Genomic DNA, 113,097 nt, shown 5'->3' on the forward strand with positions numbered 1-113,097 from the left:
CGCTTTACGGACTGAAACAGAGTGGAAGAAATTGGCATGCTACGCTGACAGACCTCCTAAAATCTTAAGACTACACACCGAGCAAAACCGACTTGTGCGTATACATCAAACATACCAGTGACGACAGCTCTCTAATCTTATTTTGGGTAGTCGACATAATAATCACTGCAAAAAACATAGAAACCATAAACTCTATCAGACCAACTTTACGCAGCAAATTCCAAATGGATGACCAAGGAGAACTAAAGTGGTTTCTTGGTATCGACTTCAAATGTACTGAAGATGGCAACTACAACATGAGTCAAGAAAGATATGCCGAAGCTATTCTGAAACGCTTCAACATGACAGATGCTAAAGCAGCAAGTACACCCGCCGAAAAGAGCATACAACTACAAAAAGCAACTGATCAATAATATCAAGCCTTCCTATCGAGTAAGTTTCCACACCGTCAAGCCGTTGGTAGTCTAATTTACTTGAGTGCCACACGACCAGATATATCTTGGACTATATCCAAACTATCACAATAAACTACCACAATACCTAGATAAGCCGAGTATGAAACACGTTACAACAGTCAAGCGCCCGTTCCGGTACATTAAGGGAACGAAATTGTATACATTAGTCTACAAGCCTACTGACAACAATCTGAAAGCATATACAGATTCAGACTGGGCTGGAAGCATAGAGGATAGAAGATCAACGACTGGCTACGTCAGTACACTAGGTAGTGCGCCAGTAAGTTAGAAAACACGCAAACAGCCAACAGTAGCTCTATCCAGCTGCGAAGCTGAATATATGGCTCTAGCTGAGTGTATGAAGGAGATACTTTACCTAGGAAGCCTCTGTGCATTGCTAAGCATAACAGTCCCTACGCCGACAATCACATATTGCAACAATCAGGGCACGATTGCTATAGCTGACAATAATGCAGAACACCATAACCGAACTAAACACATATATATCCGCTACCACTTCGTAAAGGAGCAAAATGACATTACCTACAAATACGTAGAAACTCATAACAACTCTGCAGATGTGCTCACTAAACCTCTTGGCAAGCTGCGACACAATTCTGCCATTAGTCTGCTCTAGATTGAGGGCGCGTATTGAGAAACAACCTACAGCTGACTGACTAATTAGGAATTACCCTCTCCGTATAGACAAATCCGTATATTATCAATATCATTACACTCAGTGTTCGAAATAGGGGGATACGCAGGGATACGGCGTATCCCTAAAAAGAAATTATGGGGGTACTCTCTGGAAAGGTTTATAGTCCGAACTTCGACTGGTTTGAAACTCGACGAGTTTGTATATCGACAACGGTTGGTCCAATCTCGACAGCAGTTTTACTATTTTACCATCTACTATTTTTATAGTAAATGAGCGATTTATATGTAAAAGATTTATTTGCGCAAAAATATATTGTTATCCATTTGATGCAGCACTCCCCAGCTTATGTAGGCCTAACAATATTTTGCCCAACCTAAATATAGAACGAATGCTAAAACAAGTAACAATCATAAATATGGTTGACTGTTATGCTAGCAAAATGTTTTATTTGAAGACTAAACTTCAGTGAGTAGCTTTGGTTTTTATTTTTTGAAGTGAGGATAGAACTGCAAAAAGACATTTATTATTTGTTGAAGATTAAATTATTGTAAAACTGCATCAGCCTTTGTCGATGTTCGGACCAACCTTTGTCTAGATTCGGACCAACCTCTGTCGAGATTGGGACTTGTCTAGGTTCGGACTTGTCGATGTTGGGACTGTTTCCCCTCTGGAAAGCGTATCCCCTAACATTAGTTTGCTCATATACTATTAAAATGCGATAAAATGCTACCTCAAATGCTAATCAACTATGCTACCTTGTGACAAGCGTAAATTCCTTCAACTTTTCTTCAAGCAACACAATCAACAGGCGTCCTTGTCACCTGTCCAAAGACATCACCAAGTAGCTTGAGATTATTCCGTGTGTAGGCATTTTTTTGGTCTTTTGCTAATCGAAATAAACTTTCTTAGAAAACTTATCTAATTTAAGTTCTGAAGCAAATTGTTTCTTCATTATAATTCTTATTTGATTAATGATGAAATGTCATGGACCAATTGATAGTTACTTCAATGGTGAGTGAGAGTGTGTGATGATTGATTTACCTTACTAACATTAGAAATGATTGGATCATACCTTTTGCACTAGAAACTTATAAATCCCTTACTTATCATGACCTGAACTAGAAATGATAGCTGATCACAGCCCTGTCACTAAAAATGATGGAATTATGGCAAAGAAATGGTAGGATCATTTACCTTCATTGTGATGACAACTTGAATCTCTCAGTTTATTTAAAGGTGTACCCTAAATAGCTTTCAAGTGGAAGGGGTCGCATTTTCACATCAGGTGCACAGGCTATTATGACACCTCAATTAATCACAAAGCTTTTTCCAGAATATCTGATGAGGAATGTATGTGTATCACACATCTCCAAATATTTAATATCGTGCAAGGCAATGCTTGTAAATTAATGTATTATGTATAACTGACCGACTCATTACCTAAACTATGCTAATACTACATCAAACCTAAGCTTTATCTTAAATGATTAGGAATGATGAAAGTCTGAGGCCAGTAAATTTAAATTTTAGACCCGCTTGTTTCTTAGCTATTTGGGGCACACCTTTAATGGTTGTTATTATTGCGATTTAAGGTGACCTCGGTTTGCTAGGTTTCCTTTTGTGTCTATGTTAAAAGATGAGGCTGTATGTGCTTGCTTAAAAATTAAACCATTCTCATTTTCCTGAGTAGTTGATTTTCTAGAGAAAACTTGAAATTTCCCTTCTTATTTTTTTGTTGCACTGATTGTTTCCTCCAAACTCATTTCATTTCCATTTTAACGAATATATCTGTGAAGTTAAGCACTCAAGATGAATTTACTGTGTAATAAAATAATACCAGTTATACCATGGCAAAATATTTGTTCTCTCACTGAAAAGCTGTGGAAATTAGGTATAAGACAGACTATCTTACAAAGATTTTCCGTGGGGGAGTTCCCCGCACCCCCCCCCCCTCTGCCGAGAGGGCGCTTCGGCGCCTCTATCGGACTGTCGCCGCGCCGCTATGCGGCTTAGGTGGGCCGCTGGCCCAAAAGAGTCATCTCGCCCAACTGTCACCATAGAGTACCCCCATAACAACCCTTACACTTTAAACACTGATTACACGTATATGTTTATCTACATTCAGACCTGCCAACCCAAGAGTGGGGCAATGCGTGAGATTTGGTTTTAGGGCAATTGATGTATCAATGATAGTATATTGGAGATGATATTGTGATGATAGTTGGAGATTTTAATTTTCCAGATGTAGATTGGGAGCATATGGCCGTTAGGCCCGGTTCAAATCAGAGAGAAGTACACAAATGTTTTTTAAACTTAGTTTTGTTTTATGGGCTCCACCAATTGGTGACACAGCCGACTCACGTTAGAGGGAATATCTTGGACCTTGTTCTTACTAATAATGAGAAGCTGGTTGACAATCTGAATATTGTTGAGCCTGGCCTGAGTGACCATTTCATGGTGGAGTTACAGCTCCAGCCAGTCCAAAGCCATCTTACTACCTCAAAAAAGTTTTTAAATTTGTACAAAAAGGCTAATACCCCAGCTGTCATAAAACATCTGGATAATACACTGGTGAAAGTAAAAGATCTGATTAGGGATAATGCAAATATAAATGTGATTTGGAACTGTTTTCAGAGTGATTTACAGATGGCAATTGAAAGGTTTGTTCCCAAATACCAGATCAAAAATTCGAAACCAAATGAGCCTATGTGGTTTAATAAAGAGGCCAAAACAGCTGTTACGCAACAAAAAAAGATGTATAACAAAGCTAAAAGATCGGGCTTGCCAGAGGACCTTGAAGAGTACAAGATACTCAGACGAACAAACAAAAAGGTTTTCAGAAAAATGGAACATGAGCATTACATTAGAACTCTTTTTGAACCGCTAAGCAAGGGGGACAGTAAGCCTTTTTATTCTTTTTACCGAAGAAAGTGTGGCCGGAGTGGTGGTAGCGGTACGTCAGCTTTTAAGGACAAGTCTTGCTCAGAGACAGCTGAGATTTTTAACACATTTTTCCAAAGCGTATTTTCAAAAACAGACCACAGGCCTACTTTTTATAGTGATGGGGTAGCAAAAAGTCGGATAGTTGTTACTAAAGATGGTGTCATAGTAATGTTGAAAGGTCTTAAAGATGGCAAAGCTCCGGGCCCAGATGGCTTGACAAAAAACGATCTTAGTATTGATATAAATAATACCGCTGAAATTTTAACACTAATTTTTCAATACTCTTTGGATACTGGAGTTTTGCCAGACATCTGGAAGACTGCAAATATTGTACCAATTTTTAAAAAAGGGAACAAAGAGCTCCCTGAAAATTTTAGACCGGTGTCTTTAACATGTATATCATGCAAACTTTTAGAGCATATTATTCTTAGCAATATAAGCCCAATACTTGAGGAGTTTTTAAGCCCTGACCAACATGGGTTCAGGAGAGGACTCTCCTGTGCTACTCAGCTTGTTTCTACATCAAATGAAATAATGGCGGCTGTTGGTAATGAAACATCAGTACATGCAGCAGTCTTGGATTTTTCCAAGGCTTTTGATAAAGTCTCCCATGGTCTGTTAATTGACAAATTGCTTCGTACTACAATTGACAAGTCAATAATCAAATGGATAGAAAATTTTTTGTTTGATCGATTTCAGAGAGTGGTTATCCAAGGAAGTAACTCAAGCTTTTTGGCAGTTACATCCGGAGTCCCCCAGGGTTCTGTTTTGGGCCCTTCACTGTTTTTAGTTTATGTTAATGATATTGGAAGTTCTCTTCAACATTCTTCTATAAGCCTTTTTGCTGATGATGCTCTCTTATACTGTCCAATTACAACGCCTAGTGATACGCTTTTATTTCAGCAAGATCTTTTATCTCTTGAGCGATGGGCTAACACATGGAAAATGGAGTTTAATGTTAAAAAATGCCAGGTAGTTTTGTTTGGCTGGAAGCCACCAATCAACCAAGTTAATTTATCGTATACCCTTTATGGCGTACACTTGGAGATTGTGGAATCTTTTAAATACTTGGGAGTGAATGTCTCTAATGACTTTAAATAGGACATACACATAGATGACATTACCTCTAGAGCATATTAAAGGTTAGGGATGTTGAGGAGAGTATTACACGGAGCACCCAGAAACGTCAAAAAAATTGCATATCTTAGTCTGTGCAGGCCCGTTTTGGAATTCGCTTGTGAGGTATGGGATCCATACCTCATAAAACATGAAACACAACTGGAAAATGTCCAGAGGCGCGCTGTGCGTTTTATTGCGGATCTTAAAGGGGTGGAAAGCGTAACTATGGCCAGAGACAAATTAGGGTTGGAATTGCTTAAGAACAGACGGAAGTCGGCTCGAATGGTTTTACTTATAAAAATTCTCTCCAGCAGTGTGCATGAGTCTTTAATCAATAATTTTAGCATTATAAACAATGACACACACTCACATCATACCAGATCGGTATCCAATGACGTACCTAGGGCTGTTCCAGCCAGCAAAACATTTTACCATAACAGTTTTTTACCGAGAACTTCTCGCGACCTACGAGGAAATTTTTAACGCACTTTTTATAGTCATGATTTTACTTACTTCGAATATTACTTGACTTTTATTGAAAACATTTGAACTAGATCTAGATACGTACATGATGGCCCTTTTTTTCCTCGGGGATCGAGGTCTTAGGGTTCGATTGACCAAGACTAAGATATACAAAATTGTGGAAATTGAGGCAAAAATCTCACGCATTTTCATTTTTTCTTTGAGGTGATTGCGTGAGTCTCACACCCAATGCGTGAGAGTTGGCAGGTATGTCTACATTAGACAATCAGATTATTAGATTAATTAGCTGCCCACTTAACTCTCTTCCTGTTATGCTGCAAAAGCCGATAGTTGTACAAATAAAAACACGATATTTAAAATCTAAATATTACATCACTGATTCCTATCATCTCTATTCAGAATGAGTACCCAAAGCAGAAAACTCGCTCACTCAACATTATCAATCATGTGGATGAAAAAAAACTCGTTAGCCTTATGCGACGCCATGTTTTATTATTTCCGGTTTACATAGCAATGGTTTCACGTGGAAAATTTAGTCTGTTCTAAGCTTCTATTGGTTAAACAAAGTTCATATTGTGAAAAGCATACTTGATTGGCTTAAATGAGCGTAACTTTTCCAAACACAGCAAATGCACGTGGCATCAAATTTACTCGTTTTCGCTATTTAAGGTAATTTAATACGCGCTACTTAACCCCACCCATAGATATAATAAACCCTATTATTATATCTATTACTCCACCTTACTGAAATCGTGACCCATATACGAACGGGCGGTTTGAAAGAGCCATACTGCCATGAGTACCCGATACTTCGCAGGCAAACTGGTTGCTCAAAATTGGGGGTCCTATCACACAAAGCTGTCGTCAGAATAGTCACTTTTAACATCACTGTCGTCACTTTTAAAATCACTGTCGTCACTTTTAAAATCACTGTCACCTTTTTCAAATTGGTAACCAAAACAACCTCTTTCTTCACATTCGTTATTTTAATACAAATATCTATACTGGTGGCACTGGGTTGCGTTAAAAATCTGAAACTCGCTAGGTTTGAACTTCTGCTAACCAAAAGCATGGCTCAACCAGCGACCTTCACAAACATATTAGTGATGTTTGGGAGCGTTGCTGATTACTCCGCGAAGAGTGACAGCCGTCTTAGGTTTTTAGAGCTATATTTCTTGTACGGAAAATAGACCGAGATTGCCTTTAATAATCACTGTCAGTCACAGACTTAGAAACGGATTTGCTGTCAATGTCGTGGCATTTCATTGATTTAATTATTTGGCAGTCTGTAAATGCTGGGCCAGATGCTTCAAACCAAAACTAGTGAAGTTTCGGGTGACCGTGGTGATTTATGAACAAATAATAAGTTAGTAACGGTACGGCAACACGTGAAATGGAATTGGTTATATATCTCAAATAAATATCATTCCAAATCAAAAACACGGGTCCTTTGTCTAGTGAGTATTTACTTTATTACAAATGAATACTATCTGGGTTGTACAACAAGTTGTAGAATCAACCCAGATTCAAAACATACAATACAACGATACAATACAATACAATTTACAATTACAATTACAAATACGACAAGGAAAATTAACAATTCCGATGGAATTCTATTTACCTCTAACACACTCTTCTTAAAACACGTCCGAATTGACTGAATGATCATCAAAAAGAGAGTGAGTTAAACGCAAAACAAAAAGCTATCTCATTTAAAAGTAAAGCTAGCCATCTGATCACAAAAGAAAAATCACACAATACAAAAAAAATAATTCTAGGAACATAAGCTATAAAAATTAGTATCATTGGACTCGCCAAAATGTAATTTCATAACATTCTCCGCCCCTAGATGCGACACAGTATCAACATGATCTTAGCATCGATTGCCAACAAAAAGAAATTACATATAAGTTTGTTCTTCGACAATTCGTCGAAACTTATTAATAGGAGAAGTTGTTAAGTTTTACCCCAATTCAACATTGGAAACTCGTACAACTTTAATTCCCTATAAATTTGTGAATCAAATCTCTAACCATTCCCAGGTGTCTCCCAATTTGCTGGATTTGGGAAAGGTGCTCTTGTACAGTTCCAATCGTCTGTCGAGCGCCTTGGTTTTCCACTCGCAGAGCAATGTTCTCTTCGCGGAGGCGATCACGTTCTGCAGTAACCCTCTTTAACTCCTCTCGAAGTACCAAAACTTCAGCATTGCAGTGTACATTGGTAGTAGCCGTATTTAGCGTAGTTGGTCGGGGAACCGCTGTGAAAGGAGTCGAGGGTCTAACAACACTACCGCTCATTGTTCGTTTCAGGGCAGGTCGGAGGGCAGCAACACATGCCGAGGATGGTTTATGGGATTGTTGTTGCTTTTGTTCCCGACCAGCACGAATGCTTGCTGCGGCAGCAGTCGACTCCTCTTCATTCATAAGTAGCCGAACATCCCGATTCCGTTTGTTGAAAGTCACACTGAGGGATGACGCATCATTAGAAGTGGTGGCTGGGGCAGTTACTGTTTCCACTTTGATGCTGCGAGCACCATCCTTCCTGTGCACCAGTTCTCCAAACGCTGTAGAATCTGGTAACCCCACAAACTGTAGGAAATTCTGGAAAAGCGTTCGGTCCACTTCATAACAACTCGTTATGTCCTGGTGATCGGCGGCCAAGTTCCTCTTCTGCTGTTGAATATGCATGCCGATCAACGATTTGATATTTTCCGACACACCACAGGAGCAGAAAAACCTTGTGAAGTGGGTGCGGATATGCTCCGTAAGTTTGTCAGGGATAGATATGGTAAACGAACACAGTTTGCATCCATTAGGGTGAAGGCGGGCATTCTTGACTTCCACGGATGTTTGTTCATCGACAAACTTTACAGTGCGCAGTCGCTTTCTGACGGGGCCCGTGGTCGTAAGCTGAGTTTCGGGCTCCTCTACATTGACCACCGGTTCTTCAGGTTCCGGTGATACCGTTAAATTTTCGTCTTCATTATTATCCAGCACAATCTGTTCCTCCTCTACGTCTACTTCAATTTGGAGTGGGACCGATTCCGCCATCTGTAGTAAGAGACGTAACCAACTTCAGAATTGGAAGCAAGGAAGAGTTGCTGGTGCCATAAGTAGTTGTAGGTGCAGCATGCTGGTGTGTGCAATGATAGACAGAAAGTCCTTCACCTCGTGCATAGGGAAATAAACCAAACAGTCTATGTTAACAATTACATATGAAAAGAGAATTAGATCTACATGCTCATAATTATCACAACTGACACTACCAAAGAAGTCAATCTACTTAGTTTAGTTTTGCACCGCTACTCAAAACTAATACAATGTGTAATCAAATAAATGCCTCGGTCGGCGTCGAGTCCTTCCTAACCTTCCCGTAGGCAACACAGGTTCTGGAACAACAGGATCACCAGCCAAGTCTGAGTGAACAGACCTGTTGTCAGGTTCATCTGTGTACTCTAGAATAGACTGATGGGTGGTTTGTCCTAAATGAGGAGTTTGTCGACCGTCCGCGTCAGCACAAGGAACAAATAATTTCAATCGACATTCGTTGACTACTCCTCGGCCGTCTATTTTATAGGTGCCATTATTAAATGACTTGCGAATAAAAAAAGGACCCTCGAACTTTGGCAGAAGCTTAGGGTTAACTCCTTTTTTCTTTCGCTTGCGTTGTACCAAAACCAACTCGCCGGGTTTAAATAAGGGTTCCTCGTCAGAGTCAGGCCATCTCATGAGTAAACTCTGTTGGGACCTCAACAGATCATGAGCTGACTCTAGACGCTCCTTTAGTCTTTGGGCATACTCTAGCCTTGTGTTCAGCTCACATGAATACGTACCACCAATCAACTGATCTGGCAGGCGACATTCCCGTCCAAACATGAGAAAGTTGCTAGTTTCCTCAGTTTTTGAATGCGGAGTAGCTCGCAGAGCTCGCATAATTTGAGGTAGCAAACAATCCCAGTTATTCTGTTCTTGTCCGGAACTGAGGAGCATGGATCGAAGTGAGTCACCAAGAGTTCGATTACCCCGTTCCACCACTCCATTAGACTGAGGGTGGTACGGTGTAGTACGTGTTTTAGTTATTCGCCAAAAACGACATAGTTCGGTCATAAGTTCACCTTCAAACTGCGAACCACGATCGCTATGAAGTTCTTCAGGGAGACCAAAATAACAAAAAACTCGACTATCTAAAGCTTCGGCAACAACGGGTGCGGTTGCATCCGAAAGAGGCAACGCATCTTGCCACCGAGTAAAGTGATCGGTAAGAACTAAGACCCACTTATTTCCTCTCAAGGTTTCTGGCAACGGTCCCACTAAATCAATAGCAACTTTTTGCCATGGTCGACCAACCCAGAGTGGCCCAGCCCTGGAAGAGGGAAGAAGGCCCCCGGACTTAGCACGTTGACAAATTTCACAAGTACGTAACAGCCTACGTACATCAGCGGTCATGCCCGGCCAATACCAGGTTAGCCTCAACCTTTTTAAGGTCTTTGTCCGACCGGAATGAGAGAGGGTATGGGTGGACCATATTAAATCCTTTCGCAATGTCTTAGGACAGACAATGACCTCTTTAGTTCTTTGGCCATTGAGAATTCGAACAACCAGGACACCATCGTCTCGAATTCTCATTAATGACATCATTGAATTGAGTTTTCGTAGTTCCCAACTTCCCAAATTGACGATAGATGCATCAATAGCTACCTGGTCATCAACAGCCTTATATACCGTTGAAACTTCTCCTTGTTCCTTCTGAGCGCCACTCAGTACAAGGTTGGTTTCGGTAGAATCAGGCGTTGGTAGCGGTAGAGATACTTGTTCTTCCCCGCTGTCTTGCAGATTGTCTCCATTAACTGGACACACAAGAGAACCATCTCTGGCTTTTTCCTGCAAGACACTATGGCACTCATTAGAGGGATTATCATAGTGACTAACAAAGTCAGAAGCACCATACAGTTGCTCGCCAATAATATCGGTGACAACCGTATCTTCCTGGGTTCTCATGTCTGAGAGTTCTTTACGAATATCAGGTAAACTAGGGCCCCCACCAGTGCGATCCATTCTGTCACACTGTGAACAGTCGCGGCATGGGCGGCGTGACAGGCCATCTGCATTACTGTGGACTCCGCCGGGCCTATGCTCTATACCAAAATTGAATTCACTTAGAATTTCTAGCCATCTAGCCACTTGTGCTGAAGGAGTTGTCTTCCGGCACAGCCAGAGCAGAGAAGCATGATCGGTGCGAATTCTAAATCTTCGACCGTATAGATAAGGTCTGAAATGGATTACCGCCTTCACAATAGCTAGGAGCTCACGACGTGTGACACAGTAATTGCGTTCTGCCGATGAAAGAGCTTTGCTGTAATACGATATCACTTTTTCCTCACCCTTTTGAATTTGGGATAACACTGCGCCCACACCATTTAGAGAGGCATCCGTGTCTAAGATATACTCCAACTGAGGATTAGGATAAGACAGGACAGGTGCGGTCATCAAAGATTGTCGAAGAAAATCAAACGCTTTTTGGCATTCCTCTGACCACTGGAAACGTGTATTTTTCCCAGTTAATTTAGTTAAAGGGCGGGCTTTACATGCAAAGTTGTCGACAAAACGACGATAGTACCCCACGAACCCGAGGAACGATTGCAGCTCTGTCAAGTTCTCTGGAACTGGCCACTCCTGCACAGCGGCTATCTTATCCGGGTCGGTAGACACTCCTGCATCACTAACCACATGACCCAAATATTTCACTTTTTGTTGAAAAATGTGACATTTCGATGGTTTGAGCTTTAACCCGGCAGCGCGAAGACGTGATAGGACCTCTTCTAGATGCAAACATTGTTGCTCAAAGGTTTTACCAATGACAATGATATCGTCTAGATAGAGTAACACTGACTTCCAATGAAGACTGTGGAGAACCCGCTCTATCGTACGTTGGAAAGTGGCCGGGGCGGCGGTCAAACCAAATGGTAAGACTTTCCATCGCCATAACCCTCCTCGAGTACAAAAAGTAGATTTGTTCTTCGCGTCTTCATCTAAAGGAACCTGCCAATATCCACTCATTAAATCAAGAGTAGAAAAATATTGACTATCAGCTAAAGCTTCTAAACTTTCGTCGATTCTGGGAAGTGGGTAAGCATCATGTACCGTGACGGCATTAAGTCGTCGATAATCGATACAAAATCTCCAGCTTCCGTCTTTCTTTTTAACCAGCACCACTGGAGAACTCCACGCCCCCTGTGCTGGTTCAATAAGATCTTGCTCGATCAACTTCTTAACCTGCTTATCGACCTCCACCTCTTTCTCCGCCCCTAGACGACGAGGTGCCTGTTTAATGGGTCTAGTTCCCGGTTCGATAGGAATCGAATGTTGAACCAGAGTTGTGCACCCCATATCGTGATCTCCGGCAGAGAAAACATCTCCAAACCGGTCTAGTAGGCCGGCAATCACTTTCTGTTGTGATGTCAGTGTACAAATGCTACTGGCTTCTCTGTATAAATTTTCCAAGTGTTCTGGTACAGGTTTATCAGATAGCAATTCCCCTTGCTTTGAATTCTGACCTGTGTCACACTCGACTGGCGTTTCGACAAGCTGGTCACTTTCCACACTAAAACATTGACCAATAATTGACCCAGACGGAATGAATACCGTCTTATTTTGTGGATTCAAACATCTGACCACAAACCTATCTCCCTTGGTGCATGCTACAACACAAGAAGCCAAAGCTAAACCTCTGGAAACTGTCGCTCTACTCATTTCTACCATTCCAACAGAAGAATTGATAACTCTTGATAATTGGCAATCCAACAGTTTTTCAGATTGCGGAGGAACATCTACGTCAGACACTACCTGCACAGAGCTAGTGTAGTCCACTCCATGGCGGTCAGAACATCGTAGAGTTTTACCATTCATTACTAATGTGAAATTACTACAGAAAAGTTGACAATTATTACCTAGCAGAAAAGGCATACCTAAAATGGTGTCAGGTTCAATGTTGGCTACTACCCAAGACACATTGATCATTTCTGATCTAAGTCTACTATCCAACTCTACCTGACCCTCAATTGGCAACCCTGACCCATCTGCCAAGGTTCCAGTATTGCAATGAAAAGGCTTCATACTCTTCTTAGTAACCTGAGGAAGTTTATTAAATATTCTTTTGGAGAGAATGTTGAGGGTACATCCGCTATCCAATAGATAGCGAACTGCTATACGCCCAACTCTTCCAGGCAAATATAACGCAGGTGTGCATGATGCCATGTTCACGGAAAAGTTTTCCGATATTGTGCAAGCAGTGGTTTGGTTCGAAGTAGTCGTAACTGAAGAACCGTACGTTGACGCAGGTAACCTGTTGGTGAGTAGGTGATCAGGCACCTCAACTGGCTCTTTTACCACGTCTCGGCTATCAATGTTAACTACTGTTTCCTCCCCACCACTGTTTATGCGGAAATATGATTCCGGTCTACCACCAGCCTCCGCAGTGTTCTGTGCAGACCTACTTAGTTTTCCGAATTGCTAGAATTTTTAGATTTAGCACTGGTTAATTGTGGACACTCTCGCTTAAAATGCGATGTACTGCCACACTGGTAACAGGCCCGACTATTCTTTTCTGCATTAACACGATTTGAAGAAGAATTAGGCCTCAACAAATTGTCAGTCTGACGTCGGTTACCTTGCTCGTAGAGAGCAAGACGACGTGACTGTTCCTCAATTTGCTTAGTCTGTGCATCCAACTTCTGGGAGAATGAAGCTAACAGTGTTTCAAATTTGTCGGGTTTCGGGCAACCGGCTTTGAATCTTGAAGTTTCGTCAGGTGTGGAGTCCACTACAGCCACTCTAGCACTTCGCTCCAGTCGTGGAGCAGGTTTAGGAGGTACTTGTGCAAGCATTACATAGCGCTCTGCAGCTTTAACAGCTCCATCCAATGTATTGACTTTGGCTAGGGATATATATTGCCTTAATGCTGGGTCGTCTAGCGCTCGATCAAACGCTTCCACAGCAAGAGTACTTTCCACCTCTGAACCAAGACCCCCATAACTAAGACGAGCCAGTCTTCCTACCCGGTTTCCCAAGTTCATATAGCTTTCACCAGGCTCACGTCGGGTTTGATGAAGTTTCTCACGTGCTTCCTCTGGTAAAAGACCAAACATGTATAACAACCGTCGAAACACCTCTTTAACACTATCAGCTCTGCCGGCTTCTTTTGCTCCTTTATCGAGAGCACCTCTCAGCTGTGCTAAAGCCACCCTTTCCTCCCAACCACTCAATGCGCATACATCATTATACTGTTGTATAAACAGATGTACATCTCCTGTACCATCAAAGCGAGGGGTTTTCAATGTTGATTTGACTACATTTGAAGTTGACCTTTCCTCTATAGCGTGGGTGAACTCGTTGACCAAAGTCCGCAACATATCTTCGGTATTACTATTAATTTGAGCTGAGGTTGAAGAATGCAACGGCTTTGGAGCCGACTCAGCAGCACTGGGTTTATGTAACACAGGCAGCCCTGTACTTGCGTAGGCGTCGGAAACACAAGGAGTCGTTTCAAACTTATTTACAGTTTGGTTAGGCCTACTCAATCTCTTCCCTAAAGAATCAGGATATTGATTTATCCTCACTAATTTTGACCTAGCAGTGGGCACCGGAGAAATGTTTAGGCCTATCTGTGGCTCTGAGCTGGGAAAGCACCTATTATAGGCATCATCTATCACAGTCTCAGCAGATAACGTTTCTCTGGGGGTGACAGAAGGATAAGATGACCCAACTACTACGGTAGATCTAGGCCTAGGTGTAGGAGGAATAGTTCTCTGTGGAATAAATGAAGGTATAGTAGGTAAACCTACAGTGGTAGATTGGAAAGTGTCTTCCCTACTGTCATAAAATATGTCATCTCCATCAATATACCCAGCCTCAACAGAGTCATCATGGTTTGACATAATTGCAATTAGCTACTGCTAACACAGACTGACAAATTCACTAGACAAATAAACTCAAAGTTAAGAATCTTAAATCCCAACTCTAAATTTAAATATCCCGGACAAGCCCCCAATGAAATGGAATTGGTTATATATCTCAAATAAATATCATTCCAAATCAAAAACACGGGTCCTTTGTCTAGTGAGTATTTACTTTATTACAAATGAATACTATCTGGGTTGTACAACAAGTTGTAGAATCAACCCAGATTCAAAACATACAATACAACGATACAATACAATACAATTTACAATTACAATTACAAATACGACAAGGAAAATTAACAATTCCGATGGAATTCTATTTACCTCTAACACACTCTTCTTAAAACACGTCCGAATTGACTGAATGATCATCAAAAAGAGAGTGAGTTAAACGCAAAACAAAAAGCTATCTCATTTAAAAGTAAAGCTAGCCATCTGATCACAAAAGAAAAATCACACAATACAAAAAAAATAATTCTAGGAACATAAGCTATAAAAATTAGTATCATTGGACTCGCCAAAATGTAATTTCATAACACACGTAACAAAATTTCCGTTGGTTCTAACCAAAATCACAAAATGATTGAAACACACAGAATTATTCTGCGCTGCTAGAATCGTGCTAACGAGCACGATCTCAGCAGCTTTTGCAATTATTATAGTCAAAGAGACGTATAATGACACACAATAGTAAAAGTATAAGTGCAAATCAACATAGTACACACGATGCAATTGCTTAAATTGCGTTATTGAATGTATTTATTGTTTGGACGCTATAGCTACAATTTGTTTATTTTTTAATTATATTTCCTTTTTAGCAGCAAAAGTTTTGTGGTAGAGAATGTCGACATCTCTAGCGCAAACAAGTCAGTTGCATCGTATTTACTATGATAACTTTCTGTAATAATTTTCTTGTGTGTCGCATTATGTTTTCAGACTACGTTTATCTTAAAATTTGCTAAAGTCGTGTTTGCTAACTGATAATAGCGCGACTTAGACAGTTACATCGTGTGTTCTATGTTGAAATGCTTCCGTATTTTTATTGTGTGTCACGGTACATGTCTTGGACTATACTAATTGCTAAAGCTGTTAGAATCGTGCTCGCTAATAATTTGTTTAATCCGTTAAAAGCGTTTCGTCGACGAACTCGGTGGGCATGCACAGCTCAAATAATTCTGTGAATTTTGACCGATTAATTCTGCGTTTTTCGTGATTTCGGCCAGAACTCCGAACCAACGAAAAATTCGTTACGTGCAGCCGTACCTTTAGTAATCCTATTTACGCAATCCTCGTCACCTACATTGGTAAATGGTCGTCTCGTCTGTCACTTTTTAAATATCCCTGTCGTCGGGTCGTCAGAATCGTCACAAAACATGGGAGGACCCCCAAAATTACGCCATATACCGACCTTCGTATCCTGATTCTGTTTTTACATTATGCATCAATTTTTTAAAGAATGGTGTAAGTTTAATTGTAAATATCTTTATTAATCTTTACCCAATGGCACTACGTAGTGAACAACATTAGCAATAGATTTATCTACTTCCGACCTTTAAACAAACAACGTGTTTGCTGAACAGACCTGCCAACCCAAGAGTGGGGCAATGCGTGAGATTTGGTTTTGGGGCAATTGATGTATCAATGATAGTATATATAAAATTGTGGAAATTGGGGCAAAAATCTCACGCATTTCCGTTTTTTCTTTGGGGTGATTGCGTGAGTCTCACGCCCAATGCGTGAGAGTTGGCAGGTATGTTGCTGAGGTCCCACTGAGGTACTGTGCTATTATTATTTTTTCATAACTTCTTTCCATCTTTGTATATCAGACACGTGTCAAACATTCAAGCAGGTTTTTCTGAACGAATAGTCGGCGACATAATAAACAGTGACTGTTTTCTCCCAAACACAAGTTAACTATTTGACTACATGTTATTTGCATCTCTATTTAATATTAATCATGCTATAATATTGCGATAATATAATACTGTATTTAGCTGCCTAGAATATCTGAATATTTTGTATCTGCAATTGATATAGCGTTTGCATAACGATACAAGGCAATTTTATTTCACTATTTGTTCTATTTCAGCTATTATAAGAACATTATCTTTAGTCCAACTATGATAAAAATCCTATTGTTTTAACTCCATTGTTATAAACAACCGTTACAAATTATAACATTGTTATAACAAGTTGTTTGTAACAACTTGTGACAAACAACAAGTTGTTCCATAACCAAAACCAATTTAGTAACTCTACACTGTACTCGAACTTCATATTGCTGATTCATGTCTCAGCTCAGCATGTTAAACTTTAATGAAAAGACAACTCTAACAGCTGTTATGTATAAAATACTTATGAAGTTACTGATAATAAATAAATAATCAATGCGTCTAAACAACTACTCATTATGTTATAAGTTTATCTTGTTCAACTTTCCTACTTTAATTTGCTGAAGGTTTCAAATGAAGTCAACAAGTTTCCTTTTGCTGTTGATGTTGGCTGCGGTACTGGGCACCAGTCTACAGCTCCACTAGCAAAATACTTTGACTCAGTGTTGGGGATAGATATCAGTAAAGAGCAGATAGCAGAGGCAAAGAAAAGCGAACACCCGGAGAATGTTAACTTTAAGTAAGTGGTTAACATATGTATTAGGTTGAAAGTGGCTTGACAACTGGTATAATTCAACATGTTATATATATTTTTGCTAGATATGTCTGTAATGCCGGATTGAGATTCAAAGATGCACTATTTAGGATCAGAACTCTTTACTTTGATGTAATAGTTTTCCTAAGTGGTACCAATGATATACAGCCCCCAAGGATAGCCGACGGTGCTCATATGGGCGGGGTTTAATGATGAAGCTCTGTTGGGATTAACCCGAACACGGCACCCGAACAAACAAATATGCTGAATTAAGCACCTTGTAAATTTACGAATATTATGAACTATCGTGGTTATTTTACTTATCTGTTGCATTCATTTTGTTGTCAAATAAATATAGTATCCCAATATTGTCACCGTTATGATCAGTCAGTTACCATTCACAAGCATTCGTGATATTAATAGTCACAATCGTAAAATAGCTCAAATTCGGTTTTGCATTTAGATTTTGAGTATGAAAACTACACTGCACAGCTTTGCCTGCTGTCCCATCTTATTGGCAAGGTAAAACAATGTGAAACCGATGAAAGACTTTGCCATTTTATATTAGGGGTGGCAAAATATTAATCAAAAACTAAAAAAAAATGCCGTTGTTCGGGTAATTATATTCAACTTTAGGCATATACTACGACCTTTACTAATTTTAAAATTACTAAAAGTAGGTAATTTGAAATGTTTTATTTTGAATAGATACATTATTTTGGTTAGGTATTACCCCTACATTGCAGAAAAGCAAAGTTTGCTATTGTGACCTGTGGGGTCTACTGGCTGAATAAGCTAATGAAACGATAACAGCGATTCGTGTTTTCTAAAACCTAACAAGGCAACGCGACCGCCCCGCTAGAGTTATGTTTGCCCCGAAACCCAGGCTAGCACAATCCTAATAGAGCTCCATCATTAAACCCCGCCCATATGATAGCCGTCGGCTATCCTTGGGGGGCTGTATATCATTGGTGGTACCGAAAGGATGACAATGATACTTACCTTTTATACTTACCCATACTTACCTTTACTTGCATGTTGCTTGTTTGACTTGGATTTTAACCCATGATTTACTACATTATGACTTGGATGATAAGAAAACTGTTTTTCTCATGTTATAATCATTTATCAAAGATGCAAAACATGCTCTATAATAACATGAAACTTCCAAGGTGTACACATGGAATGCTACATTGTGTCAAAATACAGTCAAACATGGATAACTCGAACTTCACGGGACCGAGCAAAAGTGCTCGAATTATCAGAGCGTTCAAGTTATCAGAGCACTGTAACAAGTCCATGTATTTACTTATTTATTAGTAGATACATGTACATATACAAACTATAATATAAATCAAAAGCACAAATGGCTTGTTTCAAATTAAATGCTTCTAATGTAAAGTTTAAAACGTTTTTATCAAAAAGTATAGAGATTTTTCTATCACTTGAGGTTGGTTTGTTGTTTGAGGTGATGTTGTTGCCAGGATGTTTTTTAGATTGACATTGGCAAAACTTGATCGTTGTTGAAATGCTCAAAAGAAAAGACATCTTTTTCTTTTGAGCGTTTTACCCACGATCAATTTTGCCGATTTTTCTTGAAGTTTATGCAAAGATTACCTTACTTTACCTGGGATTCGTTAAGAGCAACACTCCGAGGCAGTTCAATTAAAAGTTTTACGGTACATTGTATATCACTCACGCTTTTTGAATGGATACTTATTGAATGTACACACGTATTCTGTGTTTAGGTCAAACGATGAATAGTTTTTTTTACCTAAGACAACGTATACGTTTAATTACAACAATTTTTAAGATGTTTTAAACATTCAACATTCTGATGTTGACGTTGATTCAACACGGAATCAACGTCGGAAAACTATTCATCACGGGCTAGCCGGGTCACGCACTCAAGGATTTTCGCCACACACATACAAAACAAAAACAACATGCTGTTTTTGTTTTGTAAGTGCGTGGTGAAAATCCTTGCGCGCGTGACCCGGCTAGCCCGTGCTATTCATCGTATAGCAGTATAAATCAAATTTCACCAAACCTTTAGAAAAGTCGTTGACAAAAATATTTTGCCGATGGTGGTAATAACGACGCTTATGAATTACGAAAAGATGAGGTTTACCTCTATGACTTGGAATAAAGTGATTTTCTAAAGCGATAACAACTGTTTCGGTAGCCGTTGGGCAAAAAACAGTTTGAGTTAACAGTGTTGAGTTCGAGTTATCTATAGCAATTTATCATTACGTGGGAACGGACCAAAGAAACCGTTCGAATTAACCATGTGTTCGAGTTATCCATGGGCGAGTTATCCATGTTTGACTGTATTTCTTTTTTTACATTTTGTTAACATGTTTTCTATGCATGCACTTATTGTTCACTTACAATTTATTGATGATATACAATTTAGGCAAGAGATTATCACTCTATTGGTTTAAGGAAAAACAGCTTTTGACATTTAATTCCTGGAATTTTGCTAATAGGGTGTCAGCAGGGGAAGCACTTCCTGTCGGAAATGAGACTGTATCATTACTTCAAGTAGCAGCTGCAGCACACTGTATGGATATAGTGCAAGTTTATAAAGAAGCTGACAGAGTTTTAACTCCTGGAGGGGTTGTTGCTTTATTCAGTTATTCAACGGCACCTGAAACTTCAAACCATCCTAAATCTGCTGAAATCGATCCTATACTTAAGGAGGTATTGCTAGCAACAACAACGACGGTTAATTTTATTGGTGGGGACAGTACTTTATACCTTTTATCTTCACATCATAATCTGATATGGTGATGCTCTTTTTTATTGTAAGACTATTATTTAGTTTTGTGAGTGATAACAACATTTTCTGTTTTGAAAACAAAAATTTTTAAACTTGGAGATTTTATGAAAAAGAGAATAAGCTTAAACCTGAACCACATGAGCATAAAAAGTAGCTAATTCCATGAACTGGAAACAGCCTCGTTGAAGCAAATCCTGTTTCTAACACTATGTATATTTCCTAATTTGCTAGGCGTTGCATGGGTAATAAAATGATCACCTAATGAATTTGAGTAACTTAGGCTAGTAACATAAACTAGTTTAAATCATTACTGTAATAAAAGCCATGTTCATCCATCTAAAGCCAGCCTGTGCCTAAAAGTGTGTTTATAATCGTTACGTTATGCATCATGATTTATCATGTAATTACAGTGGAACCTCCCTTCTCGAACATAATCATTTCCAGAAGGTTGTTCGAGATCTGAAACAATTTTTCATGTTAGAATTGTTGTATGTAAATTTCAATCCGTCTAAAGTTGAGAAAACAACTTCGGTAAGTATTTTTTTAGTATGCAGTACAGTTTAGGGTATAAAATGTTAAAAAAATATACATCAAAAGGTACTATCAAATATAAATACTAACTTGCTGGCTTTTTTCAATACCTCGCCGATTTCCTACTTTTGAATGAAGTAAACTAATTATGGATCATGCTCGAGTTGATTGCAGCAGAGTTGGATGTGGCCGACGTCATTTATTAGGCGAAGTAGTGAGGGAAAACAGTACCAGTTACAGTTGCTACCTCATAATTAATCCTGTTTTGAGGTTTACTAAATAAACTCATAGGTCCTAACTTCACAGGTCCTTCTGTAGCATTTTACTCTACATGCATTCAATTATCTCCATCACACTTCCTAATTCATGACATACAATTATTTAAGTATTTGTTATTGTACATACCCATTAGGTTGAAAATAGAATGATATATACAATCATCTAAATCTTTTCCACTATACCATTATTTTAATTTTATAGAAACTTAACTAATAATCTTTTAAAATTGATAACTTTATAAGTTATAACTTATTTGATAGGTAAGGCATTTGTTAGAAGGCATTCATGAATGGGGTCTCTTTTCTAATTACCAAGAGCCAGCGAAGTCAACTTTTTCAAAATGGTTTTGAATAGATTAGACACCGAAGAAAATGAACGAGTGTTTCCTTCTTGTACCAATGGTTGAAGGTTTCATTTACATCATGAAGCCTTATATGAAACAATATTTACTACCAACTCTTTCGTGAAGCCTGACAGCTAATGGAAAAATTTAGCTACCAGATTACTGTTGGAGAACCCGAGTTTATTTGCAGGATTTTTGTATGAAAGTTTTTGATCATTTTCAGTATCACTGAAAAAATACATAAATTACACATTTTTCATGGGTTTGTAAAATGTTGCAAACATAAAAAAAATCAAAATACTTATTATAAGTGTTTTATACTAGAAGTCAAGGAAGTAATGAATGCTGCTTAAATTCTACTAGCTTCATATACTTCATATACTAATAGGCCTGTTAACTTATTACAGATAGCTGATAGACCCGAGGAGAGAGGCTTTTTTGTCCCTGGTAATTACATGGTGAAACGCCGTTACACGGATGAATGCTTCCAAATTCCTTATGCTGACAAAACAAGGTAATTAAACATTATTTTAACTAGTACTATAACGACAGTTCTGCCCATCGTAAAGCCTGGTTTCCATATGACAGCGCAAGGCGCGCAACAAGGCGCACGACGTCGTGCGTAGGCCAGTTGTGATATGGAAACGTCAACGCACGACGGTCGCGCGACGTGCGTACACTGATCGCAAGTATCCAACAGAATGGATTCTTGCGATAGGTGCGTGCGATTATGTATCCCACAATACACCGTTAGACCTTTTCAACCTATCCCACAATTCCAGCGAAGGGCTTTGTTCCGAAGAAATCGGTCTCCCGTACGAAAGAGTAAGCCTGATTTTTATATGACAGCGTAATTTCGCAACGGAGGTCTGTTTTTCCGAAGAATTATGTCTCTCCTACGAATAAGTAAGGAAAATATTCACCCTGTCCAAAGCAAGCATAGAGCTTACGCACGATATGGAAACACTGCCTCGCGGCCCAAGAAATGCATTGCGCACGATCACTGGGCCTCGCGCGATCATTGCGCTGTCATATGGAAACCAGGCTTAAGAGACCGTTCATGTGTAATAACTATATGTGTATTTGTACAATTATTCCATGATGTTGCAATGTTTTCCGGTGGGGCAGTTTTTAGAGCACTTCTCAGCAAAACTCGGTAACCCGAGTTCAATTACCATGCGGTGCATTTTTTCCCTAACGCTCGTAGCATGGCGACAGACAGACACAGCTCTTATTATAGTAAAGACTAGCTGAATGTCCGAATGGGTAATCAAAACGTCTTTGCACAGAAAGTTTATCTTTAATTGTTGGTAACTGTGTTCAATCAATAATCAATATTCATATTAAAGATGAACATGCATAAAACTAGTAGATTTCATCAGAATTTGTTGGTATTTTTTATCCTTTGCGATTGCTTTTGATGTTTGAGGTGATCCGGCTGTCAGGATGATTCAGGAATAAAATCGACAAAGTTTGATTGTAGCCAAAACTTGATCATAGGTAGCGCAGATCAAATGAAAGTGCGATCATTACATCTATAGTTTCTAAGAGACCGGTAGAATAAGGTCATGTAGCGCTGCAACTTGAACGCAATAGCCGATATCAACTATAGCAACGATAACAACTAGTGTCATCTTTCGCACATATTTTTCTTCTTTAGCTGTGATCTAGTTTTGTTAATTTTAATCTTGAAACATCCTGGCAGTCAGAACACCTCAAACATCAAAAACAATCATAACGATAGAAAAATACCGATACTTTCTGATAAAATCTACTAACATTTTGTAAGTTAATCTTTAAGTTAACTTACAAAATATAATATATTTTATAACTTTGAGGCGTATAAAAATATTTTCTAGTAGTTTCATATTATTAGTTTGTTTTATGTTATTATTTTGAAATAACAAAATGAGGTTGTATCGATTAGAACCATCACTCACTTTATAGGCCTTTTCATTTGAATATTCACTGTTTCCATGATGCGTATTTGGAGTTGTATACACATTGAATTATCATGTGATAACTGATTCAATGGATGTTTGCATAGTGTCGATTATCACGGTCGCTTTATTAAAAAGATAACGATTTCTAAGGTCACAGTAACAAAACTCTCTTGACTTGCGAATTGTCGCCGTTTCCAATTTGCAGAAGACACAAACTTGCAGGTTACTGTGTCATGGAAACTTTGTAACTTTGATAGTCTAAGATGCAAATTTGTATGACTCTTTTTCCTTGAAATCAGATGTAAAACTAAGTTGGGGCTTTTTTGTGTTTGTTGCACTCTCCAACCGATTGACAGTGAAATGGGACTTTTGCTGGAGAGTAATTATATATGATAACAAGGATAAAGTCAAGTCTCATGAAGTATGAGTGTGGCACAAATGTATTGATTCATTTCAGAATAGACAACATACTGCATCCTATAACAAACACCGTTGAGGATTTTGTGCAATTTCATAAAACCTTGTCAAGGTTTCGAAAGATGGAAGAGGCAGAGCCTGATTTGACTAAACAGTGGATGGAGGATGCTACAGCGAGGTTACTATAATTTTACATTTTAAGTCAGCATCCATTGAAAAATGTTCAATTAGTTTAATCATGGGTAATTATTTAGCCAGCTGTTTTACAGTTCAACGTAAAAAGAACAATGCGTGTGTTATGTTTCTTTTCTGTTCTTATTGTTTTGCTACAAGCCATGCCGAAGGTCAGATTGTCTTTGGTATCAATCATTGAAAAAGGGGAACATGTTTGACTGGTCATACTGCATTAACAACTGTCGATGTGCGCATAATTAGTAGAAATTATTTTACAAATCCATAAAAAATCATTATGTAAGTTATCTATTGGTTTTAATATTTTTATTCTTTTAGTGATTCTAAGAATGATTCAAAAACCTCGTACATGAATCCAGCAAATAACTCGGATTCTCTAACTGTAGACTAGTACCTAAACTTTCCATTAGCTGCAAGTCTTCATGATATAAGCAAAACCTCCAAACATTGGTACAAGAACAAAGCTCTCATTCATTTTGTTCTTCTTTGTTCACACCTTTTTTTATATAAGAAGTTGGGAAAATCCATTTTATATTAGTACTAGCTGTGCTACCCAGCGCTGTGCAGGTATTAAAAATCAGCTTATAAACAATGAGAGGTAATGAGAGTAGCTCGCCCCTTGCTATTAGCCTGGCACATTGCCAATGGTAATTTGAGTACGCTTACTAATAAGAGCGACCAGCTTCTCGTGACGTTAAGCAATCACCCTGCGTGGTGACCTAAAGCTGTAGAGTATTTGCTCCTATATATTGCTTAGTGAATTTATCTAGCTAGTGTAGCTAAATTAGTAGGGCATTGGACTAACAAACGGGAGGGCCCAGGTTCAAATTTTATGCAATACGGATTCTTTATTGAAAGATTTCAATAGCTATACCTGGAAAAACACACATACACAAACTTTGAGAAATATATTTATATAGATTTATTGAATGGTGTTTTGTATACATTTATACAAATACTCAGAATTGACTTGAAATGTAAGAGCTTTACCGTAATAAACTGATGATGTTCCTCCTGAAAGTTCAACAGTGATGTTTGAATATCGTTGCAGATTGTTGAATGCACTGGAAACCACTGACATGTCCAGCGAATTCACGTATAATCTTGAAGTGCACATGTTACTCGGCCGGAAGCCACACCAACCCAAGTGAATGGAACATTCTTACAAGAATTAAATTCATCTGCATGAACTATACTAATGTTGGCAATACATTTTTTGTTTTTGTCTGATCAGAGAATTGTGCCATCCGTACATAAATCCATGACAACCTGCGATACTCATGTTCAGTAAATACTCTTAACCTTGGAAGAAATTTGTAAACTAACCAGTAATAAAAAGAGTGGTAATGGAATCGTTGATTTTATGATAAATAGTGGCATTTGTGTGCCAAGTACAACTGGGTATATTTACACTCATTGTACCAATGTTGAAAATGATTCTTTACGTGAAGTTATATCTTTTTATTGTATTCTATATATTATTTGTTTTTGGAGAAGTTTACAAGCTGTTTATATATCAGCCTGTGACAACGCAACACAGATACCCATATTTAGTAGATAATATCAACTATCCAAGAAACAAGATCATAAATTATTCAATAATAAAAGCTGAGATATTGGTTCATAATGTTCAATGGTGTATAATATTAGTGGCTAGAATATAATCAGTAGGTCATTGGTTGGAATCACTGAACTGTTGATGGTGCTAGGAAGGCCAGCCACGAGTGCTTCAGTGTCAAATCTCATGCGCAAATGGGAGCAATGTATTCTTTTCCCGGGCACACCATTCATGGTGGCAACTCCGGGATGACCCTTAAATGAGGAAAACCGGGATGACCCTTAAATGAAGAAAACTGCATGAAGAAAAAACTGAGATACAGAAACCATTCATTCATGAACACATATAGAAGTTTTGTTGGTAAAGTCAAAGAGTTACCAATCATACGTCAAAAATTTATCTTGGCAATCCGATCTACTATTACGAGTTATGGCTTTAGTGCCACGTCTTGTGGTATGTAGAAGTCTTCAAGTTTAAGTTTGGCTTGCTCTGCTGACGCGCCTGTCTGCCATAATGAAGCTGGATAGAAAAAGTGAAAATAATGAGGGAATATTCGTCTTTTTGTATTGATTTAGTGAAACTGAATGTTTCAGGTCTTTGATTGTGAATCATGTGATTTGGAGATTTCTGACTACTTCTTGTTGTTTTCCATCAGCGGAGATTTTAACATATGTAATCTCTAATCATAATCCCAAGTCTAGTGTAGATTGGTATCAGATGCAAATCTTGATATCACACGACACAAGTTGTTATAGTCTAGACTAAAACTATAATCTTTTGGTGATTATCTGATATTTCTTTATGCCAAGTTTTCAATGTCCTAATAGTACAATGGGCAGGTTGAATATAGAAGTCTGCTTGTAATGGTGAACATTTCATCTTTGGAATTTGTAGATGCTGTAACTGTGGTAATACGTTATGAAATTTGCAATAATGCTATAACTTGTTATTCTCTTTATGTCGATCTGTACATGGCTGATATCAGATATAACAGCTGTCTCTACTCCTGCTCTTCTAAACTTGCAATTGTTTCTTTATAATCATCTTCGGCATCAATTGAACATGGAAAATCATCTAAATCTTAGCCTTTTCCTTCATTAGAATAATTCTGTATCTGTCGCATGGCAATGTATTCTTCGAATGTTTTATACATATCTTTATTATCAATCGTGTCAATGATAAAACGTCCACTCGAGTTGTGCGACACCATGTTTACTAGTTCCGGTTTACATAGCAATGGCTTCGCAAAAAAAGTTTAGTCTGTTTTAAGTTCCTATTGGTTAAACAGAGTTACTATCTCTATTTCAATTGATTACCACAGCTAGCTATCATAGATTACATAATTCAATATAATTAAGTTCTACAATGTAATAAGCCAACAAGCCTTACTAACAGAAAAAAGCCAATAGTCTAAAGTTTTTTCTAAGCACCATCTACAAACAATCAGATAGGTCCGTAGCAAACTTAAAGTCATCGTAGCAACTCACAGTGTTTGTTGTATGCATACTCCACACCAAATGCTTGATGAAGATTGCTAGTGAGTCGAAATAACAAAGAGCTTCTCAAGTTGCAAAGAGTTTCAAACCCCTCAAAAAACTAAGGTGAGATAATAGCAAACTATTTTACTTAATACTTCGATAAATAATTAAACGATTTATCAATTGAAGATTAAATGCATCGCTTCATTGAAAATCTTGCGTTTCCTTCACCTAATCATGCATTCTTCAAAACAAAGCAGCTTCTTGCTTGAGTATTGTTTGCTGGGGTTTACTGTAGTCAGCTGGATCAATGAGTGATAGGTGTTGATTATAATGAATCATTGTCAAAATTCTGTCCATATTTTATTTATTGGTTATAAACTATACAATAAACTACTCTCTGCTATAGGTATTGTTGCTGTGTCTGTAGACACTCAGTGTTTTATACACTCAATGGCTTAATTCAATTTGTTTAATTCTTTTAGGCTAAGACTGAAGACTGACAGCACTACATAACATTATTAGCTACTTATATCAATGGGCTTCATAAATATAATACCTATTGTATATTTTTTTTTTATAAAAAAATAATCTTGGACTATTTGTTATATAGCATGCCTCTGCTGATCATTATTAAGACTTAGCTCACCTATTTACAAAATTGGAGACTGCTTTGCTCTTTGAACATCTAACCAATTTCAACACAAAATGTAGTACCTTCATGCAACTGTATGATTATTATTTAACTGATGGTTTGGCTAGTTTTAAATTATTATATTGTGTCATGCAGAGCTTATACTGTATTATTGTGTTATTACATTATATTCTGTTGTATTGTATTATAATAACTGTATTATGTTGTATTGTATTGAACTGCCTTGCATTGAGTTCTTAAAAAATTTATGTGTCGCATTATGTTGTGCGATATTATATATTGATACATAATTCATTGCATTTTAATCTATTGAATTATATTGTATTGTTATAGTGCTCTCATATTAATTATTACCTTACAGAAGTATGCAATGTATGAGTTAACTAAATATTGTTGTGGCAAGAGCTAAAGGGTATACACCTATTCCTTTCATGTAGGGCTGGCTATGCACAATGCTTACACATCCAAATCAGTCCTGTACCTCTTCCTATCTTTAAGTTTTAAATTTATAGCTACATGCTTTGATAGATCATTACTTCTGATAGGTTATGATGGATCGTTTTTTTCTGATGGGTTATGATGAATCAAAATTGCACCATAAACGTAAGCTCTTATATGTCTATGTGATAAGTTTGTATTTTGAACTCATTGTCTGTAATGGATGTGATTCTTTACTTTGCAGTCAGCCGCCAGGGACTCAATATGACTTTCTGGATGATTAATTAATATCATAGGACTTTGTGTGTGTATCTTGGTACATTGTATGATTACTATATTATATACTTGTAGCATGTTTACCAAGGTACACAGTCTGTTTATCATGATACATTGTCAACTTCATTGTCGATTCAAAAAAGCATATTGCAAAGTATTTAATAAAACTATTACATATAATCTTAAAGTTCATCATTACGGTCTATAATCTTGTCGTTCATTTCATTGCTGCAGTCTACACAGCCACATAGACTTGTGCAAACTAAAGATGTAGTTTTGCAAGAGCATTGGCTTTCACATCTACTCTCTTTGCATGAGCAACTAGTCCATTGGACAAACTGCCTGGGAATAGCTCTGTGTCTATCAGGAAACCACTGCACAAAAATCCCATCATCGTCCTTACTCCAGCCATAATTTATGGGATCAGGTGGCATGATTAATGGTTGAATTGCCTGCTGTCATATCGCTTTCTGGTTTGTACACAACACACACTTTGGGAAGAACAGCCGTGCGTTGAGCGATCAGGCTGGAAGATCGAAGGAACTTGTTGGGTGTTGAGCCTGTGAGCGGAGGCATGCCAGATACAACAGGCATCTGTAGTTGCAAAAATATAGACCATATGGCAATGATCTTTAATGAAAAAAAACAGTCGCTTGTTGAGGCTACTTAGATGTAAGATGTGGAGTAAGGCGTTTGACAATTACTAATTGTAATCTAGTATCCACAGTTATCACTCATCGATACAGGTGACACCAACAAATGGTAGTCTAATAATGAGCTGCATTGTTTTGAAAATTAAATGATTAAGTGAGAATGCAGAATGCTTCAATTGATAAATACATCTACTCCTTGATTGATAATCATTTGATTATTTACTGAAGTCCAATGTAAAATTAGTTTGCTACTTTCTCACCTTAATTTCTTTGAGAGGTTTGAGATTCTCTGGAACTTCGATTTGCTAGCAAACCTCATCCAATATCCAGCGCAGTATTTCCACGAGTTAGCTGTGCGAGCTGTTGGCAGTGTTTGAAGTGTAAGGGTTGTTATGGGGTACTCTATGGTGACAGGTAGGCGAGACGACCCTCGAGCCAGCGGCCCGCCCAAGCTGCGTAGCGGCACGGGGAGAGTCTAGGAGGGGCGCCGAAACGCCCTCACGGTAGAGGGGTGCGGGGAACTCCCCCGCGAAAATATTTTTTAAGATAGTCTGTCTTATACCTAATTTCCACAGCTTTTCAGTGAGAGAACAAATATTTTGCAATGGTATAATTGGTATTATTTTATTACACAGTAAACTTACTTTGAGTGCTTAACTTTACAGATATATTCATTAAAATGGAAATAAAAGGAGCTTGGAAGAAACTATCAGTGCAACAAAAAAATAAGAAGGGAAATTTCAAGTTTTCCCAAGAAAATCAGCTACTCAGGAAAAATGAAAATGATTTAATTTTTAAGCAAGCACATACAGCCTCATCTTTTAACATAGACACAAAAGGAAACCTAACAAGCAGAGATCACCTTAAATCTCAATAATATCACCCATTAAAGGTGTGCCCCAAATAGCTAAGAAACCAGTGGGTCTTAAATTTAAATTTAATAGCCTCAGACTTGCATCCTTCCTAATCATCTAAGATAAAGCTTAAGTTTGATGTAGTATCAGAATAGTTTAGGTAATGAGTCGGTCAGTTATACATAATACATTAATTTACAAGCATTGCCTTGCATGATATTAAATATTTGGAGCCGTGTGATACACATATACTCCTCATCAGATATTCTGGAAAGCTTTGTGAATAATTGAGGTTTCATAATAGCCTGCGCACCTGATGTGAAAATGCTACCCCTTCCAATTGAGCGCTATTTAGGGTACACCTTTAAATAAACTGAAAGATTCAAGTTGGCATCACAATGAAGGTAAATGATCCTACCATTTATTTGCCATAATTCCATCATTTTTAGTGACAGGGCTGTAATAAGCTATCATTTCTAGTTCGGGTCATGATAAGTAAAGGATTTATAAGTGTCTAGTGCAAAAGGTAGATAGTTAGTATGTAGAATGTTAGTGGCCGTTAGTAAGGTGAATCAATCATCACATACTCTCACTCACCTTTGAAGTAACTATCAATTGGTCAATGACGATTCATCATTAATCAAATAAAAATGATAATGACCAAACAATTTGCTCTAGAACTTAAATTAGATAAGTTTTCTGAGAAAGTTTACTTCGGTTAGCTAAAGACCAAAAAATGCCTGCACATGGAATAATTGATGATGTTTTGGACAGGTGACAAGGACGCCCGTTGATTGTGTTGTCTGAAGAAAAGTTGAAGGAATTTATGCTTTTCACAAAGTAGCATAGTTGGTTCGTTGAAGCGCGGAACTTGCTCAATGATTAGTAGCGCGGACGTAGTGTTACCCCTTCCGATAGTGCTTACTGTTTTCGGTTTAAAAGACACTCGGGTTAAAAGAATATTATTTTGTTGACTTCATAGCGACTTTATCGCCATGTAGTCATTTTATCGCTATTTTATAACTATATTATCGTATATGAGCAAACAAATGTTAGGAGATACGCTTTCCAGAGAGTAACCCCCATAATTTCTTCTTAAGAATACGCCGTATCCCCGCGTATCCCCTTTTTTCGAACGCTGGCTGTTGGGATGACTTGAGTATTTTGCTATTGATCTGTCAGGCTCTTTGTGGATGGTGCTCCACAGCTCACAAAAACGCTCGATTATTGGTTTTTACTATTACTAAGACTTAGTAGCACACTAAATGTGATATTTGATTATAGTGAATTATGCAACCACTGATAGCTATCTTTGCAAATCGGTAAAATGGTGAATTAGAGTTTTCGACTGCTGCTACCAACGCTGACGAGTCGCTGGGCGAGACCGAAAACAGACTACAAACCTAATTGCTATAGGCGTAAATGGATAACAACTGTACTACAATATGACGTCAATGTAGGTCTACGGCTCTGATTAGCTGATTCGACTGAATGCACACCGCGAAAGAAAAGTTTTATTTATGTATTACTACTCGCCTTTTAAGGCCAATTACTCCTAGCTTATCAAATAACATAGCAGATCTGATTAATAATGACTAGGTTATAAATATGCTAAAATTAATAAGCTGCCATAAACTTATTTTTCTGCCACCTGTTGCCACAAAATGCCCATTCTATTATAACCCCGTCGTATTGAAATCGTGACCAAAATGCCAGCGTTCGGGTGTGAAGAGCCATGATACTGCCATGGGTACCCGGTACTTCGCTGGCAAACTGGTTGCTCAAAATTACGCTATATACCGACCTTCGTATCCTGATTCTGTTTTTGCATTATGCATCGATTTTTTAAAGAATGGTGTAAGTCTGGTTGTAAATATATTGATTAACCTTTGCCCAACAGCACTAAGTGAACAACAATAGCAATAGACCTATCTGTACTTGCGATCTTTAAACAAACCACGTGTTGCCGGGGTACTGTTGGATTATTATTTTTTCATAACCTCTTTCCATCTTTCTATATCGGACATGTTTCAAACATTCTAGCAGGTTTTTCTGAACGAACAGTTGGTGACATAATAAACAGTGACTGTTTTGTACCAAATACAAGTTTACTATTTGACTCCATGTTATTTGCATCTCTATTTAATATTAATCATGCTATAATATTGTGATATTATAATACAATACTGTATTTAGCTGCCTAGAATATCCAAAGGTTTTGTATCTACATTTGATATGGCATCTGCGTATCGATACAAGGCAGTTCTATTTCACTATTTGTTCTATTTTAGCTATTGTAAGGACATTATCTCTAGTCCAACTATGATCAAAAGCCTATTGTTTTAACTCCATTGTTGTAAACAACCATAACAAATTATAATATAACTCCACACTCTACTCTAACTTCATGTTGCTGATTCATGTCTCAGCTCAGCATTTTAAACTTTAATGAAAAGACAACTCTAGCAGTTGCTATGTATAAAAGACTTATGAGGCTACGATAATAAATAAATAATCAATGCGGCTAAACAACTACTCATTATGTTATAATTTTACGTTGTTCATCTTTCATACTTCAATTTGCTGAAGATTTCAAATGAAGCCAACAAGTTTCCTCTTGCTGTTGATGTTGGCTGCGGTACTGGGCATCAATCTACAGTTCCACTAGCGAAATACTTTGACTCAGTGTTGGGGGTAGATATCGGTGAAAAGCAGATAGCGGAGGCCAAGAAAAGCAAACATCCGGAGAATGTTGCCTTTCAGTAAGTGGTTAACATATATGAGGTTGAAAGTGGATAAACAGCTAGTATAATTCAATGTTATATGTACTAGTACGCTGACGCTTCCGTACGCCATGAGAGATTATCATGTGCAATAAATATGATCGCAATTATGTGATGCTGCAAGGTGAGGCAGTTGGTAGTGTGCTCAGCTGTAAAGTTGGATGTCCGAGTTCAATTCTTGTGAGATATGCATTCTTTCCTAACGCTCTTAGCATGGCTTCAGACGAACAAACACAGCTCTTATTATAGTAAAGATTAGGGGCAGAGTTATTGCTAGATTGACCTGTAATACCAGGATTGAGTAATCAAATTGCACTCTTTAATTGCAAAACTCTCGATTTTGATGTAATAGTTTCTCTAAATGATGAACGGTTTTTATATTTATTCGTGTTACCTATTTGACTTTTTTAACTTATGGTTGATTGCTGATGAAAATAGATTTACCGTACTTTTCGGACTATTAGCCGCTACTTTTTTCTGATGTTTTGAGCCATGCGGCTTATATAAGGGTGCGGCTATTCTATGGTTTTTTCTTTCACCGCTAGGGCACATCAACCGGAATGTCTGATTAGTGCGCCTCTAGCGGTGAAAGAAAAAACGAAACAATACCTAACGGTACTGTTCGTTTAGGCACTGGGTTAAAAAGCGTCGGTTAATACGGAACAGAGCCTAACGGCGCCGTTCTGTTTTAGCTAGCAAAGTTGCTGCTGTGTAAAAAATCACTGTCCTAAGTTCTGTGGCCTATACAAAGGTGCGACCTATATATTGTTTTATTATCGTTTTTTTGAAAATAAAGCAGATGCGGGTAATATATATATATATATATGTATATATATATATATATATATATGTATATATATATATATATAAGGGTGCGATTAATAGTCCGAAAAGTACAGTAGGCTGTCTTTTGTCTCATCCGTCATCATTTGTCAAGGATGCAAAACATTGTTTATATTACTAAGCAACTTCCAACGTGTATACACAGTATACTACGTGTTTGTCGAAATACTCTTTTTTTAGTTTGTTTACATGTTTTCGATTAATGTTTTCTTTGCATTAGGCAAGAGATTGTCACTTACATAGGTTAGCTTTGTACACTCGGTATATAATAAACAAAAGATTTTATATGTATGCATCTAGAAACAGCCTTTGACATCTTTGATCATGGATTTTTGCTAACAGGGTGTCAGCAGGGGAAGCACTTCCAGTCGAAAATGAGACTGTATCATTACTTCAAGTAGCAGCTGCAGCACACTGGATGGATATAGTGCAATTTTATAAAGAAGCTGACAGAGTTTTAACTCCTGGAGGGGTTGTTGCTTTATTCAGTTATGCATCGGCACCTGAAACCTCAAACCATCCTAAATCTGCTGAAATCGATCCTATACTTAAGGAGGTATTGCTAGCAACAACAATGACGGTTAATTTTATTTGTAGGGACAGTACTTTATACCTTTTATTTTCACATCATAATCTGATATGGTGATGCTCTTTTTTCTTGAAAGACTATTATTTAGTTTTGTGAGAGATAACAACATTTTCTGTTTTAAAAACAAAATGTTTTAAACTTAGTGGCAGCTATTTTATTAAAAAGAGAACTCGCTTAAACCTGAAACCACATGAGCATAAAAATCAATTTTATTAAAGTAATTTTTTAACATTTTTACACCGTAAACTGTACTGCATATTACATACAATCAATAAAAACAGGTAGATATGGATTGTGTTTAGTTTCAATAAAATATTATCTATCTATGATGATGAAAAAAGATAACAAAAAGTAAACATTTCGGATGTTTTGCTCTTAAAACATCGAAAACATTAAAGGTCAAAATACAATACCAAAAATTGCAAAAATTGATAATGAAACATTAAAAATGCAACAGATCAGTTACATCAAAAATCGTGTGAAAAAGAAAATATGAACAGCAATGGCACGTTTACTTCACATCTTTGAAGGAGAATCTTCCTCCAAAAAAATTTAGGGTAACTGGACTGGAGGAGTTGTCTCTCTAGCAATTTTCTTCGGTAGAGGAGACGTCGTCCCAGACGGTTCCTTCATTTTTGTAAAAAATTATGAAATGAAAATTATGAAGCGTAACTTGCTTCCCCATTCGTTAACGAATGTTTCCATGCTGTTTCCGGAACTGTTCTGAACATTTAATTCCAATGCGCATGCTTCGGTTTGATCGAGAACCGAATTATGTTTGAGATCCGAGACGAACAAATATAAAGGTTTTGGTCAAGAACCGAGTTGGTCGGAAACTGAAGCATTCGAAAACCGAGGTTGCACTGTATACTCTTCAAGTGTGCTAATAGTAACCAATAGTATTTTCACAAGCAGTTTAAAATCATACAAACTTTTATAGTTTTAGCCCGAATAATGATAAAGTACTTTTTTTTTTGATGACATTTGCTGTAGGTTGCCCGATTTTTTGCTAGTGTTTTACCAAATACCATTTTATTATGAGCACATCAAAGATATATATAATAAAAGGTTAAAACTTTGGATTGTTGGACACATTGTCCATGGTTACAGATGGTTGAAGGTTTCATTTACATCGTGAAGCCTTATATAAAATAATATTTACTACCAACTATTTCGTGAAGCCTGACAGCTAATGGGAAAATTTAGCTACCAGATTACGGTTGGAGAACCCGAGTTTATTTGCAGGATTTTTGTATGAAAGTTTTTGATCATTTTCAGTATCATTAATAAAAACAACTTAAATTACACATTTTTCATTGGTTTGTAAAATGTTGAAAACAGAAAAAATCAAGATACTTATTATAAGTGTTTTATACTAGAAGTCAAGGGAGTAATGAGTGCTTCTTATATTCTACTAACCGAATGCAGTTTTACAAAAACAGCTTATAAACAGTGGCAGGTAATGTAGCAGCCAGCCACTTGCCATTAGCCTGGCAAATTGCCAATAACTAATTTGAGTAAGGTACTATTCGTATTGCTAAACTTACTGATATGAAGCAAGCTTTAGCGACGTTGCGTAACGCGGAGTGCTATGCGTATTTTGACTGAGCTAACGACTCATATCGCCTAATTTGCCATCACATCTGGTGTAGCTGAATTGGTTAGATTATCGCCTGGTGAACAGGAGGTTCCGAGATCAAATCTAGCACAAAGTGGGTCTTTCATTCTTATATTTTAATAGCTATAGCTGGACACACCGAACGACGGACTTTAAGATTCATATATATAGATTGAATTATTAACTACAGTTTGTGTTTCATCCAAAATGTGCATTGAGAATGGCTGCATTTGAATTCGCATCCTACTTGCTAGACAAATATTTGAGTTTAATTGGTGCATTTATTCCAATATTTCCTGTCTTAGACTTACATAGAATTAACATCCGATATATGCTAGTATCCGTTTCCCTAGCTAACAGTGCAAATGCAGCCAGACTGCTTTAACCCTTTCACTGCCGTATGCGCATTTATGCGAAATCTATGGTCGCCTGTCATATGCGTATTTTTGCGAATTTCCCAGCAACTGCGCAGTAGCTTAATTTTATTATTCGTTGACAACATAACCAACGATCTTTAGGACTTTTATGGTATTGGCGGTGTTTTCCAAAGATTTCTCTATAAAAATTAGCCTAAATTAACGAAGCGTTTTTAAATTTTTGTTGGGAATTTCCCACATAAAAATGAACATTTTATCCTTTCTGAGGTTCGAGCTAATTAATATTATTATGGCTTTCGTAAGTACCTTCCGAGTTAGAAAATAGAGAATTACTTATGTTGATTACATGTATAGCCGATTCATATTTTAGTGATTACACAGATAATTAAAGTAGCAGCACTGACTCTGATGGTGATGAAAGTAATACACAGTTTTGTAAGAGTAAGGAACATTGTGGAGGATCGTTTTAGCTTCGTAGCGATCATTGCTTCACATAGCTTTATCTATGCACAAAATGTAGATACATTGAATTTTTTGCATAGCAGTTTTTGTTAAAACTGTTGGCAAAATAAAATATACAACAATAATGTTCTAGATAGAGTTTGAAGTTGAAAAATATTGTATGCATAGCATGAAGCATAATCAGCAATTTTTGGTAAAATGGCTGGCAGTAGGCCGATAGCTAAATGTATACATACATGGCAGTGAAAGGGTTAAGTCAACGTGATAGTAAAATTACTATAATTTATTTTAACCATTTTCTAGCTAAATCAGCCGATATTTTCATACATTTGTCATTCATACATTTGTGTTTGTATAAAGTTATAGTTTTTTTAACTTTAGTTTTTATAGGCTTTAGCTATAGTTAACTAAGCATTTACAAGATAAAGTATGCTGATCCGGTTTTCTTTTTATAAAAGTCACCCTATGAATCACCATCTTGAACATTCAAGTAGGTATCATATACTATTCAACCTGTTAATTTATTACAGATAGCGAATAGACCCGAAGAGAGAGGCTGTTTTGTCTCTGGTAATTACATGGTGAGGCGCCGTTACGCGGATGAATGCTTCCAAATTCCTTACGCTGACAAAACAAGGTAGTTAAACATTTTAACCAGTATGATGGTAGTGCTTTGCACCATAAGAGACCATCATGTGTAATAACTGTTACAAAATAATATGTTACATAAATATATCCATTTGTATATTAATGTAATATAAGAATAATATTTAATAATATATAATAATATATATTTCTCCAAATATGTATGTGTCATTCTGACTATAGCGCACGCTGATTATTTTACCAATGCGCCAGCGTGTTACGATGCCCCTGTTGAGAAATATTTTTCATAGGGTTCAATTACTATATCCGGGGTCAAGGCCAATTCTTTTCACGCAGACAATTATATTGTCCCAGGGCTGATACTCCTCCCTAAAAGGCCCATTAGGTTCGGCCCAAAATCACGTTTTAGGGGGGGTTTTCAGACCATGGGGCACTGTCAGTGAATTTGCTACTTTAGGGGGTGTTTCCACAAGCAAGCCAGTAAAAGGGCCCATGCTCATTAAGGTTTTATTCAGCCAAAGTAATACCAAGAAATTGCACCGAAATTCCAGTCTTCATTTTAAAGCAGATTGCTGCTGCTTGCTTGCTAACAGGAAGGGAAAAGAGACAGTCGACACTGCATCATCTTAGCAACCCTTTAGCAATATATTCAGAAAGAATGCTATGATATTTATTTCATTGATATTCATTATGTTTTTCTTTGTAAATGAAAATGATGATCTGATGGTTGTTTGGAATCAGTTTTAATAACCTTTTTGCAGGCATAGCGACATTTTGTCGTTTTGCGATACTAACGTTAGTGGGCAGAGCAACTATTATGTCGCCACACGAACGGTTTATATAAATTTATTTATGGTTAGCTAATTGCCTTTTTTTGTTTAATTTTTTACCAATAGTAAACTACAATATGTTTGTCTCTGTTAGCAACAAAAAAATAAGCCGTTTGCAGAAGAAAAAAACGATCGTTTTTGCAATACTAAACAAACGAAAAATCCGAAATAAAAACGTATTTAAATAAAATTGAAAATTTTGTTTGTAGCTTTTTTTTCTTTATTAATGCATGAATCATATTGGATGTTTAGCGGGGCGTGGAACCTGGGCGCCCTCTAGGGAACTCCCAGTGTTTAGGGGGTGTATTTCAAATTGATCAACCAGGTGATTGGGGGTACAATATCCAAATTCAAATTGACCAACCAGGTGATTGGGGGTACAATATCCAAGTCTGGGCCTATCCAGGTGGGTGTTTTTTTCAGAGTATCAGCCCTGGGTATATTGTCTCTGTGGGAAGAGCCAAGACATTATCTCTTCGTTCGGTCAGACAAAGTCAGTACCATATCTCATTTTTACATTTGTACCGGTATCGAGAGGTACCAGTATCGTCATATTCAAAGTTTTGACGGATAGCTTCCGATGGGACAGCAAGCATTTTTATACACACACACACACACTTCTATGCAAGAATTGTCATTATTAATTCTACATATTCCGGATTTTTATTTTGTTTTCTCAGTTCGTATTATTGTATCATTACCGAATCATCTTTTATCGTAGTCGTTGCAAAATTGACTCAATTTAGTTATTACTTGCTAATTATTTCACATTTACATCTAAACCTTTTTATAGTCGTTTTATTTTTTTAAATTTATTTGACCTGCAGGAATTATTTTTCTCATATAAAGTTTAAAAGTTGTTTGACAAAGTTTGAAAACCTTTATAGTTGGTTTTAATTTCTCTCCTAATTTTTTTCAATTACGCAAAACGGTTTTCGCATGACATGTAGTTGGAAAGTTAGTATGGCAAATGTTGTTGTATAAATGGGTAGACTTACATGTATTGATGCAAAAAAGAACAAGAAAGTCCGTCTTTCATTCCACTTCCTTATGTAATCCCATACTGCCTTATACTACCTAATCTACCAGCTTTACCCTCTAGCCTTATCCGCTAGATTTATCCACTCACCGTAATTGCCAAGACCACCTGTACTGCTTTAAGCTCAGATGCCAATATAGCCTGAGCCTGACAAATCCCACAATACAACAAATGTTGTTATATATGTTAAATACAAATAAATTTCCTGTCCAAAAACTTTTTTATTACCCGGGCGACGCCGGGTTGTACAGCTAGTAATATAATATTTATAACTTTCTAACATTATATAACATTTATATATTAGTACTAGCTGTGCTACCCGGCGTTGCCCGGGTAATAGAAAAGTCTTTGGACAGAAAATTGATTCGCATTTAACATATAAAAACATTTGCCATTCTAACATTCAAACTACTGTTACAGTACGTATCATGAAAACAGTGTTGTCTTAAGTGTGTTTTATAAAGTGTCTTGAAAAGTGTGTCTTATAAACAATGAGAAGTAGTGAGAGTTGCTCGCTATTAGCCAATTTAATAATGTGAGCGAACAGCTTCTCGTGACGTTATGCTATGACCCGCGTCATACGCAAAGCCGATAGGTATTTGCTCTCATATAATGACATATTGGCAAGCTGGCAATTCAATCTCTGTAGTCTAGTGGGTAGATCGTCCGACTGGTGAATGGCAGAGTCCAAGATCGAATCTGCTTCGGTATGGAATCTTTATTCCAAGATTTGAAGATCTATAGCCGGAATGCATACAAACATATCCACAGACATACTTTGACAAATATATATATAGATAATAATATAATAATTAATATATTAATATACATGTATATTAATATATACATATTATGTTACATCTATGTGTTACATAAATAAAATGTGTACGTGTACAATTATTCCATGATGCTCCAATATTTTCCGGTGGGGCAGTTGGTAGAGAGCTTGTCAGCAAAACTCGGTAACCCGAGTTCAATTACCAAGCGGTGCATTTTTTCCTTAACGCTCGTAGCATGGCTTCAGACAAACAGACAGACACAGCTCTTATTATAGTAAAGACTAGCTGAATGTCTAAATGGGTAATAAAAAAGTCTGCACAGAAAGTTTATCTTTAATTGTTGTTAACTGTGTTCAATCAATAATCAATATTCATATTAAAGATGAACTTGCATAAAACTTTAATAGATTTCATCAGAATTTGTCAGTATTTTGCTATCATTTGTGGTTGCTTTTAATGTTTGAGGTGAGCCGGCTGTCAGGATGTTTCAGGAATAAAAATGACAAAACTTTATCATAGTTAGCGCAAATCAAACGAAAGTGCGATTATGACATCTATAGTTGTAAAGAGACTGACAGAATAGAGACACATAACGCTGCAACTTGAACACGATAGCTGATATCAACTATAGCAACGATAACAACTAGTGATGTCATTTCGCACATATTTTTCTTCTGAACGTTTTAACCATGATGAAGTTTTGTTAATTTTAATCTTGAAATATCCTGGCAGTCAGATCACCTGAAACATCAAAAACAATCATAAGGATAGAAAAATACCGGTCCATTCTGATAAAATCTACTAACATTTTGTGCAAGTTAATCTTTAAGTTAACTTACAATATATAATATATTTTGTAACTTTCAGGCGTATAAAAATCTTTTCTAGTAGTTTCATATTATTAGTTTGTTTTATGTTATTATTTTGAAATAACAAAATGAGGTTGTATCGATTAGAACTATCACTCACTTTATAGGCCTTTTCATTGAATATTCACTGTTTCCATGATGCGTATTTGGAGTTGTATACACATTGAATTATCATGTGATAACTGATTCAATGGATGTTTGCATAGTGTGGATTAATAAAAAAGATAACGATTTCTAAGGTCATAGTAACAAAACTCTCTTGACTTGCGGATTTTCGCCGTTTCCAATTTGCAGAAGACGCAAACTTGCAGGTTACTGTGTCATGGAAACTTTGTAACTTTGATAGTCTAAGATGCAAATTTGTATGACTCGGTTTGCTTGAAATCAGATATAAAACTAAGTTGGGGATTTCATTCAGGCTTTTTGCGTTTCTTGCGCTCTCCAACCGATTGACAGTGAAATGATTGCTGGAGGGTAATCATATATGATAACATGGATACAGTCGTCTCATGAAATATGAGTGTAGCACAAACATGTTGACTTGTTTCAGGATAGACAACATTATACATCCCATTACAAACACTGTTGAAGATTATATAAAATTTTGTAAAACCTTGTCACCAATCCGAAAGATGGAAGAGGCAGAGCCTGATTTGACTAAACAGTGGATGGAGGATGCTACAGCCAGGTTACTATAATTTTACATTTTAAGTCAGCATCCATTGAAAAATGTTCAATTAGTTTAATCATGGGTAATTACGAGACACAAACTTGCATGTAGCCAGCTGTTTTACAGTTCAACGTAAAAAGAACAATGCGCTTGTTATATTTCTTTCCTGTTATTGTTTTGCTGCCATTCATGCCGAAGGTCAGATTGTCTTTGTTATCAATCATTGAAAAAGGGGAACATGTTTGGCCGGTCATACTGCATTAACAGCTGTCGATGTGCGCATAATTATTAGAAATTATTTTACAAATCCATAAAAAATCATTGTAAGTTATCTATTGGTTTTAATATTTTTATTCTTTCAGTGATTCTAAGAATGATTAAAAAACCTCGTATATGAATCCAGCAAATAACCCGGATTCTTTAACTGTAGCCTGGTACCTAAACTTTCCATTAGCTACGAGTCTTCACGATATAAGCGAAACCTCCAACTATTGGTACAAGAACGAAGCTCTCATTCATTTTGTTCTTCTTTGTACATACCTTTTGTTTTATATAAGAAGATGGGAAAATCCATTTTATATTAGTACTAGCTGTGCTACCCAGCGCTGTGCAGGTATTAAAAACCAGCTTATAAACAATGAGAGGTAATGAGAGTTGCCAACCACTTGCTATTAGCCTGGCACAGTGCCAATGCATAATTTGAGTAAGTGTACTAATAAGAGCGACCAGCTTCTCGTGACGTTAAGCAATCACCCTGCGTCGTGACCCAAAGCAGTAAAGTATTTGTTCCCATATAGCGACGTATATTGCCTAATGAATCTATACAGCTAGTGTAGTTAAATTAGTAGAGAATCGGAGCAGCAAACGGGAGGGCCCAAGTTCAAATCTTATGTGATACGGATTTTTATACAAAGATTTCAATAGCTATACATGGACAAACACACATACACAAACTTTGAGAAATATATTTATATAGATTTGCTGAATGGTGTTTTGTACAAATTTATACAAATACTCAGAATTGGCTTGAAATGTAATAGCTTTACCATAACAAACTGATGATGTTCTTCCTGAAAGCTCTACAGTGATGTTCTGATATCGTTGCAGATTGTTGAATGCACTGGAAACCACTGACATGTCCAGCAAATTCACATATAATCTTGAAGTGCACATGTTACTCGGCCGGAAGCCACACTAACCCAAGTGAATGGAACATTCTTACAAGAATTAAATTCATCTGCATGAATTATGCCAATGTTGACAATATGTTTTTTATTTTTGTCTAATCAGAGTGTAGAGTTTTGATGGAAACTCTTAACTTTATTTAATGCATAAAATCATTTATGAGGTGACTTCACTGGTTAGTATGCAGGTTATAACCTTTATTCAGTACCGTAAAACCTGGAATAACATTTTAGTACCATTTTTATACCAACTTGTTAAGCACAATAGATATGAATGCGATAAAATATGAAAAGTTGCAGTATAATAGCAAGTAAAACTACTGAACATCAACTGAAATGGAACAAGAAACAATACGACGTGGTATAATAAAATAAAACAGCATATGCAACTAGCCTGTAATCTCTAGTAAATAATCCCATGGCAATTAACAACTTAATAATTGAGAGTAGTAATTCAAATACGGCTACCTTCTACAGAAGCTAGAGAAACGTCATGCTATGAGTTGAGCAAAACCTTAGTTTATGACTCAACGCTGGCAACTATCACTGGTCAGCACGTATTAGGCCAATTTGATTCCGCATCAACTCCAGGAATGCTAAACTAATAAACTTTTTCTACACAGAGAATTGTGCAATCCGTATATAAATCCATGACAACCTGCAATACTCATGTTTAGTAAATAATCTTAACCTTGGAAGAAATTTGTAAACTAGCTAGTAATAGAAAGAGTGGTAATGGAATCATTGATTAATAAATAGTGGCATTTGTGTGCCATGTAGAACTGGGTATATTTACACTCGTGTTGATGTTGAAAATGATTCTTTATGTGAAGTTATATCTTTTTATTCTATTCTATATATTATTTGTATTTGGAGAAGTTACAAGCTGTTCATATATCAGCCTGTGACAACACAACAGTTACTCGTATCCAGTAGATAATATTAACTATCCAAGAAACTAGATCATAAATCATTCAATAATAGAAACAGATATTAGTTCGTGCGCTAGCATCTGATCAGTAGGTCAATGGATCAAATCACAGAAGAACCATTAGCGGTGTTAGGAAGGGCACAAGCCACAAGTGCTCCTCTGTCAAATCTCATGCACAGATGGGAGCAATATATTCCATTCCAGGATATACCCTTTGCAGTGGTGTACCCTAAATGGGAAAGCCGAAAGAAAAAGAAACTGAGATATGGGAGTCATTAATTCATGAACAGGTATAGAGGTTTTGTTTGCAAAGTCAAGTAGTTGCCATCAAACTGTAAATTAAAATTCATCAGAGCAATCTGCTTCACCGTTACAAGTTTTGTGTTTAGTGCCACTTCTTGTAGTATGGAGAAACCTTCAAGTTTAGCCAAATTCTGCAGCTCCATTACCACTTCAAATTTAGCCAGAGGGAACTCTTGATCATCCAACATGTGATAAGCATAGGTGATTACTGGCTGCATCACGTTTCAAACTTGGCAGTGTAAGTAATTGGGGTAGTAACTGCAATATGAACCCGTGTGTGCTGACTAATGCACCAGACAGCCACCTTGCTGTGCTAACAGGGCAATATTATAACTATGGTATATTAATATTTAATCTATATAAATCTCGGAGTTCGCCTGTTCAGTTATAGCGATAAAGTCTTAGCTACAAAAATCACCTTCGTACTGGATTTGAACTCACGACATTCAAATTGCAAGTTTACCAACACGAGTGTAACCACAAGGCTAAGCTGTTGTCATTTCCATCGTCATATATCCCCCATAATCTTTTAGCGAATTGCGATTTGAGAATGTGTGCCTTTTATTATTAACTGATATTACTTTGTGCATTGGTTATTTTTTTGAATTTTTTACCATTAGGGGGAGGCGGAGTAATTGTGTCACAAAGTAATTTTTGCCAATGCACTATGTGGAAAACTATTATACGTATGGTATTGTCTTCTCTCTCTCACATAACAAGCATTGGATGGTGGCCGTATTGTTTCCTGTTTCTTTTCTTCAAAGCGCATGGTGAGTAATTTATTCTAACTTTAGACCTTTTTTTAATGATGCATGGTATCTGGGAATATTTTTTTGAAGAATGAACTGTGAAAGCTACGCCATACCATTTATTATTTTTCAAGATGTATGTTGGGTATAATGACATCATTGTGTAAATTTATTCTATGTAATACTTTTTTCATAATTTCAGTTTTTGTTCACAATAGAGGCTCAGGGTAATTTGAGCCACTGACATTGAGGTAATTTGTGAAACAACTACCCCTTGCCTTTACTGTGACATATAACTTCATATAAAATTTTGTTTATACATGTATATAGATTTTTACTGGTGAACCTCTACTTTTATTAGCTCACGTCAACTGCTACAGTAAAAAAATGCCACAAAATTATGTAAGAATGACAATGCGTGCTGACAATAGCAGCAAAATGCAGCTAAAAAAGGCTGTTAAATTGGTTCATTAAGAGAAGTCCAGTATCAGAAATGCTGCCCAAGTGTATGGTCTGAACAGATTGACATTGGCTAGGTATATCGCTAATAATAAGCAAAGAGGCTACAAGAAAACTGCTGTTGCTCACACGGTTTTTATCGATAAAAAAAGAGATCTATAGCTGACCATATTAGAACTTTAGATGATTGCTTTCATGGGCTCAGCGAAGACAAATCTCAAAAACTCAGAAAAGAGCCGAGTTGGAAAAAAAGTTGAAAAAGCTTCTAAAAAGGAGCAAACGTGAAGCGCCAGCAAAGAAGTGTAAAGTTGAAAAAGCTCCGATACCCAAGTCATCATCAGAAGAACATATAGGAGTTGAATCGCTACAGACAAATTCAGACAGTCCAATTGATGAATTTGATGAAACTGACATCCTAGAGCAGCCTACATTAGCTAAGAAGGGGGATTTTGCGCTGGCTCAAGTATGTGATTGATAAAGCGCACTACAAGTTCAATGTCAGAAAAACTCTTGTAGAACACAATATCTAAGTTAAATTTACGCGCTAAGGAAAGGAGCCAGCTGCATCATTCACTTTCTCTGACAATAATGATCTAGATTTGATCACATCTAATGATGTGGTGTTATTGTTTAGAAAACCCATTTTTATCGCTATCCATATTTTATTCGGGGAAGTTCTGCCATTAACAAAGTTTGATAGAAAATGGTACCGTTGGTCACCTTGTAAGTTTTATTCAAAACGATTAATATATCTTGTTAGAGAACATATGAAACTAAATACATACAAATATTTGGGTGAAAAGACAATAGTATTTACATTCAAACCGAAAAATGGCGCAAATTACCCCCCTTCCCATACCTATTTTTTTATTTAAATTTTCAAATGAGCCGTTACACTTGTTTACACATTTTGGTGAATCTGCAAAAGCTAAATAGTTTTCACATGGACAATTGTATTATCTGAAGTAGGAATTGCCTCCACATTCTCTCTCTGTTTGGTCAGACACAGTATCAGACAAATAATGTCTGATATCTCATTTTTACATTTGCACCAGTATCGAGAGGTACTAGTATCGTCCACCAAAGTTTTGAATATAACAAGCTTCTGCTGCAACAATAACTTTTTTATACACACTTCCATGTACTGATTGTTCATTTGTTCTCATAATTTATTTGAACTGCACTAAAACACTTTTCTCAGGGTATGCAGTTTTAAAGTTAGAATGGTAAATGTTGTATAATGTTAGATAAAAACAAGTTTTCTGTAAAGACTTTTTTGTTACCCGGGCAACATCAGGCATTCACCTAGTCTTTATTATAGTAAAAACCATGTTCATCGGTCCAAAATCAGGGTTGGACTTCGGCAAGAAATTGCTTTGTACTCGGCTTTACTCTAATAAAAACTTGGTACAAAAGATTGCTTCATACGAGGTTCGAACTCATGACAGAGCTTGACAACACTAAAACAACTGCTCCAAGTAGCCACACTGTGCATTTAAAAATAATTGTATATACAGTTAATATACCTGACAATCTCTCACGCTGCACCAAACTGCTAGAGCACTACCGAGTTATTGATTAATAACCATTCATAACAGCAATAAAACTTGCTCAGCGTGTTGCTATATGTAGATGTATATTAGCATGGATTAGCGAAAAGACAGTCTCACTAGCTAGGACTGTCAGCCTCACTAGCTAGGAGTGTCAGTCTCACTAGCTAGGAGTGTCAGTCTCACTAGCTAGGAGTGCCAGTCTCACTAGCTAGGAGTGTCAGCCTCACTAGCTAGGATTGTCAGTCTCACTAGCTAGGAGTGTCAGCCTCACTAGCTAGGATTGTCAGTCTCACTAGCTAGGAGTGTCAGCCTTACTAGCTAGGAGTGTCAGTCTCACTAGCTAGGACTGTTAGCTTCACTAGCTAGGAATGTCTGTCTCACTAGCTAGGAGTGTCAGTCTCACTAGCTAGGACTGTCAGCCTCGCTAGCTAGGAGTGTCAGTTTTACTAGCCAGGACCGCCAGTTTCATTAGCTCGTAGTGTCAGTCTCACTAGCTAGGAGTGTCAGTCTCACAAGCTAGGAGGGACAGTCTCACTAGCTAGGATTGTCAGTCTTACTATCTACGCCATAATTTTAGCTCACAGTAAATTTATTCAGCCTCCTTGTGTGACCCCTAGTTCTCTGTTTGAAAGGGAAATATAGTTTTCAAACAATGAAGATGACAGCCTGATATGGTTATTTTAAAAGGATATCCTTTGGTTGCCATGTAAAACAGTGACCTATTATTTATAACTATTAATGGGATTAATCCCATTTTCTCACTGGCACCTTGATAAGCCTTTCAGTTTAGCAAAACGACAATTGGAGGTACAAATCGCTCTGGCTTATCCAGCATGCAAATGAAAACGTTGCTTTTAATAATGTTTATATGGTGTATTAGCATTTGAAAGTTTCCACTACATTGACATAGACACTGCACAATGCTGTAGAAAGAGAACTATTTATTGTCTCCAACACAGATTTCTGTTTCGAGAAACAGACGACAAGCCGCAAACAGAACTGAACTTTAGTACTAATCTATATTTGTGGCAAACAATTTCCAAAGTGAGGAGCGTCTGGCTGAAGAGGTTAGCAACAAGTTACTTTGCTGATAAGTTGAACACGATGCAGATAAACTTCAATAATGTTTATTATTTAATGTGCATTGTATATATGGCTACAGGGTTTCGTATCAACTATTCATCACATCCTGACAGTCATGGTAATTTTTGTGGCATGCTCTAAATACCTTACAAATGCAGCGGCTAAAATTTGACAGTTTATTTTTCATAAGTAATCTTTGTAACAATTAATCAATGTTTTTTATAATAAGGTTCGTCCATTTGTCTGAAACCATGGTTAGAGATTGGGGAAAAAGATTGCTTCATAAGGAATTTGAACTTACAACAATCAGCTTACTAGACAGACATGCTAACACCGGGGCCAATTCAATGACTACAAGTCTTGTTGAAAAATTTTGCAGAGAGTCATTACATTGGACAACCTCCTTCGGCACACTAGACTGCCAGGATATTAGTTACTGATAATACTGCATCTGATCTGATCAAGACTGAAGTTTCTATGTAGAACTTTCTAATGAAAAACTGACCACATCCAAAATTAGTTTCAATGCCACTTTATTTCGCACCAATCTTTACCCAAATTTGAAAACAATTTCAGATAAAAATTCAAATAGTTGCTCAGAAAAGACCAAGACATTAGCATCACTGGGTGATGGGAATCCTGACAGAAATATACACTAGACCAAGAAACAACCCCTTACAACACCGAGTTACTCACAAAATCAAATACAGAACAAACAAATCAAATAAATTAATTGCATTAAGAAGTAATCTATTGTGTAAAAAGTTACAAACGGTAATTATATATACAATTTCATGAGCAAGACAAAATGGATTGTGCTGAACGGGATCTCAATGTCCATTGGCATGTGTAACATCATTATAAAATACAGCAAAACAAGAAAACCATAATCAATTTGAATAGCATTTTCATAACCGCAGTCAACCATAATATATGAATATGGTTAGTGGTAGTAACCACATCTGTACGTGATGCAAACCTACTAGGAAAGGTCGGTAAATGATTTGAGCTGCAGATTGAACAGGCTTGTCCAGTCTCTACGATAAACATTTCAATGTAAAATAGGTGGCATCTGATGCCAGTCTAGTAATGATCATATCATTGTGGTCGAAGATGAGGTGGCATAGTTGAGCAGGTAACACCTAAGTGCAGGATATTTCATTGATATAATGTGACATATGATGTCACGAAAGTACTAAACAAAATAATAATGCCACGATCAAGTCATCATTGCTGATCAGAGCTTACCAATGTCACATCGAATGCTACGCTGACCTTAGTGGCTATCGCCAATCATACAGACGTTATCTCCAATTGATCCTACTCATGGGTGACGAAGCCACCATACGACAGCTACAAGGGTGACGCAAGCGGCAGCGTATCCAGCTATCGCTGGTAGAGAGTCGCGTAGAATGTTGCGATTGAATACCTCGATGGCTCCCTGCCAGCCGCCCTGACTGGCAATCCACTCGGCTATTGATTGGGTGGTGCGAGTGACAACATTTGTTATCCGCTCAACTGTTATGAATCTGACAAAGAAGAGGCCAGTGTTACCGTATATACATGTATATTACTTCAAATAGCGAATAGAATGCATGTGGTGTGATCATATTTACATGTATTTAGCCTACATTATCATTAAAAAAATTATTTTACAGCTGTTTGATTTACATATTTGAAATACTAAATGATGATTAACTTAATATATAATTTATGACTATTGACTCAAATCAATGAGTAACAATGTTGCAAATGAGAATCTTAGTTTTTCAACAAAGCCCAGTTCATTTTGCACATCACTCTACATGTAAAAAGGATAGAACACACAGTAGTGAAAAGACTAGTATACAGTAGTGATTGTGATGTACTAGTACACAGTAGTATATATGATAGACTAGTATACAGTAGTAAATATGATAGACTAGTATACAGTAGTAAATATGATAGACTAGTACACAATAGTAAATATGATAGACTAGTATACAGTAGTAAATATGATAGACTAGTACACAGTAGTAAATATGATAGACTAGTATACAGTAGTAAATATGATAGACTAGTATACAGTAGTCAATATGATAGACTAGTATACAGTAGTAAATATGATAGACTAGTATACAGTAGTAAATATGATAGACTAGTATACAGTAGTAAATATGTTAGACTAGTATACAGTAGTAAATATAATAAACTAGTATACAATAGTAAATATGATAAACTAGTATACAGTGGTAAATATGATAAACTAGTATACAGTGGTAAATATGATAGACTAGTATACAGTAGTAAATATAATAGACTAGTATATGGTAGTAAATATGATAGACTAGTATACAGTAGTAAATTTGATAGACTAGTATACAGTAGTAAATATGATAGACTAGTACACACTAATAAATATAATAGACTAGTCTACAGTAGTAGATATGATAGACTAGTATACAGTAGTAAATATGATAGACTAGTGCTAGTCACGAAGCATACACTTACCTAACTAACCACCTAACAATGTTAGACATGAAGTCTCCAACACCCAATCGTAGAACATCTAGAGCCAAATGGTAACCGAACTGGAGCAATGCTACTATTCTCCCCATAGAAAGGCCTCCAGAGTCGAACAGTCTGTAAACCATTCATCAAAAATAAAAATAATAACATACATTCACAAAATGTGGTGTCTTTAAATCTTGTCAGTATACATAATACAGAGGCACACTAAGACATGATAGCAGTTTCTCCAGAAGTTTCAGTTCTCTCTTTTTTGCAACTATGTAACGTTGTTATACTATTACTTCCTATGATTATGACAATCTATGAGCTAATAAACTGACAAGTAGAAAATATGTCTGATAAATTATCTTATCACAAATGTTCAGAACACAGCTGTGTCAGAATTTACACAAAATACAGTACATCAAAAATTGTTTCAATAATTTCCATTTATCAGCAAAGATCATCAAAAAACTGCCATTTATATTTTGCTTTAGCGGGCGAAAAAAGAAACTTATCTTAACACCACCATACATGGGTATGCTTAATCTAATCTCATTTAACCACTGTGAAAATCATATTTCTACTAACGGCCAGTAATAATGGCATGCTTCTGTCATGTGGTGACAATGCTTGGTAGTGTTCTCTAGTAGAGAAACACACAGCCAGGACTAGGTTTTTATAAGCTACCTTGGGTGGTCCTAACACTTATCAAGGGCTTCTTCTGGAACTGTCAGATCAACCTGAAGGGATGCATTTTGCAACACGTCTAGTCTGACAGAGCCATGTAGCCATTTCACTTGTCCAACGTGCGAAGGATAGAGGTGGATCTTTAACGTGCCCACGTTGTCAGTGTGGCACACGGGGACTCCAAGTTAAGTTCTAGATCCGAAAGACCCAGCAATTTAGGGTTGAAAGCTTGCTGAGAGCTTTTTGTCAGATTGGCATTAAGCAGGGCTCGAACCACCAACCCCATGATTGACAGTCAAAGATGATACCACTAAGCCACCCTGACACCCTTAACGGCCAGTAGGTCCCAGTAGGGCCAGTAGGCCTTAACCCCTTATTACGGCCAGTAGGTAAAATAAAAATGCTTTTAACGAGATTCAAACTCGCTAACACCTGTGCCAATTGACTACCTTGTCACATTTGGGAATAATTGTGTAGTTCGTACACCTGATGATTTCTCATGGAATACTAGACTGACTACCAGGGTACTAGTATAGATAAAACAACTTTGTTAATACCAGCTACAGACTATCGTATCTAAACATCGCTTGAAACCTCAACTCTCATCATTCCATGTAACCATTGCTGGGAACTGTTGCTCATGCAATAATAGAAATTAAATTAGTTTTTAGAATTAGTTTATGAGAATCTGTATCAGCAATGAAAACTTTGGCGCAAAGCCGCCTGCAGTAAATAATACACATAAATATATTGTGGCAATCAGCAATAAAATGGAAACTCAAATATAACGAGACTAACTTTCCAAGTATCTTTTCTTCTAATTGATTAAGATTTCTAACAGGTGTTTATGTCTATTGTCTATTTTTAAAGTGAGTATTCTATGTAATGACATGAACAACGTTGCCTATATTTAGTTGTTCATATACATAATTGCCTATATATATATGAACAACATTGCCTATATTTAGTTGTTCATATATATAGTTGCCTATATATATATATATATATATATATATATATATATATATATATATATATATATATATATATATATATATGAACAACATTGCCTATATTTAGTTGTTCATATACAGTCAAAATGGATAACTCGAACTTCACGGGACCGAGCGAAAGTGTTCGAGTTATCAGAGCGTTCAAGTTATCAGAGCACTGTCACAAGTCCATGTATTTATTTATTTATTAGTAGATACATGTACATATACAAACTATAATATAAATCAAAAGCACAAATGGCTTGTTTCAAATTAAATGTTTCTAATGTAATGTTTAAAACTTTTTTTATCAAAAAGTATAGGAGATTTTTCTATCACTTGAGATTGGTTCGTTGTTTGAGGTGATGTTATTGCCAGGATGTTTTTTAGATTAAAATTGGCAAAACTTGATCATTGTTGAAATGCTCAGAAAAAACAACTTTTTCTTTTGAGCGTTTTAACCAAGATCAATTTTGTCGATTTTTCTTGAAGTTTATGCGGAGGTCACCTCACTTTTCCATGCTTCCTGCTTCGCTAAGCGGATGTTTGGTAAAAATCAAAGTTCACCAAACCTTTAGAAAAGTCGTTGACCAAAATATTTTGCCAATGGTGGTAATAACGACGCCTATGAATTATGAAAAGTTGAGGTTTACCTCTATGACTTGGAATAAAATCATTTTTTAAAGCGTTAACAACTGTCTCGGCTGTTGGCCAAAAAACTGTTCGAGTTAGCAGAGTTGAGGTCGAGTTATCTAAAGCAATTTATCAGTTAACCATGTGTTCGAGCTATTCGAGGGCGAGTTATCCATGTTTGACTGTATATATATAGTTGCCTATATTTAGTTGTTCATATATATATAGTTGCCTATATATATATGAACAACATTGCCTATATTTAGTTGCTCATATACATACTTGTCCATATATAAAGATGGATTTACATGAAAAGGCTGATCAGTCGAGTCGCCAGTCAACATTTTCATACTAATATTAGCGTTTCTGCAGTGGTTTTTCTTTATGCACAATTCATTTTCGAATCACAAAACAATCACCTGCCTGTGTTAAGACAATAGCGAACAACATGTTTACAGCCCATGCTGAGCTTAGTATCACTTCGCAGAAACTTTATTTTTTGTCGAAATTTTTTCTTTACAATAACCAGCCATGGACATTACAGATATGGAGGTTTCCCTAATTGTAGATCAGTGGACTTTGGGTGATTATCTATTGAGCACTAGTACTAGTGATCATTTAATTTTTAGCAATAACAATGATATCGTAAGCTATAGTAATAGTAAAAACATGTCGGACTTAGACCATGCTCGACTTGTTACTCATGCTAATAGCAGAAGAGATCGAAAAATAGTCGATTCTATAAAGCATTTGTTGCCTTTTAATTGTTAGCGGTGACCAGGCATGCTAGATGTTACAAATCGTTACTAATTATAGATCTGTGTACTTTGGGTGATTTTTATTAAACCATAGTATCACTGATAGTTATTATTCATATTTTATTCGTAATAATAATGCCATAATGTGTAATGATATTGATAAATCGCTCACCTCAAACATGCTCAGTCTTTTCGAAAAAAAATGAAAGTGTTTGTTCTTATTCTGCAATGCATTTAAGGTATTTTTCATGGCATCAGCTGATGTACAGTTTTACACTTCCTAATTTAGTTAATTACTAATCACAATCTATTCCATCGACCTTCTTGTTATGACAATTTATATGCACCCTTGTCAAATACAGACTTTGCTGAATATTTAATTCTGTGTGAGTAAAAAATTAATTTGGTAGTGAGAGAGTTAACAGTGGCATGAGCAATCAAAGCGCACAGATAAAGGCCAAGAAACCTATATGGAAGTGAAATGAAACAACACATTCTGGTGACAGATACAAAACCTACTGTGAAGACAGTGAAACAGACTTACTTCATCGCAACTCCCTTAAACGCGTCGTAAGCCTCTTCAAATGCTCCCTGAGTAATATTCAATGACCTTGACATCTGTTGGAACTCTACCTGATATTTGGCATCTATCTCATCTCCAATAGTGGCAAGCCTTCGGCCAAGAGCTGAAACTTTGCTGCAAGGCAAGACAAATCCATAAATCCAACAATTATAATAACAGTAATGGAAAATGCAGCAACAATAAAATGCATCCATTCATACTTCAAAAACAAAACATTTAAAATAGCATATTACCTAAATTATCATTTTTGATTATTGAATAAGACAAGTCTTTGAAGGACATATGAATGTCATCATAATAACCATTGTTGTTATGGTTACCATTGTCGCTATGGTTATACTCTTGTCATTAAGTTTGCCATATCGTCCATAATGCTGAAGTTCAATTAAGCCATCAATGCAATATAAATGGATAAATTTGGTTAGTAAGAACAAAATTAGCTGAAGATAATACAATGGTAGGTTGTCACTTTAATAGAACCTCAAAATGTTATTTGACTATACAAACAGCTCGGAGGCTGTGTATTGCCAAGCCATTAAAACTTGAAAAGTGGAAATGGTTAGGTTCGAAGTTTCTGCAGAGTTCATAGTGAGAGATTGTCTCAAAGTCTTGTAATTCAAGCAGCTTGTAAAATAGAGCAGTCAGACGCAAAGGTATGGAGTCGCTCAATGATTTTTGATATGCATATACAACCAGTTGTAATTTGTCTTAATAAAGACAATAATACAAACACTTTGTATCATTTTAATGCTCAGAATCTTCTCTACCTGTTTTTCTTATTTACTAGTATTTAAAAACAATACTCTGGTTATTATGTTGCTAAGCATCGTCAACTATTTAATAAATATTTTTTTACTCAATACTATTTTGAGAAATGAACGCTTAAAATGTCAAAAATGATTAAATCTATTCTTCTAGGGAAGTAGAAATGTTCAACACTTGAAAAAACTTCAAGGAATTTAAGACTATGGTTTGAAAGAAAGAATTAACCAATTAACTGTTGCTAATGTTACAATAATACAGAACAAATCTCAGTAAGTGAGAATATTATGTAATTAGGAGGATTAAAGTTTCAACTCTCATACAGTAGAACAACATCACAAAAAAGTACACTATTAAGATTAAAATGATATACAACTTGATTATATTAAAGTTGATTATATTGGGCTTATTGAGTCCTAAAGTTCAAGTGTATAAAAATTACATAAATTATCAGGTGGCTCCATACTTTTACACATGACTGTACTTGTAGAATTACCTTGGAGCCTGTAACTATAACGACAAGAAAAAAAAAGTTCTTTTAACATTTCATATATTACGAAATACTGCAAGTTTACTCAGACCTCTGTAAATCAACTTTATCAAAGTCCACAGGCTAATTAGCCTTCAAATTGTGCAACTTGATTTAGAATTCACTTAATCTCAGTAACAGATATACACGCATCGTAACTTGAAGCAATTTAATACACTAGACGTCCCCATAACACAAACCCCCCTTCAAGCAAATGCTAGTGAACATAAAGTTCACAATAGTGCAAATTTATGTAAAGTTTTTGCATCGTATTACATAAGAAATTACAGGCAATGTACAGCGCCAAGTCGGGACAAATTCACAAATTTGATTGGCATAAGAGTTCCATAGTTCCATAGCCTTAAAAGCATCGTTTACTATTTCTCAAATTTTTTGGTTTGTTTGCTTTATTTTAGACATACAATTTTTTTTGCAGCATAGACCTAGTGGTGGAAACAAAAATGAAAAAAAGATTGATTTAAATTGACATTGAAGGCGTGAGTTCTCCTTAATCTAACATAATATTACCGTAGTCCTTAAATCAAGTGTAGGTGATACTAAAAAAAGAAAAGTTGTCGATACAACTGAACAATACTACAATACAATACCACAGTTACTGTACAATCATTAAATTAAAGAATTATGTTTAATTTCTTTTATTTTGCATGGCCAAAGGCTAAAGTTTGGGACGATATTTACGTGTATTTTACTGTTCATATAACATAAAATTCCTGTAGCGTAAACGTTCTCAGAACGGACTATTTATGTTGTAGGAGCGTCTGCTACATATACATACAAAACTCAACATATACTTATAGCGAACAACAAAAATGACGGCAGTCGATAAAAACGTGGCCACCTCACTCACTTGCTTGATTACACAGGGCTTTTCCAACAATGGCGAGTCTGTGGGTGGGTCATTGCTTTTAATAAAAAAACAGTTAGAACATCAAATAAAACTTGAATGATTTAAAGATTACGCTAAAACGCAAACGTTTTTTTTCTCTCCAAAAATACGAAGTTGCAAGTGGTTCAATCTTTTACGCAATTAAACAGCTATAGTTTTATAAAGCGATTGCATACTAATGCCAAGGGTCGAGCTAGTATGCACACAGTATGCATTTGAGATAAATATTGCCTGTAAGTTTTTTTAGCATGGTCAATAGTAAACAGGAAGCGGAGGTCATTTGTAAAACTAAATGGTTTACACTGTGTCTTAGTAAATTAGAATTAGTAATGAAGAGTATACCCATCACACACTCTACCACTAAAATTACGTATTGCAGAATATATGGTTTCATTTACATGTCTCAAAAGAGAGACAACAATAAAAACCTTTTTAAAACTATTTTTTACTTTAATCTTACTTTATTTTTTACAAACAATTTAAAGCTTGACAATTAGTTTTTTACATAATTTTAAATAATACAGCGTTTTAATGCTATACATAATTCTTTAAAATATTTAATGTTGCTTTTTAGCAACATTAAATATTTAGATGAATTTATTAAATATTTAATAATTTATAAATTATTAAATATTTATAACATTAAATAACAGCTTTTTGAATGAATCAAACAAAGTTTTAATACATTGCGGTAAGGATGTTTCCTGTGACATACGATGGATTCAACATACAAAGCATAAATCAGAAAGGAATAACTTCACACATTGAAGATTGACTATATGATTATGGTTACAGCAATGGCTTATTATAGAGGCTAAAAATACAAACGTTTGAGGCCTCTTGGTAAAATTTTCAAGGAGAGTTGGTGACTCTGGAACATTTTGAAGTCCTGCCTGCCGGTCTCTGTGGTATCGTTCAAACATGTAATTTTGCATGACCTCTTCACTCTGTTCCACTACTTCTCTAGACTGAGGATCTTCTGGGAGACATTCGCTATCAAGTGCCTGTAACATCTAGCCAGTTAGCAAAATATCTCATATTATTATCACATGACACCTGCAATATGATGTCAACAAGCAAAATTGCTATATTGCTACCACGTGACACTTGTAATACCTGCATACTATAAATAAAACGGGTAGATATAGATCGTGTTAACTTTAATAAAATATTTTCTATCTATGACGATTTTCTATCTATTTTTGCTCTTAAAACATCGAAAACATTAAAGCTTAAGATACAATACCAAAAATCACAGAAATTGATAATGAAACAGCAAAAAAATTTAACAGATCAGTTACATCAAAAATCGTGTGAAAAAGAAAACAAAACAGCAATGGCACGTTTACTTCACATCTTTGAAGAAGAATCCTCCACCAAAACAATTTAAGGTAACTTGACTGGAGGACTGTGTCCCTAAAAAAATCTCTTCGGTAGAGGCGACGTCCTCCTAGATGGCTCCTTTTTGTGAAGATTTACTGACGCAAAACTTCTCCCTTTTTTGAGAACCTTCCGAAAGTGGCTCATAACAACGTCGTTAAACGTACAAACATGCTGTTTCCAGAGCTGTTCCGAACGTTGAATTCAAATGCGCATGTTCCGGTTTAGTCAAAAACCGAATTAATGGTCGAGACCCGAGACAAACAAATCTCAAATTTTTTAGTCGAGAACCGAAGCGTTCGAGGTTCCACAGTAGCTGTCTAATGCTAAATTCAGTATTACTTAATATTATAATATAATATTATAATATGATATTATATATATTGTAATATAATATTATATCTATTATAATATTATATTACTAAATTATGGATATTTGTTAGACGATTGTCAAAGCCTGTCATACGTACAAAGAAATACGCAGAGTAGTTCATGACAACCAACATTGTTACAGCTAATGCAATCAAATGATACATCCAGCAGGTATAATTGTTTGTTCATATAACAGAGACAAACTTTCGTCAGACTACAAGCGTTTTTCAACAGCATAAATGTGTTCAGCGTTAAAATTTTCAAAACTACAGTGATTAAAAATATTGTATTAAACATTGTACATAATAATAAAATATTATAGATGAAATACTGTAGGATTACTAGGAGAAACCTGAATAAGGCTATTAAAATTACCTTCACATGTTAATCATTAAATATATGCATTTAGCCTACTATCTGCAAGAAAAAGCGGGCAAAGAAGAGAATACCTCACCCTATTTCTTATGGGCCTAAGCCTGAGACGAGATGGAGGAGATGGCCCCATTGAATATCTTCTCCCAGGCTCTGCTGGATTATTCGGCTCTGATGCATTTGCTGATTTGGGTCGGGTAACTGTAAAAAATTATGGAGAAATGACAGCTCATTTGCCTTTCAAATTATAGACAAGAGTCACCGCAAATAGAAATATACGTCAAAGGTTTCTGAGCAGTTGGCTATAAAACAGAGCTGCAAATGTGTGTGTTGAGTTTACTATTTTTGTTTCATGTTTGTGTTTATAAGTACTTGGATTCTCGAACTTCATTTGGGAATATTTTATATACAATCAAATGATTATTTGAAGGATGCAGAAATACACATAAAAACATTAGCCAGTGAAGCCACCTCCATTTTAATTTTAGTTTTGTTTTAACTACAATTAATTTTAACTGTTAATATGTAGGCATATCTTTTTTGAGTGCAAATAGTCTCAGAAATTTCAAAAACCTAGCAAATAAACTTTCATCTCAATAAAAAAAAACCTACATGCAAACCCTACCTTTTTGCAACTTACATGAACTCTAAAAGAATTTTCGAAAATGTGCATCTAAGATCAGATCTATCGAACATTAATCCTTCGCATGGCTTTAGTGAGAACCAGATGGTGTATCAGGTTGCAATGGCAACACTACTTGTACCAGAGAGCAAATAAACAGACACCTCAAACAGCCTCAATACACTGATCCCATTATTCTTCTAAGATTTCATTCAACAAGATCTTGTAAATATTTATTTAATTTGGACAATAAAGTTATTTTTAGAGTTTGCGTTCACTATTTAATTTCAGTACATATAAAACTTGTAATTTGAGATTGAACTTTACAGTAATTGTACATTGTAATTTACATTAGAATTATAAAGGGGCTGACTTCAACATGCAATTACTCAATCAGGGTACTTTCTCTTTTGGATGCATCTGAAACAAACATTTTCAGTTTTGCATCAAACTGAAATTAAAGAAAAGAAAGAAAAATTTTATGACACGACACTTTAAGATGAGCAAAACAACAGGAAAAAGAATAATGTAAGGATGACCTTGAAGTACATTTAGATTTGCTTTGGCTCATATAATCAAATTCCTTTCTAACACCATGATGAAATACCAGTTAAAGACAAAAAGCAAGTCAATATACTCACCATATCAAACAATGAATATATTATCAGAAACACAAAGTATAGACATGCACAAACATGCGATAAAACATTTGACAAACTTTCCATGGCAATATCGAAAAAGCATAATAATCTTTACATAATACTAAGTAGTTATTATTTGCATATAGTTCTGACCAAGCTTCAATAGTCTGTTAACCTAATGTTAAGCCAGGATTCTATACATAGACACGAGGATGTCACAAAACCTCATCCCTGGGGATACCAAGTCAAGCAAATGAATCAAATGAATAATAGATAGATACAACACTCATGCACAAAGATTTCCCCCAAATATGTACAACCATTCTCAAACCTGGTTGGTAAATGGAGTTATCACTGACACTGGATGGAACCCTCGACCCAGGTGAAGGACCTGTAGGTAGAATGAATGACCTGTTATCTGTAAACCTGGGACTCGGGTTTGGACTACGGAAAGGTGAAATGTTGCGTATTGGAGAGTTGTCCCGACTTCCTTCTATTGTTATTGCTATAAGACAGGTGTTACGAGTTGTGGTTTAGTGACAGGACACTAGTTTTACAGTTGAAAGATAATGTTAACAAGTACAGTTATGAGTGTTAACAAGTACAGTTATGAGATGATTAAGGTGCGGTTACATCAGGGAAATTTGTTGGAGTTGTGTTCCCACTTAGAGAGATAGAAGACTTTTAGTCAGTTTGTGATTTAAAATACGCTTTTGCCAAGGCCAGCTCAAAACTGTGACTACAAGTGCGTCAGCTTTTTTAGCAAATGAAATACAACGCCAATACTAGCCAATACGTAACTATCCAATACTAGCCGAGAGGTTAGTACTACTAACCTTTACAATTCAGCGACTTAGCTTGCTCAACTTGCTAGCCTTGAGCTCATAAAAAATGATCTGGAAGTGTGTGGTTACAAAAAAAGATCACGGCTGCAACTCGATAAATAATTGCTCGATATATATTAATTGCAATGCTATTTTTAACTGAGCTTTTGGGATAACGGTATATACACCGTCATACTTGTATTTTCGACGCTTTTGCGAGATATGATTGGTAAACTTCATGTTACGCTCCGTCAATGATAGCTATCACCAACAGAAATATAATGCGCAATACTTCAGCGATCTTGTGTTGGCAACAAGAACAAAACCACTTTTACGCGTTTTTTTTCATTTTAAACCAAACAGATTTTATCTGCCAGAAAACAACTCAAACAAATCGTTCTAGTGTAAATGTACCTTTACAGTTAAGAGGTGACATATTAAAAATTGTTAAATATTTTCACAAACTTGAATAAAAAATGAGCCATGCAGGATATGGCAAAAAATTAAATTGGACAGCTTTACTTAAAATAATATAGCTCCATTTGAGCACAAAATATCAGAATACCTCTAGTTAATACTACGAAATGGATTATGTTACAGAGTATATTTCTATATTAGCAATATTTTATATCTAGAATATTTATATATTACGTATATATAAATAATCTAAACATAGAATATTTATATTATACAATAATATAAATATTCTATTAACACTATCTATATTCATATTATTTCTATATCATAACTTTCTACATTAGAAAATTTCATCTGATTTGACACTGGTTTGTTATCAGAGTGTAAAAAGGACTACATACTTTTTGACCAGAGAGTATCCAATATTATGTTATTGCTTTATGAATAACTTCTTGAAATGTACCAAAGCGTTTTTCAAGTTAAAAAACCAAAATAACACCATCGATAGTGGTTACAGATGAAGATGTTAGAAGTGTTAACAGAAGTGTTAACAGAAGTATTAACAGAAGTGTTAACAGAAATGGCTACACAGTCATATTTCGACATAAGAGTGCCCCAACATACGAGAAAGTCGTGAGAGAAGCCAAGTTTCAAGCGAGTTACTGCCTTGAGATACGAGAAACCTTTGAGATACGAGCATATAGGCAGGTTGTCGGTAGCCATTAAATGGCGAATTATGCGAGAGGCTGTTTTCGGAAACAGCATCGCTCAGTCTTTCTCGTCGAAAAAAGTTTCAATAAGGTTGGCTAAAAGTTAAGTGACAGCAAACCATTAAGCGAAAAATAAATAATAAAAATAATTATTTTTATTATTTATTTGCCGGAAACAAATAATAGAAAATTAAGACGATGACAAGATTATAGTTAAGTTTAGTAAAAAGATTAAAACTTAGTTTTGGGTAAGTGTTTAGTAAGCTAAATTCATTTAAATTAAATTCAAAGTTTGTGTTATGTTAAGTAGCGTCACAAAAGTCTGTGTACCGAACATGTAGCGGTGAAGTCTCTATCTCACACCGGCGTTAGCCACTACCTCTTTCTCGAAAGGTAAGAACTCCATACATTATTGTACGTAGAGCCTTTTCATTTTATTGCAGATCATAACAACTAAATAGGTTGGTGTTACGTTTTGTCAACGTAGGAACTGAATTACAAAAATTAAAAACAAGTCTTTTCATTGTAATATCCTGTTTTTAGGTGGTCTTTTCATAGTACGGGGAACGGATTAATTTGCATTTAGTTAGTTTATGTAAGAAATATTGCATTGAGATATGAGCACATTGACATACGAGCTCAGTCCCAGAACGCATGAAGCTCATATGTCGAGGTATAAAACTAATTGTGTTTCAGGTGCCTCGAGAAGTACTGTTAAAGGTTGGCGAAACAACAACGGATCTGAAACTTCCGATATCACAAGCTTTGGTTGAGGGAAGTAGCCCAAGTCAATGAAATGTCTATAGAGGCTTGCAACTGAACATGTTCAATTTTGGTCAAAACTCACATTTTATTGTTAATACATTGTTAGTGAATGCAATAATTACTTCACTTCTGCATAATCTATTGGTTAAATCAATTGGTTAAATCAATTGGTTAAATCTATTGGTTAAATCTATTGGTTAAATCTATTGGTTAAATCTATTGGTTAAATCGTAGTTTAAAATATATCAAATCCCGCAAGCATAAAACAAAAAATAGATGGAATGATGTTACTTTTACAACTCTGTTGGTCGATTCTAAAAACTGTGATTGTTTTAACCGAGCTGTGTCAACTTTGGAATACTCAGGTTCAGTTGTTGTGTAGCCTACTCTTAAAAGACAAGCCGTTTATGTTATGATACGGACAATACAACACGAACACTACAACACTCATACGATACAACACGGACACTACAACACTCATACGATACAACACGGACAATACAATTAGGTGAATAATACCAAAACAGAGACAATACGATGACAAAAACAAACAGCACAGATAGTAAAACAATTCAACAAACTTCAAAAAAAATATGGAAAACTACATGTACATCCAACTCAGACATACTAACGCGCTGGAGGCAATGCAAGTGCGCACAACTTCCATATCACCGGCAATACGAGAGAATATAACTACTGTATTACTGACAATACAAGTGCACATAACTACTGTATTACCAGCGATACAAATACACATATAAAAGAGAAGCCTGCAAAAGCATCTCTGGTCCTTGAGAGGCCTACCTCGGACTGCTGGGTGATTATCGGAAGGGTGACGATGCCTTTCCTTAGGACGTGTACCAAGTAGTGTGCTATCGTTGTCTGAGGTAGTTTGGTTAGGCGAGCTATTCGGTTCTGTAGTGAAAAAATTGGTAACATTACAAACATGCGAAACATTACGACCTCACCTAAATATTACTTGAAAATGTTTTCATCATCAAGAAGTTAGATGTCAACGGTATTCAAAACTTACAGCCATTTTAGTGAGTTCCCAGAACGCGTAAGTAAAGCAGCCACTATTTAGATGTTCATGGCCCATCATGTACACGGGATTGGTCATGAATGATTACCAAAACAATTAACTTCTGCTAATTTCTGTCATCTATGGCAAACATTCTAATAGAAAAAGGCGTAAGATGACGGGGACATGTGTAAAGGATGAGTCATGAGCAATTGCCATGACAATTATTATATTCACAAGTCTATGAAGGAAAGAGGAATCAAGGCAGACTCAGTCAGAGACACAAAGGATGTAGCTATGTGTAACATAAAATAAAGGGAACTAGACACAAACAGATGACAAGAGAAGGTAGAAAACAGAGCTGAATGGAAATCAGTGATAAAGCCTGAGCTATAAGACAGTCATTGTCGAAACAGCAGACTGCGAGGGAGGGAGGGAGGGAGAGAGAGAGTTTGACGCACCGTCACTTGCTGGTCTACATAGTGGACTAATATTAGAGACTGGCCGTTGTTGATCAGGAAGTCTGCAGACAGAAGTTGGTGGTGTGGCGGCTTCAGCCCCTGCTCCAGCATCTACGGCTCCAGGACTTGTACTGGAGTTACCTACACATAACATTTTTACAATAGTTAATATTCCTTATTAAAATGACAGCAAGCAATGAGTAGAAATACGAATAAAACTAAGAGATTACAAACTACAATTGACAACATTTGCATCAAGTAAGAAAGATATTTGAACACTCTCTGGATATAATGACATTGTCCTGGAATGCTTGTAACAAGCTAACTGAGAAAAATCGCACACAGACTTATTGATGATGACTGAGCAAAATAATAGTATAAACAAATAATAGATCAATAGATTGATTCATAGATCAATAGATTAATTAATAGATCAATAGAATAATTCATAAATCAATATTTAAATTCAACAAAAAGCACGCAATGATGCATTTAAAAGTGGTAAATCAGCAATTTCTAATTTGTGCAAAACATTGTTTAACCACAAACACTCAAAATACAGTTTTTAGTGAAATAAACTGGATACCTCTGAAGTCATATGTGTGCGCATGACTTGAAATCAGCAAATAAAAATGTATGTGGTTTGATCATATCTGTACAGATTGTTATCCTCGACCATTAAAAGTAAGACAAGTAACAATGGTGTAAATGGGAATTTTATTTTTCCAACCAACAAAAGTCCAGTTTATTTCGGTGCGCCCCATTATTACTGACTACATTGACGGTTCAAGTTCTAGGTTTGGTGCAAAAAAATGAGCCGCTGGTATAATTAATAGCTTAACTCTTTCGCTACCAGGAAAGATTACCATACTACCAGGTCTTGATTAGTGGGTAGTTAATTAGTCTATGGTCTCCACACTTAAACAAAAGGAAACAAATATTTGCAACCGTGGAATCAATAGGAAATACGTTTAAAATCATTCTGAGTATAGCCTCGCTTTGCAAAAACTTTATTTTTTATCCCAATTTCTTTTTAGCAATGACCAGTCATGTCAGACGCATTACAACTACAAAGGTTTTACTAATTTTAGATCAATGGACTTGGATTATTTTTATTGAAAAATAGTACTACTCAGTGATTATCTTACTTTTAGCAATAATCTGTAATAATATTGATAAATTGTTCGACTCGGACATGCTCACTATTGTTAGCATGTCTGAGTCGATGTTTCATGTCCGAGAGCAGGAGTCCGAAATGCATGAGCATTTTCAGACTAACGAAAAAACTGTAAAATGACTGAAAAAAGGTCTGAGCTCATCCTGCAACACATTTATGCAATTTTTATGGCATCAAAAGATTAAAAATTTTATGCTGAATAATTTGGTATCAAAATATATTTATATACCATGTGGTTCAAAGGTTATGACAATTTATATGCACCCTTGTCAAATATTAGGTTTTACCGAATATGTAATTCATGTAGTAATATGTATAATAATTTAATTTGGTAGCAAAAAAAAACTTCCACAAGGTAGGTAAAAACTATTCAATTTGAGACGAGAGCTTCGCAGCACAGGCCGAGTAGTAACCACTCAAAGCATAAATACAAGATATTGGAAACCTACCTGCAGACACATTGGCGCTGTTGTTGCTTTGAGCATCTCTATCATCCATTTGGCTGTTTAACTTTCTCTCATCAATGTTTATATATTTTATCTACAACTTTATAGAATGCATAACAGATATTTCATTTGTTTACGCATAGCACTGCCCAAGCTCGAAGAGAACAAAGATGTAAGTGCGATGACTTATTCCCCTACTGATTATGACATGTTAGACAGGTTAGTTTTTAACCTCATATCAAAAGTATCAGCATCATGTAGACAAGCATGACTCAACGTACCTTTCTAGGTTTTCAATTGACGAATGAAAATGCACAGAAATAATCAATGCCATTTGGCTATTTGGCACAATTCCAATACTATCAAACAGGATAAAGGAAAGGCTTCCTTTTCAATAAAATGCTTTTGGTGAGGAGAAAAAACGATTTAAGCTGCTTTATCAGTTTAGAAGCAAACTGAGTGCTATGAGTGACAGCAATACTCAACGTATCGAATGCTCCATCATATATTAGTCAAACGGCGAATGTAAATCAATTGTTAGCGAAACTTTTTAGCAACTACTCACTGATGATGAAAATTTGATTCAATTAAAACAAACATCTCTTAAAAGAATGTGATTTGGAAACCCTGAAAGGAATCACAATGGTGGATAGAATTAAATTCACATTGCCAAGCAGTATTCCACAGCACTCAGGGTGTCTTAAAAGTGGAGTTGACATAAAATTTGAACAGTCTGATTCACTTTTTATTACTAAGTACGTAATTTATATACATGTACAAGCTAAAAAGTTGTCATTCCTACTAAGACAGGATATATAGAACATGTATGGATATATTTAAACACATTCACAGAAATTTATATGATCACATCATACACCGTTATGTAAAACCTACGACTAAAAACTATTCTATTGCTTGTTTAACTCAACTTTTCAAATGCCTGACAATCTGGAAAAACCACAGATTCAGTAAGCACCATCTCAAGAACAAAAACAATACGTTTCTCAAGAATCTCCATATTTTCGACGAACATTCAGACTTGAAAATCTTTTTTAATGATTAAAAAACTAATCAATTTAAACATGCATTCTCAAAAATCTGATGAGATCCACTAGAACAACGATTATCAGCTATGAAAAAATATCCGATGATGAACACAAGATGCTCTTGAAATTTGTTGCACAAATAGTATCTACTCTTATTTAGGCATACGTGCAGCGAGTATTATAACAGATCACAAAACAAAAACAGAAATCAAAAATTCGACCAACCACACTAAGATCAATCTGGTCAAAAATTAAGCCTGCGTCATGAGCAGTCGACGAAAAGAGTAGTGCAACCCTAGAATAAGAGGAAAATGCGTTAGAAAACAAAAAACTAAACTTTAATTACACATTTGCAGCAGATATATTTAAAAAAATACATCTGCAACAACTATACGGCTAACATAAACCAGTTATGAGTTACTTTTCCATAGAAAAAAGTTTTTGGCTTGCAAGTGTACCATCATCCATCAGCTATTCACATAAAGCGCAGCGATTGTGACAGCTTAGCCTTTGCGCAGTCGAGTGCATATACAAATATCGTATTCGATCTTATGAAGTCTCCAAATATTAAAGCTCAACTATACGTATAAAGCATTTTAACACGCTCGAATAACCAAGCCGCTTTTCTTTCATTTATTACGTTTGGATAATTTGACTGTCGAACAAATTGTATATAATTGTTTAGGAATAGCAGCTAGATCCGCATTTCCTTTATGCATCTGCTTTTTCCTACAACCAAACTTGAAAACTATCTACATTTGTCGATTTGTCGAATTAATTTTTTACATTGAGTGTACTGTATCTTTATGTCTTTTTATGTCGGTTTTTCATTTTGTGTAAAATTTATGTTTAGCGCTCAACTTTACATATCTAAAACAAAAGTCTTATATTTAGACTAAATATTATAAGAAACCAAGTAAAAATTCTCCAGTTCCATTTGGTATCAATAGAAAGCATGCATGCGTCGTAAGATACACGTGCTGTGTTATAAGATTTATATTGCAAGTTGCTTGTTTTAGTACATTTTAAGACTGTAGGTTTTTCATCTATACATGTGAAACGCCTCAAGTATCGAATAAGCAGCTAAATGTAACTAACAAATCGAGACCTGTTTTATTTAGAAACAAACACGTTTGCTAATGGACACTAGCCGATTGGCTTAAAATTTTTACACTCATTTATACCTGCTGACGTGGACAAAGCTTACAACATTAATCTTTAATTATATAAGTAAAAAGGGAATTACAGACTATCAAGGAGATCCTCCCCTTCCCCATCAAAAGAGTCTAGAGGATAAACAAAGAACTCATACTTTATACAATACTACTTCAGAACCCAGCGTATGTCCTATCACGCTGATGTCGTCAGAGATGGATCAAACGGACAGATCGTTTGTGTTCTTGAATTGGTCTTAAGTCATGGCCAACGTGTTTATAATGAGACTAAAGAGCATAAATAATATTACAAATATTATTTAATAAATAAATAGTATCATAAATAAATAACATAAATAATCTCACTTAACTTTTCTATTACAGTTAAAAAAGTTAAGTGTATCGTCCAGACAAAAACTTGCCTGCTTTTCATAAAGAATAAAGATTTAGTGAATATATTTTGCAAGTTTTTATCTAAAATCGATGAACAGTGTTGTTTTGTCATGTCTTTTAATGTTTACTCAGTATTTTGAGTATGTTTCTTGTTATTTCATGTTTTTATCTGTTGCAGTTTGTTCTCGGTTTCATATTTCATTAGCAGCATTGTATGGATTCTAGTGTCTAAGTTTTCCAGTATTTCAGTTGAAAATTAAGTTGTTAAAAATTATTAAAAAACGTTGGAAAATTTTAACAGATGCGCTATCTCTTATACATTTGCAATTTCTGTACTCTAAAAATTTAACTAGTAGATAACGTACATGTATATCTTTAGATTCATATGCGGGTATCATTCCTTTGTGTTATTATTGACTTCTTGTGAGATGAGACCCAGTCAGTACAAAGATATGCATTTAAGAATTTTTTACATAAACGAATATTGTTCAAGTTACTCTTTGTTATTATATCTCATTATAGTTACATATGTAATCTTTAACCTTTATCATACATATCACTCGCAACGGCTACTTTTCAAAAATCAAGCTCGTCACATGATATTTCTTGTGCCTTTTGGTTTTAATTTTTAAAATGGTATTCTCTTTAACGCTATTGGTTTTAGCATTTGAAGCAATTATTTAAATGCGGTTTATTTTTAGTTTATTATAGCACCACTAGCTTCTATAATTTCTGAATACTTGCCTTTTCTCAGTCTGCATCAGGAAGCAGATTGCTGCTAGATTTAATGCATAAAGTACAATAGTGCCATAGAGCGTCATTCTTATTACTAACTATATAATAGTCTGTGATCGTATCGTAATAGTCTGTGATTATTGTAAATCTATGATCTTTTTATAGCAAAGTCATTATTTCCTTTTCTATAGCATAAATCCTGGACCTGTTTTTTTAGCTATGTCTAGTCATATATTTAGCTATATATACAGCGACCTATTGTTATCACTTCGTTTCTTTTACAGCTGGCTGGAATGTCTATGGGCAAAAACTTTTCATATTGAATTCCTGTGATATTTGGTAAGTTTTGTAATAAGTCATCCAGAGTATGCTATGACTCCAGATATAATCTTTTATCTCTACTGAATCATTTTATTTATTAATAACTGCTATTTATGCCATTTTTATTTTGGTTATCAAGTACTGACTAGTAACTCATATGCAATATGAATTAGGATCAAAATTACATGTAATGTATATGCTTTGTATCTGGTGCTTCCATTTGATCAGTGGTTAAACAGGAGTCATCTGCTCTTACAGCTTAATATTGAATCATGTCCATTTGTGTCAAGAAGTATCAGAGTTGTGTCATCCTGTAAGCATTAGCAATCTCTTGTTATGTTGTGTTGCTAAATAATATGCGAGTGTGTACATACTAATAGCAATTAATTTTGATACATATACAATATATATATAATCAGCATAAACGGTGTACAGATAGATTGTGGTCATCCAGAGTATGCTATGACTTTTATGAGGCCTTCCTCATGCGGTATATACTTATCTCATCTGTTAGTGTTTAGCCACATGTAGAGACTTTCTTTGATGTTTATTGCTCTATATTCTTATGAACTTTGTATTATTTTGCAAAAAATATTATTTTTCGTAGTTTAAGTTTAAATTTTGTTATTATACGTGATAATTTTTTCTGTTCCAGTAATACCATTGGTAATACTGAATGGGTCTGGACAGTTAAAACATGTTTTAGTTGCTAGTATTATATTAACAGATTGCATAATGTATTTTAAACTGTTGACCCTTTTGCCAGTCCTGGCTGTCTCTGGGCAGAATAAAGTATTACATAAATTAATCTCTTTCATATATTTCTCTATGTTGTTACATCTAGACTGATATGGATAACGGGGAGCAGCAGCTCTCGCTTAGCGACAGCAAGTTTCGCTACTATTCAACGCTGATGGAACGAGCTTTGAAAGGCTTCGAGAATACAAGAGAGTGGGCAGATCTGATAAGCGCCCTTTCCAAAGTCAATAAGGTAGCCTACAGTTTATTTCTCTATTTGGGCTAATTGTGAACTACCAAAATAATTTTACAGTTAAAAAAAGTCTTGTAGCGCAAGTACATTGAACTTTCAAATTTTTTTTTGGTGTTTCCATAACTTGTGTTTTTCTTACCTTTTAAAATTTAAAACTCAATTATTCAACTTTGGTATTACGGTCAACACATGCGAACTAACATGAGTTATTAGTCAGTAATATTAAAATTACAATTTAATTAAAAGGCAATTAATTATTCCGAATAATTCTGAATTATAATTATTGTATACCAACCGAATGTCCGGCGTTGCACGGGTATTAAAAAACAGCTTATAAAATTTTGAAGGTAACGTAGCTGCCACCACTTGCCATTAGCCTGGCACATCGCCAATGACTAATTTAAACACACTACTATGCGTGCTGGTAAACTTACTAATAAGAGCCTGAAGAGTAGGCTTTAGAGTGTTGCGTATTCCAGAGGGCTATGCGTATTTTAGCCGACATAATGATTCATATCCCCTAATGAATCATTGCATCTCGTGTAGCTCTATTGGTAAGGATATCGCCTTGTGAATGGGAGGTTCCAAATAAGATATTTAAGATAATTTAATTTAAGATATTTAAGATAATAAGGATCAAATAAGATATTTCTTTCCTAAATCTTAATAGCTATAGCTGGACACACCGAATAACAGACTTTGAGATTTATGTATACAGAAGATAAAACAGAAGGGTATATATACAGAAGATAAAACTTCGATATATTCACATATATCGAAGAATGCTTAAGCCAATTATAGGTAACATGCAAATTGGATGCCGATAATAATTATTTAGATACATCCACTTTCTAAAAGTTAATTGTTTAGCATTGGAATATCCCTAAACAAAAATTTGTTTATGAAACAAACCAATGCGATATGTGTAATCACTAAACGTCAACTGCTTTCTGATTGGTGAACTGAGTGCAAAATATTCACTAAACACCTTATGTGATATTGGCTGCAGGTGATTATAGCAAATGCGATCTCTTTGCAACTTCAAGATTTACTGTTTGTACACACAATGTTCATGTTGACACTCTGGTTGCTAACATATGGGTTGTTAACATAATGGTTGTTAACATTTTCGTTATTAACACATTGCTAGTTAGCATTCTAGTTATTAACACTGTCACTGTTAACATCTTTGTTAACACCTTTGTTAACACTCTGGTTGTTAACACACTTTAATATTTTATCTTTTCACTCCCTCAGTTCCAGAAGCAAAAAAATTTGCCATTATTGTTAGACGATTGAAGCATAGTTCCTCTGTAGCTCTAGCCTGTCTTGACAAACTGTTGTTTTTTGAGGAGTTGTCCCCCCATCGAGCAGGCGAGCAACACAACAGCTTGTCACAAGACGTACTGCACCTGATGCATCAGCTGCACTTATAGGGAGTTGTTCTCTTCCATCTATGCGGCTTGGTTGCGATGTTATGTCGGTCGCTCCGGTGGTAACCATAAGGGATTTCGCGCAAAAATTTATGTAGAAAAAATAAGATTACAACACTTAACCAGCGACCAGTCTTTGTTGTAAACTTTAGTAAAACTTGAGAACTTAGGCAACAACAGCGACTAAACATGTCATTATTTGTGCGCTCAGTCAGTTTAATTTTTATTTTGTATCAGTCAGTTTTATTTGTTTTTATGGATTTTATTTTCAATTTATTTTATTCTTAAGTTTTATTAAAGTTTACAACAGAGTTGTAAACAACCAACAGTCTTTGGTTAAACGCTGTAATCTTATTTTTTTCTTCATAAATTTTTGCACGAAGTCCGTTATGATTACCAATGGAGCGACCGCCATAACATCGCAGCCGAGCCGCATAGACGGAAGAGAACAACTCCCTATAAGTGCAGCTGATGCATCAGGTGCAACATGTCTTGTGACAAGCTGTTGTGTTGCTCGCCCGCTTGACGGGGGAACAACTCCACAAAAACAACAGTTTGTCAAGACAGGCTACTGTAGCTCAGACTCCGTAATAAAATGATTTCACTAACATGTAATCTTACATAAGTGCAGAGTAAGCTGTTGCATTATGTCTATTTCAGGCATGAAGATGGCATCAATAGAATATTCGGCGCATTTGTTGCATATATATACTTGTAAGCATTGTATACCCCTTTGGTTCCTGCATTAAAGTTTTAGCTTGAAAATCGGTTTTAGATTTTTAACAAAGCTATAAAATTTTAAAATAAGTTTTAACAAATGTATAAAAAAATTACAAGTTGGCTGTTATGCACGCAGAACATTGACATGCCAATTTATCAAATAAACCATTTGTATGTTGAAACACAACTCGTTATTATCTGTTTGCTAGGTCATCAGCTCACACAAGTCTTACAATATCTTGCCTAAAAAGGCGACGATAGGTAAAAGACTCGCACAGTGTTTACACCCTGCTTTACCTGCGGGAGTGCATATAAAAGCTTTGGAATTGTATGAGACTATCTTTACCACGATTGGTCCTGCGTTTATTGCCAAAGACTTCCCCATATACAGGTAGGAACCTGAGTTTGAGATTATAAGACAATGACGTCATAGCTAGTTAGCTGTGGCGGCGGAAATTTCATGCCTCCAATTGATCATCATATTACATATTACCTCCATCATATTACTGAGACACTAACTTTCACCTTCCAAAAACCCACTTCAAAGCGTAGCTAGGATTACTTATTCGCAACAATTCTACTTTTCCACTCTTTATTTTGTTGGTGATTCCCATATATTAGAAGTTTTCGTTTTCTAAATGTTACATGTAAAAAAACTCCAAAATTGTATATAAAGTAATTGGTAAAATCCGTTTTTTGAATAGTAATTCATTTTTTAATTACAATTAGAATTTAAACTTCTTCATTAGTTTAGACTAGTATAAAAGTCTTCCAGTCAATATTTATTTTTAGCACTAGTTCTAAGCTTCCAAAAGTGTAAGAAAAATTCAGCTCAATGCAAGTGTATGTAAAAATTTTAAACGTATGCCGCAACCGGAAGTGAGGCTTTATATAAAACGGCGTTTAAATGATTGTCTATACTCTTCTATGTTCTACTCAGGTAGGAACTAGGCATCGACTCTCTGTAGTTCTATTTCATGTTTCATTGGCAGTGCAGATGTGTTTGGGGAAATTCCTATCCAGCTCTTTCCTAATAGGCCAGCTGTTTCTGTAGTCAGATTCTATTCATCTGATTGGCCTATAATCACAAACCAAAACAAGCGCATGTGACTACGTTTAACCGTCGCAATCTTACATTATAAAGCTCAATTGATGTATGGAGCCACCTACTAAAATTTAGGGGTTTTAAAATATAACTAGTTGTAATCTGTCTTGAAAAAAAAGAATAACAAAACGTTGCATCATTTTAATATTCAAAATCTCTTTCTGTTGTTCTTATTTGCTAGTTTTTGAAAGCAATACTCTGGGTAGCCTGTCTTGACAAACTGTTGTTTTTGCGGAGTTGCTCCCCCGTCGAGCGGGCGCGCAACACAACAGCTTGTCACAAGACGTACTGCATCTGAGGCATCAGCTGCACTGAAAGAGAGTTGTTCTCTTCCATCTATGCGGCTTGGCTGCGATGTTATGGCAGTCGCTCATTGGTAATCATAACGGATTTCGCGCAACAATTTATGTAGAAAAAAATAAGATTACAACGTTTAACCAAAGACCAATCTTTGTTGTAAACGTTAGTAGAATTTAAGAATAAAATAAAATCCATCAGAACAAATAAAACTGACTGATACAAAAATAAAAATAAAACTGACTGAGCGCACAAATAACGACATGTTTAGTCGCTGCTGTTGCTAAGTTCTCAAGTTCTATTAAAGTTTACCGCAGAGACTGGTTGCTGGTTAAACGTTGTAATCTTATTTTTTCTACATAAATCTTTGCGCGAAATTCGTTATGATTACCAATGGAGCGACCGCCATAACATCGCAACCAAGCCGCTTAGACGGAGAGACCGGAAGACGGAAGAGAACAACTCCCTATAAGTGCAGCTGTTGCATCAGGTGCAGTATGTCTTGTGACAAGCTGTTGTGTTGTTCGCCCGCTCGACGGGGGATCAACTCCGCAAAAAACAACAGTTTGTCAAGACAGGCTATACTCTGGGGGATATGTTGCCAAGCAGTGTTAAATTTTTTTTCACAAAATGCGGTTTTATGAGATGAACACCTAAACTGTCAAAAATGACTGAATCTATACTGCTAGGGGAGTAGAAATTTTAAAAATTTGAGGGAAATGTAAGAGTTTAACCCATTGGTTAGAAAGAATGAATTAACACCAATTAACTGTTGCTAATGTTACAATAATACAGAGCAGATCTCAGTGAGTGAGAATATTATGTAATTAGAAGGATTAAAGTTTTAACTCTCATACAATAGAACAACATCACAACAAAATTACGTTTTTAAAATTGAAATGATATATAATTTGATCATATTAAAGTGAATTATATTGGGCTTATTGAGTACTAAAGTTCAAGTGTATAAAAAATTACGGAAATCACAGGGCGCCTCCATCCTTTGATATGGTCTCTATGGAGGTTTACAACATTATGGTTGGTTAATAATGACATCTATGCGAGTGTGATTTTAGTTTAAAACTCTTAGCAAATATTTTAGTTGCTCCTGGATTATACGAATTGTGATTTATATATATATTAATATTTATAAATATAGATTTATCAGGATCACAGGCTACAGTCTTTGTTATTCAAATAATTTTATTCTATCTAGATTAATGCTCTCCATACCTACCCAACTATGTCCCAACTATTTAGTGCCAAACTAAATAATTGGGACAAAATCAGCAATGCATAGTTTTCAGTTTCATACTTGAATAACTTCTAAGTTTTGATAATAGAATTCCAAAACTATATATACAAGTGCACTGACAGCCCGGTATGCCGTGAGGGATCATCATCATGTGTAATAACTAGATGCTCAATAATTCCACACTGCAGCAAGGCGGTCAAGTGGCGCAGATGGTACTGCGTTTGGCTGAGAATCGAAATATCTGGTATTGATTAATGTGTAGAGCAAACTTTTTTCTCAACTCTTTTAGGGTGGCTTTAGCCTCTCTTGACAAACTGTTGTTTTTGCGGAGTTGTCTCCCGTTGCGCGGGCGAGCAACACAACAGCTTGTCACAAGACATACTGCACCTGATGCATCAGCTGCACTTATAGGGAGCTGTTCTCTTCCATCTATGCGGCTTGGTTGCGATGTTATGTCGGTCGCTCCATTGGTAATCGTAAGGGATTTCGCGCAAAAATTTATGTAGAAAAAAATAAGATTAAAACGTTTAACTAGCGACCAGTCTCTGCGGTAAACTTTAGTAAAACTTGAGAACTTAGGCAACAACAGCGACTAAACATGTTGTTATTTGTGCGCTCAGTCAGTTTAATTTCTATTTTTTTATCAGTCAGTTTTATTTGTTTTTATGGATTTTATTTTCAATTTATTGTATTCTTAAGTTCTACTAAAGTTTACTACAGAGTTGTAAACAACCAACAGTCTTTGGTTAAATGTTGTAATCTTATTTTTTTCTTCATAAATTTTTGCGCGAAATCAGTTATGATTACCAATGGAGCGACCGATATAACATCACAACCAAGCCGCATAGACGGAAGAGAACAACTCCCTATAAGTGCAGCTGATGCATCAGGTGTAGTATGTCTTGTGACAAGCTGTTGTGTTGCTCGCCCGCGCGACGGGGGACAACTCCGCAAAAACAACAGTTTGTCAAGACAGGCTAGGGTGGCTTTGGACAGATAAAAAAATAGTTTCGATCAAATCTTCATAATATCCCTTTTTTTAGAGGTTTGAACAACTCTTGTGGGAGTCAGGAAATTAGTTTTAGTATTTGGTGGCTCCACATTTGCTGGGAATTACTAGCTGGAAGCGCTTGGGCATCTTTCCCCCAATTTTAGCAGCTTTTCTCTTGATATCCCACAATACCATGCTCTGACGCTCTGTTGTTTCCGCTTGAGCTTGCTAGAGGCTCAGCCATCCTCGCTGAGGTGTTTTATAGCTTCATCTATAGATTTTCAATGGGATGTAAATTGTTGGACACCATGTTATCTCGAATAACGATGATGAAATTTTTTTACTTCCATATTTTATTGTGGTTATGTACCTCTCTTTCCCCTTTGCCTATATTACGTACATGTAGGTAATAGGGGCGCTACTCTGGTGTGTCAGTATGGAGTTATCTGCTCATATATACCTTTTCTATTTAGCCATTCTCATGTCGGTGTATTCACAAATGCATCATAGTTTAGCAAAGACGGTCACCATGTTTGCTGCCAACGCAAGGTGATGCTCTTTTGACCTTGACCTCTTTTTAAATTAGTTGGATTTCCTCTCTATTGACTTGTTAACTCCTGCCGTCCTTTTTCTTTACAGTGCCGGACTTCTTCCTCTGCTCGGCCATGCAGCCATGACCGTCAAACCTGTTCTTCTCACTCTTTATGAGACTTTCATTCTTCCTGTTTGCTCTTCCATTCGACCCGCTGCTGCCGGGGTCATTATCGGAGTGCTGCCAGGTCTTGAGGAAGGCTCCGAGTATCATGATAGGTATTCTATTCAAGTTCTTTGCTTTTGGAGGTAATCGGAGCAGTTGCCTCTTTTGTGGTATACTGTTATATGAATAATTGAAGTTATGTCATGAAAAAAACTTCATGATTTTATTATCGAAATGAAATTTAGCTCTAATTCATAGTTGAAGAAGATTTTGACCATGATTAAGTCATATTGATTGAGTCAACATATTTATTATTTATATTAAGTCATATTGTTTACCATAAGAGGAAGCTATATTTATTGTTTACACGAGACAATTCTGTTTGCAATATGAATTTCTTCTTTCCTCGAGTCTCATTTGTACACGATACCTTGGAATTTGTACCAACTGCTTTTATAATAATCGCTAGCCATCCGTTGGTGCTGGGCTGAAGCACTTTGTCACCTCCAATCGAACAATAGCATATTGCAGGGTGTTTTAATGATTACATCTAATAAAAATTTTTAGGAGCCTTTATTTAAATAAAAGTATTCAGCATGAAGGTTTGTTACTATTGGCTGTCACACATCTCGTCAAAGCCAATGAAAGTCAATTTACAGATGATGTGCGTGTTGCTGTGCTAGAACATTTATTACTACTCATACCCTGATGGTCTATTGTCCCTGAGAGATCGTCAGGTGTGTCGATAAACACAGAGAATAAGTATGTGTACAATTACTATGAAATGCTAGAAGGCGGTCGATAGGTGATTATGTAAGACTGTCAGTCTACCGAGTTGAATATCACTAGTTTGAGTCCCATTGAATGCAATATTTTATCCTAACCTCTGACCATGGCTGCATACTTCGGTCTTGGTATAGCAAAGATTGCTACCCTAGCAGTGTGGTGCACCATGAGAGATCATCAGGTGTAATAAGTAACTGCACAATTATTCCCAAAAGCAGCAAGGCAGTCGATTGACACAGGTAGTAGAATGTTGGTCTACCAAGCTGTAAGTCGTGAGTTCAAACCCTGTGAAAAGCAATCTTTTTTCCTAACCTCCCAGCCTAGCTTTTTACTGATGGATACGGCTCTTATCATAGTAAAAAGTATGATATAATAATTTCTCATTACATATAATCTTACTTGTTTATAATTTACCTTTGAGACATAAATGAAATTAAATTCAAATAAATTTAAATCAACTTAAATTAAATGAAGACGCTGAGAATGGACTCTTTTGCACCATTCGTTGTTGCATAACGAGTTATATTGGTCAAAGACAGATGTAACGCATTGTGATTGTACAGGAGTGACCTGCATGATAATTTTTTCATGACATTTTTTCAATTTTAATTAAATTTTATTTAATTTTTCAATTATTCAATTTCAATAGTCGTATGTGTATCCAGATTATCTAGCTTCTTTTAAACTCACCTTTAGTAGAACTTTTGGTGCACAAATCTAAAAAGTTGCAACGCTTTTTACTAGTCGTAATTTGCACTACTACCTGACCTGCCAACAACAGGTTGGGGGTTCAATTCCCAAAAAGGTGTTGACAGGAATGACATCTACCCTTAAAATGCTCTCGGCAATTGTGCATGTCTCCAGTCGTTGAGATTCTTTCGCTACTGCACTCATACAGTCTCATCCAGTCTCATCCAGCCAAGATCAGAGAGCTGTTGTTTGTGTAACATTGGCTCTTAAAAACACGTACAGCCTCTGATTGCTGTAAGCTAAGCAGACATCATAGTCAATTTTCAAGGGAATGCTCACATACACAATTTGCAAGATTTGTTCTACTTGTAGAACTAACACTCTGCTGGAAAAGCTGACCAAAGAGTTTGGTGTAGAACACTTTTATTTTAACTTCTGGTCATGCCTACAAAACAGCACTCTTGTACGTCTACCGGGGACCTCCTTCTTTATAGCACACATTGACAGAACCCACAGCATGGAAGATCAGCTTTACCTGCTGGGCAGTGATCTCAGCCTATTGGTACGTCAGACTAGAGTCTTGTTTATGCTAAGAGTTGATATCTCTTTGTGGTTTTATCATTTCTTTATTATCTACTCTCATTTCCTTAAAGGTTGACTTGCAACAAAATTCACATTACCGTTATTTGATATGGAAAAATTCACCATGTCTTACTCTGTTGTGTTGTGGGTGCAAAATATGTGGAAATGTGATCATAAGCTCTTAAAAGCTCAAAAACGAACAGTTATCGCCGCCATCACAAAACCGCCGTAGTTTGGATTCGATTTCCAAAACGGCTCAAATGTGATGTAGTTGTGAGAGATGGTTTCTGTTTACACTTTCATGCAACCTTATTCGTCGAAATATTTTCACAAATATACTTCACGCATTCAATAAAACTATGTCTATTGTTCTTACCCGTCTGTTTTATCGTCATTGTAATGCTGTCACTTTTAGCACTGATATCTTATTACTTACCATAAAAAATCGTTAAACTTTTTAACCTTAGCTCGAAAGAGTACGTATCATTGTCTGATAATTATGACGAGCCTGTTGGTCACCTGTGATAATCGAAAAGTGCTGCAAAAATTATTTGTGAAGTAGTGGGTCACATGATCAGAGAACGACTTGACGATTGAATAATGCCGAAATAAAACTGTAAAGTAGCGAGCATCTATATTTGATACGGGGTCTTCGGTAAAACCCGAAGTGTTTGTCATAAACTAGTGCTACGATAAGTTTTATATTGAGCTTTTTACGTGAGAACATACGCGACAAGACGATGACCAAATTACGTAGTTACGTCATCGAAATAAAGAGATTTTAATCTACGGCCGCTTTTCGTTTTTGAGCTTTTGAGAGCTTGTAATCAGATTTCCACATATTTGGCACCTACAACACAGCAGAGTAAGACATGGTGAATCTTTTGATACCAAATAACTGTAATGTGAACTTTATTGCAAGTCAACCTTTAAATTATTGTTTTACCCATTGATCTCTCTATATATTGTTTTCTCTTTTGCTGTTCTTTTTCCCATTTCTCCAGTCTCCTTATTTTGTTTCTCATTTTAATCTTTTTCTCCCACGATTTCTGCTACTCTTTGTTCTTTTATTTATTATTTTGTATTGATTCTGTTATTTCTTCCTTTTTCTGTTTAAACTGTTTTTTTCCAGTTTCTCACTTACCGTAATTATATCATGGAGTGACTGCTCAACCTCCTATATGCTGACTGCCCCTTCTTCACACTGTAGTGCCCAGACTGAAAATTGTATTCATTGTTTCATTTCAATTTACACTCAAATTTTATCTATATTTTCTAATATGAAAACAAATTAACATTTTTATATTATTATACTAGTTTACACTACTACATTATTAGACTATTATGGTGTTTTCTCCTTGATAATTCTGGTGTGATTAGCAAGTTATTTGAAATTTGAACGAACCTAGGTAAAAATGGCTTCCAGGTCACATGATTTATTGTAAACCAATAAAATTTGATCTTATTGTGTAACTCTTTCTGAGAAATGGAGTGCCAAATGTGGTTAGATATGATGACTTCTCTTCAAGCGGTATGTGGTAGAATGCCTCTCTGGCATCTACTACAGTGAAGTACTTTGATCTAGGAATTTGTGATGCTATTTGTTCAATTGTCTTAAGTGGGTGGTGTGGACGTTTGATTGCCCTGTTTAAATCTCCAGGATCTGGGGTTAGTTGAAAGTGAAAGTTTTCTACTTATTTATGGTAAGGCAACTCTAAAAAACTGTTGTTCCATATATATCACAATTGGGACTGCGGGGCTGAGAGCATATTTTAGTCCAGATGTGTTCATGTGCTCCATTTGCTGATCTTCCTTAGGTGTCAGCGTTGAAGGCGTGTTTAGAGGACAGCGCTGTGCTTGTGCAGCGGAACACTCTCGACATTCTTAGTCTTGCCTTTCCCTTCCATGATAGTCAGCTGACAAAATCTGACCAGTCATCAGTCATCAGTTCAGCTCTTCTTGTGCTACTGAGGCGGGACATGTCACTTAACCGACGGCTGTATGCCTGGTTACTCGGGGTCACAATGGCAGGTACTAAGGCTATATTAATACTATTGGTAATAGCTGAATTTTGGGGAGTTGTAATAGTAGCTAACAAATGTGATAACGCTTAAGGCAGTGATAATAGTGCAAACTGGTTTTTCATTAGTCACAAAAATATTTTTACAGCAATTCCTCCTACTTTGCGTCTTCAACTAACATGGCTTCGATGTATCAAGCGTTTTTGATGACCTTCGTTTGTATACATGTAGCAATACACTGTCGGTGTCTTTCCTGAAAGCGCTCATAAATACAAATACCGTAAAACCTCTATTTGAATGCCACGCTGTTCTGTTTTCAACCCTTCTATAGGTGCGCTCAAATAGAGGTAGCATTTAAAAAGATGTTTCACGGTATATATTGAGAGTTGTCCTCTTTCTCAATCTACAAACTTTCTTTCCTTCTCACAACAAGGGTTTGGCCCTTCCCTTTTTGGTAGGTCTTCCTTAATGCACATTAATTATATAATTTTTTTATTATATAGTTCAATGCATCAGAATCTTGGCTTTCAAATGAGCCTATATTCAATACACAGAGAATAATAGAACAAAAACAGGGTGTCAAAATTATGCCCGGCAATAAAAAACACTTGGTTACGGTTCCCACAATATGATGTCATAGTTATTATTTAGCCTTAGCTAGTCGATCCCTTTCGCTGATAATCAACAATGCCCGAGGATCGTGCTAACGTCCGACCAATACAAACACATTTTCTCTGTTAATTAATTATGCTTCAATAAATATACTGTCGTTGATAAAGGTAATGGAATCACATCGATTAAATTATGACCTGCAGTTGTGTGGCCCTAGGACTATATGTCAATCGCACTTTTGTGAGATCACGCAATGCTTGAAATTAATCAGTCTCAGCCGTGCCCCTCAACGTCACAATAAAAAGAGAGGGCTAGTGCATAATATCATCGGGAAAACATAGTATGGTGCTTGGAATCTGAGTTATTTATCATAGAAACAATCTGTACATGGAGAACTAATGACTCTGATTCCTTTGTTATCTTCATTGGTTGTCCTACCTTCGCCTGCCACTAGCGTCATTATCGTAGTTGATAAATATAAGCGGTAAGCAATAAAATAAGCGGTAAGAGCACACAACACCAAATATCATTGAACATTACCTATACCATTGAACATTTGTGCGGTAGAGCTTTGCGGAAATCCTATAAACACCAACCAATGTCTGTCTCACCATTTCAAACAATGGCTCATTCGAAAGCCAAGACTGATGTATTGAAATATAGGATAAAAAATTATGTAATTTATGTGCTGTAAAACTGCTCATGGATTATACATTGTGACAATAGGGAGTTGTCCCCTCTCTCTCTTATCTATAAACAAGTATGGTAACTTCCTTCTTACAGCAAATTCAGTTTGTCACGAGCAAGAATACTCAGACTAAAGCATAAATGCATTCTCTAGATTAAAATACTGAGACTAAAATTGAAATATAAGCTGAAAGTCAATAAATAAATCTTTAATTCATCTTCCTGTTTGGAAAACTCGTACAACATGCACACAACTAAGCATGAATGTGGGGCCCACAGTCCATTGATATGAAAGTCTCCTAGCAACAAGTTGGCTGGGGTCCAATCTCTTCTACAAATAGCGTGAGACCCTTTTTCAACTATTGAATAGAATTCGACCTTTTTTCCTTCATATACAGAAAATAGCAAATAAGAACTTTCTATCATTTTGCTATCCTGGCACTAATTGGCTCAAGAATATTTAGCATTGAGTTTGCCTCTTTGATTTTTGCCCCAGATATATGTCTCCATTCAGTTCTTATTAATTTCTTATGAATTTCGGTATTGTATGTGCAGTGTACTGTATATGTACAGTTGTATGTATACAAGTGCTGTAAAAGGATACCGCATGTAGAAAGGCATCTACAAGTATTTACATGTATAGTAATTGTGAAATCTTAAAAAGCAACTCAGGTTTTCTGAAGTGTTAAAATTATGGCTCATATTGAAAAAAACATTCTATTTTCTCAAGTTTCGCATTTTGTGGTTGAGTTTGGAACGCAATCTCCGTGAAGTAGGAGAATCACTGGACTTTCAATATTCACCTAATCATACAAATATGTATATATTATATATATATATATATATACATGATATATATATATCATTTATATATATCTGTCAACGTTTTGATTCAATTTTTATTATAGCTTTTTAATGATTATTTTTGTATTGTTTGGCAGAGAGAGGTTAACGATGGTCCATGGATTATCTTGTTTTAGCAGAAGACATTTCAGACTATGACTTTATCATTTTCTGGGCAGCCAGAGGGAACTTTTGCTTTTTCTCACTCTTCCTCTCGCTCATGTCATGTCATGTTGGGTAGAGTCAAACACTTGAAAGTTGTGAATAAATAAAATAATTATGATGAATAAAATGATAACTAGTATTTTGACAAAAACTTGTGAAATTAAATGTCTTTATAAACTAGAGGAAAGAGGATAACTCCGGCTTACAATCTAAAGAAGGCCTGGAAAATATTTTTAAATAAACATTCAGGGTGTCTTAGATTCTATCCATGTTAAATGCTTATGCATACCATCACGGAGTTTGTCGGAGATGGGTATTTCGGATTTACTAGTATTTTCTACGTGTGTGAGGGTGCCCATATGTTGGTGATTAGCTACTTCCATATACTTCCTCTACAACTCTTCTGTGTGCCATTTTACATGATAGCAACCTATTATATTGCTCACCTAAATCATATATCCTTAATGTGATTTGTTTAAGCTGCCTGTGGATTTTGATTGACTGTCATTATGTATATAATATATTATAAAATTATAATATAATTTTATTATTATATTATATATATTTTTATAATATAATTATATCTTATATCTAATTATAATATGTTTATAATATATTATAATTATATTATATATATTATAGATATATATATAATTATAATATAAATACCTAAGATATATTTTTTGTTGCTTAGTTTTGATTTTATTATAAAAACTAGTAACTAGTAGTCTAGTGTGCTGTGACCGATCATCAGGTGTGCCAATAATGCACAGAGAATAATTGTCTGCACAATTATTCCAAGCCGAATGTCGTGAGTTCAAATCCCATACCGTGTGATCTTTTTTTGCAGTCTTCAACCATGGCTTTAAACAGACGGATAGAAACTGCTCTTATTATAGTAAACATTATAAAGGTTTCTTTTGTGTCACACGTGATTGGCTGCAACTATATAATCAAATTTTCATAGAATATCTTTTGGCGATAAAAATCTCAAATGGTTTAGACTCTAGAGCATCTTAGATCTCCAGAGGTTTTTGCTCTGTACACAGATGTTTGATTGACAGGTACACCGATGATTAGAAAGACATCATCCAATCAGCAGTCTGGCAGGGAAAGACACGAGAGCGGAAGTAGCTCGGCCAGTGAGCCCGAGCTTGAATACTTTGTCAGCCACTCCAAGAGGTGCAATATTTGCGTATAACCTTACAATGCTTTCTCACAATGTTTCTATGCATGGAATGAGTTTGTAGTTGCCAACTGCCGATGAAATTGCACCCTATCGTTTTAATGATCTATAATTGGTTGCACTATAGACCTGTCAAAGATTCACAATGTATCCATCAATACGAAACATGTTCAAACAGACTTGCTTTTGGGTCATGGTTACTGTTCAATTCATGCTGTCAACTAGTTGATAAAACAATTATTTTGTCGTCCTCATACGAGCAACCCATCCTTGGAACGTTAATGTTAATTTAAAGACAAAAAGTCAAACAGAAACAGTAGTGAGTAAAAGTAGAGTTCTTTCGTAGCAGAGACCTGTGTGCTGAAATTTCTTACCTCTACTGGGGAGAGCCTAGATGAACATTATCAATTCAAATCTTTCAGCAGTGAGCGTTTCTATGATGTCAAAGTACTCACACAGCGAACGCTTTCGCAAAAATTTACTGTTTCAACGGTTGGAAGTGGAAGCAACTCCGAAATCATTCAAAGCATAGAAGCACAGTATATTTGATCATAAACTCATATTTCACTGCCATTAGGAGGAAGTTTCAACTAAACAACTTGTAGGCACAAACATCTATAAGATATCTGCTAGCGAGTAGCATGATATGCTCTATGGAGAAAGCTCCATGTTTGGAGTCGTCTCACTTTTCACGATTTTCTCTGTTCATATTATCTATGACTCTACATTGTATATTTTGACCTCACCTAATGACAAGCTAATCGCTTGGACCTATCAGAGGTTAGGCTTTTAGATGTTTCATGTAAACAGCTGATCACATGGAAGGGAGACCAGTCACCGGCATGTTAAAGACCGAATTTTTTAACAAAGGCTGGCAGGCTGTTATGTGCAGCATGTCACGACATGTATACAACAGCTGACCTGAGGCTATGCTTCTCTTCATTCCATTCTCTTTACCCTGCGATGGTCAACGACTGTAGTGATTCATGTCGGCTTGTGGTCTCACAGCTCCACCTACCGGTATTCTATGATCCTACTGAATGTACAAGTGCCTGACGGACATCTTCACTTCTGACTTCTGCCCAAATAAACATTAGGATTTAGGATTGTCCGATTAGGATATTTGCTCGATTATTTGGTTTGCTGTTATACGGATTTAGTTTGCACTCTCTTTATTATTATTTTGTTATAGTAAACATTAACACAGTATAATAAGATTGCAATAGAAATAACTTAATTAATTTTTGTTTATGTATGAAAAGAACAAGATTTATTTTTTATTTGTTGATAAACACGTACGTTAAGAGGCAATAGGTCTAAATAAAAACATTGCACTAAAATTTTAGATCGTAATAGATATATATATTATATTAGTGTATAATATGTATATAATACTACATATTATATTTTATATATTATTTACTAGATATAATATACTATATAGTATATGATATCTATACCATATATATAGTATATACATGTATATACGATATATAATATATTTTATATTATATATATAAAATATATTATATTTTATATATAAAATATAATATATTATATATAATATATTATAAAATATGTTATATATATATTATATAATATATTAAAATATAATATAAATATTAAAATATAATATATATTATATTTTATTATATATTATATATAATAAAATATAATATATAATATATTATATTCTATATATATAATATAAAATATATAATATAAAATACATAATTTTATATTATATATTTTATGTAATATAAAATTTTATCTTATAAAGTTTTGTAATATACTTGTTTTATATTTCTCTCAAAAAAGAATATCTTTCGATTCTCACAATCTTACACAGGGTATGCTATTTCTTGGTCGAATATTTTTTCTTCTTGAAGAGGCGCTTGTCTTGCCAGCATCTAGTTAATGATTGTATTGTTAAAGGTTTGTTCAATCTTCGGTACTTGAAGAAAATGCCATGTGTTTGGATGACTTGAGGTAATCTTGATGACCGGGCCCTTGTCATAGATTCAGTAGGATCATAGAATAGGTGGAGCTGGGAGACCACAAGCCGGCATGAAGCACTACAGCTGTTGAGCATTACAGGGTATAGAGAATGAAATGAAGAGAAGTATAGCCTTAGGTCAACTACTGTAGACATGACTGCATAGCTGACATAACACACGGTTGAGAAGATGTCCATCAAGCATGTGGCCCTCAGGCAGTTGTCAGTCTGGCACTTGTTCTTATACCGGCCTTATGATTTTTCTTACAACTTTACCTCTCATTATTTTAGGTTACTAGTTCAGAGTCTACAGGAGCATTTTGACTCTGTCACTGAGGAATCCTTAGACGTGATCAGACCTTTGAGAATTGTGACAAGCCTTCTGGATCGGGCTGAGATCGGTTAGTCCCCGTGTTTTCTGTTCGCTTACTGTTGAAATATGGCTAGATTAAATATCGGACTGAGTTCATTATGTTGTAACAGTGAAACAGAGCTGAAATTCCTGCACAGTAAAATAGTTGTGTTTTTTGTAACAGAAACTATAGCAAACACAGCACACTGTACCTCCCTTTACCATCAGAGTTTGTGTGATGTCATTATTTATTGTCAACTAGTACCCTGGTGGTCTGGCGCATCGTGAGAGAGTATCAGGTGTAATAGCTAAATGCACAATTATTCGGAAATGCGGTAAGGCAGCTGATCGGCACAGGCTGTAGCATTGGTGTACTAATCTGAAAGTCGCGAGTTTGAATCCTGTTCGTAGCAGTCTTTTTTCCCTAACTTCATGCATGGCTTTGGACCGACATCTGGACACAGCTCTAATTACTGTAAAACTTGCATAAAAATTTGGAAGTAGTTTTTCATTTTATGAAGAAGGCTCTGGTGTGAGTGGCATAGAATATTACACATAGGATGAGCAACCATCACTGTTTGGTTTAGTTAGGTATATATATAACGTTGTCACCATCTCTGTCAGTGTCTGACACGCCGCTATCATTGAGTTTTTAGTTAATTTGACGGAAAGTAGTTACAGCTGTTGGTTTGCTTCAAGCACACTATTGTTCACCATTGATTGCAAGTGATTACATTTAAACCCCGATTTAAAAACACCTCTACATAAAAATTTTATGATATGTGAAGTAACAATAAAACATATACATGTATTTGTTTTAGTATATGAAGTCAATGCCAATGTATGACCTCCAAAGTTTTCAAAACATCTTATTTTTTGTAAATTTTTACATGTGTAGGCAGTTATCCTTGCCATAGTTTGGGTCTATGGAGCTTGGGTTATATTAAATAGTGATTCATGCTGTACTTTTTTAGTTTTTAAATTCTGGATCACAAGAAGACTAGTTTGGTGGCAATAGGTGTAAAACAAGGCAGAAAGTGACACGTCTTCTTTATAATTGAAACAACAACCAATGGAAGAGCATTAGCAAATATTTTCAAATTAATTTTTTGAAAAATGTGTGAAGCCATCCAGGAATTATAGCAAAAAATGAGAATGAAGAGAAGAAAGCCTTAAACCAGTACATAAGGAGATACTGGACACGATACATGTAATTATAGATAAAAAATACGAAATAGAGTTTATAGCAGTAAGGTATGTTAATTTATAGTTTACAAAGTCTAAATGAGAGTGGCTGCTCTGTATCTCTCTGGCCTCTAGATTTCTACTTACTGTCTGTCTTCTGTATCTCTCTGGCCTCTAGATTTTTACTTACTATCTGTCTTCTGTATCTCTCTGGCCTCGAGATTTCTACTTACTGTCTGTCTTCTGTATCTCTCTGGCCTCTAGATTTCTACTGTCTGTCTGTCTTCTGTATCTCTCTGGCCTCTAGATTTTTACTTACTGTCTGTCTCCTGTATCTCTCTGGCCTCTAGATTTCTACTTACTGTCTGTCTTCTGTATCTCTCTGGCCTCTAGATTTCTACTTACTGTCTGCCTTCTGTATCTCTCTGGCCTCTAGATTTCTACTGTCTGTCTGTCTTCTGTATCTCTCTGGCCTCTAGATTTCTACTTACTGTCTGTCTTCTGTATCTCTCTGGCCTCTAGATTTCTACTTACTGTCAGTCTTCTGTATCTCTCTGGCCTCTAGATCTCTACTTACTGTCTGTCTTCTGTATCTCTCTGGCCTCTAGATTTCTACTTACTGTCTGTCTTCTGTATCTCTCTGGCCTCTAGATCTCTACTTACTGTCTGTCTTCTGTATTTCTCTGGCCTCTAGATCTCTACTTACTGTCTGTCTTTTGTATCTCTCTGGCCTCTAGATTTCTACTTACTGTCTGTCTTCTGTATCTCTCTGGCCTCTAGATCTCTACTTACTGTCTGTCTTCTGTATCTCTCTGGCCTCTAGATTTCTACTTATTGTCTTTCTTCTGTATCTCTCTGGCCTCTAGATCTCTACTTACTGTCTGTCTTCTGTATTTCTCTGGCCTCTAGATCTCTACTTATTGTCTGTCTTTTGTATCTCTCTGGCCTCTAGATTTCTACTTACTGTCTGTCTTCTGTATCTCTCTGGCCTCTAGATCTCTACTTACTGTCTGTCTTCTGTATCTCTCTGACCTCTAGATCTCTACTTACTGTCTGTCTTCTGTATCTCTCTGGCCTCTAGATTTCTACTTATTGTCTTTCTTCTGTATCTCTCTGGCCTCTAGATCTCTACTTACTGTCTTTCTTCTGTATCTCTCTGGCCTCTAGATTTCTACTTACTGTCTGTCTTCTGTATCGGAAAAAGTATCGGTATTTTTCTAAAATTTATGGTTGATTTTGATGTTTGAGGTGATCTGACGGCCAAGATATTTCAAGATTAAAATTGACAAAATTCATTGCGTTTAAAATGCTCCAAAAAAGACATTAACATATATAATTTTATCAGAAAATAAAATATATGAAATTGTGATTAAGGGTCTTTAGTTGCAAAGAGACTGACAAACAGAGACACTTTATGCTGCTACTTGAACCCAATAGCCGATATTAACTATCATAACGATAACAACCAGTGACATCGTTTCGCATTTTCCTTTTGATCGTTTTAACAGTGATCAAGTTTTGTCGATTTTAATCTTGAAACATCCTGGCAGTCAGGTCACCTCAAACATCAAAAAAAATCGCAAATGATAGCAAAATATTGACACTCTCTGATGAAATGTACTAAAATTTGGTTTGATTCATCTATAAGTTTATCAAATGTGATATGACAACAAGTACCTCGTTTTATTGATTCTTACATATGCTTTAGTTTTTTGCATAGTTTTGTATAAAACATTCATTTATATGACATACATAATTACCTGACATATTTATCATTAAGCTTTTGTGCTGTTGAATAAATTAAATCAAATACAATGAATTTTTATGAAAATCTTTGCTCCAACATGTTTTGTCATACGTGTTGGAGGAAGGAGTGATTGTGACAAACACTGAACTTTGTGGTAAAAAACATGACTTATTTACATGGAAATATTTTCATTTTATTTGATATTTTTTACAGAACCTTCTCTGTTATATTAGTGTAAGTTAGAGTAAGTTATATTAGTGTAGGTTAGAGTAAGTTATATTAGAGTAAGTTAAAGGAAGTTATGTTAGTGTAAGTTAGAATAAGTTATATTAGTGTAAGTTAGAGTAGGTTACATTAGTGTAAGTGAGAGTAAGTTATATTACTGCAAGTTAGAGTAAGTTACATGTATATTAGTGTAAGTAGAGTAGGCTATATTGTTGTAAGTTAGAGTAAGTTATATTAGTGTAAGTTAGAGTAAATTATATTAGTGTAAGTTAGAGTAAGTTATATTAGTGTAAGTTAGAGTAAGTTAGAGTAAGTTATATTAGTGAAGGTTAGAGTAAGTTATATTAGTGTAAGTTAGAGTAAGTTATATTAGTGTAAGTTAGAGTAAATTATATTGTTGTAAGTTAGAGTAAGTTATATTAGTGTAAGTTAGAGTAAATTATATTAGTGTAAGTTAGAGTAAGTAATAATGGTGTAAGTTAGAGTAAGTTATATTAGTGTAAGTTAGAGTAAGTTATATTAGTGTAAGTTAGAGTAAGTTATATTAGTGTAAGTTAGAGTAAGTTATGCATTGAACATGCAATTCGATTAATGCATCTATAAGACGAGGTAACAATCAAATTATCTTTTTATTATTTTTTACTGTACAAATTTAGTTTTTCTTTTTAAATTTAGAAGTTTGCAAATAGTTTTTTAAGTAATTTTATATAATGCGTTGTTTAATTCTATATATAATTGTTTGACATATTCGTTGTTGTTTTGTAGCTCATGAAAAAGTTAATCAAAATACAGTCAAACATGGATAACTCGCCCACGGATAGCTTGAACACATGGTTAACTCGAACGGTTTCTTTGGTCTGTTCCCACGTAATGATAAATTGCTATAGATAACTCGAACTCAACACTGTTAACTCAAACTGTTTTTTGCCCAATGGCTACCGAAACTGTTGTTATCGCTTTAGAAAATCACTTTATTCCAAGCCATAGAGGTAAACCTCAACTTTTCGTAATTCATAAGCGTCGTTATTACCACCATCGGCAAAATATTTTTGTCAACGACTTTTCTAAAAGTTTGGTGAAATTTGATTTATACCAAACATCCGCTTAGCGATCGCCCTTCGGAAGCGAGGTAAAGTGAGGTAATCTTTTCATAAACTTCAAGAAAAATTGGCAAAATTGATCGTGGGTAAAATGCTCAGAAGAAAAAGATGTCTTTTCTTTTGAGCATTTCAACAACGATCAAGTTTTGCCAATGTCAATCTAAAAACCGTCCTGGCAATAACATCACCTCAAACAACAAACCAATCTCAAGTAATAGAAAAATCTCTATACCTTTTGATGAAAACGTTTTAAACTTTACATTAGAAGCATTTAATTTGAAACAAGCCATTTGTGCTTTTGATTTATATTATAGTTTGTATATGTACATGTTTCTACTAATAAATAAGTAAATACATGGACTTGCGACAGTGCTCTGATAACTTGAACGCTCTGATAATTCGAACACTCGCTTAGTCCCGTGAAGTCCGAGTTATCCATGTTTGACTGTATTAATGTATGTACCAACATTACACATTGCAGAACATACACTTCCATTCACGTCTTTCATAATAAAATAAAAAACCTTATTTATATAATTTAATTTAATATATTTATAATAAAAACCTTGTTATACTGATTATTACTTTACTAATTCAGTTTTTTCTTGGCTGTCAATCATTTACAGTTTCTGATGATTCATTCACATTCACAATTCATTTTGATACTGAACAAATATTCTTATAAGAATGCATTTATTGTTGTTTGATTTATTTCAACTATGAAAAAATACCCAAAGTAATTATATATAGCTTTAAAACAAATACATTGTGTATAACTGTAAAACTCAGTGTAAAAATCTGAATCATATCTAAAAACTAAATAAATAAAGTGATCATCAGTAGAAGGAGGTTTTGCTTATTTGACAATTATTTTTAACAAAAAGTATTTGCTCAAAATTTAGATTATCAGTCGAAAAAACTTGTATGCCGATGCGATCTTACGGCAAAGTTAAACAGTTATTATTTATGAAAATTTTTAAACTTTATTAAAAATTAATGGGCTTGCCAGATATTAACTGATCTAGAAAAATTGAATTAACTTAATTTATTTTTGTTTATGTAATCAGCAGCTCTTGGCATTATCATTGTGTGAAAAAACGGGTAAGACTTTGCAATTTTAAACAAAGTTTTAGCATAAGTCAAAAAAGAAACATAAATTTTTGTGTGAAAAGTTGTAAAATTTCTATATCTCACACTTTCGTTTTTAAAAAAACGATTAGTGAATTTACTGCAGTTAGCATTGATTATGAATGGCTTACTACAATGTTATATCTAATCTGACCTATATATACAGTCTATTTCACCATTCCAGGTTCCGTGGTGCTTGAGGACATACTACTCAATATATTCCGCCTCTTACGAAGATTTTATTCAGCACACACTGACAGGTGTTTTCCAGATAATTCTCAAATGTCGACATACAGGCTCGCTGACTCTCTTGGCCTTGACCTTCATGCCATCGCTCAATATGACACAAGGTTAGTGTCTGGTAGTGCTGCAAGTTATGACCAATGAGTTTTTTGTATTATAGAACTACTACTTCTACTACTGCTTCTATTACTACTGCTACTATTACTACTACTATTACTACTACTATTACTACTACTATTACTACTACTAATGTTACTACTACTATTACTACTACTATTACTACTACTACTATTACTACTACTATTACTACTACTATTACTACTACCAATGTTATACTACTATTACTACTACTATTACTACTACTATTACTACTATCACTACTACTACTATCACTACTTCATGTAGTGATAGTAGTAGTAGTGATAGTAGTGATAGAGGTTGCTGAACTGCATCTGAGTATGTATTAGCTTGTTTTCTGAAATATGACATTTGTTGTCAGTGTTCAAGTGAGTCAGAAGCATTTTAGCCTTAGCTCCAAGCTCCAGTGCATTTAGGGGGTGTATGTTGTCATCAAATCTTAAAATCAAAAAACACAATGCTAATCTTTTTTAGTTTTGAGCTCATCGCGACTGGTATGTTTCTCGTGACTTCCTTTTATAGAGCAATTGTTTGGAACTTAATTTATTGGCAGTTGGCTAATTTTAGGTATTCCTCTGAAACTTCATCATGGTTTTTCCAGTTCTATGAGTCATAAATCCTAGGCATGCTTGCTCCCTCTTATGTTTGTAAAATATCTTTATCTGGTATGTCTAATCTATATATCTCAATTTTTGTATGTCTGTCATTGGTCTGTCCAGTTATAACGATAAAGCTTTCGCAACGAAAAATCACTGTCGCAATAGAGTTGAACTCACGACAGTCAAATCACAAGTCTACTAACAAGTGCCCATAACCACAAGGCTAAGCCATTCTTATTATTCCCATCACTTTTACCATATACTGTATATCCTTTTACAATATACTGTATATATATATCTATATATATAAATACAGTGTATATATATATATATATATATATATATACTCTATATATATATATACTCTATATATATATATATACTCTATATATATATATATATATATATATATATATATACTCTATATATATACTCTATATATATACTCTATATCCTTTTTGCAATTTCACACACAAAATGTGCACTTTGTATTATTAATTAACATTACCTTTTGCGTTTGTTATTTTTTTAAGCTAATTTTTTAAAAAGTTAGAATAGTAAAATGTCGTATGTGTTAAATAAAAATAAGTTTTTTGCGCAAAGACTTTTTTATTACCCGGCAACGCTGGGCATTCATTTAGTTTTTTTTTTCAAACAAATAGACAAAGCAGAATCTGCAAATTGATTGGTTTTTGTTAGCAGTTTACAGGTTTACAACTTTTAATACCCTAGCAGTAAACCCAGTGTTGCTCGTGAATGCTTTCATTCTCAGTGCAAATCGATTCACTGCTTTCTCGACAACAATTCATGAACATGGTCATCGAAGGCAGTTGTTCTTGATGCATGCAAAAGTACATCCTTGAGTTTCTACTTTAGTAGATCTGATTATTATTATTTATTATTATTATTATATCTGATAAATCATTAACAGGTGTGTGCGAAATACACTGGATCCCTTTGTTGAAAAACTAAAATTCTCATTTACACCATTGTTACTCGTTGTAACTTCAGTCAATAGCCATAAATTATATATTAAATTAATCCTTATTTTATACTGATTTCAAATATGTAAACCAAACGGCTGTAAAGTAATGTTTTTGAATGATTATGTAGGCTAAATTCCAAACATTTCATTTTTTTAATGGCTGAAGATAACAAGCTGTATAAAAATGATCACACAACATACGTGCATTTCTATCTGCTACTTTCAAGTCATTCACGTATATATGATTTCAAAGAGGTGCAGTATATTTCATTTACCATTGTTCCATTGTTTACCATGTTAAATGAAAGTTGTGCGATTGCCAATTGTACCTGGTATCACTTGTAGTGGACATGCTTTTCACATTAAGTAAGGTAATGCGAAGTAAGCATGTCGATTAGCGCAGGTAATAGAGTGGCAGTTTATTAAGCTGAATGTCAAGAGTTCGAGTCCCACAGAAAGCAATCTTTTACAAAGCACTTTGATTGCCACCTATGTTATCTCTTTAGTGCAACTGCATTAAGCAAGTTTACAAGATTAGAGTTTTATAGCAATATTGATCAATAAAGAGAAGAGAAGATAAAGAGAAGATATGCATCACTATTTAATTATCACTCCATCATTGTGCTACTTTTACAAAATTGGCTGTTGGCTAACTATTTAGCAAATCTAGAGAGTTGCATTGAGTTTTTATGATCTTCTCTCTATATATTTATTTTGGCTATGCTTGCATTTACTATAATATCGTTTGTATCCCCAGTTTGTTCGGCTGTGGTCTAATGAGTAACTCCACTTCCTGTAGGACTCACGACCTGCCAGTCAAGGTCAGAACAGAGCTTGTCAAAGCATGCAACTTGCTATTTGGAACGCTTGAGCCAAACTTCATCTGGGAGTTCCTTTCAAACATGTATGAGCGGGTGCTGTGGGCTAGCGAGATGAGACAAGGTATTGATCTTGGGATGCCAGAGTACTGTGACATCATCAACATGCTGCTCTCAATCATGTCACTGGTGAGAAATGAATCAGTTAGTTGTGAATTTCTGAGATCACTCTTAGTTTTCTAGTTTGCAAAAATGTTCTTTGTTTGTACAGACTAAGAATTCTTTTGTGCTTTTGGACACAAGAGACATTTTTTTAGACACAAGAAGCTGGCATATTCTCCAAAATGCTGTCCTATTATGTACGTATTTGTTAAGCACTTTGGTATTGTTGTCAGGGCCCACAACTCCAAAATTTTCTGACTGCTTCTTGTCAAGAGCAATCATTTAACTATGATTTTTTAACTGTAGGAATTTTTACCTTGAATATGTACTCGTGTCGGTACAATTTCTGCACATGGACATGTCTTATTCATTAAACTTTTAAGCTTTTTTTAAACCAAAAGTTATATAAAATCAGTTTTTTGCTCGGTCACAAATATATATCAAACAAAGTTGTTTATTGTCAGCCATAAACACTTAAAAACTAAGAGTTATCTTCTCAGTAATGTTATTTGTTTTTACAGCGCGAGCAAACAACTTTGTTTTATTTTTCATTTTGAGCAAACATTTATTCAAACAAATATTCCAATAATTGCTCGGTGAACAGGTATGGTTTTTCCTATTAATTTCATCAGAATTTAAATGTTCCTTATGCGAAACGCCTTTAAACCATATTTGACAGACATGACAGCATATTTGAAGTTCTGATGCTGCCTATATAATTATGGTTAAGTTACAAGTACTTTATACTAAGTTAATCTTAAGAACTCTGTAAAACAGAGATGCAAGTGATTTCTAAAGTACGGGTCTAGATATCATCATTGTATCATTCCCCTTTCATTGTACTTTTCAAGTTTTGAGCAATTGATCAATTTTTTTATATCTGTAATTTTCAGGAAGACTTACAATATTATATACAATTATTAAACCTTTTTTGATTGGAGAGTTGGGCTATTCTGAATCTTGTTTACATTAGTCTTAATGTTACTGAATCCTATACAGGAAACTTACCTCGAGACTCAAACAGTCCATATTCCCAGACTACTCTTCAACTTGTTGAACATGCTCAAGGAAAACTTGACTGAGACTAGTCTGAGTTCGGTAACGCAGGTACTTCTGCTCTGTAGGAGGCTCACATTTGCTATTGCACCTACTGAGCTCACATCTACTGATGATGGTGTGTATTGCTTGTCACCCCAATTGCTTTGGTATTATTGAGTAAAGTGGTTATCATGTATGTCGCTTTCTCTCTAGTGTGATATAGAAATAGTTGTTGGGGTCATCTAGAAACTGCTTCTGTCCTAAAATTTCTGTTGTGTTATTGTAAAGGTCAAATACTCTGCTGTGAAGGTCAAATATTGCGCTGTAAGTTCAACCAACCACATGACCATAGAGTTATTTCCTTTGTGTTAACACTCCCCGCTTCATAGCTCAATTTCTCTGTGTGTAATCAAAGCCACTTTCACGGTGTTTGTTTCTGGGTTGACTTGAATCTTTTCTCTTGTGCTTGTATGCTTCACACTAGTTTAATTTTTACAATAGAAACTTGCATTTATTATGATCACCTATGTTCACTCCCAATTCAGCTCGAGCTATATCCATCATGTGCTCATGGTTAGTGCATTGACCTGTTCACGTCTATGACCTGTGTGCAGTCTTCCTCTTTTAGGCTTTTAGTTTTTGTTGCATTCTGCGCACGACAATGTTTATTTATGACCTGTCTTAAGTTTATTCATGTGTATGTCTTGGTTGTTCTATGCTCAAGCTAATTATTGTATACATAAATATCAAAGTGTATTGATGTATGCTATTAGTGTATGGTGTCCTTATGTACAAGCCAATGTACATAAGGACACCATTTTCAGTTGGAAAAACAACAATTTGTTGAAACATAATTTTATGCGAGGATAATTGTTGATAGATGCCGTTACTCTGCATGACAGCATTCCATTTGTGCAGGAGGTCCTCTGCTCAGCCATCCTCAAACAGTCTGACAGCGTGAGTTGAAGGGTCATATTGCTTTTGATCTACCTGTAGTATTTCTCTATTATCATGTTGTAATTTTACAGTAGGAAGTGAAATAAACTAGACCTCTTTGAGGTCATATACATGTAACTGACTTGAAATCAGCAAATATAAATATATGTGGTGTGATCATATCTTTACAGATTGTTATCTTCGACCATTCAAAAAATGACATGACATGAATTTAGCCTACATAATCATTCAAAAATATAATATTACGGCTGTTCGGTTTACATATTTAAAATGAGGACTAAATTAAGATTAATTTAATCTATAATTTATGGCTATTGATTAAATTCAACTAGTAACGTTAAAAATGAGAATTTTAGTTATCCAATAAAGTGGTCCAGTTTATTTCGCGCGCCATTGTATTTGCCGATTAGTGGAGTGTTAGTACCCACAAACTTTGCCTGATGGTATCACCTGGAACCTCTATCAAATTATCGGGTGAAAGTTTTTACAGAATTTAGCTTTTGTTCTTTTGCAAATTTAATTTTACATTTTAACTTCAACAACATATATATTAATAATTAATTTTTGTTTTGAGTTAATTCCTCAGTTACTGTGGATTTGCTAGACACCTAGAAAGAACTGCTTCTGTCTTTCATTTGAAGTATTTGGTTACAAAGCAGCTTTGCTCTTCCACAAATGAAAGCTTACCAGCTTTAAGCAGCGTGTGATGATGACGTCAAGGCATATAAATCTAGTGATAATAGTATGGACGTTACAAAGCTAATAAAAATATTCTAAACCAATACTCTGACATGAGCCTGCATGCTTTTTTAATAAATAATATACAGCAAAACAACTACAAAATGTGTTCATGTAAGCCATTTGAATAAAAATCTTTTTGAACAATTGTTCATTTCTACAGAGCAACTTTTTCGTGTAGAACTTTAAATTACCTGTTGAACTGTGACACTTCAAGGTTATGATGCTCAGCAAAGAGCATATCGCAGTGTGTCTTGTATACTACATCTAAAATTTTTATGTGCCAGTTCAATAAAGATAGGTCAAATAGTTATATAACGTATGTGTACAATGTTTTTAATTCTATTCTCCTAGATAAAAATGCTTCAGTAAAAGTTAACAGCTATACATAAACACTGATCTTGTCAGTTATTTACTTATAGGTAGACTTGTTATAGATACACTTGTTATAGATATACTTGTTATCGATATGCTTGTTATCGATACGCTTGTTATAGATACGCTTGTTATGGATACACTTGTTATAGATACACTTGTTATAGATACGCTTGTTATAGATACACTTGTTAAAGACACGCTTGTTATAGATACGCTTGTTATAGATACACTTGTTATAGATAAGCTTGTTATAGATACACTTGTTAAAGATACGCTTGTTATAGATACGCTTGTTATAGATACGCTTGTTATAGATAAGCTTGTTATAGATACACTTGTTAAAGATACGCTTGTTATAGATATGCTTGTTATAGATACGCTTGTTATAGTTACACTTGTTATAGATATGTTTGTTATAGATAAGCTTGTTATAGATAAGCTTGTTATAGATACGCTTGGTATAGATACGCTTGTTATAGTTATGCTTGTTATAGATACTCTTGTTATAGATAAGCTTGTTATAGATATACTTGTTAAAGATACGCTTGTTATAGACATGCTTGTTATAGATACGCTTGTTATAGATAAGCTTGTTATAGATACACTTGTTAAAGACACACTTGTTATAGATACACTTGTTATAGATACACTTGTTATAGATATGTTTGTTATATATACGCTTGTTATAGATACACTTGTTATAGGTAAACTTGTTATAGATACTTGTTATAAAACCAATCAAACCAAATCTTTAGAGTTCCACTTAAAAGTTTAGACAACCATCTGCTACTAAATGTTTTATGGCTCATTCAGCATACTGATGGGCGTCGAGAGGTACGCCCCTTACCTAGCAATCTACTATGCAGAAGTTATGCTTTTCTCAAGATTTTTTGTGATGCTAAACGTGTGTGCACTCAGAAAAGTCAACATTTATTATTTGTTTCTAACTTAGCATATGCCTTGTGACTGCCAAAGATATGCCTTTGTCAGATTTCGCTTCTCACATGATTGGTTTGGATGTTGGTAGGAAATAGATTTGATGTCAAGAAGGCATGCACTGCTTGCCTGTGCTCTCCTCCTCATTGAGATGTCAAGCTCTCCAGTATATTCTGGAGAAAACATTTCTAAAACAGAAGCTGCTGATAGTGAGTCACTTTCTGTCTGAGTAATGAGTGCACCGGGAGTATTACATCTGTGCAGTAGTCAGTTACGCTAGACAGGCAATCATCAACAGATCAACACTAATATAACCTACCCTAACTTACACTAATATAAGTTACTCTAACTTCCACTAATATAACTTACTCTAACTTACACTAATATAACTTACTCTAACTTAGTTGCAACCAAAGTTGTACCAGCAGTCGTACCAGCAGTCGTATCAGTGGTTGTACCAGTGGTACCAGTAGTTGTACCAGTAGTTGTATTAGTAGTTGTACTAGTAGTTGTACCAGTAGTTGTACTAGTAGTTGTATCAGTAGTTGTACCAGCAGTCCTACCAGTAGTTGTATCAGTGCTGTACCAGCAGTGGTACCAGTAGTTGTATCAGTAGTTGTACCAGTAGTCGTACCAGTAGTTGTATCAGTGCTGTACCAGCAGTGGTACCAGTAGTTGTATCAGTAGTTGCACCAGTAGTTGTACTCGTCTAGTTATAGCAATGATCGCTCTAGCAGATAATCACTGCAGTTCCTTTTGTACCCAGAATTCTTTTTTCTCAATAACTCTATGCCAGAGTGACAATCAATTGCCATCTTTCGTTTGCCAGTTTATAATAATTATTATTATTACCATTGCCAAGTTATCATTACAAAACTCATTATTTGTATCATGCTCATTTTCCTTGAGCAATTTAGCAAGGAACCTGCTAATAAAAACTGTAAACATTTTCGGGAACAGACAATTTCTTAAAACTTTGCCGTGAGACGATCTACAAGCATGTAACTATCCTAAGGGAATAATGCTAATTTTTTCTATTAATTATATGCAAAGCATTATAAATTTTCAAACTTATATAAGACTAGCTGCATTATCCGCCTACAGTAACAGATTCACGTGCAGCATAAGGTTTATTGAGAGTTGGCTTTCATACTGTAAAACAACTCCAAATATGCAGTTACATCTCCCTCTCTCCATCTTCCTCTTTCCCCTCTCTCCCTCTCTCCGTCTCTCCCCTCTCCCTCCCTCTTTCTCCCCCTCTTTCTCTCCCTCTCTCTCCCTCTCTCTCTCCCCCCTCCCCTCCTCGCTCTCCCTCTCTCTCCCCTTCTCTCCCTCCCTCTCCCCTTCTCTCCCTCCCTCTCTCCCTCTTTCCGTCTCTCCCCTCTCTCCCTCCCTCTTCCCCCTCTCCCCCTCTCTCCGTCTCTCCCCTCTCTCTCTCTCTCTCCCTCTTTCCGTCTCTCCCTCTTTCCGTCTCTCCCTCTTTCCGTCTCTCCCCTCTCTCTCTCTCTCCCCCCTCTCCTCCTCGCTCTCCCCTTCTCTCTCTCCCTCTCCCCCCTCTCTCTCTCCCCCCCTCTCCTCCTCGCTCTCCCTCTCTCTCCCTTTCTCTCTCTCTCCCTTAGTTCAACGCAAAACTTGCGGATAGACAACATTTTTGGTTTTTCTGTCGGGCGTATGAAGAAACAGTTTTCGGCGTGTGCCTACTTTTGAGCAGGCGACGTATAGCTGGTCATGGCTGATGCAGGGTGACAGTAAGTTGATAGCAGCTGCTCACTTTCTTTTCACAATAGCGTATCGCAACCCTCGGAGTACTCGTGAAAGTTCTGTAATAGTAAGTTACAGTAGGCCTACTCGAAGCTGGAAAAAATTAGTAACTCGGCTGCTGAAGGAAATGAACATGACCCACTATCACGAACAGCGGCAAATCCAACGTTATTAAGTAGTGGAGATGTGGCAATTCATAGACAATACAACATCGTATAAGAAACACTTACCTTTTTGATGTGGAAATTTAGTAGGTGAGAAATGCGTTTTTCTAGTGGCTCCAAGAAATAAACGTTTACGTGACCTTCTTGGTACACGTTGGCAGTAAATATTAATTGCGTGTAAATAACTACTCGTTAATTTATTTTATTTAACGAATAGTACATTTGTATAGCTGTATAGACACCTTTGTATAGGCCGCAGAACTCAGGAAAGGTGCTTTTTAACACGGCAGAAATTTTGCCATTTAAAAAGCGTGCTAACCGGGGATTTCGGTTAATGCGCCAGAGCGGTGAAAGAAAAACAACAGAATCGCCACACCTTTATATAAGCCGTTTGGCTCAAATCGTCAAAGAAAAGTAGCGGTTAATAGTCCATATTACGAAATTACGATATTACGATAATTAGTACTCATATTAATTCGGTTGGCTTCGTTCGACCGAATGGAAAAAGCAAGACCGCTCTATAATTTATTTACCGTTACTACACATATTAATTCAGTTCGCTTCGTACGACCGAAATTCGTACCACGATTATACTGCTCATATTTGGGAGTTATCGGTGACTCAATATATCGAGAAGACAACTCATACTATTAGCATATCAGTATTTATCGTCCATCCCTACAATGAATAGCAGGTTACATATTATAATAGAGGCGTGTACTAACCGGAGATTCCCGTTAATGCGCCCTAGCGGTGAAAAAAACCACAAAATAGACACGCCCTTATATAAAAGTAGCGGCTAATAGTCCGAAAAGTACGGTACTCTATAAAGCGGACAGACAGATACACAGATAGATAGACAACGATTGCCGTTTATATAGTAGATTTACCATAATCTGTGTACCTATTTTTTAGCAAATTGTGATGCTACAGACTTCCCCGATTGGGTCAGCATGCTCCTAGCGTACTCTTCATCTTCTACCTCTGATAGAGAGTGCCAGTTTATATGTGCAGCCCTACTTATTGACCTTATTAACCTGTCTCATCTCTCTATGGAGACCAACCAGAAGTCACAACATATACACAGACAGCCGTCATTAGACAGCGAGGCGAACGCCGCTCTAGTGGCTGTCACAATCCAACCACCTTTTCCTAAGCGTTTGATTGACAGCATTCAAGTGAAACTAGAGGTCGGTTGTTTAGATTGACACACCTTGCAGCTTAAGGATTTACTTTTCAGTTAGAACTAGATGTTAGTCTTGTGGCTTGACATGTCTCCTAAACACGAAGCTTACATTTCTCTGATGCTAAATCTTTATTTGTCAGGCTTCAATTGTACTTTGTTGTCTAAACACTGCGATAACACCAGCCGATTTCATGCCGATTGTCTAGACAATTCGGTTCACTGGCCGATAATCGTCTCATGTGGAAAAATCAAACAAGTCTGCGACTGATTTAGTTCAGAGAGAAATTTTATCGAGCTGTGGTCGAGTCTAGACCAATTTTCGATTTGAGTTGCCACTGAAATTACTTTCACAGCGAATCATGCATTGTCATTTAAAGTGAATATCATATTTGGTTTCACATTTGTACACATTTTCGTCATGGCTTGAAATACAGGTAGTAATTCTGTTGATAGCACCCCAGAAGGTTGCCGCAAACAGAATCATTGCTCAGGTTCAATTATCATACCACCGGTATAATGATTGAAGCATCTGTATTTGAAACAGATGATGTTAGCAAAGGATGTGATGCTTCATATAGTTATCCATTATTAGTGATTAACTGGACAGTGCAAAATAATTAATAAACTTGCTAAAAATGTACATGAGAAATTTCGTAGAAAACAGTCAACAAAATGTAAATCTTGACTCACTAAAAATATTTCAGCTAAAGTTATCTCACCATGCAAATAAAAATGGCAAGATTGCCCACTTGTGAACCAAACTCCGCCTCGTGTAAACGGAAAAAATCAGGCTGATAACTCTTATAAAATCGTTAAAATATCGGCCACAACAGCTGTTTGCAGCTGAACGCAGCTTTAGATTCATTGTTTTTTGACAGCTTCCATTAGCTCATTAGGTCGTATTCAGCGCCGTTTAGTCATTAGGTCATATTCAGCATCGTCGGTCATTAGGTCATTTTTAGAACTGCGGTAAGTTATATTTGCAGTTCGAAAAATTTTAAAAAGGCAGTATTGCAGATGGTGATAGCTTACATGTCTTTATATGACTAGAGAGCAACCGCGACTCGGTGGTTTAGAACCCCTGACCTCCACACAACAGGATGGGGTTGATTTCCAAAAATTCCACTGGTGATAACAGGAATGGCATTCAACCTTAAATTCCCCTCGCAGTTGAGTTTGTTTCCCATCGCTGAGGCTCTTTTGTCACTAGGCTCGGACATGTCCAGCCAAGATCAGAGAACTATTGTTTGTGCAACAATGTTTTTAAAAACACACACAGCCTCTGCTTGCTGTAAGCTAAGTAGACATACTCTATCTTTGAGTGATTTCTCAGACATATACTTGAGCTCAATTATAGCTGCAGTTTTATTATTCGCAGATTTTGTCTGCTTCTGCCTGCGTGTATACATTATTAAGCAAGTATTAAAAATGATGAGTTGATATCAACTGGATAACCTTTGCTATCGACACATGCAATTCTTCAGTTCATGTTCTCAAAATGACTTAATGAAGTCCAAATCGTGGCTGACTACCAGGTAAATCTATTCTTTTTCCAGGAACACTGTGATTGATAGAAAGACTCAATTACCATATTTATGTGAAATCAGTTAGTTGAAATCTTCAATCTTTTCAGCATTCCATTTGTTGTTGTCAGCAACCTGCTGTGTTCAACGATTGTCCTTTAATTAATTCTACAATAAGTTATCATCAGACTGCACTGTTGATAGTGTAACTGTCTTTAGTGCCCCAATCTGGTACAAGAGGTGTCTGGATTGCTGTCTGGAGTGTCTAAGTTGCTACAGCTCATTGGAACAGCTTAATGCCTGTTCATTCTGGTTGAGTTTGTCTGTTTACATGAAAGTGAAAAGAAGACAACTCCTTCCACCGCTGAGCTGAATTTCATTGCTAATGTGAACCTGTTCCATAATCTGTCAAATACCTGGTTGTTAAACCTTGTGCTGTGCTGGTAATAGGAATTAAAGCTGAGGCTGTGATGCCAAGACAGACACTCACGATGATGCAATCTAAACGTTATGGTTGTGGATTGTATGGTTGTGTGGCCATGCATATTTATGTCTGTGCAGTGGTTGATCATTGAACTATCGCTGTATAACTTGTAGGTGTAGGGATTGAATTGAGTATACTGGTGATTAATTAGGGCGAAAAAATATCAGTGACCTCCGAGGGGTAAAGAACAGCAAAGAAAATGTAGTTGATCTCAACTCAGCGGCATTCACATCGACGCGGTCTGCACATGATAAAAGACTCGCTGTGGTTCGGTTGTGATCAGAAGCACACAATAGTTGACATTTATTCAGTAAAAATAGGAGACATCCGGTAGTGAACTGATGTTCATGAGCGCAGGGTGGTAGACATAGAATGTACGCGGAAAATAGTAGACTTACAATAGTGGGCGCAGAGTAGCGGGGGCAGAGTAGTGAACATGGATTAGTGGGCAGAGAGTACTGGGTGCAGAGTAATTAGCACAAAGTAGTGGACACGGACTATTGAACACAGATTAGTGGCCACGGACTAGTAGACGGGGACTAGTGGACACGAACTAGTGGACGCGAATTAGTGGACACGGACTAGTGGACACGAACTAGTGGACACGGACTAGTGGACATGGACTAGTGGACACGGATTAGTGGACACGGACTAAGGGACCCGGACTAGTGGTCACGGACTAGTGGTCACGGACTAGTGGTCACGGACTAGTGGTCACGGACTAGTGGTCACGGACTGATGGACACGGACTAGTGAACACAAGAGTAATGGAGGTAGAGTAGTGAAAATACAAAAGTAGACAGACCAGACCTCAGATGGTAAACACTCATTATAATGCAGAGATCATCAGAAACGTAATAACAGACATACATATGAGAAGGTTCCTTCTACCATGTTCTACTATTGCAGGATATCTTCATACACTTATGGTCTGCGATAGATGTTGAGAGGCTGCTCTACTCTGAAGAGTGCAGTTTTCTTCTGTCTCGTCTGCTGACTTTGCACGCAGAAGGAAGCAGACGTAAACGTGACATAGACAACCTGCAGAATGTTATCATCAAGGATCTGACCCACAAGGATCATGGTAAGGTTGCAACTAGGTAGTGAACAGTCATGACTCTAGAACAGCCTTTATACAATGAACATTATAAGCTGTGATGTTAACGAGTAGAAATAGTAAAAACAGAGTTGCTGTTTGCACAATGTGATATTTGTGACCTCCATTCTGCTGAGTACAAAGGTTTTCATGATTAGAAAGTGCAACATTTGTTAGCATATTGGCAATAACACTCTTATGCTACTCGTTATTCTTCTTATGCCTTACCTTACCCTAAGTCTACATCTACAACTGGACATTGACGGGTAACTTACCAGTTGTCCAGTACTTGGAATGACTTACCAATATTGATCAGGTACATTGAAAATTCAAATAGTTTTAGGATTGCTTTAAAGAGGCATCTACTTGACTCATTGAGATGGCTTTAGGTCTTAATATGTGAACATTTTTATATTAAGACTAGAAATTCCACTGTCATACAGCCCACGACCAAAGTGATAACGGAAAAAAGAAAGGGTACTGTTGGTTGTTGAAAAAGTAGTTCTCAGCAGGCATTGACAGAGTATAGTATAAATGAAACTTGTTCGAGATGATATAAAATAGATTTGAGGGAGCGCAACTCTAACAAGGTGCAACTAACAATTTATTTTGGAGGTAAATTTGGGTTGAAACCAGGTATACGAGTAATTGGTTAATTGTTGATATTACAATATCTGTTATAAGTATACAGTATCTGTTACAGGTAGTACAGTCTATTCTCCTCTCTTTTGCGTTGTAAAATTTGGTCATTGATAGCTTATCGAGTGATGCGCTCCCTAGCTAAGTTGTTAACCAGTAAGTCATTGATGTTTCGAACTCGAGAGAGAGAGAGCAACAAACGATATTCCAGCGGTCATTTCGTGGTGGCCTATATCAATGACAGCTTTAGCCATGGTAAGACCTTGACTCTTGTGTATTGTCAAACCCTTTGCTCGATCGAGAGGAATGCCTCGTCATAAAGGGGCATTGTAGTTCAGCCCTAGCTTGTACATAAGTTGTAAAGAATTTCGGCTAATGTTTTAAATAATTCAATGAAACCTTCGGTGATTGGACAAAAAAAACATAGGCTGATAAACTGTGTACTACAATTTCGTAACTGTAAATCGGTCTACGCCTCAAACAGTCTACGTTTATTACAGAAACCTTCGAATAAATTCGATTACAAGTAAACAAGGCCATAGGCTGGTGAAATTAGCACGGTTTTCTCATGAAATGCGCACTGCTGAATAGTTCTACTATCTGTCGCACGGCTTTATTGGCGTATCATAGGCCGGTCTTAACTTTTATTAAACCAAGATTTTTAAGCGTTTTGTGGCGATTTTTGGCCAAATTAATCTGTCTATTTGTGTATAATCTGATCAGATGGGTAAGTTTTAAGATACTGTCGACAATTTACAAAGACTTGGTAACACATTTAAATAGGCTTAAATGTGTTTTGTATCGTTATTATACTTTAACGACTCTACAAAACGATGGTTAAATTTGTTGATGAGATTTTGAAACAAGGGTTTGCTACGTTGTTGATGAAAAATTCTTGTAAGTTGTGTGCACATGCATTTATCATAAAAACTCTAAAACTACGCTCCGCTCATTTGGTCGTGGGAAAATTGTCAACTCGGACCCCGCACCTTGATTAGCCCTGCTACTGTGCACGTGGGCCTTCATCACTCCCTATTGTATTATGATTGCTTATTCATATATGTATATTCATTTAGTTTATGTCTCTGTGTGCATCTGTTTTTATGATGAAAATTAACTCAAATAAAAAAAATAAAATCAAATAATCCTGTAAAACCCTTTTATTCTGCTGCCAAAGGTTTTGCACTTTTCGTTTATTTGTATGTATACACCAATTTTTTTAAATTTTTTGTTACTAAATGTGTGCATCATAGTTACTAGCAATAATCTATCTGCTCTGCACTAGCCTAAAAACTCACCAGTATACATTAATAGAATTGAGATGAGACAACTCCAAAGACAGAACTGAGAGGAAAACTAAGGATAGTCTAGCTGAAAGTGTCAGAACGAACTTGTCCATATTTTATGAAACAAGCAGAGAATTAAGTAATGCGAGTGATTGATGGGACTGAAGTCACCTGTCACAGTATCAACTATTGTTAATATATGTCTGTTTAGGAATTGGAGAGTTGAGAGGTTTTCTGTACTCTGAATAAGTGCTAATGATAGTTTCACACATTTCTATGTGTATTATGGACTCAGAATAAAAAGGTTCGCCATATTCACAGATGGCACTTTCAGTAGTGATGAAAGATATTTTAGGTAGTTCAGGTTACACCCTAGAATGCTTACATAGACATCTATTGGCTCTTTATTTCCTTGTCATCTACTGTCACTATACCTGCCATAGCCATTACATTGAACAATTTGAATATCATAAAACAGACTGACATATGATCTAAAAAGTAGGACTACTAATGAATTGTATACTAGCAGAATATGTTGTTGACCATCTGTTACATACTCTTTGCTTGTAGTACGAAGGTTGGAAGCTTACAAAAAGTTTTCTCTGTTCTGGCACCAAACTAGACATCTTCAAAACAGCTCGAGCTATATTCATCATGTGCTCATGGTTAGTGCGTTGGCATGTTTATGTCTATGAAATGTATGCTCTCTTCGTATATCAGGCAGAATGGTTTTTTGTCCCATTCTGTGCACTAGTATGGTTATTTATGACTTTGTCTTCAGTTTATTTATCTGTATGTCTTGGTTGTTCTATGTGCAAGCCAATTGTTGTATACATAAATATCAAAGTGTATTGGTGTATGGTGTCCTTATGTACTAGCGAATGTACATAAGGACACCATTGTCAGTTGGAAAAACAACAATTTGTTGAAACATAATTTTATGCGAGGATTATTGAAGAAGAACAGATCTCAGTTGATCGTTTTTGTATTCTATGATTAACAGGTGTTAATAGTACAGTGCACCCCCGATTAAGGCATTATTGTTTTACAATTTTTACCTTACAATGTAGAACCCGCTGTTTTTTCATCCCTGGTTATGAGATTTTTCGCCATACGACATCAACAAAAATGTTTCTCGAAATTCAACATTGGCGGTTGGTGTGCTGCATACATCAGAGTCACGAAAACACTGATATGCTATTTACCGAAATGCCTTCTACAACACCGGAAAGAGACACAACGCTTTCTCTCCCTCTCAGTTCAGGGTTATTCGTGTTTCATAAGATGATTAATTAAGACAATGCCAAAATTAAAGTTTAGTAAAATACATACTAAAACTTGAGTGTGTGTTTAGTAAGCTAAACTCATTTAAGTTAAATTCAAGGTTTACATTATATTTCTGTCTCGAAGACAAGTGCTCCATATGGTACATATTATACATAGTAATGTTGCATTTTAAATCATAACCACTAATTACACTAAATACACAGAAGTTACTGTAGGTAACTATAGTTACTAAGGTTAACATACTATTTTGTTACTAATTTTTAATATGTACAGTACTTTTATAAAATTAATGCTTTTACCAGAAGGTGTTTGCATTAGATAATCACTATGGGTTTCTATACCCCTTTATACGACATTTCCGCCTTACGATGCCAACACCATAGCAAATTAATGACGTATGGCAAGGGTCTACTGGATAGACATCGCGAGCTATTAGAAAATTAGTAGACAAAAACAGATGTTTATTACAAAAAAAACTATTGACAAGTGTGAGTTGTCGTTTTCCGATGATGTTTCCCGGAGACCAAGCTGGATTATACTTCCCAACTCGTGCTGAGCAGACTGTTCGCTGATGTTCCTGGAAGGCTTCTATTTTCTTTCCATTGACTTTCATCTCATTAACTCTCCTGATATGATCATCCCTCTCTGACCGGCTCCAACCGGTTCATTGTGTCTAGTATACTCATGCCTCTTTTATGTTATACTAGTACCTTGACAGTCCAGGTGCCGCAAAAGATCATCAGCTCTGCGAATAAAGCACCGAGAATAACTAGGAGCACAATTGTTCGAAAATGCCAGAAGGCAATCGATTGATGCAAGTGTTGGGCTAGTAAGCCGAATGGCTTGGGTTCAAATCCCATGTGATGCAATCTTTTACCGCAACATCTAATCGAGGCTTCAGATTGACATGGCTCTTGTTATAGCAAATATTCCTTTTTTGCTCACTCGGATGGTTTAAAGGCAATACTCATATCTCATGTAGATCAATTGTTCAACCAAGCTACTGTATATATGATTGGCAGTTTTTTTGTTTAAACGCTTCTCCGTAGACGAAAGTTTTTAGCCTCTGGAAACTTTCTTATCAAAGAAAATTGCTATATTCGTCTAATTTATTTATGCTGCACCTGAGTTCAGTACTTTTTCAATAGTACTTGATTGTTCCAATAACTGTAATGAGTTATATATATAACCCCGACCAATGAATTTATTGAATGTTCAACTGCTATGAATTCTGTAACAAACGGTTTTGTAACGGTGCACTACTTTATCTGTAAGAATAATGTAGCAGGATATATTCTGCATCTACTATGCTCTATGTATGTATATACAGTGTACATACCTATAGTTTTTTAACAGCATCAGTAATTATTTACAAAAAAGTTTTTGTTTTGAAACGAAAGAAAAAGAAGTGGTAGAAATCAGCAATTACTGAGTGTGTCAAGGTCATGCAGCTGTAACTGCTATAAAGTACTGCTCAATTCCATTTAAATGTTGAATGCTTCTTGTTTTCCATCAATACTTAGGAGCCATTTCGGTTTTTCATCCTTTCAAGCACTCAGAAAATTAACCGAAGAACTCCACTTCACTCAGAGACAGCATCTCTCCAGTGGGGCCAGTCAGTGACATAAACATTACTCTTTATGAATTCCAAAATCAAGCTTTTATTTTTTTATGCAGGTGGTGCTATCATCTCTGGTGTATGAAACTGAGCTCATACAGGAAGTGATACGTGATTGGCTGATACACTCTGTAGAATGTGATGACCTCAACAGAATACTAGAGCCATATCTCATACTCTTACTGGAGTCTGACACGAGTCGCAACAGTGTCCAGCATAGAGGTAGTCTTAACCCCAAATTACTCTTTCCAGCATAGAGGTAGTCTTAACCCCAAATTACTCTTCTTTCCAGCATAGAGGTAGTCTTAACCCCAAATTACTCTTTCCAGCATAGAGGTAGTCTTAACCCCAAATTACTCTTTTGTGTCTTTGAATAACTTTCAATTTATCTTTTAAAATGTTTTATAAAATAAAGCAGCGTCGAAAGGTTTTACAGCTCATTACAAAAAGGTGTTTACCAAGATTTTATTCAGTTGCAAGTTTTTAAGGTTTTTTCCTTTTATCGCACAGATGACCCGCATTAACTAAATGGGTGCTGTTAGCTTTGTTAATAAGATGAAGGTCGGAGCTAATGTCTGAGGCTATTAAAATGAGTCATATCTGTAAAACAGACAAAAGTCGGAATGTGTAAAGATTCCAACGCCTCATTATGCTTTTAGGTTTAGTTTAAAAGTTGTTTTTCAATCATTTTAAACCACAACATCAGCTGCTGTTGGTTTTTTGTGCTTGAATATTTTGCTTAACCTTCTTCTGATTGATGAAGAACATTTTGATATTATTGTTTTGCGGCATTTAATTTATGCAATGTTAATTTTATATTCCTACCCTTCTTATCATGTTCTTACCCTTCATTGTCTTCCATCATGGTCAAGGACATCATCGTCATGGTTACAAGCTGATACTTTGTAGTTGAGTATTTTCTAGTTATCCTGTTATCTTCACTTATTATAAGATGACTATTCAATCTAAAAATTGATTAAAAATCACTTAAAAATTCAGATTGAAAATTATTTTTTGTTGTCTGCTATAATAATATAGTGAAACTTCAACTTACGAAGTTTATTCACTCTGGAAACTATTTCGTAAATAGACATTTCTGCAAATAGAAACCATTTAATTATATAGATTCCCTAATTCGTTCCAAGCTCCCACCAAACTCGGTCTTAACATTTGTATAAAGTATATGTACGTATAATGGTTAAACACGAATATTATATTATATTATCGAATACAGGTTTGAATTATATTAGTAGAGAATAAATTAAAAAAGTACACATGGAAGAAATAAATAAAAAAAATATAAACTATGAATGGTTTGTTTACGTTTCGTGTTAGTCATCTAGACAAAGTTAGAGAAGGGCCACAGGAAATGAGAGGATAAAAGGTCAGAACAGGTGGATGTTGTGTTGTTGTCTTGGTTTTGTTTTTGCTCTGAATAAATTTTTTCAAGAACGTATGTAGAAAGATCTATTTACATCTGAACAAAATAAAAATTACGTCATCATACAGAAAACACAGACTATGAATTGCTAGAAACAAAAGTTGTCCTACATTGTATGTAGATATGATAACTCCAAATTATACAATGATTGCAAATGCGTGTCGTTTACTGATTTTTGTTCAGAAATGAGACTGAGTGAGACGCGTTGTATAATACGCTTCCAGATATCTTCTACTTACGTAAGATATCTGGAAATATCTTACGTAAGTAGAAGCAAAACTTCACCAAAAGACGGTTCGAAACTTGAACCTTTTGAGTGTAAAGTCCTTCGTAAGTAAAGGTTCCAGAGTATAATCATTTTCTCTCTTTCATGAAGCTGTTAGTGTTCGTTTTAACCTGTCACCTGTCTGATGTTGATATTGGTCACCTGTTTGATGTTGGTAGTTGTCACCTCCCTGATGTTGATAGTTGTTACCTGTCTGATGTTGGTAGTGGTCACCTGTTTGATGTTATTAGTTGTCACCTGTCTGATGTTGGTAGCTGTCACCTGTTTGATGTCGGTAGCTGTCACCTCTTTGATGTTGGTAGTTGTCACCTGTCTGATGTTGGTAGCTGTCAAATATGGTAAGACAAGGCATGGTTAAATTGTAACTGATGATGAATGTTTTTACTTTACGACAGCTGGAACTAGTGAGGAAGTGTGTACCAACAATAACATTTCTGTTTCTAAGACCACACCACCCCCTCCTCCCAGTAAGTCCATGAAACTACCAATCAAACATTGAATATGTTAACTATAAGGACCTATCAGAATTTGCCATTGTCAGCGGGCCGTTGTTGAGCCTTCCACTCATTGCATCGTCAACAGCTTATATTGTTTTTTTTTGTTATTCATTTTTTGTTATCTATATTTACTTTTGATCCATTTTATTGGCGAGGTTCTCTGTCTCACAGGTGCCTGAGAAGGCAGAGTCTAAATAATGTCTTTGTCTCAGCACCCAAACCTCTCTTGTGTGCTGACAATGTTAGACATGCTCATTGATGCTAGTACTGTTTTCATCTTATAAAAAGTGTTCTTTGTTTGCAATATTGAGATGAATGATTAGATGTTGTTCTTTGATCTGTTTTCACTCTAGACTAACCATGAGAGAAAACTATGTAGGAGTTATTCCTCATGCTAATTTTATGGTTGTTCATTCACTGTAAGCTTGTTATATAATTGAATTAAATATTAATTTGTTGTTGGATTTTGTGACTTGATTAAAGTTTCTAAAATAATTAAAAGGGATTTTTGATTATTCCTAAAATTAAAAAAACATTTGTAATTAATAAAATTGACTGAAATGCATTTGAAAAAAATACCAGGAAGCTATACAGTTGCGTGTATAACTCTGACCATCACAAAACGCGTTGTTTTGTTTTGGTGCCATTTTAATATTCATAGTTCAGCATTAAAATTTGGCTCTGATAACTATTGTTGCCCTAAAATGGTTGTCCATGTCTTTGGAATGCCGATGTGGTGCAGCATGTAGTGAACAAATCAGGTTAAAACTCGGTTACAGTTTTTTCATTCAACTGGAGTTGTTCACTCTCAATTAGGGCACGTCAGAATTATTTAGGATGACTTCACCTAGGATTGTCTGAACAAATTACTACGACAGCGATCAGCAACTTTCATCAAATGTTTGGCTGTTTTAAGCCGACTTCTGAAAAAAAGATTTTGTTGTATTGAAGATAATGCTTAAATTTGATGGTTTTTTATTCGTCTGATAAAATGGCTATAATCAGGGTTCATAGAGAGTTTATCATTAATAATTACACTTAAATTACTCACTAGCTCAATTTAATTTCTGTCTAATACACTGCTAGTAAGGCTATGAGATCTCTGAGAAGTTGTCACCACCTAGGTAGAAACCAATCTATACTAGCAAGGGACATCAAAGCTCTATTGGTTCATCATACATGTATGTAGAGAATCAGTGACTGCTCACCATAAAAATTGAATTAAGAACAAGTGTGATCGGCGTCTATTTGCTATGCTGATACGAAAAAGCCAATTACAGTGGCATGCGAGATAAAGTGGCCTTCTTGGAAAACTAAAATTCTCATTTATAACGTTGTTACTCGTGAATTTCGACATACAAGCTTTGTGCATTTCAGGACTGAGCTCGTATGTTAATTTTCTCATGTCTCCAAGCAATAATTCTTATCTAAAATAATTAAATACAAATTAATC

At 35.8% G+C, this 113,097-nt stretch overlaps 4 protein-coding genes and 1 long non-coding RNA gene across 10 annotated transcripts; 4 read left to right on the plus strand and 1 right to left on the minus strand.

Annotated features, from left to right (window-relative positions):
• The first annotated feature begins 5,871 nt into the window (after positions 1–5,871).
• On the plus strand, positions 5,872–25,377 carry LOC137408187 (putative methyltransferase DDB_G0268948). 4 transcript variants are annotated; one of them, XM_068094589.1, is made up of 7 exons: positions 6,393–6,489; positions 16,004–16,078; positions 17,076–17,248; positions 19,753–19,966; positions 21,606–21,712; positions 23,599–23,736; positions 24,802–25,377. In XM_068094589.1, exons 1-7 carry the CDS (start codon positions 6,454–6,456, stop codon positions 24,899–24,901), a joined length of 843 nt encoding a protein of 280 aa, XP_067950690.1. In that variant the 5' UTR covers positions 6,393–6,453; the 3' UTR covers positions 24,902–25,377. The 4 variants fall into 4 exon arrangements, with proteins under 4 accessions (XP_067950692.1, XP_067950690.1, XP_067950693.1 ...); XM_068094591.1 differs by lacking the exons at positions 6,393–6,489; positions 16,004–16,078 and adding an exon at positions 5,872–5,904; XM_068094592.1 differs by lacking the exon at positions 6,393–6,489 and having other exon boundaries at positions 16,032–16,076.
• A 6,011-nt stretch (positions 25,378–31,388) lies between these two features.
• On the plus strand, positions 31,389–42,479 carry LOC137408429 (putative methyltransferase DDB_G0268948). The gene is made up of 6 exons (XM_068094956.1): positions 31,389–31,519; positions 32,252–32,424; positions 33,631–33,844; positions 36,865–36,971; positions 41,008–41,145; positions 42,235–42,479. Exons 1-6 carry the CDS (start codon positions 31,409–31,411, stop codon positions 42,323–42,325), a joined length of 834 nt encoding a protein of 277 aa, XP_067951057.1. The 5' UTR covers positions 31,389–31,408; the 3' UTR covers positions 42,326–42,479.
• Positions 42,480–47,905: 5,426 nt separating this feature from the next.
• LOC137408338 (induced myeloid leukemia cell differentiation protein Mcl-1-like) lies at positions 47,906–66,496 on the minus strand. Of its 3 annotated transcripts, none has more exons than XM_068094833.1 (10): positions 66,409–66,496; positions 64,945–65,035; positions 63,319–63,459; positions 62,641–62,751; positions 59,452–59,625; positions 57,940–58,058; positions 56,562–56,737; positions 53,497–53,649; positions 49,880–50,011; positions 47,906–48,918 (listed from the first exon to the last, which is right to left on the minus strand). In XM_068094833.1, exons 2-10 carry the CDS (start codon positions 64,991–64,993, stop codon positions 48,714–48,716), a joined length of 1,260 nt encoding a protein of 419 aa, XP_067950934.1. In that variant the 5' UTR covers positions 64,994–65,035; positions 66,409–66,496; the 3' UTR covers positions 47,906–48,713. The 3 variants fall into 3 exon arrangements, with proteins under 3 accessions (XP_067950934.1, XP_067950935.1, XP_067950932.1); XM_068094834.1 differs by lacking the exon at positions 66,409–66,496 and having other exon boundaries at positions 47,906–48,426; positions 48,665–48,918; positions 64,945–65,320; XM_068094831.1 differs by lacking the exon at positions 66,409–66,496 and having other exon boundaries at positions 64,945–65,319.
• Positions 66,497–69,440: 2,944 nt separating this feature from the next.
• Positions 69,441–78,059, plus strand: LOC137407747 (protein dopey-1-like). The gene is made up of 5 exons (XM_068094129.1): positions 69,441–69,581; positions 71,944–72,125; positions 76,022–76,192; positions 77,928–77,993; positions 78,050–78,059. Exons 1-5 carry the CDS (start codon positions 69,441–69,443, stop codon positions 78,057–78,059), a joined length of 570 nt encoding a protein of 189 aa, XP_067950230.1.
• A 26,452-nt stretch (positions 78,060–104,511) lies between these two features.
• LOC137408821 (uncharacterized) lies at positions 104,512–109,638 on the plus strand. Its single transcript, XR_010980144.1, has 3 exons — positions 104,512–104,578; positions 107,086–107,180; positions 109,480–109,638. It is a non-coding gene; the product is annotated as an uncharacterized lncRNA (long non-coding RNA).
• Positions 109,639–113,097: the final 3,459 nt, after the last annotated feature.

Source organism: Watersipora subatra, chromosome 11, assembly GCF_963576615.1.
Source record: "Watersipora subatra chromosome 11, tzWatSuba1.1, whole genome shotgun sequence".
Classification (NCBI taxonomy): domain Eukaryota; kingdom Metazoa; phylum Bryozoa; class Gymnolaemata; order Cheilostomatida; family Watersiporidae; genus Watersipora; species Watersipora subatra.

Bases quoted from the DNA above. Each gene is read 5' to 3' on its own strand.
- LOC137408187 (XM_068094589.1), top strand. From the start codon at position 6,454: ATGAGTACCCGATACTTCGCAGGCAAACTGGTTGCT. The intron at 6,490-16,003 runs CAAAATTGGGGG...TGGGAGGACCCC, and splicing joins TCGCAGGCAAACTGGTTGCT to CAAAATTACGCCATATACCG. The intron at 19,967-21,605 runs GTATTGCTAGCA...AACTTATTACAG, and splicing joins TCGATCCTATACTTAAGGAG to ATAGCTGATAGACCCGAGGA.
- LOC137408429 (XM_068094956.1), top strand. From the start codon at position 31,409: ATGGGTACCCGGTACTTCGCTGGCAAACTGGTTGCTCAAAATTACGCT. The intron at 32,425-33,630 runs GTAAGTGGTTAA...TTTTGCTAACAG, and splicing joins CCGGAGAATGTTGCCTTTCA to GGTGTCAGCAGGGGAAGCAC. The intron at 41,146-42,234 runs GTTACTATAATT...ATATCGTTGCAG, and splicing joins ATGGAGGATGCTACAGCCAG to ATTGTTGAATGCACTGGAAA.
- LOC137408338 (XM_068094833.1), bottom strand. From the start codon at position 64,993: ATGGATGATAGAGATGCTCAAAGCAACAACAGCGCCAATGTGTCTGCA. The intron at 56,738-57,939 runs GTGAGGTATTCT...TAGATGTTACAG, and splicing joins TTAGGCCCATAAGAAATAGG to GCACTTGATAGCGAATGTCT. The intron at 50,012-53,496 runs GTAAGTCTGTTT...AATGGTTTACAG, and splicing joins TTTAAGGGAGTTGCGATGAA to ACTGTTCGACTCTGGAGGCC.
- LOC137407747 (XM_068094129.1), top strand. From the start codon at position 69,441: ATGGATAACGGGGAGCAGCAGCTCTCGCTTAGCGACAGCAAGTTTCGC. The intron at 69,582-71,943 runs GTAGCCTACAGT...TCTGTTTGCTAG, and splicing joins CCCTTTCCAAAGTCAATAAG to GTCATCAGCTCACACAAGTC. The intron at 76,193-77,927 runs GTATTCTATTCA...TTCTACTTGTAG, and splicing joins GGCTCCGAGTATCATGATAG to AACTAACACTCTGCTGGAAA.